Source organism: Aedes aegypti, chromosome 1 (genome assembly GCF_002204515.2).
Source record: "Aedes aegypti strain LVP_AGWG chromosome 1, AaegL5.0 Primary Assembly, whole genome shotgun sequence".
NCBI classification, from domain to species: Eukaryota; Metazoa; Arthropoda; class Insecta; order Diptera; family Culicidae; genus Aedes; species Aedes aegypti.
In genome coordinates, this window is record NC_035107.1 from 140,634,542 (window position 1) to 140,741,397 (window position 106,856).

General features: G+C 37.0%; 2 protein-coding genes and 1 long non-coding RNA gene across 7 annotated transcripts; 1 reads left to right on the plus strand and 2 right to left on the minus strand.

Moving 5' to 3' along the window:
- Positions 1–4,782: 4,782 nt before the first annotated feature.
- Positions 4,783–6,777, minus strand: LOC5572862 (protein AAR2 homolog). Its single transcript, XM_001660571.2, has 2 exons — positions 6,279–6,777; positions 4,783–5,567 (listed from the first exon to the last, which is right to left on the minus strand). The coding sequence occupies exons 1-2, from the start codon at positions 6,656–6,658 to the stop codon at positions 4,805–4,807; spliced, it is 1,143 nt and encodes a 380-aa protein (XP_001660621.2). The 5' UTR covers positions 6,659–6,777; the 3' UTR covers positions 4,783–4,804.
- Positions 6,778–21,269: 14,492 nt separating this feature from the next.
- LOC110677725 lies at positions 21,270–21,985 on the plus strand. The gene is made up of 2 exons (XR_002501155.1): positions 21,270–21,375; positions 21,852–21,985. It is a non-coding gene; the product is annotated as an uncharacterized LOC110677725 (long non-coding RNA).
- Positions 21,986–22,045: 60 nt separating this feature from the next.
- On the minus strand, positions 22,046–76,812 carry LOC110677718. 5 transcript variants are annotated; one of them, XM_021848911.1, is made up of 11 exons: positions 76,717–76,812; positions 76,042–76,271; positions 61,485–61,584; positions 43,767–43,813; positions 33,830–34,249; positions 29,561–29,728; positions 29,309–29,437; positions 28,935–29,238; positions 28,643–28,873; positions 22,246–22,337; positions 22,046–22,181 (listed from the first exon to the last, which is right to left on the minus strand). In XM_021848911.1, exons 3-11 carry the CDS (start codon positions 61,582–61,584, stop codon positions 22,149–22,151), a joined length of 1,524 nt encoding a protein of 507 aa, XP_021704603.1. In that variant the 5' UTR covers positions 76,042–76,271; positions 76,717–76,812; the 3' UTR covers positions 22,046–22,148. The 5 variants fall into 5 exon arrangements, with proteins under 5 accessions (XP_021704603.1, XP_021704592.1, XP_021704599.1 ...); XM_021848900.1 differs by having other exon boundaries at positions 76,682–76,788; XM_021848907.1 differs by having other exon boundaries at positions 76,042–76,341; positions 76,682–76,772.
- Between the last annotated feature and the right edge of the window lie 30,044 nt (positions 76,813–106,856).

Below are 106,856 nucleotides of genomic sequence, written 5' to 3' on the forward strand. Positions count from 1 at the left end.
TTATGAATTCAACACATACTCAATCAATAGAAGTTCTTGCTGGCATATTACCACTGAAAATTCGTTTTCAAGAATTAAATTGCAAATTTGTGATGAATTGTTTTTCAAACAATCATCCTCTTATTGATATTTTGAAATCTTTATTTGATATTAATCCTACGAGCAAATTGTTAGATTCCTTTGTTCATTGTTCTACAGAAAATATTGAACCAATCCTTTCGAATGCTTTTCATAATTCAAAAACTTCCATTCATTCATACAAACCATTAATTGACTTGTCTCTATTCTATGAAATAAAACCAATTCCAAAATTTCAACATTCTCATATTGCTAATATTTTGTTCGAGCGTAAATTCAATGGAATTACTCCCGCACAATTTTATTATACTGATGGTTCATTGATTGAAGGAATCGCAGGTTGTGGTGTCTATAATTTATTTTCTGGTCATTTTTTTAAATTGCAATCTCCTTGTTCTGTTTTCTCAGCAGAATTAATTGCTCTTTATTTTGCGTGCAATTTAATTAAAGATTGTACACCAAATATTTATATTGTTTGTTCTGATAGTTTGAGTTGTCTCCAGGCTTTGAATACAATTAATTTCAATTTCAAAACTCATTATATTATATTATTAATGAAAAAAATATTGCTTGAACTTAGTTTTCAAGGATTTATCATCAAATTAGTTTGGATTCCTGCTCATTGTAAAATTTATGGTAACGAACAGGCAGATACGTGAACTAAATTTGGTGTTCATCGCGGAATAACTTACAGCCGTATCATACTACCTTCTGAATTTTATCCAAAATTGAAAATTAAATCTCTTTTGGATTGGCAAACGTGTTGGAACTCAAGTGACAAAGGACGTTGGTGTCATTCTATTTGTCCTAAAGTTAATCGTTTTCCATGGTTTAAAAATATGCCAGCAAGTAGTAATTTGATTTGCTCTTTTTCGAGGTTGATGTCAAATCATTATAATTGTAACAGTCATTTATATCGCATTAACATAATAGATTCCAATTTATGTGATTGTAGGGAATTTTATGAAGACATCGATCATATTGTATTTCATTGTCACAAATTCATTTCTCCTAGAAATAAATTAATCAACAATATAGAATATTTGGGTCAACCTATTCCTGTATCTGTACGTGATATTCTTGGTACAAAATGGTATCCTGTAATGAAACTTCTATTTCAGTTTTTAAATGAGATCTCATATTTGGTTTGATACTCTTTGTTTTTTCTTTTACTTTTATTTTCAGATATCGCGGATTCGATTTTGACTCTCTTCCTCACTGGCTTCAGATGACCCTCTTATTTTAACGCCGATGGTTATTTTTCAAGATTTTGGCTCTGTTATGGTTTGTAACCGTATGAGCCTTTAGTTTTAAGTTTGATTTGTAACGTTTATTGAAAAGTTAAAGAGGTTTTGTGCCTCTTTGAGAAAGATTTCCAATAGAAATCACTCAAAGGGGTTTTTCCCTCTTTCAAAATTTTAGTAAAATTAAATAATAATAATAATAATAAGTTATGCGCTTTTTCCATGTTAGTCCAATGTTTGAGATCTGGGCTCACAGTGACAGTTCGTGACAGCGGAATCCCGTCTCACTAAGACGTACAGAAATTTTGTATTGGTTTCTCCCTCCCAGCTTACGACAATAACTATGAATTTAATAAGGTTAACAACACTTGAATACAAATTTGCATCCGAAGATGTTGAATATATATGGGAATGAGTTATCGACCCGAAAAAAATCTGAAACCATAATTTTCACGGGTTTTGGTGAAAATTGATTAGTTGAATTTGAAGCAAAAATTTAGGTTTTTGGACATGTGCAGCTATTTATCGTCTGAACAAGTAGAAAAACATGTTTGGTTTTAACTTCTCGTACGATTTCTCAACTATCTGATATAGTAGATGAATGTTTTACTTTGTTTTTCAACTAAAAACTAAATTTGGAAATGAGGTTGTAAAATGTAGCAATTTTTCCGACCCCGAATCAAACCCCGAATCAATTCGCGAACCGGCCTTCGATTAATTCAGCGGACACTACAATTTACAGCTCGGTTCAACTCGCGGCGGAACACTCGAGAACTCGGACGGGGAAAAGTCAAGAAAACGCCCGGAGTGAATGATTTCTTACAAAGAACTGACTTTTATTTCTGTACTTGGTGGTTACAAAGTGGCTGTGCGTGTGTATTAGTATTGAGTTCAATGACCGCACAGTGGATCAAAAAGAATGCAAACATGGTAAAAATTAAAATTACATAATGCAAATTCAATGCCGGTTACACATTGTACAGAGGTTTTTGCCAGCTTTTTGAAAATCTAGACCAATGTGCGACGGGCCACTCTTGGCGCTCGCATCGCTTTTGTTCGAGTTTGACGTTTGCTCACTACCGCCATCTAGTTCGCGGTTGGCCAAATGAAGTATTTTTAGCATTGGGCGTAAATGTTAACGTGTCTATGTTTCAAATTGATAATTGTTATAGCTGTTACATCTGTTTGTCTGTGGCTCTAGCATGCATTTACATGTAGGTAGCGACGACGACAACGGCATTATTCAAAGTAAGTAATGTTTGTAAGGATGCTTAAAATATATCCCCGAGCCCGATTTCATCTTCTAAACTCGTACCAATTAGCTCATACGGCTGAAATAATTAAATTTCTGTTAGATATCAGGGATTTCCTTAGGAAATTGCCTAGGCGTTTTAATTGCAATTCTTGAAATCTCGCAGAACCTGTGATCTCGCCCTAAAAGCCATTGGTAATCGAGTGTGTAGCTTGTTGTTACCGAGCAAACGAATGGATTTAAACGTTATTCAACTATGCTACGATGAAGAGAAGATCATCCTCTGTCTCCCAGTGGTGGTAGTTTTCATCCTGGTCCATCCATTTGCTTAGAAACAAGGAGCTACACACTCGGTTACCAATGGGATCCCCGATTTTCTATTTAAGGGATGATTTCTGGCACTAAAAACACATATGTTAGAAAACTTTGGCACATGAGCCAAAGAGGCTGACCGTCGTACTTGTTTTCCCGCATTCAGTTGTTTGGCATTTTTAAAATTACTGAAAACAGGCAAGAAAATCCGTTAAAAATTATTAATTTCACCCGATATTACGGAACATGTAAACTTCAAAACATCAAAACCTTATAACAGCAAGAAAAATGTGCTTTTCTATGGAAAATAAGACATGCCTCGATATTTACCCATTTATCAATAGTTTAGTCATGAAAATCAATAGTTTTCATTATTGAAGTCGATTTGTAGAAAGATTTCCAATCGGTTGGTGCAAGAATCTCGAATATCTATCCGGGCGTTAGTATGTTATTAACAGTCAAAATCTAACCACTTTTCGTGATGCGAGCGATTTTCGTTTTTCGAAATTGTACCCCAGTATGTTGCCGTAAGACGTTATCCAACGTCAAAATGTATAATGGTACCGTATGATATGTATGCCAATGATACAGGTTTAGGGCGCCATTCACCGCTCATCCGAAGTATGCGGCCCTATACACAGCACTAGTTGGAATCAATTTACTTTAATTAGCTGATTGTTATCTTTGTACTATAGTACGACAACATATTTAACATTAGCAGCTAAGAAGCATTTTTTGATCTGCCATAGTAAAATCATTGTTGAACTCATATTTATTGCCTTAAACAGCCTAAAATTATGTTTTAGAAAAAATGCATGAGATAAAATTATTTAAATTTCATTCTGATACAACCCTTTTTGGTATACCAATACATGCTTATAATTTTTATAGCAAGAATTTGTTCTGATTTTTCCAATTAATTCAATGAGCGGTGAATGGCGTCCTTATGGTACATGAAATGTCACTGATCAAACAATAAAAGCAAACAAATTTAACAAATAAATTAATGCAAGAACAAACAACTATTTGCTAAAATATTCTAAAAATCTACTGCGGAGTACTTCTTTTTTTTTACTATTTCATTTATTTTTTTTATTTTTCTATTCATAATAGAAGTTGAATATCGGCTCTGTGATGCTGAATATCGGCGTGTGAGCCTTCAATCACACGCCGATATTCAGCATCACAGAGCCGATATTCAACTTCTATTATGAATAGAAAAATTTAAACCCTTAACATGTTTATTATTCGGTAAACCCTTTTCAACTTCCGATGAAACAGCGGTCGCAGTGTGATCAGTGTTTGGGGAACACTGATCAGAACAAGCTTTTTTTGTTTCATTCTTCTCGTTGACCCGCCTCGATCGTCGTCGCTTATTTGTAGCGCTATTTACGAGCACGCACGCACGAGGCATGGCACGCGAGTTTGCCATTTCATGTTTCTGAAAGTAGCAAAAACTGGAACCACAAGGTTACCTAGATAAAAGTTTCCCTCACAAAAGTAAGGTTTTCGAACTAGCGCCACTTGAGTTGTACCGTTTTGCATGAGTCTGAAAAAAATTAATCGTTGCTGATATTTTATAAAATACATATATGCATACATATATATAGCATATATACTGAAGATTGATCTAAGCTACCCTAACCGTAGCCACTACCCAAACTAGGCAGGATTAACCTTCCAGTCGTCGCGCGGTTTGCTACCGTCCGAGCCACCACGCTGCTGTTGAGAACAAAGAGCGAGGTTTTTTCAACAGTGTTGTACAGCGCGAAGACTAAACTGTTAAGCTTTTTGTAATCTCAGCACGAAAAAGACCAGCAGTTGTCGTTAGCGATGGGAAGCAAGTGAACTGTACAGAAAGTTATGCATTTCTCATTGATTGATGTTAAAAAATAATTTATGTTATATGTCGATTTATTCAATCTACATCCACGACAGTTGGTAAGTCTTCTGGGTCTTCCTCGAACAAATTCTCAAACCTCCAAAGCAACGTACCTCTCAAGCTTTTCTCCAGGCTTTCAGCTGCCGAAGTGATACCCGCTTGATAGCTGTTCAGAAGCAATCTTCTCACATCCTGATAGACCATGTTGGACTCCGTTTGTTCCATCAGCTCCACTGGCAACTCGGGTAACTGGTACTGAAGCGCGGTCAGATAATTACGGTAGAAGCTGCGATACTTTTCTATCGCCTTTTCTGAATTACTCAAAAGCAGTAGAATTTTCCTCCAATGGTTGAGCGACTCAACGGAATGCCCGCATAAAAATAAGATGAAGGAAAACTGAATTTCTTCGAATATGGCTTCCGTTTGGCCATTTTCAAACAACAGATCGATAGCTGCTATAGAATCCATATGATGCAGTGAAATATCAGCAGGGCTGGCATCTTTCGGACAGCGCGGGGGAAGTGTCGTAAAGTGGGGAGCCGAACCTGGAACCGTCTTGAGATTGGGCAGCAGCTCCTCTTCGTTCATCAGGGAACGGATTTTAGACAATCTCGATGAGTTAGCAATCGACAATGGAGAATCTCCTCTCGGACGATCTTCATCAGGGCACGACATCAGTTCTACAGTATTACGAATCACTCCACAATCGGGAGAATGCCTTTGAACCGTTTCCGCTGTAATATTTCCGGTTAGATTCTTCCATTTTGCAAGTCCGTCATAGTCGTATGGTGCCAAGTATCTGCAATTGAATATTATATATCATATCATTTATATGATTCAGCAGGGTATAAACTTAACCCTTTGTCTGTGATTGGGGTCAATATGACCCCAAAGCACTTTGAAGGGCTCTAACTTTTTTGTTCGTGGACTGATATGTATTTTTTTTTTCACACATTGATGCGTTTCCGCGAGTTTTTTTTTTTTTTTAATTTTTGAATGATTTTTTCAATTAGGGTTGGTGTTCCCTTAATGGACATTCCCCTATAATCGCACTAGTGGCTTAAGTATTAATTAAGGTAAAACACGATTTCGACCATCAGGATTCATTTTCTGTATTTTCAATTATGGAACATGGAACCATAATAGTTATGTTCAAAGATCATTATCATTGTTGAAAAACTATAAATCGTATTAAAATAACAACACATATGAAAATCGGCACAATGGCAACACGCATATAATCTTGTTTAAACTATGTATGCTACTATGCTTTAGTATGAAATAAGGGAAATACTTACCATCAACCTATTTTTTTAACTCAAAGGTTAGATCTCAGTCATTTATGGACCGATTGGAATGAAATTTTTACAAAACATCAGACATAACTTGAGTTTTAACAAATCTCTATTAACAATAAATTGTTTATTCCTTGACCTGAAAAATGGTGAAACTGCCAGGATGTCGATGCTACTAAATAAATTACAATTACTACAAATTTCAGATCTCTTACCTATCAAGATTCTTCAGATTCTCCCGTATTCTACCAATTTCCCCTTCCACGTCGTCGTGAACCCGTGGCTTCAGTTCCTCTTTCTCGTTGTCCCATTCTCGGACTATTATTTCGCCGCGCCGGAAATAGTGCACAAAGCCCACACGAGGTGCAACGTCCCCATACGGACCCTGGGATGCACAGTACACAAAGTGAACCCCTTCCGGGATCATTTTAACACCGCGGAAATTCTCACCGACCAAAAACGACCACTGATCAATTCCGAACTCAGTTCCCGGTGGGACGCCGGCAATGATCAGAACTGCACCATTCTCGAACAGTTTCAATGCCGTGTCAGGAGTCATTGATGCCATCAGAGAAACGCTGGATATACTTTCCATTGTTAGGGTAATCTCGACTTATAACTTATTAAAACTTAAAAATTTGATTCAAAAAGTTTTGCATCTCACGGTAAAACGTACTTTCTTCGATGCAACTTGTGTTTGCAAAACAAAGTGCTCTTAAAACAAGTAAACGTCAAACTTGGAGTGCGTTCACAAATATGCACGCTAATCTAGCGGCTCGTTGAAAGTGATCCCCGAACGCCGACTGGACAAAATTGATCAAAAACGGTTCGATTACTACCATTTCCTTTGGTGATAGGGAAGACCAGGCCCATGACTACCATATATCGATACACAGTGTCCTTCGTAGCCAGGATGTCCCGGGCGATAAGTGAATATCGCCCACTGTCAGTTGTAAGAACTGTGAAAATAAAGACCGTTGTTTTGTTTAATTGTTTGCTATGGTTTGATTATCAATTTTTGATATTGTTAAATCAGCTAATAATGTGCCAACAAGTTGAAGCACATTCAACATTTCGATGGTTTTGGAAGGAGAGCAAAAATTAAAAGGCATCCTGCAAGCCTCCAAGCAAGCAATCAGTGATTTGATTGTGACTCTTGCTCGATTATGGATCATAAACATTAAACAAAACTTCGCATTCTGATTGCACTCTCGATTCAAATTACCCGAAAATGGGTAAACACATGAAGATGTTGACTACGCTAAATGTCGTCCCGTGCCATGGGCCTGGGGAAGACACACTCAAGATTGGCTGACCATACGTCCCGTATTTAACGGGACAGCACCGTTTTCACAACTTCGATTGACTGTCCCGTCGTTTTATTGAAAATGCTCAATTTGTCCCGTATTTTTAAGAATGACCGTATTTGCCAATTTTCGACCGATTTTCAGAAATGTATTTCTTCATAACACTTAATATTAGAAAATGATTAGAATGATGATAATTTTACTAAAATATGTTCAATATTTTGTTAATGAAAAAGTAACATTCATCTTAAAAATTTTCCAAAATTGGCGTCGGTGTTAAAATAAGAACTGACATTTTGGAAGGCTAAAAACTTAAAAAATATTTATTGAAAAGCTTTTTTATATCATCATATAGAATTTTGATCCTTCTTTATTATCAGCAATCACTTAAATAAGTATGATTCACATGCAGTTTATAGCATTTTGAGGTCAATCATGGATTATTTCAACAAGGTTTTACCTCAAAATCTCAGATGGATTCACGTTAAAAATCATCGTAATAAAATAATTTTTGTGTAAATTTCTCTTAGGAGCCTGCTCTGGTTTGATGGCTAAACAAATTCTGGCGACGATAAGTTTCCTATACATTGTGTATGAGGCAGATTAAATTTCAAAATTTGCAAATTTACAATTCTGTGTAAAGAAAATTTTAGCCTTTTCTTGAAAGAATATCTGTGAATTTAAAAATTTTGTCGAGATACCTATCCTAATCGAAAAAGATCAGATGAGCATGTAACTTCGGTAATAATCGAAACTTCAACACCGTGTGGTCGTTTTGCATCGCGAGAAATTTTGCAGATTATGTGGCTTTTGAATTCCCAAGTAACCACAAGCATTATATTATTGCACGTAATCTATCACATAACAACATTTTGAATGTAACATTGCCTCTATTCAACAATCTTCCACAGAGCTGTCTGGCATGAACTCGGCATTACAAATGTATAATCACAATACTGATGCACTTAGGCTATATTATCAATTCTTGATTGCTTTATTGATGTTTTGATAGGTTCACTCGTATAAATGTCTATTTCCAATTTAAAAAGTACTTTAACGGTTGTCTTAACGTACTATAACCTCATTAAATAATCAGGGATACAGAGCGTCATGGTTATTTGAGTTGTTTCATTTTCGTTCTTCATTTGTCCTGTTTTTATACTGTTAGCTTATGGTCAGCTTAACTCAAGATTAAGGCTGGTAATCGTCATTGATTGATGACCTACTGAATAAAACATAACGCCATGTACTATAATAACTTTGGCAGATCGTCGTCTCGTCGAAACCCACCCGGATAAAATATACAATATTAAAACAATATAGATGGCAAAACGTCGGTCCCCAAGAAATATTTCCAGAACCAGAATCCCAATGATCAATACCGACACATATTCTTAAAAAAGAAAAATCGAAGAATAAAAAAGTTATCGCTGTTTAAATATTTCTTTGTGGTTAAAAATTTAATCTGCCGGTAAGAAGAAGGACTACGTAACCAGCATAGGTCCCGCAACTAGCAAAAGGCAACAAATTTCGCCCTGCATAATACATTGATCGTTCCGGTGGCTCTCTACGTGGACATTAAAAGAGACAGTCCGGAAAGCCTTAGGTGTAACTGATGGAAACCCAGGCGCAGCGGTTATCGACTGAACAACAAAACGTCCCGGAATTCGCGTGATATTACGAAGAAAAGTGCAACACGGGTTTTTTCTTCAATCGTCTATTCGGGTCAACAGACTAGTACGGACTAATGTTTTTTTACAAAACAAACATTACATGATCAATTACATACACATTAGCAATTATGCTTCGTCGGCTAATACACACTCACTCTCTATTGATTGTCATCTTTCATACAGGGGATTGTCAACACTACTCTCAAACACATCCTACCAGGGGGCTGACACTACATTACTCCTGGGAGGGAGAAACCGATACGAAATTTATGTACGTCAAGGTGAGCCGAGATTCTGCTGTCACGAACTGTCACTGTGAGCCCAGATCTAAAACAATGGACAAACATGATAAAAGCGCGCAATCAATTAAAACATATTTTTGCATTTTATCAAATATAACAAAAAATCGATTGAAAAGCTACTCATGCTTATTCAAAAGTAATGTCACAATAGCACCTTTTATTCTAATTGAATTTAATACGCATTATTTTACTTTTTCCAATAAAAACGAAAATGAAATGCATAGAAAACTTTGGCCATTTTTTCATGTTTGCCCAGAACAGGCCCATGACTACCATATATCGATACACAGTGTCCTTCGTAGCCAGGATGTCCCGGGCGATAAGTGAATATCGCCCACTGTCAGTTGTAAGAACTGTGAAAATAAAGACCGTTGTTTTGTTTAATTGTTTGCTATGGTTTGATTATCAATTTTTGATATTGTTAAATCAGCTAATAATGTGCCAACAAGTTGAAGCACATTCAACATTTCGATGGTTTTGGAAGGAGAGCAAAAATTAAAAGGCATCCTGCAAGCCTCCAAGCAAGCAATCAGTGATTTGATTGTGACTCTTGCTCGATTATGGATCATAAACATTAAACAAAACTTCGCATTCTGATTGCACTCTCGATTCAAATTACCCGAAAATGGGTAAACACATGAAGATGTTGACTACGCTAAATGTCGTCCCGTGCCATGGGCCTGGCCCAGAACGATCGAAGGAACACAACAAAAGAAAACTAGCGATCAACAAAAGAAAATCAAGTCTGTCTTGATTGTAGTTGGCAAACTGGAGTTTTCTTGCAGTTCGAAATAATTTTGTGTCATATTTTGTGTGTTGTATCGGTGCCTCCCTCCCAGCAACAGTATCAAGTGTATAAAGATGCGAATATTATTAAGCGTGTGAAATACGGCAGACGTTGGTGGGCTGGTCCCTTAGGGCGAAAGTCGGAAGAAAGAATTGCGAAAATAATATTAAGGTGAAAGCACAGACAAACAGACGTCACACTCTCATCATAGTCCATCGACCACCTTTTTTTTTTTTTTTTTTTTTGATCGAGATTTGTTCTAAGTGTTACATCTGTTTGTCTGTGGTGAAAGTTCATTGAGCACGTACACATAATTTTGCCCCCCACTCGAGCCACCAGCTAAAGCACCCTCTCGAGCCACCCAACAACGTGGAGCACAATGTTATGTGCGTCGGCCAAAAATAAATCACCATGTTCCATGCATACCTCCACCCACAGAATCATGTGAGCAGTATTACTTGCACACGTTTCATACAAAGGTATTATTGTCGATATGGATTCATCAACAACTTCATAAAAGCTCAAAATCACAATTTATTTCATTTGGTAGTGAAAACATGTTTTTTGACCAAAATTATAAGCATTTTTCACACCATGCGTGTGTTGTTTTTTGGCAGTTTTTTCCTCGCTTCTCACAGACGGAGAAAGTTGCCATCAGTATGCATTTGAATTCTACATGTAGATGTGACTGCAGTCAATTGTACTGTATAATATCTAATGTTCATTTTTTCTATTGAATTCCCAAGAAACAATTTTTGCTTTGAGAAAAGTTTCTCAGAGCTGTTTTATTAAGCTGTTAGTTGCCTAATTATTGACTTTTAACTAAACTATTATTCAAGCCTTATTCGCCCAGAAATGGAGAATCTATTCAACAACAACCATTTTATTAACGTAATCTAGTACATGTTTATTCAATGACCTTACCTCGGCTGTTCAACAGTAGTAACCAGGGTTGGGAAAAATCTTGAAATTCACTCTACAGTAGCCAAGCAAAGCCAATCACAGTCAGCGAAGCCAGTGAAACTCACGCCCATCGCTGCTGTAGGCAAAAGCCTTGAAAATAGCAAAACACCCGTTGCTAAGGGCAACCCAAAATAACTGTAGAAAAATGTTCTATTTCCCGCTGCATTTCCCGCATTTAGAGCCTTCAATGACACTCATGATTTAGAAAATTCGTGCACCCAACATAGGCTACTTGATGAGATTCACGTTTTTGAACTACTGTACTGGAGAGCCACGTGATTTTCGCGAAAATTCAAGCCTACTACTATTACCATTCCCAGCACTGCTAGTAACAATATAAATAAACTTTATAATGTTTATTCAACATTTTTTCCACCAGGTATACAGCGAACATCCAGAAATTCTTATTAGACGTTTGTTTGACAGGATTTCATGACGTGTTATTTCTAAATTGTCGAAGAAAAGTTGTACATTATTACAAAACAGTAGAATTTGTTCAGCATTCGTTCAACAACAACACATGCTGAACACAGTTTGTTTAAGTGTTTTGTTCAACTGAATTAGACATCATATTTATTTATAGAATTAATTGTATAAACGTACAAAAAGAGGTTTGTTTGATGTTTCTTCAACATTTACTTTATAATGGAAACAGTAAAAACATTGATGGTTGATTGCGCACTTTATTTAATACTCGTATCTGGATGCCTAGGAATTTGATGCTTCATTATTAAATTTCAATTAATCAAACATTGTTGCGATGTCGGGGCTCGAATTCAGGACCTTCCGATTTACAGGCGCATGCATCTCCACTGCTCCAACCAAGCATATATAGATCAGCAGGTTAAGAGCAGTATTTAAAGATAATAAGATAATCGAACAGTTTATCGTACGTATGTTGTTTAAACATTGTCTACGTATTTTGCTTGCCTTCGGTGTATGTAAACATCATTGTTGAACATTATTGCGCAAGCTTTATTACAGTTCAATAGAAGATGAATAATCACCTTATGAAAATATGTTATTGAATTAACACTGTATAAAGGCTATTTTTGGAATGATGGTGATTATAAGTAATAAGGACTTCTTCAACTTTTCTTCCACGATTTAGTTATTACTCGTTATAAATCCCTGTTAGACAAACGCTGAACAAGCATTTCTGAATGTTCGATGGATAACTGGTTGTGTTATTGTTGAATACACATTGTAGAGTCTATTCAAAATGTTATTAATGTTTAACAGCCGATGTAAGATCATTGAATAGACATCTACTTTATTACGTTAATCAAATGGTTTATTATTGAATAGATTCTCCATTTCTGGGCGATTGAAGCTTGAATAACAGTTTTATGTTTACTAAGACAATCATTAAACAACCAATAGCTCTCAGAAACTTTTCTCAAGCGAGAAATTGTTTCTTGGTAAGTTGAACAATATTTGTGATAACGATGAGCCTACAACTGTGTTTTAGAACTTTTATATTACGGGTGGTTGAAAAGTTGAATTCAAAGCTTCTCAAAGTAAATATATCATCACTGCCGTTTCGACCCATTGAAGTATTGTTGAAAAAGTGACGAAACAAGTGCTTCTAAAAATTGTTAAAGCTTGTTATTCAATTGTATGGCGCATATGGAACAACAGAGTCCGGATCTATAGAAACAACTCATCTTCAATTATAACAGAGAGGCTTTTACACAACCAAACTAAATTATCAACCAACGTTGCTTCAACTTTAGTTCTACTTACTATTAAAATGTCATGAAAGTGAGGAACTAAAGCGCTGCTAAGAATATATGCAACATTTGATCATCATTTTATACAACTTACGCTTTTGTTCAACTACCACGGCTGCTATAAAGCTATAGTTAAGCAGGCAAGTTTATTAATCGCCTACAATTGTTTCTTGGGTTGCGTCGTACATTGTTTCTCTCACGCATAAAAATGTTTTGCAACACTTGTGACATTGTACACCTTTTGAGTGTTATGAAATTGTAAATTACGTGGTTGTAGCAAGTGTATGAATATTCAAACAATTTTAATTCCTAACATAAAAACTGGCATCACTTCCAATCAGTGGGAGCTGTGCATCCAATTCATAAACAATCTGGACAAACATTTCAAAAGGGCACATCGACAACTAATTTACGATGACGTCACGCTGCAACTTCCAGCGATAAGAAAACCTTTACTGCGGGCCGTGTTTACAAAAAATGAACGATTTCGCTGTACATTCATCCACTCAATGTTCTTCCGGTGAACATTCCTTCACTAGATGTTGATCCGGATGTCATTTTATGTAAACACGGCCCGCATTTAATGCGGAAAAGAAAAAGAAAATTGACAATAAAAGAAGACCGTGGATAAGTCCATTCAACTCGATCCCGCTCACCAATACCACTATCAGGAAGAACTAACACCAATCTTTCTGATAGTGGTGTTAGTTTGCGTGGGCGGGCTGAAAAGGGCTCAACAGCAACGTTTCTAAAAAAAGGCTCAAGACCTCTTGGGCCCTTTTCAAATGTTTGTCCAGCAATGTTGGCGCAGTGACTTCGCGATCCGGTGTTGTTTTTCGAGCACAAATCGATGAATTTAAGTACTTTATTGCTCCCAGGAGCACGGCGCGAGAAAAATTAAACTGTTTGAAGCATCGCATCAGATTTTTGAGTGGCTACAGTGAGTAGAAATACCATTAAAAGTGAGTTTTAGAACGGGCACCGAAAAGCCAGTAAACAACAACGCGGTGCGTGAAGAAGAAGTGATTCGGTAGTGAGTGGTATTTTACATAGGGTTACCATCCGTCCTGACAGGTCCGTCACACTCGGGCTCAGATTGGGTACGAGTTCTAGTACTGCATTTGGTCCCTCGGTAGTGCAAAAGGTACCCAAGTTTGACAGATCGCAGTACACTTTGAACGGCATTCTAGATTACCTTATGAGCCATAAAATTTTGAGCAACTGCAAGGGACATGGGGGTCTTTAATTTGTCTTTGGTCCTGATTTAGCAGGACATGTCCTGATTTTGAGGTTCTATTGAAGTGTCCTGATTTATTTTTCAGATTTTAAGTTTTGTCCTGCTTTTTCTACTTGCTGAACCATGAAGTGTTAAAGAATTTCAAATTAAAAAAAAGCTTTTATAGCTTATGCTATCAGAATGGAAGAGATCTTCAAAACTTCTAATAATCGAAGTTTACCATTAGTTTTAGCAATCATGAGAACATTACAACACAGACAAACAGACGTAACACTTAGAACAAATCTCGATCCAAATCATAGTCACGAAGACATGTACGCCCAATGCTAGAATTAGTGTAATTGGCCGACGGGCCAACAGATGGCGGTAGTGTGTAAACATCAAACGCGAACAAAAACGATGCGAGCGCTGCGGGTGGCGGATTGGCCACCTACCATATTTTTGAATCGACCGTTAAAAAGGTGGCCGATGGACAATGATGAGAGTGTGACGTCTGTTTGTCTGTGATTACAATTTTTCTTATCATCGTTTAACATTTCTCGCGTTGAGTATCATACAGACGTATTTGCAGTGATCGATTTCTCTTCATCGATTTTCTCTTTGCATTATTACACGAAATTCAATCGATTTTCAAAACATTTTACGGTTCAGTACGGTGGAGGACGGTAAATACTTTCTACTGAGTCAAAAATAGCAGTCGAGAACAGTCGCCCGGCCAAGTAATAAGGTCAAGAGAAAATCGATGAAGAGAAATCGATCACTGCAGTTACGCCCTTATGATACTAAACGCGAGATTTTAATGCATTGCAAGGAATGCCCTCATTTGAATACGATCTTTTTGGAACTCAAGAAGGTACCGAATGGCAGAGCTCGTACTATTGCTATCATCATAGAATATTCAAGAATGCTGAAATAATAGAAACTACGGCCGAAACTACTAAATTTTACCAGGGGATGCACGACTGCCTAACATTTTACACTCCTCATAGCTTACTATGAATTTTAGGAGAGATTTCACACAAATGCTTCTCATAATCATAAGATCTCTGTTAGATTTCTCTCAAAAACTAAACAAATTCCTAACAATTTTCTGACGTTCTCAAGAAATTTCTAGCCAGATCTTGATCAGATACTAAATCACTTCCGTTGAAAATTATCGGCAAATTGCTGACGAGATTGTTGCAGGATCTCTTTGGATATCTGAATGGATATTTTGAGACCCTTGGCAAATTGTTAAAGAATTTCTGTTGGTGTTTTTCTGGCAGGATCGTTGATTAAATTTTAAGTACAGTTTGGCAAGGAGGATTCTTTCTGTGGATTTTGGCATACTACAAACAGTAATCACAGACAAACAGACGTCACACTCTTACCATTGTCCATCGACCACCTTTTCAACGGTCGATTCGAATATATTGTAGGTGGACAATCCACCAACCGCATCGTTTTTGATCGCGTTTGACGTTTACACATTACCGCCATCTGTTGGCCCATCGGCCAAGCACAGTGATTTTAGCATTGGGCGTAGATGTTCTTTCGACTATGATTTTCGTGATCGTGATTTGTTCCAAGTGTTACGTCTGTTTGTCTGTGCAATAATCTTAATAAATTTATTACCAAAGATCGAGTCAAACCATTGTGAATCTTTGGCGAATTATACGATACTTGCGTAGTTGAAACACCCAAGTATTTTCGAAAAAGTTACAGATTGTTGTCTTAACAAAGGCTATGCATATCTGCACATACCCGCTAATTGGATGTACCATGAGATCTTTCAAAAAATACGATAAATAAATTTAAGATTAGGAATTACGATCAATAATACTAGTATATTTTTACTTTAATAAAAAACAAATTTCTCTATCATGGGTTATATAACAGAAAACAGCCTTAAACATGAAAATGAAAACATTTTTTTTTTTCTAAATTCCAAATATTCCAAACACTTATCTTTGAACAGTGATTTTTAAAGAAATTAATTCAATTTTCTCCATAGGATGACCAATTTCTTTACATTACAAATCCTTAACAATAATATGATGAAAAAAAGCTTTTGAAATCTTTGCTGTTCGGAATTTGAGACGAAATGGAACTTACTAAAATAAAATTGAAAATTGTAAAATGTCCTGATTTTGAATCTCCAGGAAATGGTCACCCTACCACAACCACCCTTACAACACAAATCACAGCAATAACTACGAGTTTGCATTCAAAAACTGATAAATTGTGAGTAACAGCCTTCATTTCGTCCAAAAAGATTGGAAATCGGTCGAACGGTTCAAAAGTTATAATTTTTTTTTAAAATAAAAATTTTGCAAAATCGCGATTTTTCTGGTCACCCTATTTCGGAAATGGTCACCCTAATCAAAAAATCCAAAAATACGTGTATCCTTATTTCGGATAAGGAACAAAATAGCAAATTTTCACGGAATTCGGAGACCCACTAGATCGGTTTTTCATGGAATGGCTGTATAATGCTATTATAATGCCAGAAAAGGCGAAATAGCGTGCCATTATCCAGCTTTTTACGCTGGCTATAAAACAACAAGGGGTGATTCTGTTTTGACATTCCTTGGCAACAGTTTTTATAGTTCAGTCTTAGTAGGCAGTGATTCGCATTTATTGATTCAAGTGTCAAGAATTTTCACACATTTCAGATTTTTACGTATTTTCATTTATATTTATAACTTGACTATATTTTATTTAATTACGCTCTATTTATATGATTTTAGGTACCCTCCTTGCGTTCATTCACTGGACATCTAAAATATGACAAATCACCGGTGCTACATTAGAATTCCTGGAGATAGACATCGTTTGTTGATACAGCCACCCAGTGCATACTTTTTGTACCGTAACTTTGGTTTGGTATCGGAATAAAAGATTTTGGGAGGATTGAGCTTCATCGACACAAAACAAATTGTTGGCAAAGTTGAAATAATAGTGGAATAATATTAGTAATTCGATATTGGCTCTAATAGATATAAGCACTATTAAACGCACGGTCTATCTTAAAATATTTAAGGATCGATCACTTTGAATCGGTTTTAAACATAGAAACAAACCGATGTAAAGGAATACTGGTCGTATTAAGTCTACGTATATGGTTAATAAGCACCGTATTATTGCGCGCTACTTGATGGCCAGTAATGTCGTATTTTGCTTATCGGATATTCTACGAGTGAGGGTGAGAAATGTCGGTCTCGTAAAGCGAGCCTCGACTCGCCGCGCGAATCAAATGGAGAGTCACTTCACTTGACACGAGAATTGTCACCTCGATATACGAGACCGACAAATCTTACTTCACGCTACTCGTACAATAAGCCTAAATAAATTGATTCTGCCAGGCGTGCAGCAATATGTTACACTTTCGTTTTGTTTAAAATCATCATATTTTGCTTTTGAGCGGAATACTGGAACTCAAGCAGATACTGATACACTAGCCCATTGAGTCCATTCGTACTTCCTTTTTGGCTCAGTTGATTACTTTAAATTGCTTGATTATTGGCCTAAAAATAGAAGAAAAGCATGAAAGAATTGCAAAATACTATTCCGGAAAACAAGAGTGAAAACGTTTGACAGCAAATTCATCGTCAACATTGAAACTTAACCACAAAGCTTGCTTTGATTAGGCTATAAAAAAATATAGTGTGGGCAATAAATGCCAGAAGGGGGTGATTCAAAATTTATAGCAGCCTAGCGTAAAAAGCTGGATACTGCCAAGATATAACCGTGCTTGTCTGCACCACTAATGCTGATATAAGACCACGTGAGAAACGTCAGTTGTTTTCGCCAGGTTTTTATGGCGAATATATTGTGCTTTCGCGTACGCAGCCAGAGAGCTTTCACGTATGCGGCCAAGCAACTGGTACACGAGGTAAATAAATGAATGAATGAAAACGGAAACCTCTAATAGTATGCAAAAAATGTAATAAAATGATACAGATAGTACTTCTCCGTATCAGACATATTCGTTTTGGTAGTTTTCATCCTTTTGAGGACTTGCAATTGCCACATTTTGATCCTTGTTTTATGATGATGAAATTCCTCATTTTGCGTCTCGAACCTGCGACACCTATATTGTTGAGTTGTTGAAGTCTTGCTCCTTTGCTCCTACGGCCACATAAGGTGAATAGTATTGGAAAGAAAAGTGACCAATTTAAACCATCACTTTTCCCCGTCATAAAACCTGCAATTGTAGTAGTGAGAAGATTTATGTTTGACACCCTCTTACCACTATATGCAAACACAAGGCACGTGGTATATCTGTCAAAACACTGGATGGCATTTAAACATGCCCTGTATTCGAATATAAAGCCAATATAGTGCTTATTGAATGCCTGTATGCATCAGACTTAGAAGTATTAATGGTGCTGTAATTGGGTTTCTATGCAGCGGAAGTGCTGTTACAAGGTGTGTAAGCATTTGTGGTACTATTATAATACATGAACGCATCTATGATGCTGATTAAGGGCTTATTATTAGTGCTTATGGTTACTTGCGTAAGATGTATATTATGTATATTGTATGAACCCTAAAAATACAAACATAAATGCTTTAGTAGGGCTTGTGCATTAAAACTGCTTTACCAAGTATTGCATTAATTTGGTTATTGTGGGGCCCTTTCCCACTTTAATTATGCTTTATAAAGCTCTTGAAGATTATGTCACTTTAAAACAAAATCTGATAGCACACTATAGAGCAAACATAAAGTATTTATATAAAGCTTTGTGGTTACTTGGGAAGGTACAAGGTAAGTACAGTCACATTTTCAAGGCAACGTAAATCAAATAACGACATAAAAAAGAATAAAATACAATTTTGTTGAATAATAATTTGATTTATTTGCTATATTTCAATTTTTAACATTAGTTTACTAGTATATGTAGTATTTGGTGATATAATATTGTATAAATGTAAATACTTCCTGCTAGATTTATCAGCCGCTTAAGGTGTTTTATACTTGGTTTTATTGTTTAGTTAAGAAGTGTTCATGGATCCTAATAACATTCAGAATTCACAGCTGTTTGTAGGACATTTCGGTTAAGCCGGTTGAGTATGTGTGCTTAAAAATGCGAAAAGTATTGCCATTGAATGATGTCTTTCTTGTATACAAAGCACGATTATTGAGATCTCATCATGATTAAAAGCATACCCAGAATGTATTCTTGCTGTGAACAAGTAATAAGCTTCTTCATTGTTTCCCTGTTTTCTTTTATTCTATCGTGCTATCTATAAGTTACACTTTACACTTTGCTCATTTTGATGTACACAATGTTTATTGTTTGTAGATTGCAAATTTATCTTTTCAAAATTATATCTTTTGATTCATTGCAACACGTGAAGCTGTATGTATTTTCAAAGAAACCAATTTTTATTACTTTCTGTCGTGCGTTAACAGCTATTATTTAATGCTTTATGTAGCCTATTACTTATTTTGCATTGTTTGTAGTACAATGCCATGATTATCATGTTCAATTATGCAATTTATGAGGCTCATCAAATGATAGGAGGACGCATATTGAAATTATTCACTTTATGCTCACATCCACAGACCAATCATTCAAAATCGTGAAGAGCTTTTTTTTCTTCATTTCATTCTTTCTGCAAATAAGACTTTAGATGCATCACAAATTGTAAATTAAACGTACTGATTCATCTACAACAGCCATTTATTGAAAAATAAAGTGAAATGAAGAGTTATGCGTTACGGGCAGAAAATTTTGTGAGGAAGTCATATCATGTGCATTGTTCAATATGCACTGCTGTAATCATTCGTTAAGTTGGCTCGCTAAATGAAACGCAATCAAACCTTAAAATAAATAACAATTTGCCCCAGGGCAAATCATCCTTTCTGATATAGCAGGACATGTTCTGAAGGTATGTACTTAATGGATCATTGAAGGTAATTTTTGTCGCATCAAAACAAAGACGCCACCGTATAAGGGATTTAAAATTGTGACAGCATTGCTGTTCAGTCAAACACACAAGGCTACGGTGGCGCAATCTATGCTTTCCATAGCGGCCGTTTTGGCTATTTTAATGATCCATTCGGCTAAAATTATTTAACAAATTTCGTTTGCTAAGCTATTTTTTGCAAAAATACATGAAACGTCCTGATTTTCAGGACAGATAGATTCCCTATATGATACTAAATTTCAACATATTGTACTATTGGTTCCAAAGCGTTACAAGAAATGAAATTTAATTACATTTACAAATGTTGACGTAGCTCCACATGTTCACGATGTACTGCATACAAACATACATAACACTCTGAAGTAATTGCTTCAAACAACATAGTTCGGCTTATTTTCTTGCCCACTAGCAGCCTCTATAACACACATGCCGATGCATTCATTTGTAGGTAGTGAAGCCTTCGGGTTACAAAAATTTTACCAGTGGCATTCCCTCGTGTTGTCATCTATTCGTTACAGATGAATCAACATTCATTTTGAAGGCATTTTATGAACACAAACAGCGGCCACAGATAACAGATGTTCAAGTCCGATTACAAAACTGTGTAAGACAATAAACGGTCATTTTATATGGCAACACAAGTAGCAACACTGTGGTGGCGCTATTATCGCTAAGTTCCCATGACGATGTGAGTGGTGAATATGAAACATTTCAAGATATCTATATTCACCTCTGATTTACGCAATTCTTTGTGTGGCGGCGCTAGTGATTGCAAGGAGTTTCTGTTTGAATATTTACACGGGTTTTCAGCAAATTTTTGTTCTAGCATAAACATCTGTTATCTGTGCAGCGGCGTTGCGTTCATTTCTCTATGAAGAAGAGAAGTAGTACAATCACAGCAGCGCCACCATGACAATTACGAGTACAGTTTCAACTACGCTATATTTTCAATTTGACCGTTAAAGCGTGCGATAAATACAAATGAGAGTGTTATGTCTGTTTGTCTGTACTGAACGACAATGCGACGATTTCTGTATCAAATATGAGGAACATAAAGTTTACTGGTTCATGTAAGCTCTATTCTTTTGAATAATAAGAATAACAATTGTGTTAAGTTTAAATATCTTCGCAAATTTTTCATTTTATGCTCCTCAAAATATTCCTAGGTTTATTCAATTCGCAGACTTGAATAAAATAGCCATAAATAAACAAGAATTATCAAAACGCTTCAATAACGATCCAAACCTATCAAAGAAAATATGAGCAAAATCCTTAAATCGCAATTTAGTGGATTGGCGTTCGCTAATGGATCATAGGAAGTACCAACAAGGGCTATCACCTTTGAAAAATAGATCATTATGTCAAAAAGTTTAATTTGCCTCCGTTAAGTGAATGTCCCACCCTGGGAGGGAGAAACCAAAACGAAATTTATGTACGTCAAGGTGAGCCGAGATTCTGCTGTCACGAACTGTCACTGTGAGCCCAGATCTGAAACAATGGACAAACATGATAAAAGCGCGTAATTGATTAAAACATATTTCTGCACTTTATCAAACGTGTCAAAAAATCGATTGAAAAGCTATTCATGCTTATTCAAAAGTAATGTCAAAATAGCACCTTTTATCCTGATTGCATATAAAATATTCAAATACGCATCATTTTACTTTTTCCAATAAAAACGAAAATTAAATGCATAGAAAACTTTGAACCTTTCCCAAGTTTGTCCAGAACGATCGAAGGAACACAACAAAAGAAAACTAGCGATTTTCATCAAGTCTGCCTTGATTGTCGTTGGCAAACTGGAGTTTTCTTGCAATTCAAAATAAATTTGTGTCATATTTCGTGTGTAATATCAGTGCCTCCCTCCCAGGTCCCACCCATTCACTGGGCCCAATTAATGACAAGCCCACCTGAAGATAGAGCATCGAACAAAATTCCACGGTATACAAATTGATGCGTTTACTAAAACTTTGTACAACTAAAAACATTTGAAGATTCTATTCTGGTAATAAAGGTCCTGTTGCATGGAGGATTCAATAAAATACGATTAGTTTTTATAATAACAAGTTCAAGTATTAAAAAGAGTCAACATAATCCTTGTTTTCTTTTGGGATTAAATCCAAGGCTGGTAACAGATCCACATGTTGTGCAAAGAGCATCTCACAGCTTAGTGATTATCATGGGCGATTCTTTGAGGAATCTGCAAAGCAAGATGTATTATGTACTGAATTCACGAATTTTCATGTATTACCTCGAAACCTTACCTTATCCATATGCTTTCCGAGTGCAGTTCGCGCCGCTTTCAAAAGTTCGGGATTTTCAGCGAGCGTGTCAGCAAGAGCAGCCAATAGGACGTCTAGAATTAAAACAAAATATGTACCTATAAAATTCATACACCAAGCGAGTAAGGCGAGTAAGAATATAACCGTTAGCAGCACCACAGATAACAGATATTAATGCTAGAACAAAAATCTTCTGAAAACCTGTGTTAATATTTAAACTGAAACACGTTTAAATCATTAGCGCCGCAACACAGCGTATCGGTCCGATGCACGAGTTCACTGTTTGACGTTTGAACTCGTGCATGGACCAATGTACGTGTACACTAATTTGACGTTTGAGCGGTGCCGAATTCAGTAGTTTCCATGGCCACCTAAATAACACGGCACCGCTCAAACGTCAATGAATGAACACGTGCATTGGTCCATTGGTCTATGGATCAATGCACGAGTTCACTATTTGACGTTTGAGCGGTGCCGTGTTATTTACGTGACCATGGCAACAAGTGAATTCGGCACCGCTCAAACGTCAAATTCGTGAACTCGTGCATCGGTCCATGGACCAATGCACGAGTTCATTATTTGACGTTTTAACGGTGCCGTATTATTTACGTGGTCATGGAAACCAGTGAATTCAGCACCGCTCAAACGTCAAATTAGTGAACTCGTGCATTGATCCATTGCGCCAAACAGTGGTGAATATTAGTATCTTTAAATATTTTATATTCACCACTGACATCGTCATGGTTACTTAACGATAATAGCGCCACCACAACGTTGCTACTTGTGTTGCCATTTGAAATGACCGTTATTTGTCATACACAGCTGTATAATCGGACATAAACGACTATTACCTGTGGTAGGGCCTACTTTCAGCACAGCAATGGGGCTCTGCACTGTTTTGATTTTGTGTAGGATTTTGACGTTTACTGGCCTTGTTGTTTACAAATTTAATGTAGGAGTAAAAGAGAGAGGAAGATTTTTGTGCAGTGACCCATTCGTATCGCATCGACTGAAGCAGATGGACTTATCCACGGTCTTCTTTTATCATCGACTTTCTTTTTCTTTTCTGCTATAAATGCGGGCAATGTTTACATTAAATGACATCCGGACCAACATCCGGACAATGAATGTTCACCGGACGAACACGAAGTGGATGAATGCACAACGAAATCGTTCATTTTTTGTAAACACGGCCCGCAGTAAAGGTTTTCTTCCCGCTGGAAGTTGCAGCGTGACGTCATCGTAGATTAGTTCATAGGATCACAAATCGAACATGTTATCACAGATAACAGATGTTTATGTTAGAACAAAAAAAATCTGAAAACCTGTGTAAATATTCAAATTGAAAATCCTTGTAATAACTAGCGCCGCCACACAGCGAATAGGCTAACTTGAGAAGATTCCCCGCACAGAGTTGCTTCACATGCTCATAAGCCTACTTTTGGTATGTATATTTAAAAAGCTAATGAACACTTTTCTAATGCCGAAGACGGACATACCAAATAAATACTTAAAATACTTCCCAGACAACCAGAAATCGCAAGAAAGTTCACGTTATAACTCGTTTATTCATACTAATTACATCAAACCCGCAAAACACCGTGGATAAACTTGTCAAATTGATGAGTTTCCTCGCATAAAACACTTTTTTCTGAGTTCATTTGTACATTTTGGTTCGTCCCGTACACTCGTACAAAATAAGTCGAATCAATCCGTAGCAGCTGTCAAATCAACATTTGTTATCATAAGTTAAGTCGCATAAGATCACAGGTTATTTCGGTAGAATATTTATACACTCGCATTGTATGTTATTGATCATCACATAATATATGCACGCATATCGGCTCCACTTTTGTACGTAGAAGGCTTTTTCGCGACATCTTATAAGTTAAATTTTGCACATACAATGCCTCCAGGTGATTTCGTTATGCGTACATTTTGGTTGTCTGGGTTATCAATTGATAATGCCAATTTCACATAAAATCTCTACCAAAACCAAATAACGAACATGTAACCTAATACAATTAACCTAACGTATCAAATACTTAGAACTAAGTAATAACTAATGAATTATTTGTTAATATTTTGTTGCTTCTCAATATTTTTTTTCTCACAGTGAACATACCCAGCTTTTTACGAGCGTCAATGGCTGCCATAAATAGCCTCGCATTCTGGTAGGGATCGAACGATACGACGTTTGGCTTGGGTCCGTTCAATAGAAATGACCCAACCCAAACGTCAAATCGCACGATCCCTACCAGAAAGCAAGCATGCTTGCGGCAGCCATTAGCGGTTTTAAAAAGCTGCATAGCTACTGGAATGTTGTTGAATATCTTGTTTTGTTGCTCAAAATAAATACAAGAACAATTTCATGTCGTTCCTCCCACACTTTAGGAAAAAATGTCATATATATTAGAATGGCTTTTGTACCAATGTTAATTCAATAGGATTTTATTGTCTCAGCGCCCTCACTAAAACTACTAATTAAATCAATATACAATGTTGCATGTGCATTCATATTGAATTGAAGTATGAGTAGCGAAAATTTCATTATTTTGTATGTTCATTCCAGTTAGCTACAAATATGCTGGTATGTAATAAATTCTATGTTTATTTTTTTTCTATTGCCTTTATTGGTAAAAACTAGTAATCCTTTATAAGAGAGATTCGCGGAAGCTGACATTTCTGTCAAAGTGTGAGCCAATCGAGCAGCGACAGCTGTCAAAGTGTGAGCCAAACGAACATGCGTTATGTTTGTTTTGAACTTGAAGAGTAATGTAAACCCCTTGAAATTATTTCGGTAAAAGTAATTTTGCATGGAGCAAAAAAATAAATATTTTTCTTTTTAAATTTTTGTCAATGCAATTTTTAGTTATTGATTTTTTCAGCTGTTTATTAGTTTGGATATGTAGCTCAGATAGCCGTAGCGGTAAACGCGCAGCTATTCAGCAAGACCAAGCTGAGGGTCGTGGGTTCGAGTCCCACCGGTCGAGAATCTTTTCGGGTTGGAAATTCTCTCGACCTCCCAGGGCATAGAGTATAAATCGTACCTGCCGCACAATATACACATGCAAAAATGGTCATTGGCATAGTTAGCTCTCAGTTAATAACTGTGGGAGTGCTCATAAGAACACTAATCTGAGAAGCAGGCTCTGTCCCAGTGAGGACGTAACGCCAGAAAGAAGAAGAAGAAGAAGAAGTAGCTCAAAGATCTATAACGAAACAATATACACTTTTTAGCAATGAGGAATTCATGTCCGTGTTACAATATTATTCTCGACGCCGAGCAAAATCAGCACTGCTGGTCTGTAGCCAAATCATTCCATTTTACTTCCGCTTATCTCTCTATAAAGGATCACTAGAAAAACTAACAAATTTGAAGGCACGCTGCTAACTTATTTGCTAATATTTGCAGCTAGAACATTCACAAGTTCATTTTCCTTCTCAAACACGATCATTTGGTAGCAGAAGTTTGATTAAATGTGATTAAGAACATATTCAAAAACGTACTTCAAATAAAGTGATGTAGTTACGAAGTGAGTATATTCCTATAATCATTACTCACATCATTACTGATTCCTAGATGTCAGACAACACTTTAAAATGTATAGGAAGTGATAGATATACATCTGTACTAATGTTCTGAAATCTAAACTGATTAAAAACTTGATTGGGGCCCAGATAGCCGTAGCGATAAACGCGCAGCTATTCAGAAAGCTGAGGGTCGTGGGTTCGAATCCCACCAGTCGAGGATCTTTTCGGGTTGGAAATTTTCTCGACTTCATAGAGTATCTTCGTACCTGCCACGCGATATACACATGCAAAAATGGTTATTGGCATAGTAAGCTCTCAGTTAATAACTGTGGAAGTGCTCATAAGAAGAACACTAAGCTGAGAAGCAGGCTCTGCCCCAGTGAGGACGTAACGCCAGAAAGAAGAAGAAGAAAAAAATGTTTGATTCTGGTTTGCAAAGACAATAAACAAAGTTCCGAAATCGCCTAATTTTTAACCTTTTTTTTAGCACATGAAAAATTCCTCTTATCATTCATAGCCCTACTATGCATATCATACAGGAACGTTTTTAATGTTTATGTTTTTACATTCTTGAGATCATAATTGATCCATGAAAAGGTAAAGGAATGGCAACCAAGACATTTTGTTTTTCGCTTTATGACCTATGGGCGGTATTACTGTGCGCCACCACAATGTTGCTAATTGTGTTGCCATTCAAAATGTCCATTAATTGTCTTACACAGTTTTACAATCGGACTTTAACGTCTGTTATCTGTGACGTTATGATTCATGGACGGTTGGTAAATGCTGGGCATGGCGTACCATAGCACCTATCTCGTGAATGATTCCTATTTAAATGGCTGGATTAAATATTCCATCTAGCAATTTTTCGCGACCGATAATTACTTCTTAAAAGCACGTCTAGCTGGTGTACTCGCCACTCCGGTCTGAACGGATGACCTTCGGCTTCCTTCACGTATCTTTTCGCCGACCTCGGACTTCTCCTTCAAAAAATAAACGACCGTATAGCGGCTGTGGTCGTCAATCATCGTCATATAATATCGGCACCCGCCCGGCGATGTCATAGGACGACATACATCACTGTGCACGATATCCAGCACCGCCTTCGACTTCTTCTCGGCTGCTTGTGGAAACGGCGGACGTGTCATCTTCCCTTCGACGCAACTCTCACAAGTCATCCGGATACCACATGGCATGATTTTCATTCCAGAAGCCAAACCACGCCGCTCAACTTCATCAATCGCATCTGGATCTCGGTGGCCTAGTTGTCGATGCCACGTGTGCAGACAATCCGTGTTGCCACTCACGAACAACGATTTTTCGACCACATTCAGTCGGTACAGGCCGCTTACGCGATCAGCTGTCGTAATCACTGACCCGCATCAAATTCTGCGCGCACACCTTTCTCTGCCAGCTTTGTCACCGAAATCAAATTGCCTTCAAGTCCCGGGGCAAAAATCACACCGGTCAACGTAACGGACACTTTTTCGTTACGACCGTTTACGCATTCGATTTCACAGTCCCCGATACCTGCCGTACGCAGTACTTTACCATCGGCGGTCAAAATCTCCGGACGCACACTTTCATCGAGACGCACAAACGAATTGCGGTTTTTCGCCAAATGTGACGTCGCGCTCGAATCGATCACCCACGCACAATTGCATCATGCTTACCGGACCGCACCATAAACGTGAACGACTTTGCGTCGTTTTCGCGCACTGTTTTGGCCTTAGCCTTTTCTCTCTTCGGATCCGCATTTCCACCACACTCTGCTAGGTACGCCTTACAATTTCGCTTCCGGTGCCCTGGCTTGCCGCAGTGACGACACTTTTCTGCGACGCACTCGCCCCGCCAGTTCGCAGCACTTGCTCATCGGAACCGGATCGTTTCCGAAGCTTCTCCGTTTCATCCAGCAGCTTTACCTTCACGAGGTCCAAGGTGAGCACATCATCGTTTCGCGCTTCCAGTGCCGTCGTCATTGAAAGACTCCGGAAATCCACACAGTATCAGCCCTTGAGGCACTTTTGCATCTCAAAACCGGAATTTTCGAGACGCGCATACTGCTTTTCAATTACCGCCAGGTAGGCCTCCATATTGTCACCTACTTTGAAATTCTGGTTCGTGATTTGATGGAGTAGGGTCACCCGTTGCCCCAACGTGGTCCTTTCGTGATGAGCTTTCAGAGCTGTCCACGTGTTCTTCATCGTCATCTTGTCGCGAATCAGCGCGTATTGGCTCTCATCCACCATCAAGTGAATCGTGGCCAACGTCCTCTCATCGCTATTGACCATGCTTGGTAGTTCGAATTGTTCAATTTCACAATTTTCGCCCACTCCATCGCTTCGAGAAAAACAGCAAACTCTTCACCCTTCAATCAGGAGCTTCCGGCTAAGCCAATAACCTATTGGAGATTCAAGCCGCAGACTTTTTCGGGAGAAAATGACTTGACACGTGTTGTCTAGTTAATGGTCGAACTACTAATGAAAAATTTATTTCAGACTCGTATGCTACAAGGGTGGTTGCTATGGAAGTTACATAGCAACGCAATGATGTTGAATATTGTCAATTCGAGTGATAATTAGAAGTTCGGCAATCAAAATTTCGGCGAAGTTCGGCGTCGGCATTCTAATTTAGTGCTTCGCCGACGCATAAGGAATGCCTTTGTCGGCGTAGCACTTCGGTAGAATGCCGACGCCGAACTTCGGTGAACTTTTGTTGGTGATATTTCATTTGTCTTATGAAATTCGGTCTAAAGTTAATCTGAATGCACAATATATCAATGAATGCTTCGATTGCTTCAACACAAACGAGCAATACAAATTACGAAAGTTCAAATAATACTCACCAAGAATCTTCTTTTGGAGCACGGGTGAAATACGTCCATGGCTGCCTTCTGATTCGAGAAACTCGGTCAGCTTCTGCAAAGCGTGCTGGGCGGGCTCTGAACCACGTGTCAGTGATTGAGTAAACATAACTTTTGCAAGCTGATATATAACCTCCTCTAGCGAGTATTCGGCGTACAGAAAATCAGCCAAGCGCAGTCTTCCTACCACGTCGTCATAATCCTGTGTAGAATCTAAAATATATGAAGGAAATTATAAGAAAATTGCATTTAGGACGTTAGCTGTGCGTAGCACCTCTTTGCTCGCTAAGCTCATTCAGCTTCAGAAGACTCGGCAACCGTTCGATGACCTTAAGTATTTCTGGTGCTAGTGTTGCTGGTTGTCCCGTTGCACCGCTGATTATCGATGGTTCTGTATGCGTCGCAACGGTAGTAGGTTCTTCAGTTACGGTACTTCCAGTGGTACTGGTTGCGATGCCACTTTCAATGTTCAAATGCCTCTCAGACGATTTTAGGGGATGACTTGAATATGTATTCTGAAGGTAATCTATACCAAGACGAATATCTCGTAAAAACTTGATTGCATTTTCACGAGTCATCTGCAGGGAAAATCGATTGATGACCAAAGTAATACAAACGTGTGTTGGTAGTTTTCTCGAGGTTTCTTACCAGGCCTTTTTGAATCAGCTCTTCGACGGCACGTGCAACACCAGCTTCATCTCCAGTCCAAAATACGTATTGGGACATGTCGAAAGCCGAATACTGACCACCACTATGTCGCAACAATATCTCAGCATTCTGTAAAATGGCATACTCATAACTCAAAATAGGGACACGAATCTAATATTTGGCATTTAAAATTATAATCAAAGGTTTATTCATTTCAAGGTGAACATAACTAGCTACTATGGTAGCACTTACATCTCCTCGTCGATGGCCGTTGTTTGTGTGCGGAGAAACTTCATCCTCGTTGTTGGGAATTTCTTCAGGCTGTGAACGTGGAGTAGTTTTTGGAGTCGGTGACGTGGTTGTCGTACCATCTAAACTATACCGTTGACCAAATGTGAGGCGCGCTGCTCCTGGCAATAACTGTTGAGTATATTAACAAAATTAACAAGTTACCATTGGTCCTCTAATTCTCCTTTTCTGGACTAACAGGGCTATTATACAGCCACTAAAGGGCATGTCTCCCAAGTAACAATTCAACAGCAACTTGGCTTTCGTGTGGATTTATTAATGTTTTATGACAGTTACGTGATTGCTACAATACTTAAGGCGACATTTAACGTTGCCAAAAGATGATATTTTGTAATTCGGCTCTTGGCTGTTTTCAAAACCTTTTAGAGCCAAAACAAGAAGTCAAAATTTTGTGGCTACCAAACCAGCTTTATTGCAGCATACAATACCTTATTTCAACTGATTGCCGTGGCTGAACGACTCTTATTTGTTACGGCTTTGACAAAAGACTCATATAATACACCTTGTTGTCATAAAATCTGCTTTTAAACTACATGACTTCCACTTGGTTTCTGATGACTTACCTTATTTACACCTCCCAAATAAGTTTTTGGGCTAATAAGATGCGAAAACACCATTAGCATTACAAATATAATACTTGTCACTACAATATAACGTCACTTATATTGCGTTATCACTAAGGAACAATTATTCCTGATAAGAAAATGCAAAACTGATATCCGTTTTCATTTATTTTTTCATATTATTCAAAACAGCACGCCCGAAATGTCAAACTTTGTTGAATGCTGCTTAGTTACCATAAAAAGCGGAAAAAACCTGAATCATCTTCAATCAGCATTTGTTAAGGCAATTTTACATCCACAAATGCCGAATTATATCAAGGTGCCCTTATTTATGTATTCATGATGACAAAAGAGCATTTGTCGATGGCAATCTATCAATTATGGTTCCGCCATATTAATTTCACTCCTGTTGCCACAATTTCACTATTTTCAAATCAGATTATTTCCGTGAATTCGCTCATAAGATGCTATGTTATGATGATTAAACTGACCTGATATAATTTGAAGCACAATTACTGCCCAAACAAACCAATAAATGTTGAATATGATTTATTCTTCTCCTGGCGGTTCCTTTTAGCAGATGCTAAATAACTTGAAATATATCGCTTTCAGAAGGGGGACACGCAATTTAACTTCTTTTTCATCACATTTCACAGTAAATCTCACTCGGCACTAGAGATTTAAGCACTATATCAAAATAAATAACTTCGAAAATTTAACTAGCACTACGAAACAATTTATTAAAGTAATGTTTTCAATCTTATTTTGTTTTGTTTACGTTGGAATAAATCCGGCAAGATAGACGTTATGATAAAATCATTTTCAAGATGAAGCGACATTCATCTAGAACAGGTGGCCTCAAAATAGCTACCAGAAATGCTATTTTACTTCATTCGTGCGACATAACTATACACTTCATAGCCTCTTTCAGAGTGGGCCAATAGAGTGATGCAAATTTCGAAATTTTTGCTCCCCTATGCTTAAACCATTTAAACTATGGTAAAAAGCATCCTCCCAAAATTTGAAATGATTTGAAAGAAATTTGACTGTGCACACGCCATTTGAAGTTTATATGGAGATTACTAGGGAAAACGCCAACCTTTTGTGTTCAGCCCAATATCTCTTCACCATAATATTTATATATGGAAACACACTCTTCTCATGTGAAATTCTTCCAGCTACATTTTTGCTGAAGACCACATTTTGATTGGACGTCAGGAAAAATTGTTGTTCATCATCATAAAGTGGGTTTGCCTTCAGTAAGCCTTACCAACTATTCGGCAGGCAACAGTGGTGCTCCTGGCGGGAAGAATAGATCAAAGTAATCCAGGCTACTATGTTCTACAGCAAGAAAGCAGTGTTGCTCTGAAAGTAATTGAATGATCATCTCAGCATGGTTTAGACTTTGGTATCAAGAATAACAAATTAGCCTTACGTTCCAACAAAATATGATCTTCGGCAAAGTTGTAGCTGGGAATATTTTACATGGGAAGAGTGTGTTCGCTTTTTCATATATTATTACGGCGAGCGGATAGAGGAATGAACACAAAACGTTTGACTTTTCCATAGTAATTTCCATATAAACTTCAAATGGCGTGTGCACAACCAAATTTCTTCCAAATCGCTTCAAATTTTGGGAGAATGATTTTCATCATAATTGACACCGTTTAAGCATATTTATAGCACCCTGGAAGTAATTCGTAAAACTAAAATTGTTACTTGGCTTGTTATATAATAGCACTATGGACCTATGCACGAGTTCACTGTTTGACGTTTGAGCGGAGCCGTGTTATTTACGTGACCATGGCAACAAGTGAATTCGGCACCGCTCAAACGTCAAATTAGTGAACTCGTGCATTAGTCCATATTAGCACGCAGGGTGAAATACAGTGGGGCCTTTCTTAGCCGAGTGGTTAGAGTCCGCGGTCGGTCCAGGATATTTTCGTAATGGAAATTCCCTTGACTTCCCTGAGCATACACTGAAACAAGCGTTGCAGTAATGAGAACCATGAACATGTTTTTAAATTTACTATTCCAACCACGATTGAGCTATCATGAACGCTTTTTATTTGCGTTTTGTTCCCTCTCAATCCAACCGCGTCGATAGCCGAGCGGCTAGCGTTCGCGCTTGACAATCGCCAGATCCTCGGTTCGATTCTGGTCTGCTGCAAGTTTTTAACCATGAAATAGTAATTTTTACTATACAAATGGTGCCATGGTAAAATTGAATGCTCAAAATATTCTAAATAAATGCGAATTTAGTCTGCACAAATCAAGTGGCGTTGTGTATTTAATTTAACCCTCTGATATAGTATTTTCAACCGCAACGCTGTTCTCAGTGTAGAGTATCATCGTACCTGCCACACGATACACGAATGCGAAAATGACAATTTGGCAAAGAAAGCTCTCTTTCAATAATTGTGGAAGTGCTCATAAGAACACTAAGCTGAGAAGCAGGCTCTGTCCCAGTGAGGACGTTAATGCCAAGAAAAAGAAGAAGAAGAAGTGCTCATTGAACACTAAGCTGAGAAGCAGATTCTGTCCCAATGAGGACGTAATGCCAAGAAGAAGAAGGAGAAGAAGACGAAGAGAAAGAAGAAGTGAAATACAGTGCTATTCGGTCACTCAGCTAATACAGATATGTCTGAATTTATGCAAATATTTTTCGGTTTTTTAACCCACACCAGGGCTTAATATTTATAAATGTGAATATTCCGTGATTTTCCATAATTGATTATTGATTAATTTTTTGAAGGTCGATAGAGCAGAGGATGCCCGCTATTTTGGTATCAAAATTTTGATAACATTTGTCGTATATTCTTTATGCATAGTTATTTGTTTGACCAGGAAACTGGGTGTTACTAGAATCTAACAGTCTAATCGGCCCTTTTCATGAATAATTGACAATACGCCAATTGAAATATACGGTGGCGATGACGATTTCCATGACTTGTGCACTTCTCCGAACGGAAAACTCCCCGCTGTTCTTAAATGCACAAACCATTACTTTCTACATTTTATCTAAAGGAAGGTTGCAGTGATGACAATTGACTAAAATTCAAAAGTTGCATCAAGTTGCCTCAAAAAATCGCGTCTTATCAATGATGTAGGATTGTCGAAAGATTTGAGTGTAAATTTTACTTTTGGTCAACATTTGTATCTCAACAGTTCACATGATGAGAAAAATCGAAATGTTCACGAAAAAAATATCTAAAATTTTAGATAGTTGCAATTAAAAACTAAATAAAACCAGAAAAAATGTCATTGAAAGGATTTGCAAACTTCATTTTTTTTTTAATTTTGGTCGACTTTGGGCTACTAAGCAACGGCACGTGTTATAAGGAACGTTATAAGGAAACCGAAACAACATTAAAATTCGTAAGATGAGAATCATATGTCCGGCATGTTTCATAAAGGTACGGCCATAAACCAAGTAGAGTCCTAGAGAAAAATATCATACATAAAAAAAATATTTTAAAACTTTTAGTTGAGGAAAGAACAACAGAGAAAGGAAGACAAACTTGAGGTTGTCGAGAAAAGCGTCACATGGCTCATGGAAACCCCCTAACACAGCTCATTATTTTCAATATTCCCAGAAAAAAATGTATCCTAATAAGCTGCTCATCCTTCAGCACACTTACAAAATTACCTTCATTAGTTTCATGTTCTCGTCAGCCGAGTCAAGTTTGTTGGTATCGCCCCCGACCGGCAGAGTATGGTGCTGTTGGTGCTGAGCTGCTTCTAGTTCTTGGCGTTGCTGGTTGTGATATTCGGCTAACGTTTTCAGTAGCATGCTCTCCGAAGCCTTGGCCAACTTTTCAGAGTAGTCGTTACTTTCCTCGTCCTCGTCGTCATCATTATCGTCATCGTTATCATCAGCGTCATCGTCGTCGTTGTCAGCTCCATCAGCGTCTTCATCTGATGTGGTTATCGAAGCTGACGCTTGAGCTTCCTCTTCCAGTTGCTTTTCCAGCTGAGGGAGAATTTCCTCTTTGGTGTTGGCGCCTCCACTTGGCTGCGGTGGAGGATGTTTCAAATGCTCAAGTTCAAGTACTTCTTCGTCTATGCTCTGGAAGTTGTAAAAGAAATTTCAAACCGTTTATTCCCAGAGCTAACTGTGGGTATGTACAATGTAACCAATCAAAAAGTTTTGTCATTTGTTTTATTGGCTTGTCACAATAAATTTGAATGTGTTTAAATGAAATGAAATCACTTTTATGGAAATAAAAATAAAACACAAAATATGATTGCAGAGTTAATTAATTATTGTCAAGTTCTAGGCACTTCCAGTCTAAGCAATTTTGCTGTTATAAGGTTTTGAAGTTTACTTGTACACGACAAAAAACGTTTCAAATGAGCAAATTGCATCTTCTACAGCTTTTAGGGATTGGTACACTCAAAAAAATCCACACGTCGTTGTTACGTGAAAACATACGTGGTTTTTTTCCATCGCACTTTTCACGTAGCACTTACGTATATCATAGGTAACACCGAATGAACGCATGAACAAGTGAACCTCATCAGTTCCATCGAAGTTCTACGTAACAGCTACATGATTTTTCACGTAGCTTTTACAAAGCTTTTCAATAGATTCTAGGATTTTTTTCATTTAAAGTTATCTGAATCAATTCATGAAAATCAATCCTGTTTTGCACATGCTTTTTATAAGTTTATTTTGAAAGAAGGACAAATAACTAAGGGATTAAACTATTATATTCCATTAATGGTTTCAAAACACTGACTGACTACCATCGCGATATCGATCGTCGGAACCGTCGGAACAGTCCATGAAACGCACGTTCCTCGTCCAGGGTCAGTTCCATTCAAAACAATCAACGTTCTGTAAATTGATGTAAAACAAGGTATAAAGTATAAATTAATTTTGGGATTCTAAGGATTTTAACTAACATTTACCTTGGAATTGTTCTTAAAATTTGTTTGAAGTCCAGCAGCAGTAGCTTCTTGAGATAGTATCGGCCACCATTTTGACAACTGAGCTCAACAGAGAATGAACGCGATGACCAAATGAATTCAAATGCCTACGTGATTTTCACGTAAGTGCGATTGGTAGCCCCAGTATGAATCACCGGGTCTCCATTTAGTGTTCATATATGCTCTGGTAATTATTGCCTTAGTCAGGTGAATAGGAGGCAAAATGAATGCGGATTGATCTACGTGATTTTTCACGTAGTAATGACGTTTGGATTATTTTGAGTGTAGGTAGCGTATATAATGGAAATTGTGAGTTCAAGTCCCGCCGGCTACATTATCTTTAAGCACAATGTTACCACAATTACACTTAATTTGGCAAACATATATCTATCTGTCTTACCGTTCTTACCATACAAACAGTGTTCTGTGAAATTTTCAGCTTTCTAGGTTGTGATTTAAAGGTGGCCCAAAGATAATGTAGGTTTATATGGAAATTACTATGGATAAATTTTGAAAAATGTTCCTAACACGTTTGTACTGAAATGTAATTACAAACTAATCATCCCCTAGTGAAAACTGATTCTTCAAACCATGATAAACAAAAGCTGCTGAAGAGAGCATCTGACGGATAGGGGAAGAGAAATTCATGAGTTTGTTTATCATTATATTGCTTCATATGGGAATATAGCCCTGTAAACATCTACAAAAATCCCAAACAAAATTAGCTCAAAGGGGATTTATTTCTTCAGCATCATCCTTCATTAAGATTTGAAGAATGTGTTTTTACAATGGGATGATAAGTTTGTACTTACAATACAGTACTAACGTGTTTGGAACATGGAACAAAAAAAAATCCCCATAGTAATTTCCATATAAACCCACATTGTTTTTGGCCACCTTTAAGTCACCACGTAGAGCGCTGAAAATTTCACAGAACGCTATTTTTATGGTAAGGATGGTAAGGAAGACATGGGAGATTGGATTTTTAAACATTTTTAAATTTTGAACCGCCCTAATATACAGTGCTGTTCTGAATAATAGCAGCGCATGTCGATTTTCATACAAAATGCTCAACTTTGACATGCTGTAGTTTTGTTCCCTTTCAAGCAATCGAGTTGAAATTTTCTCCACAGAACTACAAATATGCTCAATTTTGTAAACACAAAATTTCAAAATTTTCTAAGCCCCTGCCGGAAAGTGAGATACTAGGTGAAATTGTTCGAAAAAATAGCAGTTTTTAAAATTTGAATTTCGGCTTGACATTATAGTTTTAAATTGTATATCACTTACCATTGGAACAATCTTCTCCTACTTATCAAACCTACACCTAAACCGAAAATGTTTAAAATATTTGTAGAAGAAAAATTTTAAAATGAAAAACTGCTATTTTTTCGAAAAATTTCACCTAGTGTCTCACTTTTCGGCAGGGACCCAGAAAAAACTGAAATTTTGTAGTTACAAAATTGATCATATTTGTAGTTCTGTGGAGAAAATTTCAGCTCGATTACTTGAAAGGGAACAAAACTACAGCATGTCAAAGTTGAGCATTTTGTATGAAAATCGACATGCGCTGCTATTATTCAGAACAGCACTGTACATCTCATACATCCGAAGGAAGTTTAGGCTAGCGAAATGATGATATCATGTGCTTTGGGGTAATCGAGTTCAGTTCGCCTCGGAGCGTCCGGGTCTCTCAAGGGGCGTCGCAGTGTGTGGTCGTGGGTTCGATCCCCACCGGAGCACGTGGTTTCTTTTTGCAGTTTCAATTTCAATTTGTACATTTGACACATATTTCATCGTGTACATGTAAACTTCAAAACTTTATGACAACAATTTTGTTTGATATTATGGATTGTTTAATGCTCAGCATTTCAGCAGGATTATCAAAAAATAGATGGTTTAAAATTTAGGTTGAAAAACGTAGAATTCATGAAGCGTCACACTTCACAGTAAATTAAAATTATCATAAGTAGGGAAAAATCATTAATTTTTGTCCTACAAGAATTATATTCCGATTTTCGAGATCGCAGCTAGCCGTACGAGCAAGCGGCTGCGTTTTGAATTTTCTGTCACGTTCTGTTACGTTCGGGTCTGCGGAAAAAAGAATCGGCTTATGGTGCTCTTCTAATTTCAAATGAGCTTGCAAAAGTTTTGTAAAGTGGTAAAAGTTTTTTTTATTTTTGCGAAAATTGAATTCAAAGATGTCTTGTGGCCTTCGGCGTGCTAGATTTTTACGTGATTCCGAACTACGGCGGTCGAATTACGCCACCCGGATAGTTTTTTTTCATCAGTAAAGAGTGTGATTCTAATAAATTACAGCGATAAAGCATAGGGTAACGGTCGTATTTTGGATCCCCTAGGAAGTGATTTTAGTTTTTTGTCCCAATGAATCAATGGCACAGCGTGACCAAGTCAAAGAACACGCCAAAATGTAGAGAAAAACTGCTCCTACGATCATGTAGGATCCAAAAAATGTCGAAAATAATTGAATTGTGAAGCACTGATTTTCATTATTTTGGACACACCAATACATTTTGGACCCTCAAAGTATATATTTTGGACCCCCGGCATTTTTTATCGTTTGGCGACAAAGTCCACGACACTGGTTGTATAATATGATTGCCCATAGTCTAATGAATCGATTGGCAACGGAAAACCGAAGATATTATACGCTTTTAGTGCAGAAATTTGAAAAACGTGTTTGTTTTCATTTGAAAAATTTCTGACGGCTTCAATTTCTGTGTGTAACGTGTTGTAACGGTTGCATGGATGAACCGATTAAATTAAATTAATTTCAGATAAAATAAACACATTTTCTATGTACAAACGGTTGATGCAAGTGCGAAATAGTCCTATCGATACAAGTGGCATGCGAATTGAGTTGGTCTTTCGATTTAAACTGGGAAATTTGAAGGAAAATGGTCCAGGGGGTCCAAAATATATAGGGGTCCAAAATATATTGGTTACCCTATTAGTTAATGTTATGAGATCCGATGATGACGGCCAGTGCTTTCCCATAACAAATGTTGAAAAAAGTGACAAAACCGCATTTTTTATGATTCGTGTGCCACGCAATATTTAAAACCTAAAGGAAATGTATAGTTTTATTCTCTTCATTGTGTGAGCTTTATCGATCACGTACCTATGCTGATAATTAATAAATCTTCCAGAGGATAAGGATCTTGATGTGGATGCGATTTTTCAACAAAATGATTGAAACTTTGAAGAGGCTTTGAAGAGTTCGTTCCGATTGAACTGTTGCTATTTGTGCATCATAGAGTTGGATCAATTTATTGACTTCGCAGCACCAAACCATAATCGCGCCTGCTCATGAGATGCGAAGTTTTCTGGATGCGAAGCTAATGTCAAAGTCGAAGCAATGGGACGGCGGCTGTGATTACTCATGGTGGCTTTAACAGATGTAAATAAACGGCTAAACTGACCTCTTACACACTTAGTCATTATTGACGAACTTCAATGAAATGTTATACAGCTTGTGAAATTGATATTTCTGATGTCGAAATTTCATTGAAAGCAGTTTTATTTTCATCAATTCTAATGTGTATTACTCTAATTTGGCAATGAATATTAATAAGCAATGTGAATTCTCATTTATTTTTTGCTGCCAGTTGAGTAAGAAATCAAGAGAGTTTTTATACTTTGTTCTGTGCAATTTTCTCTCACTGTGTAAATAAGTTCGCAGCTCCAAACTGAGCTGCGATCGCATTCTGGATTTTACCAAAAAATACAATATCTTCTCGTTTCAGAGAGCGAGTAATGGCGCCTCAACCAAAGCTCATTAGATACACACTTAGATTAAATTACTGGGGTCGGTAAAATTTTACTGGGTTTTGGAACTACCGAAAAAGTCAGTAAAATGAAAACTGTCGCCACGCGTAATTGAAAAGCCAATTTCACCATGTTTTATTTTTTATCGATATATGATGTTAAAAGAAAGCTCTCTGCAAAATTTCAGTGAAAAATCTCTGTTTTTCGATTTTTGGCATTTTTTTTTAGTTTACTGACTTTTTCGGTAGTTCCAAAACCCAGTTATTTTTACCGAACAGATTGAGTGTGTAGGACATAAGGTGAAAATATATGTGTCCCATCGCTGAAAAACATGTGCGCCTGGAGTGACATTAAATTTCTAAGCTACGTCACTACAAACGCTGATAAAAACATTTCATTCACACTTGTACCCAATAGGTCAGGAGAAGTGGATGAACTTGTCATTCATTTTCCTGTCAATAGGCCGGGGAAGTGGTTCACCTTGAGTGAATTTATAGCAGAAAAAAAGTAGATTTTGTATGAAAATTGACCGGAAAATGAATGACAAGTTCATCCACTTCTCCTGACCTATTTTCATACAAAATCTACTTTTTCTCTGCTATAAATTCACTCTAGGTTGTGGTATCCTACTAGTATCCAAGTTAGCCATGAATCTCCGGAAACACCAGATATTACATAGGTGAACCACTTCCCCTGGCCTATTACAAAACATAGACGCGCTCGCCTCTCTTTAAGCAGGTGTTATACCATTATTATCTTTCCTTTCCTCATAACAAATAAGAAGGACGTAGTATTTTTCACCGAAATCTAAACCGCTGAGCGTTTGGTAATGCTCTCAGTAAAGTTAAGAGTAACCGAACAATCCGTAATTTGAATCAAAACGCAGCTGTCAAAATGTTACAAATCGTTCGTGAATGGTTATTATGGATGCGACAGAAATAAGGACAAACATTTTTTTTTAAATCAATCTCCAAGCGTCGCGACTAATATTTGAAAAGTGCGCAGTGTTCATAAACATCGTAAGAATGCAGCGCCACACATGTCATTATGACAGTTATGTCGGGAACGAGTCACACGTCGTGTGTCCCACACGCGCGTTCCGTTTAGGTGGGTGCGCGACAATACCGAACGCTTCGTGATATTATTTACCGAACATTGTTCAGGCAGTCAGAATTATATATAGGATCAAAAATAATTATAGCAATTCATTCTGATATTTAATGAAATAATCTTATTCATTTCGAGATCGTTCATTATTCAATTAAAATGTTTATCAATATAATTTCACTGCCATTGATCAGCGCCAGTGATTATCTACGCAGTCCTGCGGGACGTTTGCAGCTATTTGCCCCGTATAGTGGACAAAACTGTTGCCGCTAATTCCGCCTTGGATGGATCAACTTCCGTCTATAAAAATAACGATTTGGATTAATCTGGGGAAGGTAACATTTATTCGACTTGTTTACCTTGAACGATACACGACCTACACGACAGTTTCCTTTCTCGCAGTTCCTGATTGCACAAATAAACATGGTGGTCTGAAAACCTCAAATTACCATTTGTTCGGCAATGCACTGTAGCACTAGGTACCGAAATACGGTTAACTTTTACTGACTTCGGTGAACCTAAACAATTTACAAGTTTTTCGGTAAATAAAATGACTATTCCGGCGAAAACAAACAAATATCCTTTGAGTTTTCCTAATGGATAATTAAAATAACCAAAACGGCCACTATGGAAAGCATAGATATCGCCACCGTAGCCTTGTGTGTTTGACAGAACAGCAATGCTGTCACAATGTTAAATCCCATATACAGTGGCGCCTCTTATAGGGGGCCTTCCTTAGCCGAGTGGTTAGAGTCCGCGGCTACAAAGCAAAGCCATGCTGAAGGTGTCTGGGTTCGAATCCCGGTCGGTCCAGGATCTTTTCGTAAAGGAAATTTCCTTGACTTCCCTGGGCATAGAGTATATAATCGTACCTGCCACACGATATACGAATGCGAAAATGGCAACTTTGGCAATGAAAGCTCTCAGTTAATAACTGTGGAAGTGCTCATAAGAACACTAAGCTGAGAAGCAGGCTCTGTCCCAGTGGGGACGTGACACCAGAAAGAAGAAGCTACAGTCGAATTTCGTTCGTTTGCACTATCTTTAAGTGGGCTACGTTTTAATTGGGCTCCCGTTAGTTGGGCTATACTGCCATTAATTGCAAGTCAGTCCCATCTGTAAAAAGTAGGCACTGCGAAAATGGGCTTTGAAGTTTCCTAACTCGTTTTCTATACGAATATTTAAAAAATCCAGAGGATCCGAACTTGTTCAAATCTTAATGAAACTTTTACCATTTTGCTTTTCACTACGATATCGTTCTGAGGAAAATATAAAGATGACCAAAACACGGTTCATTTTTGTGTAAGACGGTGCGGAAATCTGTCGTGGGACTGATATGCGGTTACTTTTCATTATGGGACAATTTGACTTGATGTTTTTTCCTACTTTTTCCGAACAAATTTTATTATTTCATTAGGGCAGCTGAAATAACATTGGAAGATATGTTGAAAACAGAACTCAACTCAATTTTGACGAAAATGCAGATGGGACCGACTTGCGATTCACGGCAGTATAGCCCACCTAAAACGAAAGCAAACATCATTTTCTGCTATAAGACGCAATTTATCAATGTTGGTAGCTCTGTTTTTCTTTTGTTCTATGTTTTTTGACAACTCGAAACTCAGCCCGATTAGTGAAAGTCTTTCAATAAGTGGGCTACAGGATTAGTGCAACGAACGAAAGTTGACTGTATTTGAATAATTCAATATTTTACATATATTTTGACAATATTTTTCATACAAAATTTATTTAAAATATATTTAAACACTGTTCATGCACATTTTCAAATCGGTCAAATACAAAATCGGTCAAATACAAAATCGGTCAAATACAAAACAAAATTTGTGCTCTCAGCCCCGTTTGATAATATTTAAAATAAAAAAACTTTTATTTTGAAAAGTTACGTAATTTGTAAAACAATAAAAACGCCAAATAACATATTCAGATATTTCATCGATCAAGGCGATAAAACTAGTTTTGGCAAAACTTCATTTTTTTTTCGACCATTGTACCCTGTTCATTTTACCACCACTTCCTTTAATTATAATGTTTTCCAATGAATAAGTTTCGAATTTAGTTTTTACGTGGAATCCAATATGCGCCTCGCACTATGCAAGTGACCCACACTACCTAAGTTACCCCGTATTACGGTATTGGCTGTTTTAAATCACAACAGATGAGAAAGTTACATTCTAAAAATGATGGAATTTTTACAAAACAAACTCAAATTTTGCTTTGAAAATTTTCATGGATGGGATTGCATTAATATTGATACATCATCCCTTAGACCATTCCATACAATGGAAAATATTTTCTTGAAGGATGATCCCCACCCCACAGAATTGTGACATATGAGTTGGTATAGTTTACAAACCTATGAATTATGCACAATAACAATTGATTGCCTAATTAAATTTGATCAAACTTTTACCCCTATTGTTGTCATTTTTCTTATAAGAAATAATTCTGCAAACTGATGATATGTGGGGATGTTGGGCCACCCTCTAAAACAGGTCCATGTTGTGCATTTAGGCTTATAGTAGTAGTTATTTATGCAACATGTTGCAAAATGATGATTTTTTCAGCACGAGTTGTAAATGTATCCAACGAGGGTTTGAGCTTAATTAAATTTAACAACCTCCAGAGCAAACACACGGAGCATGTGAATTTCTGGAGAAGTGATTCTTTGATTTTTGAAAATTACGGAGGGATAAGCCTTAGAATGATATTGAAACATTAAGCTGCCAGTGGAAGCATTCCCATTAGTCGTATAGCTCTCAATGATATTTCAACAATTTCGGACTTTTGTAGGCCTCGATTTTTTATTATTTTTTTTTTTAATAATGGAGAAATATAGACTGCACACAAAAAAGTGAAAAAATAAGAAAATCATGAGTAATCTTGAGAAAATTCCTCAGTTGCGAAAGAGCACTACGTGATTGAATTAAAATCAAATTCAGGATGCCTTCTGCGTTTAGGGGCTCTCTCGTGGCATCGTTGGTAACGCGTCTGTCTATCGAATTGACAATCGTGAGTTCGATTCTCACGAATTCTCTCTTCACTGCAATTCATTTGACCTTTTAATTGCTAGTCGTTGCAGTTGTTCAATATTAAGTTGTTTGTAACATGATTTCCCATGTCTTTAAAATGTATCACCGAACTGAAATCAGATCAGGCATACCACCACTAAACAGTGGCGCTATCTCTTCATTTCATAACGGGTTTCGTTCTTTTTTTCTCCACGATCCATTACACTCTCTTCACTGTGGTGGCACTGATTGGTAATCGAGGATTGTTATCGTGACATTATTATTTATTTAGTTGTGCACATCAGCTCTATGCCGGCAGACCACATGAGAAGAATCCTTACAATGCATACCGCAGACAAATTGGAGATTTGATCCATGCTTCGTGGTGTTTTCCGTTTTTCGCATTTTTTTTTTCGCCGAAGTGTGTGCTGGCTACATTTTAATTGGATTTCGACCCAGCGTTCGTGAAATAAGAGAATCTCAAAACAGTATTGATTCGTTTGAGGGCAGATTTGTAGGTAATATATAAGATACGATAAAGGGGTGCAATGAGGAATATCCTTATGATCGTGTACTATATACTGGTATAAACGAGAATGTTTCAATATTTAATTACGCAACCCGAAACTAATCAAGCAATAAAATAAATGCCAACAAACTATGAAAATGAGAATAACTGTGAATAATACTATACTGTGAATAATACTATTAGTAGGACAAAATACTTACATCGGGTTCTATACTTTTTCCAGTAGCTTGTGTTAAAAGTGTAGGTTCTGAAAAGAAAGTAAGAAAGGTTGGTTCAATTTAGCTATAATTTTAGCTATAAATGATTTTTGATAAATGAGGTTTGTTGAAATTTTATTAGAGCTGTTAGTACGAAGTTAAAATGATTGAAAACCATTGTACTAGATATAAGATTTTTTCTTTACTGCCATTTGTTCGTAATTGGAACAAAACCAGATTATCAGCTTAGTGTTCTATGCGAATAGTTATTACTGCGAGTTTTGCTTAACAATTGACTATATTTTCTCTTCTTGATTGGGTCAATAAATCGTGTTACCAAATGTTTTACGTTGTACTCAGAGGCGCGTCCACGTTCGAAATCCTGGGTAGGACAAACGTTGGCAAATAATTTGTGCATAATGAAGCTAAGAAACAAATTAACCCTGGACTGGAATTTAAAGTTAATTTAAGGGGCTACAACGCAGGTGAAATTTCGGTCAGTTTTGAGTTGAGTTGAGTTAAGGAAACTCTACTGTTTCCAAGCGTTCTAACGATACTTTCAAGTGGTTTTTCCGCTCAACAGAAAAAATAGCATAATTCTGGCTTATTTTACTGACTCCCATACAAATTGTATAGATTGAAAAAAAAAATGCTAAAAAGACTTCAAAACTAGTTTTTTGTCACTAACACTTTTTGCTTTTAACCTCTCATTCCATGCCAATCGTTACCACAATACTAAGAAAGCTTTTCGTCTTTAGTGAGCTGGTAGCGATTGAGTGCTTTAAAAATAGGAAATTGAGGATGTCTTGCCAGAAAAAATGAGACCTAAATGAGGCCGGAAAAAGACCAAACAGGAACCAAGAAAACAAAGCTAAACCTAATAGGAGCCAAGAGATACGAGTTTGGTTCATCATACCATTACAGCAGACATTTATCTAAGATCTAAGAGTTTTTCTCTCGTGATTTTACGACAAGTATTACTGTTGTGTTGTGTCATGATTTTTTCTAGGAATTTCATTAGAAATTGATTCATGTATTTTCCCAAATATTCAGATTTTACTCCGGAAGTTTCAAAATTAGATCATTTATGGTGGTAAGCTCCATCGAAGTTAATACGCGATTGGCGTATTAACTTCGATGGAGCTTACCACCTTTAGCGTTTATTTCCCAAGGAATCAAACCTGGAGTTTGCAAAGGAGAACCATAGAAATGATTTTTTTTTTCAGAAATCAACTCATTTCATTCAAAAACTCATTGAGAAGTTTTTCTGGAAAGTCTTGACTCCACTAAGATTTTATCCAGTGATTGATCCATAGACTTCCCTGGGATGTTCTCCAAGATTCCCGGTCAAAATATCTTCTAATTTAATCAAAAACTTCTCCACATATTACTAAGTCTTTTCTTTAAATATTCGTTCAGCAAATGCTCCAGAGATTCCTTCAAAAATTTCCACATAACTTCCACAAGTAATTCTTAGAATTTTTTTCAAGTAAGTCTTGGAAGTTTTTTTTTCGGGAATGCCAAAGAATTTTTTTTATTGAACCCGTGAGGTTTTTCTAAAAAAATCGTCTGATAAAACTTGTCTAATTTATAAAGTCTCCCTTAATAAACAAGGATCTCTGAAATCACACCTGGACTCTTAAGGAAGTTTTAGAAGATTTGCTAGACAATTTGCTAAGGTAATCGAAAAAAATATCGAACTTAGGGATAGTATTCCGCAGGACTTTTCGAAGAAGTTCGACAGAATCTCTATAGAAATTTCCGTAGGAATGATCGGAGATATTATTGGAAAAAATTGCTGCAGTATGAACTGGTGGGAAAACTTCAATAAACTTTTGAAGATTGCATGGGATTTTTTTTGATAAACTTTTTAAGAAATGTTTGGTGAAACTTCAGAAGTAATAATTGGATGAATTGCTGGAAAAATCCTAGAAAAAATAGAATTGTTCGAAAAACCGCCCAAGGAATTTTGGATTTCCGCAAAGAAACGTAGTTGAATTTGAATTTGAATTCTTGAAGGAAGACACATGAATAAGCGGGAGAATTCTTGTAGGGTTTCTCGAAAAAAAAAAACACTTAGCTATTTTTTCAAACATTCTAGAATAAACCTTTGTATATTTTCTTGGAAGAAATTCTGTAGAAGTTTTTGGAAGATCTCAAAGATTAACTAATGGAGAATTCTGAAGGATTAATGGAAAATTATCTACCGTGATGCATCATTACCCGGACACTTAAGTAACGCCGAAAGTTCAAACGGTGCTTCAAACATGTTTCTATCACATCTAGTATAAGTTTTATTGTTTTCCACACAGGTATACTCCAAAACTTTGTATCATGAACAACAATTGTAGTAAAATATAAATTTACAACATGTAAAACGTTAATTTAATGAAGTATGTCGTGTTCTTAAATCCGGACACATGCATCAAAATGCCGGACGCTTTTGAATCGAAATCCGGACAGATGCTTTTTGCGTTGAAAATATACATGAAAAACAATAATAGGCACTTTAGTCTAACGGTAAATCTCCAATATAATAAAATAACAAGCATTAATGTACTAATCAATATATGAAAGGTCAAAACTTTGAATAAAATTACAATTGTTTCACCTGCACTCCTTGCCAACAACCTGCATTTGATGTTTACAGAAAAAATCTTCAATATTAACATTTTCCTTGCGTAAACCCGTTCTCCGCCGACAAATTACATTCTTAGTTTTATAATTATACAGTTTCACATCAATTCACATCAAAACCTTTTCCAAACGCACTAAATATTAGGTTTTTACGATATGTCCGGGTTAACGATCACTAGCCTACAAATCCGGACAGCGTTTGAGGCATCCTGTTTTCTCACTACAAATTTCTATTTGCACAAATTGTACTCTCTTTGCTGCACACACTTGAAAACTATTACTCCACACACTTCGAAGATACGCAAAGCACTAAAATTATATAATTTTGTAACTTCGTCTTAACTCGAAAGTGGCAGACGTTCTAGCCAAAAATTTCACTATAGGAATTGGTTATCTGGAGGAATGACGCTCAACTTGTGTCACCGATTTGTTTTTATTTTTAATATTTTGTTACAAAGGATTACTAGATGAAATAATGAATTAACATGAACAGATATATTTAAAGCTACGAATATAAATTTTAAGCCTATATTTACTATTCAATTTCATATTGAATTTAATAATTACAATCAGAGTGTCCGGATATTGGTACCGTCCGGATTTTGATTCACCACGGTAGATGAGATTCTAGGACAATTTTGGAAAAAAAATCAAAGTAGGGTAAGTGTTCCCTTAGTTGTGGGTGTTCTTATAGTTGCGGTAGTGCCGTTTTCACTGATTTTATTACATTAGTCACTGAACCGACACTTCCAATCGACGTATTGGCTTGTTGATACACGGAATAATTGGAAAGAGCGTTCAAATTGCTTTAAAACTGATGAAATATCACTAAAATTGCTAAAACTTGTCTTACTTGTACCAATAGTTGCGGTAAAGTGTACCTATAGTGGAGGATCCCATAAGAAATCAACGGATACCGCAACTATAGGAGCTGAAAGTAAAAATATACCGCAACTAAAGAAACAGTGTACCAATAGTGGAGGTATTACTTTTCACTGACATGCCGTGGCTTACTGCGATGAAATCATTTTTCTCATTAAGTCAATTGTCGTTACTTCCAGTTACAATATTAACATGTACATTAATTGCGCTACTTGAATTTAGGCGGTTAAATGAAGTTCAATCGTGCTTAGTACCTCCACTATTGGTACATCTACCCTAATAACTGCGCAAATACCTGGGGGTAGCAGCTTTGGAGTTCACAAGGATTTTTTGCAGCATATTCTGAAGAATTTCTTTTAAGCATCCTTTGAAAAATCGCTGAAAGTATTTCTGAGAAAATTGGTCGAGAAATATTTGGAAGAATTTCTGATGAGATCCCTGTAGGAGACCCTAAGAGTATTCCAAATAAAATCTTTATGAGAATTCTTAAGGCTGACCCAGTTTGTGCGTATATTAAAAAGAGGATAAATAGTTTAATTTATTCTTCAAGCTTTCTGCCGAACTTTTTTTTTGTGAATCGTGGGTAGGACAACCCTTTGACTGTCCTACCCAGGTGTTTTTGTGCGTAGTACATGTCCTACCTGTCCTACCCACTTCCCGCGCCACTGGTTGTACTCGATATACTATTTCAAAAATTATATTTAAAAACGTATTTAGTTCATACAATTCACAATCTTATTTTTTTATATACTCAAATATGTACTTTTATAGTCTAGATTTTGTGTATAATTCAACACTATTATCGTTATTTAAAAATTAGGGTGACGGTCGTATTTTGGACCCCCTAAGGAAGTAATTTTAGTTTTTTGTCCCAAATTATTAATTACACAACTTAATCAAGTCAAAACATATGCCAAAACGTAGAGAAAAACTTCCTCTATTAGATAGAAAAGCCCATACGGTCATGCAGGATCCAAAAAACGTCGAAAATAATTGAATTGTGAAGCACTGTTTTCTATTATTTTGGACACACCAATACATTTTGGACCCTCAAAGTATATATTTTGGACCCCCGGCATTTCTTATCGTTTGGCGACAAAGTCCACTACACTGTTTGTATAATATGCTTGCCCATAGTCTAATCAATCGATTGACAGTGGAAAACCCAAGAAATCGTACGCTTTTAGTTCAGAAATGTGAAAAAAGTTTTTGTTTACATTTGAAAAATTTCTGACGGCTTCAATTTCTATGTGTAACGTGTTGTAACGGTTGCATTAATGAACCGATTAAATTAAATTAATTTCAGATAAAATAAACACTTTTTCTATGTACAAACGGTTGATGCAAGTGCAAAATAGTCCTATCTTTCCAAATGGCATGCGAATTGAGGTGGTCTTTCGATTCAAACTGGAGAATTTGCAGGAAAATGGCCCAGGGGGTCCAAAATATATAGGGGTCCAAAATATATTGGTTACCCTAATTTATTGTTAATTAGTAGGGTATTTATTTTATTATTAACAATTTATTGTTAATTAGTAGGGTAACCAATATATTTTGGACCCCTATATATTTTGGACCCCCTGGGCCATTTTCCTGCAAATTCTCCAGTTTGAATCGAAAGACCACCTCAATTCGCATGCCATTTGGAAAGATAGGACTATTTTGCACTTGCATCAACCGTTTGTACATAGAAAAAGTGTTTATTTTATCTGAAATTAATTTAATTTAATCGGTTCATTAATGCAACCGTTACAACACGTTACACATAGAAATTGAAGCCGTCAGAAATTTTTCAAATGTAAACAAAAACTTTTTTCACATTTCTGAACTAAAAGCGTACGATTTCTTGGGTTTTCCACTGTCAATCGATTGATTTGACTATGGGCAAGCATATTATACAAACAGTGTAGTGGACTTTGTCGCCAAACGATAAGAAATGCCGGGGGTCCAAAATATATACTTTGAGGGTCCAAAATGTATTGGTGTGTCCAAAATAATGGAAAACAGTGCTTCACAATTCAATTATTTTCGACGTTTTTTGGATCCTGCATGACCGTATGGGCATTTTTATCTCATAGATGAAGTTTTTCTCTACATTTTGGCATATGATTTGACTTGATTAAGTTGTGTAATTAATAATTTGGGACAAAAAACTAAAATTACTTTCTTAGGGGGTCCAAAATACGACCGTTACCCTACATTTTGTTTCAATTTTTACATGTGATGAGAAGAATAAACAAAATAAAAAGAAAAGAAAAGCGCTTTCAAATCAAGTTAACCTAAATATATAATAAACTTTTCGTGGTAGGTAAGGAGCTGTCTATTAATTACGTAAGACTATTTTGACGGTATTTTGACTCCCCTCCCCCCATAGTAAGATTTTCTGTATTAAAATTGAAAATAATTTGTATGGCGCGTAAGAAATCTCCAACAGTCTTTACATGACAAGACAATTTACACCGTCTTCAGCCATAGGCTGCACAGACTGAACATAACTATCATTAGACAACGGATACACAGAACGACCAGTGGACCAGTGAAGAATTTTTCGTTTGACGAAAAGTTTTCTCCGACTGGGGCGGGAATCGAACCCACACTCCGTAGCACAATACGCCTAAACGACTGACGCCGCTAACCGCACGGCTAAAAAGCCCACATTACCATTAAAAAAAATCAAATTAAATAGAGACACATAACTCAATTACATTTTTAAGTGAATTTTAAGTCAACTTGAACTGGCTCGGCCATAGTTGCGACTTTTAACACTGCATCAATCATTTGTTGCGATTACTCAGTAAAATCAAAACTAGAGGCAGACATGTTACAAAATGAGACCGGCGAGACAGCTCACTGACAGTTGCCTTGTTTTCTTGCCTTCTTTGACTTCTTTCTTTAATTCTTGGGTTGTGCACAACGGTTAGATCAACTAATTTTGGTCAAAATCATATTCACTTATTGTTGTATAAAAAAATGAATATCAGTTTGCCAACATGACGGGGTTGGTAGTCTAATGGCTATCGCTTCTGCTTTGCAAGCAGAAGGTCGTGGGTTCAATCCCAGGCCCGTCCCTTTCACATATTTGTAACACTCTTCCTAATAGCTGCCTTCTCTATCTCTCTGCGTCATTATGGCGCAAACATCATCAGTTCTATCTATCGCTAGAATTGAATATATCGTCTTAACTACTTACCACAGTGGTATCCATACGGTCGAATACCTCATCCATCACTAACAAAACACTCCTACTTCCAAGGTAGCTGTGGGAAATGCAGGAGATTCTCCGATTTTCTAGTAACAACGGCTAATTAATTAACATTCCTTTCTTTCCCCGATGGACATAAGGACGTGGCCGGCGCCGTTATCAATCGAGAAATATCAAGGGTAGTGTGAATGTACATTGAAGATGGAAAAAAGCTAAAAACCCAAGCTTCATCTGATTGGTTCTCTGTGCAATATAACTATCCCGATTGATCACGGAGTAGCAACTATGAAGTGTATGTTACATCAGTTGTTCTTATTTTTTATCGAAAAAATCAATATCAGTTTGCCAACACACTACTATATTTTGGTATTCAACTTTTAAAAATGTGAAATCATCGATAAATACCTAGGAATTTTAATAACGTTTGCTTGAATTCGACAGTTTGAATGTGCGGTTTCTCCAGTGACAGTTGGTGACAGGTTTCCTTGACTTTTGGGAGCTCGCAATCTAAGCCAGCTGTCTTCTTTCTCTCTCTCAGGTTACCAGAACCATAAGCCGGAGACATATTTGCTCATGATCTATTCATGTTCATGTTCTCAGCCATTGAACACATAAGCATGAGCAAAGTTCACATTGGCTGTAGTTCATCACATGCTTTGCAGAAATCACAAAAATATGGAAACATTTGATCAATTGAATAATGTCATATGCTTATAAACCAATTCACCAGTTCAACAACAGGATTAAACATTTTTAGGTCATTGTTTCATAATTGATCACGTGTAAATAGCCTTCGTTTTCTTAACGAGATTGAATTGTGCCATTACCACTCAGAAGGGGGTCTTATTGGTCAGTATGTCCTTTTGCGTTCCCCCATATGTACACGGGCAATGTGTTACAAGTAAATACACTCAATTTTATGATGTTGTCGTTTCGTGAGTTAGCATTTAATCAGCTGGTCGAGACGGCAATATAAATATCGAAGCTGGCCTTTTATAGCGCTATTTCTTGTACAAATGAGTATAGCTAGTCGAAAGTAGGAGAACATGTGTGCTACTTCACATTGAACATAATCTCCGTAGAGATTCATTTTTTTCCCTGCTAGATATTTGTCTCCCAAATATTGATATAATAATGAGTATACATATATGATCTAATTTTTTGCTAAGTGAGTCAGATTTACAAAAGTGGGGCCCGAGACCAAAGTCTTGTGAGGGATTTTCCCAGATTTTTTTTTTTTTTTGACACCGACTGACGTTTATTTGATTTTTTTGCAAATCGTGGAAAGTTGTTAAGAGCATCACAAAACTAATCGAATCGATACCTTCACGTTTAAAATTTTTGTGTTATGTAAATAATGAATCAAAGGTCTTCATTTTTTGACTTTTGTTTAATTATAAAGATTCGGTTTATATACAAGGCAGTGTCAATAAATGACGTAGCATTTTTTGGCCAATTTTTTGGGTAAGAATTGTAGAGTTTTTATTTCAAAAGGTTATGAGCTCAGGTACGCCTAGAGGAAGCTGAGGCGGCTTCAATGAGGGACCACGAGGAAGCACCTGGACGAGGAGGCAAAATCTCAGTGAGGAGGTAGAGCCTGGGCGGGAGTCTGAACGGGAGGTGGCTTGGACGAGGTGCCCAAGGGTTGGAGGCCAAGATGCTGAGAACGGATGCTGGCGGATCGAAGAGGACGAGCTTGGAAGAGCTGGAGGAACTTGAAAGTCAAGAGGAGCTCGGAAGACGGCGTGGTATGCCAGGAGTAGTTCGCGTCTAGGAGGAGCTCGATGCCAGGAGGAGCTCAGAGGACTAGAGAGCTCGTTTGGCAGTTGTGCGGTTTGTGAAGGTTGTGTGATGAGGAGGAGTGTTGGAAAGCAGGTACATCATACACCCTGCAGTCTATGGGTAAGAGTTGTAGAGGTAGAATTTTAAGTGAATAAATTGTAGATATATTTACCCAGACATTGAATAAAAGAGTGTTGCTGACGCAATATCATTTAGTAGCCTGCGGTGTCAAGCAAAAGCCTTGTTTTGTAGTTTATTTCAACATTTTAGACACCCCCCTCCCCCATCGTATTTTCCCATACCTAATACATGCTACGTAATTTATGGACGGTAAAAAATCATTAAAATCCATCGCCTAGCTTACACCATTATCATCTGGTGTGCATGTTACTCGAAACACAGTTTTGTGCAACAAGACTTGCAGATGGTGGTAGTGTGAAACGTCAAACATGAATAAAATCGATGCACGCGCCTCTTGGTATGAGTTTTGAAACATAGCAAATTTAAAATGTTCGTTGCACTTTGAATAAAAATGCTTTCATAGTTACATGGGCCTTCCTTAGCCAAGTGGTTAGAGTCTGCGGCTACAAAGCAAAGCCATGCTGAAGGTATCTGGGTTCGATTCCCGGTCGGTCCAGGATCTTTTCGTAATGGAAATTTCCTTGAATTCCCTGGGCATAAAGTATCATCGTACCTGCCACACGATATACGAATGCGAAAATGGCAACTTTGGCAAAGAAAGCTCTCAGCTAATAACTGTGGAAGTGCTCATAAGAATACTAAGCTGAGAAGCAGGCTTTGTCCCAGTGGGGACGTTAATGCCAAAAAGAAGAAGATATATACATGATTTCGTGTGATCCTTCTAAATGATTGTACCACGTTTGGGATAAAGTTGTTTGGCATAAGACAGTTTGACTTGAAGTCTTTTGGCATAATGAGTGATTTAGAATAAGCAGATTTCTAAAAAAATATATTATACCTTTGGAAGCAAAAGGCACACAAAATTTATAAGAAACACCAGAAAGATGAAAACTTAGCAAAATATTTGGACATTTGCACTCAATTGAATCTTGCCATCAGTGATGCTTTTGAAGAATATAATTCAAAAACTGAACTTGAAATAAAGTCATGTCCAAAGAACTTCTTCAATTACGTAAAAACAAAACTAAAATCTGACAATTTTCCATCTGTTATGCACCTCGATGAAAATGTGGGCGACAACTCAGAAAAAATTTGCAATCTATATGCAAATTTTTTCCAAGAAATCTATACTACATTTTCGGAAGAAGACCGCGATCGCAATTATTTTGCGTTTTACCCGGAATTTTCTAGAGATATTGGTGTGAATCAAATCAATGTGCGGGAAATTTCAGACGCTCTAATGAATTTGGACGCTTCAAAAGGTCCCGGCCCTGACACGATTCCACCAATATTTATGAAAAATTTAGCAAAAGAACTTACAGCGCCATTGTTTTGGCTTTTTAATAAATCCCTTGAATCCGGAATCTTCCCAAAAATATGGAAAAGCTCCTTTTTAGTGCCTATCTTTAAATCTGGCCGAAAATCTGACATACGTAATTATCGTGGTATAGCCATTATCTCTTGTATTCCAAACCTTTTCGAGTCAATCGTCAACGAAAAACTATTTCTTCAAATCAAAAATAGAATTACTGACACACAACATGGCTTCTTTAAAGGTCGCTCGACCTCAACAAATTTACTTCAATTTGTTGACTATTCATTGAATGCAATGGACAATGGAAACCACGTAGAAGCTCTTTATACGGACTTTAGCAAGGCATTTGATCGCATAGACATACCAATGCTACTTTTCAAACTAAAAAAAATTGGAATCGAGCCAAGACTGCTGAAATGGCTTGAATCGTATTTAACTGACCGCCAACAAATAATAAAATTCAAAGGAAACAAATCAAAACCAATTCAAGTCACTTCGGGTGTCCCTCAAGGCTCTCATTTGGGACCTCTTCTTTTTATTATGTATGTAAACGACATTTCCTTCATTTTTAATAAACTCAAAGTGTTAATATATGCTGATGACATGAAGCTCTACCTGGAAATAAGAAATGAAGAAGACATCAATGTATTCCGCAATGAAATAGAAATATTCTACATATGGTGCAAAAAAAGCCTATTAGAACTGAATGTAAAAAAATGCAACCTAATATCATTTAGCAGAAAAAGAACAACACCGCGAATTTCAATTTCATTAGGAAATCAAAATGTAGAAAAATGTGAAAGAGTAAGGGACTTAGGAGTAATCTTAGACTCTAAGCTTTCTTTCGTAGACCACTACAATACAATAATTCACAAGGCTAATAACATGCTAGGGTTCATAAAACGCTTCTGCTACAACTTTCATGACCCATACACAATTAAAACTCTATATATTGCATATGTAAGATCAATTATGGAATACTGCAGCATTGTATGGTCTCCTTTCTCAATGACACACGAAGAAAGATTAGAATCTGTACAAAAACAATTTCTACTATATGCTCTTCGTAAATTAGGTTGGACATCATTTCCACTTCCACCCTACAAAGCACGCTGCATGCTTATTGACATACAAACTTTGAAAGAGCGGCGTGAAATCGCAAGAGTTTCATTTGTAAATGATATCGTTTCGCAACGTATTGATTCTACAGAAATCTTATCAAAATTAAATTTCTACGCTCCTTCTAGGCAACTACGAAATCGTAACTTATTCTTGACAAATCATCATCGAACAAATTATGCCAAAAACGGGCCTCTAAATCAAATGATGGCCATTTACAATCAACATTGCGAAACTATTGACTTTACCATGTCTCGGCAAAATCTAAAAACATACTTCAAATCCACTAGAAATCGCAACACATAAAATAAAACAAAATGAAATTAACATTACTTACACTACACTTTTTTTTCAATATTTTTTATAAATTTCATAATTTTAGTATTAAGAAATAAAACAAAAATATGTATATGTAAAATGTACTAGTCTACGTCGTTTGACGAAATAAATAAATAAATAAATAAATAAATAAATAAAATACCTGATACATGATGGTGTTCATTCAGTGATTTGCCAAGTCATGGATGTCAAAAACTGTTAGATTAGATAGTATAACTAAATAAAACTTTTAACGGATCAGGTGTTTTATATCCTGCAAATAAAGAATAAAATAATATGTTAATCAGTCCACAGTCCGGGAAGTCCCTCTTCTGCGCCTACGGTAGCCAGTATTTATAGCTCAGAAATACCGTAGGTACGAACAAGTAAAAGGTACCAGAGTCATAAGAAATATCACTTGAGATAGGTAGACATGACAGTCCTTTCCCCTTTAGAAACTTTCTATCAACTCTTTAAAAAGCCGCCTTCACGTTACAACAACGAACAATCGAAAATATACCCAACAAATTCCACAGCTGTAACTTCAAAGTATTTATTTAATGACTACAACAAGGCATTCAAATCATTGGATTCATACTGCTTTGCTCAACATTATATTTGACAACTTCGTCAACACCAAAGAACAATTTCGTTCATCTCAATATAGCAATCGCTTCACAAAAGAACAACTATGTTCACGATATACGACAATTTCGTCAGCTCTGAAGAACAATTTAGTTCAACTCAAATTGGTAATTTCACCATACTCAAATAAATAAAATTGGCAAACTTGCCACCTCAAAGAAAAACGATAACCGCCAACACACGTTTCCATGATCCTCGTCGCCACTTTTATATCCTGCAAATAAAGAATAAAATAATATGTTAATCAGTCCACAGTCCGGGAAGTCCCTCTTCTGCGCCTACGGTAGCCAGTATTTATAGCTCAGAAATCCCGTAGGTACGAACAAGTAAAAGGTACCAGAGTCATAAGAAATATCACTTGAGATAGGTAGACATGACAAGGTGGAAGATCTTTCGAAATAATAGTTTTCTCTACATCTCAGAATGAGTATCCTTTAGATTTGTTGTGATATACATACATGAAAATAGTAAATTGGCAAAGAAATTTCGCATGTAATAATTAAGGGAACGCTCATAGAACATTTCGCTGGAGATCAAGCTCTGTCCTATTTGGGACGTAACACTTGACGAAAATTTCTTGATCAATGAAGGGAAAAATATTTGCAAAATATTGAAAGTTTTAATCCAAAAATCTATTACTGCAGCATAAAGCAAAGCCTATATACGAGAGCAGAATATTTTTCGTTTAAAATGTTTGGGGCCTTAACGCAAAAAAATAAAAAATCTTCTCACAGCATAACTTGAATGAACAACACATTTTTAAAAGAAAACATTTGTGGCAAAATTTTTGAACGATTAAATATCAATTTTAATTTTGGAATTGTAAATCAAGAGAACCGTCTATTATCGAAAGAAGGGAAATTTGTGATTGGAATAGTATTTTTTCAGCATATCTCAAAACGAGATCACGTATTTGTAAAAAAAAATAATTTACCTTGAAATATTAGCAGGTTCTAACGGAATGATCATTCTAGCAGCACGACTTGCAAGAGTTGATAAAACAGCAAAATATAAAAATGTATAACGTTCAGCTTTACTAAATATTTGCTTAACAACAAGAAATGACAGCGATTTTGAACATTTTAAAAGGCTACGAAATTACGCTACTTCATCAATTCTGAATGCTAAACAGCGTTACTGGAATTCTAAAATTGCTGGCTCTGGCAGTGTTAAAAATATGTGGAAGAACCTAAAATCTTTGAACATTACAAGGAAAAACGACGGTTTTCTAATGAACTGCAGCCCTGATGATATTAACAAACATTTTTCCCAGAGTTTTAGTTCACCTACACGATCGTTTTATACCCAAAATATTAACTCGAGTGAGACATTTTTCCGATTCAACGAAATTCAAGACTATCATATTATAAACGCAATTTATGAAGTGAAGTCGAATGCTGTAGGTCTTGATGATATACCCATAAAATTTATAAAAATGATACTTCCGCTAATTATGAAGCCATTAAAGCATATTTTCAATAGTATTATCAAAAGTGGTTTATATCCTAAAATTTGGAAGTATTCTAAAATAGTACCAATTAAGAAAAAATCCACGGAAAACTCACTGGAGAACCTTAGACCTATCAGCATTTTAAGTGCAATTTCAAAGGCTTTTGAACGGTTGTTAAAAAATCAAATTACTTGTTATCTATCTGGTAACAATCTTTTATCGCAATACCAATCAGGTTACCGCAAAGGACATAGCATCAAAACGGCAATGTTAAAAGTATGCGATGATATCGGTCTTGTTTTAGATAAAGGAGGATCAGTAGTTCTCTTGTTGCTTGACTTCTCCAAAGCCTTCGACACCATTTCTCATGTTAAACTTTGCAATAAGCTTGAACAGAATTTTGGATTTTCATATGATGCCGTTAGACTTATTCATACATATCTTACAGATAGGAATCAGACAGTTTTTGTTAATGATTGTTTTTCTAATTACCTCCCAATTTTATCAGGAGTTCCTCAAGGATCCGTATTAGGTCCTTTATTATTTTCCATTTATATTAATGATCTACCGTTGAGGCTTAACGGATGCCAAATTCACTTATTTGCAGACGACGTCCAAATATATGTTAATGTGTCTGGAATGACTAGTGATGCTGCTGCATATATGATCAATGATAATTTATCAAGAATATCATCATGGGCTTCAGAAAATTCGTTGATGTTAAATGCTCGAAAAACACAAGCGTGTTACATAAGACGCCAGAGCCGTAGTCATGACAAACCAACCTTAAGTTTAAACGGTATACCAATCAGTTAGGCTGACAAAGTTGGAATTCTTTGCCGGCTGAATTTCAGTCAATTGTTTCCTCATCGCATTTCAAGAAATCAGTTTTACAGCAAGTCAATTAAAAATTGCATTTGATCTGTTTCTAATAGTTTGATTTTTGTTTATGGCGCACTTCATGTTACCTTAGACAAACTGAAACACAAAAGACATGGTCTTAAGTTTATGGATGAGTAAAATAAATAAATAAATAAATAAATAAATAACAGTTTTAATATAGAGAACAGCCTATTTTTTAAAGAAGATAGATTGAGCGTCAAAAATATTACAACATAATAAAACCAAAAAAACTTCTACAATTGCGTTCAGAATCATCGGAGTAACTGCAGTAATCGATTTATCTTTTCGCTGAAAACTTGAGCAGATCAATGTTATCGATTCTCGCCCTTTTATCAGTTGGAAACAAAAAAATATCCAGAAAATATAGCTCCGAAGAAAAGCCTATGTAAAAAAAGGCAAAATTTATTTAAATTTTAAAACGTCAGTTTTTACACCTATAATTATGGTTTTATCATATCAAGGAAGAACAAATTTTGTGCTATACATATCAAAATCTACAGTGCAAAAATTTATTCCAATAGGGCAAATTAAAAAGAATACCGTAAAATGGGGTGTTAAGGGATGAAAAAAAATTTCAACTCGAATTTCAAGCAACTTCTAGTATGTCAATAATTTAACAAAGCACAGCCCTACCATTCTCTCGTCGTGTATATCAAAAGCCAAATACAATTATAAGGATCCCATGACAGATTTCTGAGATAATAATGAAAATGTGTGATTTTTGACGGAAATGTAAAATGGGGTGTTAAGGAATTTGAGTTTTGTAAATAAAAGCATATTTTTCAAACAGCAAAACATAATCTTTTTGGTCAATAACTTTGGTGCTTTCATTCATTTTCATAAGTTATGTTCAACCTTAATCAGATAATACATCAATATTATTAAACTTGAAACTCCTGCAAACGCAAACCGTTTCATTTTACCTGCCAAATTTTTCATAGTTAATAATCCTATTTGGGAACTAACAAAACATCATAAAATTGTCTTGAAATGATTTTTATACTTATATGCATCAGGATCATAACCTTAATATTTGCAGTTTACGAATCCTGTAAGCTATGCAGAGCAACTTCTTAAATAATCTATAGTATAGGGATAATTTCAACAAGCTTTTAGTTTTTATAGGGAATGGTCAATTTGTCCTGAAAATATAACACTACACTAAACAAAGAGTGCTTCGTGAAGCCTAAGCAGGACAGTTCGGTTTTGCGTCGTCTGATAGATTTTGCTCACGGTTTCGCGCGTGTTTTCGTCGCCGGATTTTTTTTTTTCCTGTTTTGGAGCGTCTTGCTGGGTAGGTATTTGGGAAGGCCCAAGCAAGACGGTTTGTTTTCGGGACGCCAAGAAGTTTTGCTGTCAGTGTCAGTTTTGTGTTCAGTCGAGAGTGGATTACCAACTGGTGAGTTTGTTTCATGCTAATGATAACACATTTTTTCTTGAAAGCGTAACTTTTATGTAACATTAAAACAAACTTTGTATGGTTCGTCACTATAAGTGTCGGCATTATGCTTTTTTTCTTATACAATTTCAATATACATATATTTGTCTCTTTTTGACATTATTAAAAATTATCTTTTGAATTATTCGACATTGTGAATGTTGACGTATTTTCTAAAACTTCTACCATATCGAGACAAAATGCACAGTAATACTCATATGTAATTTTCAAACAAACTATGTATGGTTCGTCACTACAAGTGTCGGCATTATTCCTGTTTCATATAATTTAAAATATATACATGTAATTTTCAGTTTTCGTCATTAATAAAAACGTCTTTTTAATTGTTCAACATTATAGATGTTGACGTATTTTTTAAAGCTTCTACCAAAAACTTCTCGAGACAAAAATACAAAACTAGCTTTAAATATAAGTCGTATATTTCCCCCTTGTCCATGGATCGCATCATCGACCAGAGGTGACTCCCAGATCTTTTCCTCCCACACACCCTTCCCGTGGTGATTGTGGAGATGCAGAGGTATTCTCGGTCTCTAGAAGCAACAATCATTACGCCCTAACATTCCTTCCCCATCCCAACTGACTGTAAGGACTTGGCCGGCGCCGTTATTGATCAATAATATTAGATCTGCTAAAATTGCACTTCGAGAGTAAGCGGAAACTCCCATCCCTTATTCATTTGTATCGTAGTGCAATTCTTACCAGTTCCGATCAATCACGGAGTAGCAACCATTGACATGTACAGTCAGTCTATGCTATGCTATGCTATGCTAAAATATAACAGTACACTAAACAAAGTATTTGCATGCAACACCCAGTGGCATGGTCGAAAAATACCGAAGAAGAAAAGTGTTCCAGTATGGAGCTGATATCTAACGCTCACTATATAACACGTTAAGTGCCCGACGAGGCCGCGAAGTTTCTCAAAAAGAGCTCCGAAATGACAGAGTCTATGTACAGTGAGTTACGCGAAGAGGCTTCTTTGAATGATTCTCCTTCGTCTTTGAAAAAAGCTCCTATTTGTTTTGCTGATCTGTTTGATAGCTGGACGGTTTGAAAGCTCGATAGATTTGTTTTAACTCTTCGCGCATTTTTTTCATTTATAGACTCTGAGAAATTACAAAATATTATTTTTGTTTACCACTTCATAGGATTACCACTGAAAGAAACAACGGCTGCAAAACCATTCTGCAGTTCCAAGTAAAAGAATCATTCTAACTTATCAAAAATTTTACCAGTAAGTTCGAAAAAATTTTGGAAATAATATCTAGAAAAATCCTATATTTTCTTTAATACGTAGTTAACAAGATTTTCCAGCCCGTTTAACCAATTTTTGAGATTAGACATTTTTGGAGATATTCAGTAACAAACAAAACAGGGTCCCTAACTTTTACAATGCAGTTCTACCTCACGGAGTAAGGCAAAAGTATATTGAAATATATTACAGCATAAATCGAATGAGTTTAGTAACTTAGAAAAAGTAGAAAAGATATTCCCTTAACACCCCACGTATTTTCAAAAACAGACTTTTTCCATAAAAAATATTAAAAGTCGAAATCTAGATAAAATTTTCAAAATTTGTTGCCTACATTGTGATCTCAATTAAATATACTTATCTTCTAAGTTACTCACATATTTTTCTTAATATTGTTTCATAGTTTTGTAGTTTAATGTATTTAGCCTATAAAATTTGAACAAAAATTTGAACAAACCGAAACGACATTTAACGGCCGTTAACGGTTATTATATATACAAATTTAAAAATGAATTTGTTCTCACTTTATCAAGAGACCCAGAAAAGGCAATTATTCTTCCCCTGTTTGCGTCTTCAAACTACAATATCAAATTTTAATCCCTGAGCGATCACTTACCTGTTGCTGGCGATGCAGGGGCTGCACTATTGCTTTCAAGTGATATGGATAGGATTACTGTCAGAAGCAATGCCACAATCGTGCTTTTGGTGTGAATCATCTGAAAAGCAAAACAAAGGAAATGTTAACAATTATAAGGAAACTTAGGACAAGGTACAGCGTATTTTGTGGCAAGCAATAAAATCCCTCAAAATAAATATATCATGTAGTTTAAGCGAAGCATACACTCCGTCAAAGCATGCCTGTTCGATCCACTGGGACCAGTGCTGGGAATGGTAATAGGCTTTAATTTCGCGAAAATCACTTCCCAGTGCAGTAGATCAAAAACGTGAATCTCAGTAGCCTATGTTGGGCGAATGAATTTACTAAATCGTTAGTGTCATTGAAGGCTCTAAATGCGGGAAATAGAATATTTTTCTACAGTAATTTTGGGTTGCCCTTAACAACGGGTGTTTTGCTATTTTCAAGGCTTTTTGCCTACAGCAGCGATGGGCATGAGTTTCACTGGCTTCACTGACTGTGATTGGCTTTGTTTGGCTACTGTAGAGTGAATTTCAGATTTTTTCCCAACCCTGACTGGGACTTGTTGGTCCGGTCATCGTACAGGCAAAGCGATAGCGTATAAACTAAACGGTTTTTTAGAATTTTTTTATTTTGCAATAATTTTTTTTTATTTTTGTCTACTATAATTTACCAACTATAGGGTGTCCCAGAGAGTATGGGCACGACTTTGATAACGAGAATCACAATATTTTTCCAAATAAATACATATTTTTATATTTTCATTGGGGCATTTTAAATGCTGACTGCAAAAATTGTGTTTAATAAAGTAAACTTTTACATTGAAATTTTTGATTTTAGAAAATCAATTCTTATCAAGCCAGCACAGACCCTACTTTTGTGTTTTTTTTTTGACTATAACTAGTAATGAATGTTTTTATCAATATCTTTCGATGTGGTGAGTTCAAGCACATTGTATCTAAGATCTTCCACAAACATTTCTGTAAAAAAATATATTTGTCTTTGCTAGAAAACATTTGACAAAACGGTAGAATTCTATAAAATCGCTAGGTTTTCTCTCCACATAAGATAACTTCGCAAAATCATAGGTTTCAGGTATTTTCAATATTTATATAAATAATTTATTTCAAATTTACTTATGTCAAATATCTATACTTTTGGATAGGGAACAAAAGTTTAAGATTTTCACATGTTTTAACGGACATACAAGGACTTAGCTTTGACGTTTTTAAAAATCGACCACATCTGAAACCAGATTTTTAGTTTCTCTTCAAATTCAATATACTTAACATTATAATTCCCAATAAAATAAGTGATAGTCTGATCATTTATCATATCAGCAATGATAAACATATTTTTTAAGATTTTTATTGTACGTGTCATAGCACTAATTTCGTATAACAAAGTCACTCAAATATAACGCGATTTGTGCAAAACTGATAAGAGAAACTTCCAGAAATATAATACCATCAACAAACAGGTAGCGAAAAAATAGTCCAAGATTCACAACCCGCTTTTGATAAGTGCAAGAATGAAATGTGAGAAAATCTGATTTTTATCTGCTCTAGTCTCCGAATCGCAGTATGGTAAAGTCATGCCCATACGTTCTGGGACACCCTATAGGCACGTTATCAATTTCGATTTTTTGCTAAAATCGACACAGCCTAATGCCTAGGGAAGTCAAGGAAATTTCCATTACGAAAAGATCCTGGACCGACCGGGAATCGAACTCAGACACCTTCAGCATGACTTTGCTTTATAGCCGCGAACTCTAACCACTCGGCTAAGGAATATCGGTTCAGATCATGGCTGACAAGCACAAATTTAAAAGATTGTTCGAGTGTGAGGGCAAGCTCACCTCTTGTTCTAAATTATGAAAAAATATATGTAGGTTTGATATTTTTGAAAATGACTCTTCTTATGAGGTTTTGCAACGAAGCACGGGGCAAGGGTGCCACTCATATGGGACACATGGGTAAAATGCATTTCATCTTCTATATTATTAAGTATTAACTTTGGATTTGGACTAATCCAAGAAGCCTGCTCTCTCTTGATAGGGATGTTATGCCAAGAAGAAGAACACAACGAAAAAGAAGGCCCGATATAATGGAGATTTGTGTCTACCGGGAAAAGGTCCCACCTTTTATCTGAAAGCCGGCAGTGGAATGAATGGCACGCTCGCGTGACATAAACCATTGATACCCGAGTTAAGTCTTTGAAAGCAGAGGTTCATTATTTCTGTTCCCACTACTCCTACTGGCTCCCCGCCTAGGCCCAGGGGCAAGTGTTGAATTGGAATACGTCAGACATGGAATGGTATCGATTTTCCTTAGCCCTGATGAATGCCAACTTTTCTTTTCATTGTATTTATTGTATAGGGAAAAAATCCGTTACGTTGCTTTTATGTTTCTTTATCGTTTTCTCGTCTGCTCGAGCGCTATCAAAAAATAACATTGGTCATCTGAGGATTACTTGGCATGTGCTTTCGTATGTGAAAGACTATTACAAAAAAATAAATTCCTGAAAAGGAATTTATTTATTGCATTGAAATCTATGAAAGCAATGGCATTTTAAATTTAAACCACTCAAGAAAGTTTTGATTTCAGGCAAGTAAAAGCATATGCTGTTGCAAGAGGGAATAAGAATCTAAGTTGGTCTGGATCTGGGAGGGAGAAACCAATACAAAATTTCTGTACGTCATAGTGAGCCGGGATTCTGCTGTCACGAACTGTCACTGTGAGCCCACCCAGGTAACATTTGTAGCTGAATGACAGTTTATTCAGCTGAAAAGGAGCTGTATAAACAGCATTTTAGCTGAATAAGCTGTTATTCAACTACGAATGTTACTTGGGCAGATCTCAAACATTGGACTAACATGGAAAAAGCGCGTAACTGATTGGAACACAATTTCGCTTTTCATCGAAAGTGACAAAAATTGAATGAAAATCAATTCATGCACATATTGCAAGTAATGCCACGTGAGCACCTTTCAACTGATTGAATATGAAGCATTGAAAAACGCATCGTTTTACATTTTCCAATGAAAATTAATATTTAGTGCATAGAAAACTGTGGCCCTTTTTCCATGTTTGTCAGGAAAGATCGAAAGTACACAACAAAAGAAAACTAGCAGTTTTCTCCAAGCCTGCCTTGATTGTTGTTGGCAAGCTGGAGTTATCTTGCAGTTCAAACAAACGTTGTTCTATATTTCGTGTGTAGTATCGGTGCCTCCCTCCCAGGTCTGGATCAACCATGATATGTTGGTCTGACATAAAATGGTGGATATTGATATTTTAGAAAACCGAAAAAGAAATCAACGCATGATTAATTTTTCCAAAACTACACTCAAGACATGTTTGATCAGAACAGTCCCAATTTGTGTGAATTTTACTTAATTTTGTGTAACTTTGTTTAATCCTTTCAGACCGACTTTTGGATTCTTTACGCATGGATTTAAGTTTTTTGTTCAGATGTGTTAAAAAAGATTTTTTGAAATGCAGATGGTTAATCAAAATGTTTTAAAATATCGATGTTCGAATAAATATCAATAGAGTATGGGTAAACAGTACCGTAAAGTGACCAGACGTCCCGGATTTGATCAACCTATCCCACATTACTAAGCATCCCGGAAACGACCCGAATTGAAGAGATAATCAAAACAATGGAATTTTGTACTTGAAACATGAACAATGAAATTGTATTCATTATTATATGTAAATTCAAAATTAATATACTGGACGGTTTTCTTCATGGACCAACAAGATTCTAATCACGATCAGGACCAACCCCGGGTTTTAGTCAGTATCTTAACAGAACTTTGTTACTTGTTTTTAATTATGAATCGTGGTTTACGGCTAACCAGCCGAGTGGAAGTTTAACAACTATCGAAAAGATAAACATTACATATACTTTGCAATTTGATTAAATGGACAAATTGATGTGAAGTTTTGCGAAAAAGTTACACGTCTTCTCAGTGAGAATCGAACTCACGACTCCCTGATCTATAATTAGGGCGCGTTACCCCTACGCCATGAGAGGACTCATGAGCGTAGAAGTTAACCTGAATTCGATTTGAGCTCAATAGTCACGTGGTCCTTTTGGGCAAAGTGCACCTCTTTCGGAAGAATTAGATGCCCATTGCCCATCCAAACACAACGTTTCCTATTTATATCCAATGCCTAGCCTGAGAGCGCATATTTTTATATGTATTAAAATTGCACACCACACTAGCCTGCCACTGTGCTGGCTGAGGTTTCTATTGCGTGGGCTTCCAATGGTTCCGCGACGTTCTCAAACCCACACAATAGAAACCTCAGCCAGCACAGTTGCTGGCTAGTGTGGTGTGCTATTTCAACACTTACTCTTACACTTCTTTTCAAAAGTTTACAAATTGTGTCCCACATTAAAGCTAAATATGTCTGGTCACTCTGCAGTAGGGCGATTCAAAATTCAAAAAAGGTTGAATACAGTGGGGATTCACTCGTTGGGGGACATTATCGACGTCAGAATCTATCACGCCGCGAACATCGATTAGGACCACTACCTTGTGACGGTTAAAGTGCACCAAAGACTTTCCGTTGTGAACAACATTCGGTACCGACACCCGCCACGGTACAATCTGAAACGACTCAAGCTACCCGAAGTCGCAACTGATTACTAGAGATGGTCGGGTTTGACATTTTTCAAACACGAACCCGACCCGTACCCGACTAATTTTATTTCTTCAAACCCGGACCCGACCCGAACCCGAGACAATAATTGTAAATCAAACCCGGACCCGACCCGAACCCGAAAAAATCTTGCTGTTCAAACCACCCGACCCGAAACCCGAAAAAGTTTTCAAAGAAAAACCCAAATAAAACCCGAGTTGGAAACGATGATAAATTCACCGTTTCTGATGCATACGAAAGCTTTTAGATTGTTACTCTGTTCACAATTCTCATCAAACCCAATCCAAACCCGACTCAACTCGACTTTGTTCAAGCCCGAACCCGACCCGTACCCGAATATTTTGTAGCCTTCAAACCCGACCCGAACCCGAAATATTTTAAATTTTCAAACCCGAACCCGACCCGAACCCGTCGGGTTCGGGTTCGGGTCGGGTTTCGGGTTTGAAAACCCGAGACCCGACCATCTCTACTGATTACGCGCAAAGCCTTGAAGCAGCGTTGCCGGAAGAGGGAGAGCTCATCGAAGCCCCTCTTGAGGACTGCAGGAGTAATCTCAAAGCAGCCATTAACGCAGCGGAGGTACCATTGGGTTCGTGGAAGGAATTCGACGGAATGGTTGGTTCGACAAGGAGTGTCAGACGGTTTTGGACGAGAAGAATGCAGCGCAGGCGACTATGCTGCAGCAAGGCACCCGTCAAAACGTGGAACGATACAAACAGAAGCGAAGACAGCAAACCCATCTATTCCGGGATAAAAAGCGCCGCCTGGGAGAGTTGGAGTGTGAAGAGATGGAGCAGCTGTATCGTTCTTAAGAAACACGTAAGTTCTACAAGAAATTCAATGCATCCCGCAAAAGCTTTGTGCTGCGAGCCGAAATGTGCCAGGATAAGAATGGAGGTATCTTGACGGACGAACGTGATGTGATTGAAAGGTGGAAGCAGCACTACGATGAACACCAAATGGCGCAGAGGAGGAAGACCAAGACAGCAGGAGGAATGGCTTCATCAGTACGGCGGATGAGGGAAACGTGCCAACTCCCACAATAGGTGAAGTTAAGGATGCTATCAAACAGCTCCAGAACAACAACGCAACTGGAAAGGATGGTATTGGAACAGAACTTATTAAAATGGGCCCTGACTGGTTGGCCACTTGTCTGCCACTTGATTGATAGCCAGGACCTGGGATACAGAACAGCTACCGGAGGAGTGAAAGGAGGGAGTGATATACCCAATATACAAAAAGGCTGACAAGTTGGAGTGTGAGTACTATCGAGCGATCACCATTCTCAACGCAGCCTATAAAGTGGCAAGCAGATTTATGGGAAGTTATCAAGCCTGTTTTGTGACGGGCGATCGACGACAGACCAAATCTTTATGTTGCGGCAGATCCTCCAAAAGTGTCGCGAATATCAAATCCCTACGCACCTCCTATTCATCGATTTCAAGGCGGCCTATGATACCATCGACCGCGAAGAGCTATGGAAGATTATGGACGAGAATGGTTTTCCTGGGAAACTGACTAGACTGATCAAGGCAACGATGGATAGTGCACAGTGCTGTGTGAAGATATCGGGTGTTTTATCGGACCCGTTTGTAGCACGCAAAGGACTTCGACAAGGCGATGGTCTTTCCTGCCTCCTGTTCAATATTGCGCTAGGTGTTATGAAACGGGCGGGCTTCAACACGCGGGGTACGATCTTCAATCCAACCAGTTCATCTGTTTTGCTGACGACGTGGACATTGTCGGAAACACGTTTCAGGTGGTTTCTGAACAGTATACCAGGCTGAAACGTGAAGCAGATTGGGTTGGATTGAAGGTAAATACGTCAAAGACGAAATATCTGCTGGCTGGAGGAACCGAGCACGCATTGGCAGACGCGTGATGATCGACGGGGATGAGTTCGAGGTGATGAACGAATTTGTCTACCTCGGATCATTGATAACGTCGGATAACAACTGCAGCAGAGAAGTTCGAAGACTCCACAAGACCTTGCGGTCTGGTAAACTTCACTACCGTACTAAGTGTACCATGTACAAGACGCTGATGAGACCGGTAGTCTTCTACGGGCATGAGACGTAGACAATGCTCGAAGAGGACATGCAAGCGCTAGGAGTTTTTGAACGACGTGTGCTTAGGACGATCTTCGGTGAAGTATGTGAGAACGGCGTATGGAGAAAAAGAATGAACCACGAGCTTGCGCAACTCTACAGTGAACCCAGTATCCAGAAAGTCGCCAAAGCTGGTAGGGTACGATGGGCGCGACACGTTGTAAGAATTCCGGACAACAATCCCGCAAAAATGGTGTTCACCTCAAATCCGGCCGGTACAAGACGAAGGGGAGCGCAACGAGCTAGGTGGTTTGACCAAGTGTAGCAGGATCTTGGGGGAAGGAATGTTAGTGTGTAACCTTTGCTATTTGGAGACCGTGTTTGCCTCTGCATTTCCACAAAGGTTACTGGGAGGGATGTTTGTTAATGGGGAGGATCGTTGGGTCACAGGATTCACTTTGATAAGCGATAAGACCAGGTCCGTCACACTCGTGCTCAGATTGGGTACCACTTCTAGTACTGCATTTGGTCCCTCGGTAGTGCAATAGGTACCCAAGATTGACAGATCGCAGTACACTTTTCACGGCATTCTAGATTACCTTATGAGCCATAAAATTTTGGGCAACTGCAAGGGACATGGAGGTCTTTAATTTGTCTTTGATTAGACCATGATAAATAATTATTTGTGAGATATAAACATGCTTATATGTAAATATAATATTTTCATTTGATATGAACAATATCTATTTAGAGAAAAATTATGCCGACACTTGAGGTGACGAACCTTTCAAAGTTTTTTGAATAAAGTGAACCTTTCGCAAATCTTCACTTGTACTGTCGAACCATTCAAAGTTTTTTTTAATTACAAAAATAAAGGTAAAAGTAGGAGTTTTGAAAAAAAATTTAGACATAAATAATTTATGAATCAGAGTTTATGTCGACACTCACAGTGACGAACCTTTTAAAGTTTGTTGAAAAATCATATTTTCGTCTCATCGTTGTAACGATTAAATGTGCAGTCATACATATTTTATAGATTATAAATAGCAGCATGAAACGAGCTCACCAATTGATCCGTCAACCTTGAGCAGCAACATTCCACTTTCAGCTTCACTCGTTTGCTCGGCTATATAAAAGTACTCAGAGAAAATAGGCGCGCGACGCGAGAGGGAAACAACTGACGACTGCTCGGGCTTTCTTGATGCACTGCCCAGGAGTGTCAACGTCGAAAGATCAAAAAGAACTAATCGAACGCGGCACTTTTTCACTTTCACTCGACCGACGCGCGATCCTGCCCTCATCGCCGGCTCCCGCAGGAGCAAGTGTCAAGGTCGAAAGATCAAACACAACTCATTACCATGTTGCCGTTTCGAGACAAGTTCAGATAAAAAGCTGATATTCATACATTTTAATATTGCACTTATCAAGAGCAGATTTTGAATTTTATACGATTTTTTTCGCTACCTGTTTGTTGATGGTGTTACATTTCTAGAAGCTCCTCTTATCAGTTTTGCAAAATTGTGTTATATCTGAGCGATTTTGTTGTTTGAAATTAGTGCTAGATCATAAAGTAAAAACAATAAGGATCCTAAAAATATGTTTATCATTGCCGAAACGATAAATGATCAGATAATCACTTATTTCAATGTAAATTGTAAACTTAGGCATACGAAAGTTGAATAGAAGCTAAAAACCCGATTTTAGCTGTGGTTGTTGTCTATCCAAATGATATTTGACATAAGTAAATCTGAAATGAATTAGTTTTATTTATATTAAAAATACCTGAAAAGCTATGATTTCGTAAATTATATTATGTGGAGAGAAAAACTATTCGAAAATTGGTAAAAAACATTCATTACTAGTTAAGTTCCTAGATAAGAATTATTTTTCTAAAATCAAAAATTAAAATGTAAAAGGAGATCGTAGTAAGCCTTGCGGTCGCAAATTTGCTTCTGTCACGCATTTTCTCGAAAGTAGGTTTTCTACATTTTTTTGAAATTTCTCATCGTAATAAGCTGTTTTTCATCACGCCAATCTGTCATGGAACGGCCTACTTTCCTGCACTGAAGTATGCATGTTTTGAGTTGCGTAGTGAATCATAACACAACAATTTCTCAGAAATTGTAAAATAATAGTGTATGCATTCCTATATAATTTCTGATACCCTCGAGTGGTCTTTTACGAGATTTCAAAATATGTTGTACGTAACTCGTTGCAGAACTCGATTTTTACAGCACTCGTCGTAATTATCCTACTCGGCAAGCCTCGTAAGATAAATTTACGACTCGTGCTGTAAAAATCATCATTCTGCAACTTGTTCCGTAACTACTATTTCCTTTGGGCTGATATTCAAAAGTGTAGTGAACTTAATAGTTTTATTCAAAAACACTTGTGGAAATGAATACTTTCGTGAAATCAAGAAAAGCAATAATACAATTCGCCTACGCTGAGCTGAACGAAGTTGTAACTGGTTACAAAACAAAACCGGCAAAAACTTTCATCAAATAAGAATATTTATTTATTTTTTGATTAACAATAATTTTTGAATAATTCGTCACCACAGGTTTTTCAGCCAGACCCGGAACCCTGTGGAAGTGCTTATTGAACTGACCTGAGAAGCAGGCTGTCCCAGTGGGGACATAATGCTAAGAAGAATAAGATCCACGATTTTCAACAGAGATGTCTTAGCCAATGCTTTTCTCAGTTAGTTCATAACTGTGGAAGATTGTTCCCTTCAGCTTCATCTGTATTTATCCTTTCGAATGAGCGTCAGCTGATTATCGAGAAATTTAGACTAGAAGAGTTCTCTGAATTTACCAATAACTTTTGGTTTAACAACAGCAATTTCTCCATTGTATCACGCATAACTCAATTCAATTCACATTGAATGAAATTACGCGACATTATTCCGTGCCGGACATACCAATGCAGATAGACCGGGCTTATTTGGGAAACATTTTTTCTCTCATGTATACAGAGATGGAACGTCTTGGTCGCCGGTATGTCTGATTGGAAATTTTATGCAGCATGCATGCATGTGAATTGTGGATGCTGTGCTGGTTGCTTCGACCGTTTGTTAAACTATGTATATTCGCATTCACATACACGCTCGAGGGGAAAAAGGACATTGCTGCATGCGGAAGAAGAGTGCAGATTTCTCTAAGGATGCATTTTTACGCATGCTTTGCCGGTATCGTATGAAAAACTAGCCGGTTGGATGTCTATACTGAATGCCAAAGCAGGCTGATATTAGTCCTTATTGCAATGATTTACAGCTTGCATCTACATGACTAAGTAAAATGCATTGACACCGTTCATGGAACACTTCTTCAAATCAGCTTGAAAGCTTGATAAAATGATGTGTTGAGGTGAAACAGTTTGGAATCATACTTCTAAGATTGCACTAAAACTTTAAAAGGCACTAACCATCCAACAACAGCGTACTTTTTATGTCGTCTTTATGCACAACCAGAAAGCTTAAAATAAGAAGCTCAGAAACGCGCATTGTACCTTCGTGCTGTGCGCGATCCATTAATTACATTAGGGTTTGAGGGTGGAGGGAGGTTCTGAGATTTTTTACGCGCCATACAATTTATTTTTAATTTTCATACAAAAAATATTACCATGGGGGGAGAGGGCCCAAAAATGTCTTACGTAATAAATGGACAGCCCCTGTGCGTACACGAATTCTCTCTGCTCTTGGAAGTTTTATTTTGCAATTTCTCATCGTAATAGGCTGTTTTCCATCACGCCAATCTGTCATGAAACGGCCTACTTTCCTGCACTAAAGTATGCAGTGCGGGAATTGTCATTACGCAACTGAAACCAGTGATGTAATGATTCATTACGCAACGCTTCCTCACTACGCAACTGTTTTGAGTTGCGTAATGAATCATAACACAATAGTTTTTCAGAAATTGTAAAATAATGGTGAATGCATTCCGATTTAATTTCTGATTCCTTCAAGTGATCTTCTAAGAAATTGCAAAAAATGTTGTACGTAACTCGTTGCAGAACTCGATTTTTAAAGCACTCATCGTAATTATCCTACTCGGCAAGCCAAGTAGGATAAATTTACGACTCGTGCTGTAAAAGTCATCATTCTGCAACTTGTTCCGTAAACTACTATTTCAGTGCTAAAATTAAAAACGGTACTTTTCAGTGCTACTAAAACAGTACTTTTCAGTAATATTTGTTCTACTAGTAATCCCTTTACGATCCTTGTTTAAACTCGTGGCTTCGATTTTTCGTTGGACCCGTTGGCTAAAGCTAGCGGTGGTAATCCTTTTTGACACCGTCTTGGGAAAAAAAAACCTCTTAGGAGCTCTTGTCTTCTTTCGTCTATCCACTAAACATGGTTGCAACTACAAACAAAACGAAGGGTAAATCTCTGAATTTACAACTTCCTTCCAAAAAAGTGGGATTTAAAACTGTCACTAAACTGTCGTGGCAAGAATAGAAGAAAGGACGTTTCTCCGGAATGCGAACTTTCTTCCAAGAGTGAAATGAATAATGTTGATAATTGCATCGAAATGAGCAATCAGTTCGATGCTCTAGACAAATTTTCCTAACACCAAATCGAAGCAGTTTCTAGCCCAGGCTCAGTGCCACTTATCGTGGTCAGTTGTTCCGAATTTGGAGGATTTAGACAGGAGATCTTGAACTCCATTAGGGGAATCAATGTTTCCTTCCAAATCGCAAAGAAAGGAGACTGTCGCGTTTGGCCGGAAACTCTTAAAGATCGCGAATTTCTTCTCAAACATCTTGAAGAGAAGAAGCACAATTATTTTACTTATGACGACAAAACTGAACGTTTGTCCAAAGTCGTCTTGAAAGGTCTCTCAAGTGACTATAAGTCACCTGAAGAGATCAAAAATGTAATAAATGATTTACTTGGATTTTCCTCAGTCCAAGTAATCATTATGAAAAAGAGAACCCAATCTGGCATTGTTCGGAAAGGGCTTTCTCAAGAATAGTTTTAGTTCACTTTAACAAAAAAGATCTAAATAATATTAACGCTTTAGAAAATGCTAGACTTATGTTCGATGTCCGTGTGATATGGGAACATTTCCAGAAACCTGGAGGAAATTACCAGAACCCCACTCAGTGCCGTCGGTGCCAAAAGTGGGGTCATGGTACAAAAAATTGTCGCATGGATGCTAAATGCATGATTTGCGGAGGTTCTTCTCACGCTAAGGACGTCGGTCCAGTGAAGGAAGATACCACCAAGTTTATATGTTCGAATTGCGGGGGCAATCATAAGTCAAATTTTTGGGCTTGCCCTTCGCGTAGGCGAGTCGTCGAGGCTCGTGCCTATCAAATGCACAGTAATATCCGTTACGATAACGGTCATTTCCGGAATTTCCCTGGTATAGTATCGAACAATGCTCATTTTTTAGTTAACGATCGCTTGATTAGGAATCATACCCATCAGGTAGATCATAAACATGCTCATTAACAAACTAATTTTAATCCGTCGGGTAGCCGTTCGAATCTTTCAATTTCGAATGTATCTACCCAAGATAAATCCTTTGCCGATATCGTAGCAGGTAATTTGAACTCCTCCCCTATTCATACTATGAGTACCCATTCTAATTGTTTTAATTCAAATGGAAAAAACGCTGCCGCCACCACAGAAAACTTCTACTCCGCCTCTTCGTCTACCGAAAATTCTAACAGGAAATCATCAGATAATGTACCCACTTCAAGTGATATGTTTGCCTCTGATTTTAATTTTCTAACTGAACAATTGAATCTAATGATTGATGCAATGTTCAAAGCCATTACTATGACTGAAGCAGTCCAAGTTGGTGTAAAATTTACAAATCAAATTGTTATTGGATTACGTTTTTCTAATGGATCCAAATAATAATTGAAATATTTTAAATTGGACTGCTCGTTCTTTGAATGGTAAAGAAGATGAGCTACTTAACATTCTTACATCTAATAACGTGCATATAGCAGTTATTACTGAAACGTATTTGAAACCTGGATCCAAACTCAAAAGAGATCCTAACTTTTTTGTTTATCGTAATGATCGATTTGATGGGGCATGTGGTGGAGTTGCAATCATCATTCATAGGAGTATAAAACATCAACTGTTTTCGTCATTTAAAACTAAAGTTTTTGAAACCTTGTGTGTTTCTGTAGAAACACAGCTTGGTAAATATACTTTCATAGCTGTCTATTTGCCTTTTCAATTGTCTGGACAGCAAGTTAATTTGCTCTAAACTGAATTGCGAAAATTGACTCGCAATAAGTCAAAATGTTTTGTCATTGGTGACTTTAATGCCAAACATCGGTCATGGAATAATTCTCAAAATAATTCCAACGGCAGAATTTTATTTGATGAGAGCTTTTCAGGATATTTCTCAATTCAATACCCTGATAGCCCTACATGTTTTTCCTCTTCTAGAAATCCTTCTACGATTGATTTGGTCTTAACCGACTCTAGTCATATTTGTAGCCAACTGATTACTCATGCTGATTTTGATTCTGATCATGTGCGTGTTACATTTCAAATTAACCATGAAGCGATTCTCAATCCTATCAGCTCCACTTTCAATTATTTTCGAGCCGACTGGAATATATATAAAACATATATTGACTCTAATCTTGATGTTAACATTTCTTTACAAACAAAACTTGATATTGACAATGCTCTTGAAACTTTAACAAATTCCATTGTGTAATCCAGGAACATTGCAATTCCAAAATGTGAAGTAAAATTTGAATCCGTGATTATAGACAATGATCTTAAACTCTTGATCCGTCTTAAAAACTTGAGGAGAAGGCAATTTCAACGCACTCGCGATTCTGCTATGAAAATTTATGGCAAAATTTGCAGAAAGAAATCAAGAAACGTTTTGCACAATTAAGAAACAACAATTTTGAAAATAAGATTTCTCAATTGGACCCTGGCTTTAAGCCCTTTTGGAAATTATCTAAAATTTTGAAAAAAAAAAAACCTCAGAAGCCAATACCGGCATTGAAAGATGAAAACAAATTATTACTAACTAATTGCGAAAAAGCTCAAAAACTTGCTATGCAGTTTGAAAGCGAGCATAATTTCAATTGAGGACTTACTAGTCTAATTGCAAATCAAGTTACTCATGACTTTGAAAATATTCTCAATCAAGAAAACGTTTTCAAAAATTCCTGGGAGACTGATTTGGAAGAAGTAAGAACTATTATAAAAAAAAATCAAAAATATAAAAGCTCCTGGCGATGATGGAATTTTCTACATCCTCATCAAGAAACTTCCAGAAAGTAGCTTGTCATTCTTTGCTGATATATTTAACAAATGATTTCAATTAGCATATTTTCCTGACAAATGGAACTATCGAGAAGGAAACCATCGAATCTATATCGAAGGCAAAAAACTAAAAAAAACATACCTCTTTCTCCTACTAACAATTATGCCCCCACTGGAATAGAGCTTGCTTCTCAGCTTATTTTGTTTATGAGCACTTCGATAGTTACTAACTGAGAGCGTTCTTTGCCAAAATTACCATTTCCGTACTATTGCTCTAATAAATGAACTTGAACTGGTGAGCTTGTTCGCCCCCCACATGGGAAACCTGACCTACTCCTAAGACCGGGACTATGAATTAGCTACGCACTTTATTACATATTTAGCTAAGGAATGTCGTAAAGTACTTAAACTGGATTATTTTGCTGCTGAACAATGTTGTATGTAAGTCGCTTACGTATCACAAAGTTTCAATTCACTTGCTATGGTGAAATTGGATTTTGATCCTTGAATGTAGGCACCTTTACTCTTTCATAATATACTAAATAGCTACATACACTACTTACTTTTGTTGAACCGGTGTTGGCAGAGCGGTCAGTTATATCCAGTTAGGGTTGGAAAAATATGGCCACTTAATGTGTACTTTGCGGCTTTTCACTTCCACGTCCCACTCGATAACGTGCGGCTTCCTTTTGTCTGTGTGTATTTCCTGGTTTGCTTTTTCTTCACAGCGACGTCACATTCATGCAACGAGCTAAGGTGACGGCAAACGTGCACCACTTTTCCCACTAATCCACTTAATACGGAAAATAAAAATCAATTAAGCTGCCGCACTCAAGACGCAAGAGCACTGCTGGGAAAATTTCCTATTCTCCCCAAACATTAAACCCGTGCTTACAGTGAAACCTCCGTGATACAAACATAAGAGTCGTAATCCTCTGCATATATGTGATTATTATGATCCTTAATACAGCGAAATAATCACTTCAGCTCACGGAGGATTCACTGTACATCTATTTTCCGAGCTATGCAAGCCTTCATTCCTTCAAAGCTACCCCACGATGATTCACTCTATTCAGTCCAAGGGGGTCAAAGGTGAACAATTTTCACACTTTTCGTCAGCCTTCTACGGTGCGATAGCGATTTTCCCTATGGGCACTCAAATTCCGACGCTTTACTACCGTGTACAATCTAGAAAGCACTAACCAACATCAACTGTATTCCTCACTAAGGAGTTATACCTCCGGAAAAGCACGTCCTTTACCGATGGGAACAACACTCGAAATGCACTGCCCTCCGTCTCGGGTCGGGTTGGAAAACACAAAACATTAGAGCCGTCGCCATGCCGAAAGGTACATAAGGATAATATCCTTATATTATATGGCAGGTTTATGTATGAAAGTACAACTTACAACAGAACGGGGAAACATTGGGATGGAAAGCCAAAGGAAAAACTTTTATCTAAATACATGGGTAGATATCAGCAAAAGCTTATAGGCATAAAAGCTTCCTATGGTAGTTTTGCTATGCATAAGGCATTAGGGTTCACCCACCGTATTTAGTAGCCTGGCTTAATTGGCCTTTTATTAGTTACTTTATTAGTATCGTTTTAAACATTACATTGATTTCTAATATCTAGGTGTTCTATGTTAGACAGTACTATCATCCTAATTTGGTAAAGCTAAATTAAGTTTTTATTTTGCCCCCTTAATCTGTCATTGATTTCAAAATATTTAAAAGCTTTTTTTTATTCAAAACCAAGAAAATTTACACAAAACTGTGTTCACTGTATTCTATTCTCCAAAAAAATCATAGTGAACACATTTTCATCGATTTTTTTCAGTTTTGAACAGAAAAACTGCTATTGGTGTTTCGATGATCCTGTGATTACGATAGGAACATTAACATCATCTTCTTCTTCTTCTTGGCATTACGTTCTCACTGGGACAGAGCCTCTCAGCTTAGTATTCTCAGCACTTCCACAGTTATTAACTGAGAGCTTTCTTTGCCAAACTTGCTATTTTCGCATTCGTATATCGTGTGCCAGGTACGATGATACTCTATGCCCAGGGAAGTCAAGGAAACTTCAATTTCGAAAAGATCCTGGACCGATCGGGAATCGAACCAAGACACCTTCAGCATGACTTTGCTTTGTAGCCGCGGACTCTAACCATTCGGCTAAGGAAGGCCCTTGAACATTAACATATTGTTAACAATATATTACATTTCATTTGCCGTAGCAGTTCAGAATTTTTACAGGTGAATTGATTTCCCCTGATTATAAGAGAAAAAAAACGCTTTCAATCAACTTAACCTAAGCATAAACCGCCCATAACTGCATATATGTAACATTCGACAAAAGTAGGTATTGAGTAAATTGAATACCAAGTGTACATTTTATGGCAGTATGGGAGGAAACTGAAATTTCTAAAAATTACCGGGAACTCAAAAGTGGTTATTTCAGGCTGATATTTTGTACAACTCATATCACATACTAGGTGAATAGTCAGAAAATAATTCTGATAGAAATTTCATTGCTATTACATTACGAAGCTCATTTATAATCTCAATGTGACTGTTATGCGGTTATAATTACCAATGTGACAAAACAACTTGGTATTTTTTCGAATTTTCTAGAACAATCTCACAGATTTCAGTATGTTGATCGAAAGTATTTATCATTTGATGATCCTCCCCAGTATTAACTCCAATTTGTCAAAAATGTCGAATGTGACTTTTATGCAGTTATGGGCAGTATAGAGCGGTTCCACAGAAAATGACTTTTTTTTCCCAAATTTCATTTATATATTTTTTGATTTGGATGAAATTTTGCACATGCTTTCTTTATGCCCAAAAATGCATTTTGCATCATCGGTTCGCCATTTTGACTCTAGCCTTACTTTTGAAAAGGGCCTAAAAAAATCCTTAATAATTTTCAAAACATTATAACTTAGAAACGGTTTGTCTGAAAGAGCAGATAGTTTTTGACTAAAATGTTTTAAAAAATCTTGATTTGGTAATTTTTCATGGTATGAGGCGAAATAAAAAATGTGCCCTGTAAATATGATTTATTTATTTTTTTTAACGAAACACAACTTCAACATTGTGATATTTTGATATGTAATTATCAAGAAAATATGGAAAAAAAATGTTAATAGTTAAAAAAATAACGAATATAAAGCAATCAATACGTGAAATGCATTTATATCGATTTAAGATAATGAAATATTTCCATTCGAAAACAAAAGCTTTATGAGTAGAGGAGTAACGTGCCCAGTTGTCTCACACAAATATACCTGATGTTTTCTTAAAGTACAGCACGGTGGTATATTGTTGTAGTCGGACAGAAACGTACCTATGGAGTGTATCGAAAAGTAGTCGCAAACATTCAAAACGGTATATCTCAGAGCATAGTTCATCTTTTTAAAAGCTTTTTTCACGCAAATCTCTATCATGTCATCAAATATTGAAGCAGCTAAAAAAATATTGAATAATATGCAGTTTTAGTATAAATACAACAAGGTTTATAAAGCATGGAAAATAAAATCTTGCACAAAATTACATTTTTGAAGTGTCTTCTGAAGATTCGATGATTTGTATTGAACAATATGTATATCAAACAAAATAGGATGAAAAGCTTATTCTATCGGAAAATATGTTTACTTCACACAGCACGCAAAAAGAAATTCAAAAAAAATAAATTATTGCTCTAAAAATGCTTAATTATTGGAACAAGGTCGGTTTTAGAAAGTCACTTTTGTTTAATCAACTTTTGAAGCTTTGTCATATACAGCGGTAATTATATAGAGTAACATTTTTTGTTTACGTTACTTCATAAATATGCATAGGAACTTTTCCAATCAAAAAACATATTTTTATTCATTACAATCGTTCGCTATTACCATTAACGTGTAGAAAGAAAAAATCAAAAAACGAGGTCCTTAAAAATCGACTTTTTTCGATTTTTGTATTTGCTCTCAAATGCTTGTTAATGAATTTTTCAAAATATTGTTTACACTATGTCATGAGAGTTGTGGCACAGAATATATTAGCATGAACAAAAACCATTTTTTCTTAAAATTTAACACATTTATTAACATATCAATTTTTTCAGAGGTGTGCAAGATTTTCATCGACAGCTGTTAGTGATTTGCAAAATTATCATGCAAAATGCCACTTTATTGAAACAATATCACCGCAGGGGCCCAGATAGCCGTAGCGGTAGACGCGCAGCTATTCAGCAAGACCAAGCTGAGGGTCGTGGGTTCGAATCCCACCGATCGAGGATCTTTTCGGGTTGGAAATTTTCTCGGCTTCCCAGGGCATAGAGTATCTTCGTACCTGCCACACGATATACACATGCAAAAATGGTCAATTGGCAAAGAAAGCTCTCAGTTAATAACTGTGGAAGTGCTCATAAGAACACTAAGCTGAGAAGCAGGCTTTATCCCAGTTGGGACGTAACGCCAAAAAGAAGAAGAAGATCACCGCATCATCATTTTTAATTACATTGTAAAGCATTTCTGATCAAAAAATTGTTTGTAGGTTCAATCCATTATTTTTGAGAATGTTTTGAAAGTTTGCGACTACTTTTCGATACACTCCTTAATAGTTGATTCAAGTACCCATGTTGGTATAAAAAAGAGCTGATGCAGCAAAGACACAAACAAGTGATAAACAAGCAAGTGATCAAGTGAAAAGTAAAAGATAGCTTAGAAGTATAAAATGAACACCATCAACAAAGGTTGTGTAAATGTGTTTTCAAAAAAGTGTTCAAAAAGTTACCGAAATCTCACGGAAAGTAATATTGCCAAATTAGTTGAACTAGGATTTGCAGATGAAAATCAGCTTAATAAACAATTCAAAATTTGCGATTCGTGTCGTTTACAATTGGCCAAAAGAACAGCATTATCAAGCAGAGATGACTTATCAAGTAGTGCAGAGGAAGATGTTTGCATGGAAGAGGAAACAATAGAAACATCAGAAACTTTCCAATATGAATATTCCTAGTCAGGAGTCATTGGAAGCAACGTCAGCAACTTCAATTGAATCCACGAACTCCAACTTGAATGTTTCTAGTAAGGAGACATTAGAAGCAACGTCAGCAACATCGATTGAGACAACGGATTCCAAAATCCCATTGATGATGGGATTGAACATCCCATCAAAAATGCCAAGGAATTATTTGATTGGGCTCAAAAGCGAAAGGAGGAGCAACTAACACAAATTTTCTTTTCTTATGCAACTACAACAGAGTATGAACATATCAAGGAGCAGCTTAATGAACAATATTCGAAAGCAATAACTATTCAGGGAACACAAAAATACCATACATTTATTCCAGTTTCCGTAGATAAAATAAAAGTAAGGCAATTTACAGTTTGAGTAATGATAAAAAATCTTCTTTATTCTATCAACTCGAAAAACATCCGAAAACAACCAAAAGTTGTGAATTTTCAGTAAATTTAATATTAAAATCGCTGTATCTCGGAAACGGTAGTAATTAGCAAAATTTTCTCATATACCTTTTTTGTTGCAAATTTTGCGTACTTTCATAAAATCGGGTTGAAAAGCATTCAAAAAGTTTATTTAGACCATATTGAAAAATCAACCTTTTTTTTAATCATAACTTTTTTGTCCATGATTTCTCCATCTTTACCTACTGTGCAAAAGACTCAATTTTTTGCCTACTTTAAAATATAAAAAAATCAAAGAAACGATTTTTGAGAAAATGGATTTTCGAATTTATTTTCGAAATAAAAAAAATATTACAACATTTTTTTACAGTGTTTATTTTTTTCAGATAGTTCCAACAATAACCAAAACCTTTGCGCAAGACACCAAACCGAATAGTTTCTGAGTTTTATTTTTTTGAAAATTGTTAAGGCTTTTTTTCTTAGGCCCTTCTCAAAAGTAACGCTAGGGTAAAAATGGCGAACCGATGATGCAAATAGGCATTTTTGGGTACAAAGAAATCATATGCCAAATTCAGCCAAATCAAAAAATACAAAAGTAAACCGACATTCGAATTCAAATGGAACCGCTCTATAACGCATTAAACGTGGCAAAAGAATATTGAAACGATTTTTGTCGAAAATTTATAATAATTTTATTTGACATTTGTTCCAATGTTTCAACATTGAATATTTTATGCAACTTATTAGTATTATATCTGGGAAGGAGCTTCAGAATCATTTTCAACATTTTGTTGTGAATACTCTGCAGAGCTTTGCGTTACAAGGTAATTCACAACCTTCGTTTACCGATATTCTCCGTGCCTCTATTCGAAGCGGCTAAGTCTAAACTTTAGAATATGGTTATATTATGATTGATACGACGCGCAGTCTTGGGTTGTTGTATTTGTTGTATGTAGGTAACCAAACCTTTCTACCAATGAGACATGACAGACTACCCTTATTCCTTCAACAGCTAGCCCATATTGGTATACAGCATGCAACATGGATAGCTTGCAAATTTATTTTTATAAAGACAATTTACACCGTCTTCAGCCATAGGCTGCACAGACTGAACGATCACTAACATTAGGCAACGGACAACACGACATTTTATTTGATTTGTTTACACCAACAGACCATTCGTCACAATGATGGGTGGTAACTTAAATTTACAACGATATAGGTCCGGATATATAAAAAAAACAAAACAGCTACCTTTGTAGCCAACTGATTACTCACGCTGATTTTGATTCTGATCATGTCCCTGTTACATTTCAAATATTCCCATGAAGCGATTATCAATTCTATCAGCTCCACTTTCAGTTATTTACGAGCTACTGGAATATATATGGAATATACATCGATAGTAATCTTGATGTTAGCATTTCTTTGCAAACAAAACTTGATATTGACAATATTCACGAAACTTTAACTATTTCTATTGATAAAGCTAGAGGCATTGCAATACCAAAAAGATCTTAAACTCTTGATCCGCATTAAATACTTTCAACGCACTCGCGATCATGCTATGAAAATTATATGGCAGGATTTGCAAGAAAGAAATTAATAAACGACTGTCTCAATTAAGAAACAAACATTTTGAAAATAAAATTTCTCGATTGAACCTTGGCTCTAAGCTCTTTTGGAAATTATCAAAAGAAATGAAAAAAACCTCAGAAGTCAATTCTGACATTGAAAGAGGAAAACAAATTATTACTAGCCAATGGATTACCTGCTTTGCTCCACAGTTGATCAGCAGAAGTTTTCTCGTATCATTTTGTATGGGGAAAGACATCTAACTTCAAATTTCTTTAAAATGAAAGCATTAATCGAAAAAAAATATGTGGTAGGCATGATAGTCATTTTCATTACGTACAATCGGTACCAAATATTTTTTCGAAAATAGTTCTCAACTTTGAGAAATCATTCGTTAGATGAATGTCGCCATACAAATATATTCCGCGTTACCTTTTAGCGATTTTTCGTGCATAGACAATAGCGCATGAGCGATACAATGTGATAAGTAGCAAATCAGGCCATGTATGTAACCATTGCGAAAAAACTCGAAAGCATGCTACACTGAAATGAATTTTATTGTAGAAACTACTTAATCCATGGTAAAATTAAGAACTGCACCAACGATTTTCAACCGACTACATTAATCTGTTAACTCTACCATAACATAGTGAACATCGCTATACGAGAAAAAAATATTTGGTTTATTTAACCAGAGTTGCCGTATTTATTACAAGAAACATTCTTGATTTGACAAGTTTGACATTATACTTTTAACCACCAATGCTCTGTAGTGGATGCTACCATGGACATGGTCACTTTTACTGCACTGTTCAGTGATTTTTAACAGATTATAGTAAACTTAACAGATTTTTGTAGTTGGTTGAAAATCGTTGGTGCAGTTCTTAATTCTACCATGTATTCGGTAGATTATACAACAAAATTTGTTTGCGTGTATGCAGTTTGAAAGCGCTCATAATTTTAATTTAAGACTTACTGTTCCAAGTTGCTCAGAATTTCGAAAGCATTCTCAATCAAGAGAACGTTTTAGAAAATTCCTGGGGAACTGGTTTGGAAGAAGTGAGAACTCTTATTTGGTTGGTAAATGGCTGAGCATGGTGTACCATTGGTACCGTAATCCGGAATAACAGTTTTTTAGGATATTTCTTGAATATTTCATCCAAAAATGAAAATGTTTGTGAGTTTTAAATTTTTAAAACAAGTACTGCCACGCATAGCTCGAGACTATATACTGTATTTTGTTTCCTGAAAGATTTAAGCATGTTTACAAAAATGTTTTATGTGAATTTTTCATTTAGCTGATATGAGGTAACATTGATCATCCATGTAAACAACGTTCGGTACTATTGAAAATGTCGTTACTTACATAAATCATGGCCCCTGAAGCCGAATATCATGTCCAAACGCTTACATCTCATTTACTGTTTGAGTTATTTTAAAATTAAAAACACCTTGAACAGCGGAATACGCCTAAAGGTAGGCAATTTCCTAAAGGAAATCTACATTCTTAACAGTAATTCGTGAATGTTACCTAATTGAACATACTTGTAAAAGTTTTGACAGCGGTATCGTTTTCGGCGATGCCATTTTTAGAGAGAACCGCATTTTCCTTGCTCATATCGCTTGCAGAACTTATGTGAGACATGAATCTTCGGTAGTGTTATCCTTAACCATTCAAATCATTGTTTCGAAAACTTGATAAATTTACGCATAAAGTTAACGCAATTTTTGCAGAAATCTTAATTTTAATAGCTTATAAATATAAGAAAGACAAGCAACATTCATGCTTTGGAAATGTGTCATCAATAAATGATGCTACCAACTTATTACGAGATGAGTCATTCCGATCAATGTTACCCCGCTGATGAATGATACCCCGAATTACGGTACCTCGCTTACCTGAAAGAATAAAATAGACCCCTCTGTGCGGTCCTTAGCCTCTTGCCCAGCAACTCTTATCCCTACTGTGAGGAAACAAAATAAAAACTCATCTGTCTATAACGACTGATGAAATGATGTAGATATCGTTGGAAATTGGAATAAGGTCAAATTTATATATATTTATAGCTTAGAAAAAAAGGCCTTTTGTAATTTTAAAATTGTAAAATTGTACTTCCTAGAAATCTTAATTGTAAAATAGTGTAGTCTAAGGTTACGGAAGTACGTTCTGGGGAGCATATTTTGACTACTATGCTTTAAAATTCGTGTTTTTTAACCGAACTCTTAGAAATAAGGCATGAGAGATCCTCCAAATCGATGCCGATGTAATCAATTTCACTTTGAATCTTATATTCAGGCTATCAGTACCTTCATTATGGTGTCGTTTCGACCTCGATTAGTTCACCACCGAATATTTGAGTTGTGGGTTTATCTTTCAGCCGTTCAAAGTCATAATGGTACATTAGAAGACCCAATTTTGTTGTTGAATGAGTTGAATGAACTTTAAAATTGAAGGCTTAAACCTTGAATTGAACTGACTTCGTATAATATTTGGCATTGTAATAGAACATAGAATCAATTATAACTGAAATAAGCCTATTTTGTATATTTCCAATGACAAAGTGAGATAATCACTGAATTAGATCTAAAAAGGAATAGAAAGAGAGGGTAATGTGAGGAAGTAATGAATTGTAATTGAATTGAAAAGTAGATAAGTTTAAAAAAGAAGCAGGCATAGAAAAACAAGAAAAAAACAGACTGTCAGTTATTGGTCTAATCTTGGCTTTAACAGACGTTGTTAAAATTACTACAGCTACCTCCTCGCGGTACTTGCCGGGGTACAAGTAACCTTAAGGAAGGTCAGGTAACCAACCCCCGGTGGAAACTTTGGTCGTATGCTGACAGGGAAGGGGGGGGGGTGTGCTTTTGCTGTTGCTTCTGCAAACATTGAGCGTCTGTACTCCATGTTAGGAGCGGCTCACAACAGCGTCTGTTCCCCATGTCAGGAGCGGCTGATCATCGTCCGAGTGCCAGAGAAGGACTCTAAGCTAAACTGTGCACTCCGAACATTTAGGGGGAATGATCCTCCGGAAATCTAGGGGGTTGGTGTCAGGCCCTGCAAGCCAGCCGTAAAAAAAATCGAGCAACGAATAATCAACGAGAGAATACGAACCGGGACAATCGGCAAAGACCACAGCGACGTAAAGGGACTAGCGAATAGAAGCTCGGTACGTGGAATTGTTGAGAGATTTTACTTCATCGGGAACACACGCATGCTCGCCGACGTGCTGAAGGACCGCGGATTCGGCATCGTAGCGTTGCAGGAAGTGTGTTGGAAAGGATCAATCCCAGTGAACCACGTATCGTATAAGAATGTGCATTCAAAATCACATATTCATGCGTCCAAAATCAGAATCGCACAAGATGCCAAATTAAGCGTTATCAATGTCAAAGTAAGTTGTATATAAATCCCCAATACGATCCATTAACGGCAATCTATGTTGACAACAAAACATGTCGTAAATAGTGCAACATAGAATTGCGTTATGCTATATAAACTGACAGATCATATATCAATCCAGTAAGCATCGTATGAAATCGCAATAACTTAGCAAAAATTGCCACCCAAACTTTGTATCTGCTGACGATGGGTCTCAAAGAACAACAAAGTATGCGTCGCTGTACATGAAACATGTATTTATATTGGCAAATAATCACTCATCGGATATGTAACCCTTGGTGGTACAGTGGTAAGGTGTCCGTTTCCTGATCTAGAGGTCCCGCGTTCGAGTCTCGCTGGAAACCTTTTTTTTATTTCCATCCAAATTTTATGGCATCGTGATCGCAGAAAGTCTGAAAAAATCGTGCCAAGTACGTATATAGCCTCCACTTTGGTAGGTATATAGCCTTTACATGCATTCTATACGATTGAATTGGTTCATTTAGAATGATGTATAACAAAAGTTATACCAACCAAAATGTTGACTGGGATGGTGCGAACATTTAGAGGTAACCATACCATCTACCGGAGCTGCGGCCACACACACGATCTGGGAACAGCTTTTATAGTGATATGCAGAGGCGCGTGATTGGGTGGTGGCCGTTCAATGAGAGAATGAACAAGTTCAGGCTCAAAGGCCGGTTCATCAATCATAATAAACGTGCATACTTGGGACGGAGTCGACGGAACGATTGGTTCGACGAGGAATGTAGGCAGATTCCGGAGGAGAACAATGCAGCAAGGGACCTGGCAGAACGTGGAACGTTATAGACGGCAACAGCAGACCCGCCTCTTTCGGAAGAAAAAACGCCGCCTGGAGGAGACGGAGTGCGAGGAGCTGGAACAGCTGTGCCGGTCTCAAGAAACTGTTTGTTTGGAATTCTTAAAGTTTGGAACCACTATTGTTCCCACCTAGGCTTTGTTCTGAGACTCAGGGTCGTTTATGCAACACTGAAGGAATTGGAGGCGGAAGGACTTCTCTTGAAACACAAAGCAAGGTGAACTGACCAAAAAAAGAGAGAAAAGCAGGGCTTGCGCTTCAAAATAAAAGGCGACAAGTAAAATAATTATAAGTTACATAATTATATTCATAATTTCAAAGGATTCAGTAAGCGGAAAATAAAGGAAAGGAACAATGGAAGTTCGTCCATCCACTACGACGTTGGGTGGCTGTAGAATGGTCCGAAAAGGTAGTGGCAGGGTAGGGTACACGGGGTGATTCATCCGACGCTTTCGTCTGCCCGGCCAATAAAGGGGCGACGGAGTGGCACAACGGCGATGACTGCTTCGAAGGCTGTTCACTAGACTGATACAAATTTTGAAGTTTTTGCTTCCCTATGCTTAAACGGTGTCAATTATGATGAAAATCATTCTCCCAAAATTTGAAGTGATTTGGAAGAAATTTGGTTGTACAAACGCCATTTGTAGTTTATATGGAAATTACTATGGAAAAGCCAAACCTTTTGTGTTCAGTCCTCTATCCGCTCGCCATAATAATATATGAAAAAGCGAACACACTCTTCCGATGTAAAATCTTCCCAGCTACAACTTTGTCGAAGACCATATTTTGTTGGTACGTAAGGATAATTTGTTATTCTTGATTCCAAAGTCTAAGCCTTGCTGAGATGATCATTCAATTACCTTCAGAGCAACACTGCTTTTTTGCTGTAGAACATAGTAGCCTGGATTACTTTGATCTATTCTTCCCGCCAGGAGCACCACTGTTGCCTGCCGAATAGTTGGTGAAGCTTACTGAAGGCAAACCCACTTTATTATGATGAATAACAATTTTTCCTGACGTACAATCAAAATGCGGTCATCGGCAAAGTTGTAGCTGGAAGAATTTCACATAAGAAGAGTGTGTTCACTTTTCCATAAGACCCAGCAACGAAGAGATAGAGGGCTGAACATAGAAAGTTGGCGTTTTCCATAGTAATCTCCATATAAACTTCAAATGGCGTGTGCACAGTCAAATTTCTTTCAAATCATTTCAAATTTTGGGAGGATGCTTTTTACCATAATTTAAATCGTTTAAGCATAGGGCTTATTCACAAATTTCATAACGCTGAAGGGGGTGGGTGGGTGTCCTCACGATGTTACGCCTCATACAAAATTTTTAAAATAATCATATAAAAAGCGTTACGAAGGGGTGGGTGGGTGTCATAAATGGTCATTTTCAGCGTTATGAAATAAATTAATGAGCCCATGGGGGAGCAAAAATTTCGAAATTTGTTGTCTACTGTTCACTCGTTGATAGTCGTTGCTGTCGTCGGCCTATGGGCTCCAAGAGGCAAACGGGATCACAGGACACTTCACTATCCCCTACGGGACGGCACTCGAACCAAACTATGTTACCTAAGGAATATAATTAAAGTGTTTAAGCCGCGCACAACTAATGGTGATTACCTGGGAAACCGATACAAAATTTATGTACGTCATAGTGAGCCGAGATTCTGCTGTCACGAACTGTCACTGTGAACCCAGATCTTAAAAAATGGACAAACATGAAAAAAGCGTGTTATTGATCAAAAAATATTTTTGCATTTCAACAAAGCTGACAACAATCGATTAAAAATCAATTCCTGCACACCCAAAAGCAATGCCATGATAGCACCTTTTAATTTGATCGAATATAAAGTATTGAAACACGCATCTTTTTACTCTTTTCCAATCAAAATTAAAATTAAATGCACATAAAACTATGGCCCTTTTTCCAAGTTTATCCAGAAAGATCGAAGGTACACAACAAAAAAAACCTAGCGATTTTTCCGAAGCCTGCCTTGATTGTCGTTGGGAGTTATTTGGAAAAGTGTTGTTCAATATTTCGTGTGTAGTATCTGTGCCTCCCGCCCAGGTGATTACTAGCATGGTGATGTCCCGAAAGCTCCCACGAACGCAGCCAACACAGTTCCATCCTATAGAAGGACGCTAGTACCGCTAGTCACCACCAGGGCTGCGCTAAGCCACACGAATGGGCGGCCATGGGGGTGGCGAAATGGGTGGCCATGATGAGGCGGATCATCGATGACGTATATGGGCATGGGTCAACGGCCAGAGGTTCGGGGTCAACGATCACCAAAACGAAACATCATAAGCCTGGTGATCTCTGAAGACAGCAGTTGTGCTTGCTAAAATCATAAGTGACCGAGAAAGTTTAGAAAAGTTCAATAGACACTACACGTTAATGCTTCCAGTGGGCTATTTGCCCTTTGAAGGAAGCACCACACTAGACAATGGACTAGCATGCAACGCCCAGTGGCACAGTTGGAAAACATTCCTTACGAAAAGCTCTCGGCCTGAGGCGGGAATCGAACCCACACTCCTTAGATGCGCCTAAATGCCTCGGTGACACTAACCGCACGGCTATGAAGCCCACAAGTTATAGAGTATTTACAAAGTGAAAGGATATTGGGAAGAGAGGAGTAAGGAAGTGAAAGTTGAACTGGACATCCAGGACCTCGCGGTTTTTATTTAAAAACGCCATTGCGGTTTGAGCCATTCCACCGTAACCTACCTGCGTTGACCCTAGGCGGCTAATTCAGGAGTTAGTCCGTGAAGCCCTGTACCCCAGAACGACAACCAAGTGCGCTTGGCAACCCAGGCTTTCCAGTGAATCCACGGATCACTGAAACCTCGAGTCCGTCACCACGCTCGGGGGGCGCACGGGACAGGCAGGAGGTCCACGAGAGGCTTCAGACGAAGGAGGAGAAAGGAGAAGGAAGGAGTCAACCACCCCCTGGCCCGGATAGCGGAAGTAGTTCTAGTGGTCAGTGAAGGAGCAGCGGAGAAGGTGCTGCAGTGCGCGGGGCCCCGAAGAAGTGAAGGAATTGTAAGGTAGGATAGGATAAGAAAGTGGGAGGCGTCGTTCGGTGTTGAGGACGGACGCAAGCAAAGAGAAGGAAAGATTAGAAGAGAGTCAGGAGTAGAAGAAGTAGGACGTCAAGGAAGTGAAAATAAAAGTGTACACGAGACCACGAAATAGAGGGAGCCAATCTGTAAGTGTTTTCTTTCGTGGAGTGTCACGAGCGTAGCGCCGACCCTGAGGCTTGGAGACGGGGGTCTCATCTAGGCTGGGAGTAACACGGCCTGCAAGTTACAAATTAACGATCAACGCTCCGTCATCGTAATCATCGTCATCATCAAAACTTGAAAAGCAGTTTTTCTGTTCAAAACTAAAAATTATTCGATGAAAATGTGTTCACTGTGTTTCGGTAGGGGAACAGAATACAGTGTACACATTTTCCTGTTAATTTTCTTGATTTTTAACGAAAAAACTGCCTTTGAAAATTCCGAGATCAATGACGGATCCTGCCCCCTTAAGCCTGATTCGATCAAGGAAGCGATTTTTTCTGATCGCAGTACGCAGTTGAAAAGAGATGTCAGTTCAAACGGGAGTCGCTGTGGAAAATTTCTGCAAGGAAACGGCGAGAAATTTCTTTAGCGATTCCTGTTCAGCAGCAAATCAGGCTTTAAAGGCCGGTTTGCTACTGACAAGAAAAGGAATCGCCTATCTCGATTCGTGGAAAATTTCTCCCAAGAAATGGTCAAGAAAATCACATTTTTCTGATCGCAGTACGCAGTTTAGAAGAAATGTCACTTTAAAGGGGGCTCTCTGTAGGAAATTTCTTGACCCTTTCAATCAAGAAATTTCTTTACTTTTCTTGAGCGAAACAGCATACTTAGCTTAAGGAGGAAAATGTGTTCACTGCATTCTATTCTCCAATCGAAACACAGTGAACACATTTTTATCGAATAATTTTTAGCGTTGAACAGAAAAACTGCGTTTGAAGTTTCGATGATTACGATGACGGAGCGTTGATCATTAAACGTTCTAAAGGTGAAAAATCGAGTTGGTTCAGAGCGAAACGTGTAGAATTTCGTCTGCAAATTACGTAGGATCGATAAAGTGATTTTGTATACTTTTTTGACTTGAGTTTGTATGAATAAGTTTTCGAGAAATGTGTGCTTCTTCCATTGTTATGCACTGATAAAGCGGCGTTCAATTTCGCGAAGTCAAAAAATTTCGCCACACACTGGATTTGTTTCCCAAAGAGGACTCTGGGAAAGGGCTTTTCTTCGCCTCGAAGGGCTGAGAGTAGATGTTACTCCCCCCTAAGACTTCTTGGTGACACTATTCAAGCACTATAGGGGTCACAGAGTGTACACGGCCACGTAAACGCGTGACAAAAATTCACTAACTTTTTCCCTCTCCCGGGTGAAAAAACACGGGCCGGCAAGAGGGAACTCGCCCGTTGAGGGCTCGATGAACGCTATTCCGCGGCGACGACAATTCTAATGGATCATTGAAGGTAGTTTTTGCCAGTGCTCACCGCATCAAAACAAAGGCGCCACTGTATATGGGATTTAACATTGTGACAGCATTGCTGTTCTGTCAAACACACAAGGCTACGGTGGCGCTATCTATGCTTTCCATAGCGGCCGTTTTGGTTATTTTAATGATCCATTCGAGACTATTTTCACACGCGTACCCCGTGAATAAATAGTTACGATTAAAAAACAACTAAAGACGATTACGCAACGAACAATTACAAAAACGTAAAAGACCGCAGTAAAAAAGCGTGTGCTATCAAGGCATCGAATTTATATTATCACCAGCAACGAAAAGTTGGCTTCCTTCTTTTCTATTCTTGTTTCGTCGTTTTGAGTGTCCTTCGCTTCCGCATGTAGCTTTTATATACCAAATTTGTTCAGCTGGCGTGGTCGAGTGGTTATGGTGCGCACCCGTTCTAAAAACGTTTTTGTTCATGGATATGGGTTCGAATCCCGTCAGTGACAAACATTTTTGTTATATATCTTGTGATAATTATCGCGGTAAGTTTAGAGCCCATAAAGTTGGATCAGAGCATATGATCGGATCGATCTTGGCTTTTCGTCAGTAAATACAATGATCAACAATTATAGCAGTTCACGAAATCTGTTTCTCGCAGATAAAGGCGGAAACTGATTGTTCGGTTGCTTGAAAAGCGCCTATTTTCATCTCATTTCATTCACTGATTTTATGTTGTACAACTGATATAGAAAACTTCGCTTGTCTCACACATCATTACCGCGTCTCAACTCGCCGCATTTTGGAATCAAGGCCCAAACGCAATTATATCGGAACGGCAACGGAAAGCGGAGTCGCCAAGCATGTTATAATTCATGATGGCGAACCGGTCCCGCTTTCCGTTGCCGTTTCGCTACACTCAAGATAATATCCTCATTTGATGCATGTGCCAACCCATATGGATTTTTGCAATGGGGGTTTGCATATGAAGGGTATGTGCGAAATCAATGGATTGTCGTCAATCTTTATTTCCATCGAAAGTATGATTACTTCATATCCAATCCATAACCCAGACACATACTTTACATGGGCGGCTTCAATGGAATATATTGATTGGATAGATCATATTAATGAACGTTTTTGGTTTTCCTTCTTATATCAAATAATGATCAAAAGTAACGAATAAAAGTTTATTGTATAGATTGATAGACATATTACAACAGCCTCAATATGTGGTATGATAAAAAAATAATTATAATAAGCGGGTGAAGCAGACAAACCAAAAATTGCTTGTTGAGGCAACTCGTTTTGGTCTTTTTCTCAGCACATCTCTGTGGGCAGCGAGGTGGGTAATATTCTCTTCATAAAAGTAGATTAAGTTAAAACAATATCATAGAGTTGATTTTCAGCCATAATTACCTTCCAATTCAAACAAAATAACGCTGAACAAATGAAGCTTATTAAGATCACCACCGCGAAAACTTTTTACGGACGCCATATTTTTACACAATGTGCTTCAGAAGAATGTATACATTGCACATACTTTGAATATGTTTCAAATGGCGTATATGTGCTGCAAATAGAAGGTTTAATACTATCATAGTGTATATATGGCTCAAATAAAACAAATGATTTTGGAAATTTGACCAACGTATGTGCAAATCCACATTAATTGAAGGGAGCCATTTTCTTGAGTGTATCATTGCGTTTGGGCCTTCAGTTTTTTTGACGTTAACTACGTCTTACGGCAATATACTGGGTGTCAATTGAAAATCTGAAATGTTGCGACCGTCACGAAATTATATAAGATTTTAAATACTTTATACAACATTTTACTCAAATGGAGAAAACTTTTGACTTTTGACGATAGACTGTCGAAAATTGGGAAAATGTCGACCCCTTTCTTACGCAACCAAACTCGTTCATATTGTCTTCCACGATTCTTTTGGGTTGGGAAGCGCACTATAAAGGAAACCATTTTCAGCTTCTTCGCTCATTCTTCTTTTGATGTTAACTACATGTTACGGCAATACACTGGGTGTCAATTAAAAATCTAAAATGTTGGGACCGTCACGATATTATGTTAGAGTTTGAACTAAAGGAAGGCTGCAACTATGAAAATCGACTAAAATTCAAATGCGTGTTTGGTTGCGTAAGAAAGGGGTCGACATTTTAACAATTTTCGACAGTCTATCGTCAAAAATCAAAAGTTTTCTTAATTTGAGTAAAATGTTGTATAAATTTCCGACCGATTGGTGGGAAAATATTGAAAATCTACCGCACGCTAACTTTAGAGTACCCATTAAATGAGTTCCATGTACCCATTTTTATGAACAGTACTGAGTTGTCAGAAAAAGAGTATTTTTCGAATGTCATAAAAAGGGTATTTAAACCCCATAACGAAGCTTCCAATGGATCAACAATAATGGGTAGATAATACACATAATAGTCTAAAGAGCAGCACCGCCATTTTTCAGTTGCTGTTGCGGTTCTGTTTATTTTTAGTTGAATAAAAATCTGATGCAGAAGTTTTTGTGCTTGCTGTCTGGAGCATATCTTATAATCAAAATTCTTCTGGCAGTCATAATCAAAATATCTTTTAAGGTAAGTAGGAATCAGTTTTTGGTTGGATTCCAGAATCATTATTTTCACCGTTTTAATTCAACAGAATCCGGAAATTGACGTGCCGGTGTTGGCACAATAATTTTAAGAGCCTATTTTCAATACGCTGCAATGGAGAACAGAGGTAGTGTCCGGGAAGGAGAAATGTTTTGCTTGAAGGATCCATTGGAGAATCTACGATCGGCATTTTAATAGTTAAAAAATATATGTAAATAAAAAGTTAAAAAATATATGTAAATATATGTAAAATGTATGACCAAGAATTAATATAATAAATATGTGTTGTTTCATTCATATTATTCTATTTTTGCAATTAGTTTTCTGAATGTCCTAAACTGAATCCCAGAGCAATATCGACAAAAGATGAGGTTTTTTTACCCATTTTTCCAAAACTAACCAAGAGTAAAAAATACCCATGTTTTGAAGTTCATGTCGAATACTCTTTAATGAGTAAATCGGCTTTACCCATTTAATGAGTTAAACCACTTTAGTTGGAAATGGGTACTTCAGAGTTAGCGTGCGGTAAATGGCTGAATTATTAGTATTCAAAATCTTTCATAATTTCGTGACGGTCGCAACATTTTAGATTTTCAATTGACACCCAGTATATTGCCGTAAGACGTAGTTAACGTCAAAAACGTAATAAAGGGGGGGAGGGGGTCTCAAAAGTTGAAATTTAGCGTGACATAATTGTCGTAACACGTTAAAAATTTCCGGAAATAACTGCCAACGCGTGAATTAAATCTCCCGCGAAACAACACCGACTAAGAATATCGTTCTACCGATGTAACATTATCCAACAGAATGTCTACACACTTAATTTAGAATGCCGAGTCTCGGCTAATTTAAACCGAGATCCGCACAGCCGAGTACACGGAGAACAAAATATAGTGTTCGTAATCATTTTACCGGTCAAGTTAACTATATTTTAAGGTTATTTTGGAGATAACTATAAATATAGGTAATTTGACAGTATATTGTTAAAGATAACTATACCATATAGTTGATGACAACTATATTTTTTATTGAATTTACATACGTCAAACGTCAAAATTCAACTATAATTTAGTTGACTCAAAGTAAATTTAATTGAGTTTGCAATATTTTGCAATGTTTACCCAGCATGTTGTTCTGCTTTATCAACATATCTGAAAAGATTCGCTGCTGCTTTATCGATCTTAACCTTTCGGTCGTCGCGCGAATTTTTGTAACGCGAGTAGTCGCGCGTTGTACTTTGTACAACACCCTTGGTCTAGCGAATATCCCAGGAGTCTGACCACTTAGAGAGATGACGCCTTCGGCAAAATTGTTCAGTAGCTTAAGGGCTATTTTTATTATAGCCAAGAAATTCGGGATTTGCCACTAGGCGGCGCTAGTGAGCATGAAACTTTTGTTTCTCAGATCTCATGATCCTGACCACTTAGAAAGATGACGTCTTCGGCAAAGTTGTTCAGTAACTCAAGGACTAACATTGTATGAGCTAGTTGATTCAAAATTGTGCCACTAGGCGGCGCTAGTGAGCATAAAACATTTGTTTCGCAAATATCTCAGCAGCCTGATCACTTAGAAAGATGGTGTCTTCGGCAGAGTTGTTCAGTAGCTTAAATTCTTTCTTTGTTTAATCCTTAAAGTTCGAGATTTTGCAAAATAATGATAATCCCGGAGCTTCTGAACAACTTTGCCGAAGGCGCCTGTCTAAAAAGTCGAGATCCTGCAGTATCCGCAAAACAAAATTTCATGCTCACTAGCGCCGCCTGGTAGCAAAATACCCTATTTCTTGGCTCAAATAATGATAGCCCTTGAGCTACTGAACTACTTTGCCGAAGACACTATCTTTCTAAGTGGTCAGGCTCCTGAGATATCTGCAAACAAAAGTTTCATGCTCACTAGCGCCGCCTGGTGGCAAAATTTTGAATCAACTAGCTGTTGGGGCCCAGATAGCCGTAGCGGTAAACGCGCAGCTATTCAGCAAGACCAAGCTGAGGGTCGTGGGTTCGAATCCCACCAGTCGAGGATCTTTTCGGGTTGGAAATTTTCTCGACTTCCAGGGCATAGAGTATCTTCGTACCTGCCACACGATATACGCATGCAAAAATGGTCATCGGCATAGTAAGCTCTCAGTTCAATAACTGTGGAAATGCTCATAAGAACACTAAGCTGAGAAGCAGGCTCTGTCCCAGTAGGGACGTAACGCCAGAAAGAAGAAGAAGAAGAAGCTCGAAAAATGATAGTACTTAACTTACCAAACAACTTTGCCGAAGACGACATCCATCTAAATAGTCAGGATCCTGAAATATCTGCAAAACAAAAGTAAAACTTCCATGCCCACTAGTGCCACCTAGCGGTCAAATTCCGAATTAAATGAGGTACCATCAGATAGCGCTTCACCTCCAGAATGACTTTTATAAAGACCCCAAGTTTCTATATTATCTGGATTTTAAGATATGACGATTTCAAACTGTGGTTTCCTCGAACCGTACATAGTGCGTTCATTATTATGCGACTTCCATGTACATTTGTTGATTTTACCGCATTATAAAGGGCCACACTGTAAATAAAAACTGTCGAGTATTGTTCTTAAGAAGATTTTTGAGGAATACATTTTGGTTTGGTGTCGATAGACATCTTTGTTGCAAAATGATAGCATTACAACTGTTGTACAAAGTACAACAACGCGACAGCCCGAAGGTTAAAAAACATTGTAAAAATCAAAACAAAGTGCGCGTCCGCAAACATGATAATTGGTCTCCTGTGTGAAAGGTGGCCATCTTAGCACCTACACTGTTCCTTGCAAGTTAAAAGTAAGTAGATTTGTGAGCATGACTTGAAGTCTAGGGATGTGAATGTTTTCGGATAGTGGTAATTATCCAAATTATAATTGATGTTAGTACAAGTGGATAGCTGCTTCAATGAAGTATGTGTATTTGATTTGACAATTCGTTAGCTGAGTCTCGGTTAAAATCGGGAAACCTAAGTGTGTAGCTCTGCTTCTAGCAGTTACCTCGACCCTGTATTCTACAGATCGGTCGCGAGTAACTTCGTGTTTTCTCATTTGATTCCTATGGTTCCTCGAATGCTATAGGGGACTGCACGCCGCGGTTGCTAAGGTAAAAATTTCTAAGTGTTTGACGTTTCGTGGCCTTGTTGTTTACGGTTCGGACTTAGAAAATTTCTGTCCGCGTTGGTGAAGCAACTTAGCTATGCAACGCTTCCTGAGATAAGATTTTCAAGCGCGTGGGCACATCCACGTGTTCAATGGTGTTGATCGGTCTCTATCAGGACATAATGAACATGATATTAATACGGGTAAAGTGGCGGAGAATCATTCGAACCACTGGTTGGAATTGCCAAAATCATGGAAGTATCTCCCGCTAGTTCCGTGTAAGTTAGTTATTATTATTGGGAACGGATTCGACCATTAAGATGGGTACTGTCTTCGGGAGAGTTGTACAAGACAGTGAACGTTTCCTTTCAGAATATATCGTGGTAAAATAAATTCTTAACTCGTGCACTATTGTACAATATCGCTTCCGGTGTGTTATCATTGAGGGATATTTCGTAATCTAGGCGAAATAGAAAATCTTTGAAAAGTTGTGCAGAGTGAGCAATGCTTTCTCGAGGGGCCCTGCAAAGTTTCAAATTTATCCACACCGTAACGTTAGTGAACGATAACACTTCCAATATGATGTCGTTAATAAATATCTAGAAATCTAAACGAGATATGAAATTTCTCACTTAGATAAATTTGTTCAAAGAAAGAAGAGCTTAATCAAGGGAATATGCAAATTTCCAAATTCATCCAATACATGGCACTAGTGTATGCTAGTATTTCTGGTATGAATCAACTGAAAAATATCTCAGAATCTCATTTAAATAGAAAATTTCTATCTTAGAGAAAGTTGTTCAGAGTAAGAAAAGCTTTTTTGATTGTATTTGCGAAGTTTCAAATTTATCAAATCTTTTTTTTTTTCTCTGTAGATGAGTCCCAGGACAAAGTCGTAAAGTAATCCTTGGAAGTATTTGCAAAGAAATCCATGAAGAAATTCTCTAAGACTTCCAATTTCTAAAGCTATTCCATGAACAAATTCCTGGAAGATTGCATTTAAGAATTGCTATATATCGCTGGAAGAATTCCTGAAGGTATTTCTTGTTAATTTTCTTAGTGAAAACCAGTGAGAAAATCTGCAAAAATCTTTTAAGAAACTCTCTACAAAATTCTGTGATGAATTTCTGAAGGGATCAATTTAAAATTCGTTAGGGAAAACTTGGGGCGATTCCTGAAAAAATCCCCGTGGGGGTTTTGCATAAAATGTTTAGGGGAATTCTGTATGAATCCTTCGGAGATGGAATTCAGGATTTCCCGAAGAAGTTTTAGATGGAATTTGTCCAGGAAACCCTGGGGAAAATTCCTCAAGTAATCCCTGCGTAAATTGATGAACGAATCACTGGAGAAATTGGTGAATTATTCCCTTTGGGATATTCCTAACTGAATCCCCAAGGGAATCCGTGAAGGAATCCTTAAGCCAATAATGCTCATCTTGCGCCCCTGGAGCCAAATGTAGCCCTCGAAGCCCATCAATGCGGTCAGCGGAATAAATAAAACATCTAAAGCAGAATAAATTGAAAGTGAACAGAAGTATAAGGAGAAAATGTTACGAGTAAGATAATATAAGTCGATCACTTCTCACCACAATTTTCTGAGAAGTATTAGAATTCCATTTGCATCTTGAAAAAATCATAATCAATCAAGACTTTTAAAATAGATTTCCCACTTCAGAAAGAAAGTTTATTTTAAAAGTGTATTTTAACAATTATCGCCTTATGCATCAAATCAAGCTGTGAATTTGTGTTCATCATCACGATCACACGCATATTAGCGTGCGGCTTATTTCTCGAAAGTTCTCAAAACAAAAAAATCATGTGCTCTTCTGAATTCAAATCATATAAAAAAAACTTGAGCCAAAAGTATTTCGGTTTAGAAGTGGAGCAAGTGGCTTGAAGGTAAACTTTCAAGTAATGAAATTTTTCCTAATTTAACTAGAAAATATTTTTGTTTGACCATAACATCATTAATACTCAACCGATTTTACATCTTTTTATATGCCTTAGAAACTACCCAACTAACATTCACTCATTTAATAAACAACATTATGGCAGTTTTATCCAGCATCATGTTTTATAACATTTTAATAATCTCCATGGCCAACCTTTGTTAAAGCATTGTTCACACAAATCTGGAGAAACTTTAAAGCATGTCGTTGAATACCAACTTTATTTTTCAGCTTTAAAAACGTTTTACAAGCATTCAGTTCAGCTTTTATACGGTTGGTCTAAAAATAATTAAAGACTAATAAAAACAAAAAAATATTTTTCTAGGCACTTTATAAATGTAGTGTGCACTATTATTATAATAGTATAACAATCTTATTTAAAAATCGCCTGAATACTGGATTCGAACTCGAGACCTTCCAATCGTCAGCGGTATGCCCTGCCATCTGCGCCATCCTAGATATTGATGATTATACCGTCCAGTGCAAAATATAAACTTCTCATAGCTGAATATTGACCATGTTCGAGCTTCTATTCGACAACGTCTAATCAACAAATGGTACGCTAATCTACAACTGAACAAGCATATTATTCAGCTGCTGTTTAGTGCTGATCCAAGCTGAGTTCAGTCGGCTATTTTTAGCGCACAGTGAGAAAATTTATGTTGATGTTGGTCAAAATAATGTTTATTTACACAAAGTAAAAACTGAAATGATTAATCTAATTTCATAATAAGTTTTAGTTTGTTCAAAACTGATTAATTAACTTGAATAATTTTATAAATTATAGTTTGATTATTTTTTTATTTGTATTTTTCATAAACCTATTACATATGCATTGAAGTAAAAGTTCTCTGTATGAATATATTTGAATCATTTCAAGGGTTAGTCCTCAGAACCCACCTGAATAGAAAAATATACGAATATTTTGATGCAATTTTTATTTTCGGAAATGGCCAAGTAAATCATTTTTCTTAGAGCGCAGTATTTATTCAGTTGTGAAGAAATGTCATTTCAAATGTAGCTGGCTATAGAAATTTATTTAATCAATTCTGTCAAAGAAATTTCCATTTTTCTTGTACGGAAAAACATCCCGAGCAGGCGAAAAAAGCTTGGCAATAGAAAAAATGATATGGATAGCTAAAAGTACTTTGCTCCTACTCGGAATACTTAGCTTAAATGTTTATTTTTGTTTTTCACAATAATTCTGCATTTCTGGAGACTGACCATGTTTATTTTCTGAACAGCTATTTCAAAAGTTTTAAGAAAGCATAATTTATGAGCTTTGAAATGCATTCGGAACTCAACACGAATTTCGGATATTTTGTCCATTTTATGAAATTTAGCTATAGTGTGATCGCTTTTACAAGGCTTATTTATTGCTGAACAATGTGTTTGTTAATCGTCATTTTGGCCTCTATTGGATCAACTGTTCTTATAATATACTGAAGCTGAATTAGGATTTTATAAGATACTTATTCAGCTCTTATTCATGCTTATGTTAAACATGTGGGAATAGCTGAAGTACGACGCAAGTAAAACGTTTGTTCGTCTTCTGAATATCCTTTTATACATATACATTTGTTTAGTGGAATATTGGCTTTTTAATTGGGGGAAGACATGTGATTCAACTTTTGTTCATTCTAATGCATAACGTTGAACATTGATCGAAGTTTGTGTTAAGAAAGCACCTTCTCAGCTCTTTATAAAGCAAATTTTTTATTCAGCTGCCATTACCATTATTGAACAATAATTAAACATGCATGCTTGTTTGTGGCTCTGAATTGTTAGTTGGGTAATTAAGTTGTTGTCAAACTGTGCGTTAAAACATTAATAAAAATATTAGTTTGACTTAGTTATTCAACAAAAACTGACAATAAAATAAATTAAAAACATATTTGTTTAGAATTGGTCAAGTTTTTTTTACGGAGATCCAATTTCAACTATTCAACTGTAGTTTATAATGCATTTTGTTATAACAACGAATTGAATAGTGGATATTGTTGGCGATAAAAGATTCTGTGAAACCGGCAACACGGACTGACAATGAAAAAGCTTATTAGTATAGATTATCACTGTTGGTAGGAGGTCAGTTTGAAGACAGCGCGAGTAAAAATACCAAAATGTATGTATATATTAAGTTAGATTTGAAATATATTTTAAGGAGAAATAAATTGAATTTCAGCATTGAAGCTGCTATCGAGAATGCTGCTCTCAGTCTTTGGTTATCGCGGCAAATGTGACTCCCTCCCCAACAGATATATTTTTTTAAAGGGCACTTATATTTATGCCATAAAATTAATAAAACATTGTTGGTCAGTTCATTTGAGATGTTTGATAAATGGGAAAACCAAGTTTCAGCTTAAATTTTAACGTTTAACTGACAATAAATTGAAAAATATGATTTTTTTTTATAAAAATCCATGTATGTTTTTGACAATCAAAGTATCTTTAAAAAAATGGAAAAATATTTCTAATCGGTAGGGTATTCATGAAGACCATAGCGCTTCAAACAAAGTTGAATTTTTCAGTAAAACAAGAAAAAAATGGAGAAAACTACTGATAACTTAGTTTTGATTTAAGACAAATTTGATGTTCTAAAAACCTTCTGTAAGTTTAATAATGAAGAGAATGATGGTAAAGATTTCGAAATTCGGAAAAAAATGTTATAAAGATTTCATTAGAGGTCATATTATATGACTTGAAAATTCACCTTCAATCAATTGCGCCATCTCTAAATCTTAATTTTTTTGGCTTAAATTTTGAGATTTCTCTTTTGATGTGATTTCAATTCAGAAGAGCAAACAAACTTTTGGTTCTGAGAACCTTCGAAAAATAAGCCGCACCCTAGCGCATATGCATTTTGCAGAATCATTAAAATTTATTATGCGAGCTTTGACGACGAATCGCAATTTGGCCCGCCATTTGCAGCAATTTGAGAATCACTTACTATAAAATCCCTAGGAGTATTCCTGAAAGAATACCTGGACAAATATTTGAAGGCATCTCAGCAAAATTCATGAAGGGATCCACAGGAGCATTCTTGAAAGAAACTCTGGAATTATTCTTGATATATCAAAAAATTTACCCCTGAAGTTATACGTAAAAGCATTCCTATAAAACCCTGACATCCGATAGATCCTGAAATAATTTCTAAACAAATTTATGGAGGTATCCCTGGAGCAATTTCCAAAGGCAACTCTAGACAACTAGGATTTCTTCAATGAATACGAGTAACTGACACTGAAGAAGACTGCAGAGTGATTCCAAGCAACAGCACCAAAATTTGGTAAATTTTTTAATTCATTTTTTTTCTATTGAGCTGAAACTTTGCAGAGTTTTCCAGTTCCATCTAAATCGTCATTTTCCGATATCAAATCTTCAAGTTGAGTCACGACTAACTTTTCAAAAGGGTGTATGTGAAAATGGTTCAAAAATATTCAAAAAGCTGCACAGCAAAAACGGTTCGTTCGATTGTTAGACAACTAAAGAAACAAAGTTAGACAACTAAATAAAGATTCAAAAAAAAAATACACACAGTGAAAAAAAAATTTTGTTTTGCATTAAAAAACATAATTTTTGACACAAAAACTCAAATATCTCAAAACCCTATCGGAATACCAACGTAATTTTTTGAGGGAAAACGGTCCATTATATTAGCTATCTACCATAAAAATTTGGTGATGGTAAACCAATAAACAAAAAAGTTATGACATTTCAAACATGTCACAATTTTCACATTTAGTAGAAAAAAAATTTTTTTTTCGGTGTAAATTATTACGGGAACCGTAGTTTGTTGCTGATTTTATTGTTAAGGGCCTTGAGTGAATTAAACAAGTCATTTTCATGTATTCATTAGTATTATGTATATTATATGTATAAATATTATGTATATGTATAAATATTATATGTATATGTATATATGTATAAATTAAAATGAATTAACAGATTACACGAAAATATTTTTTTGACGTAGAACTACGTCTTTCTTCTCTATACAGGAGTGAAATTGGAATTTCAAAACCAAGAGCGTTACGTTGGCATGAAATATTTTAAACGTTTATAACTTTTCGCTGGCTTAACGAAATTTCTTGATTAGCACCTCAATCGAAAGACAAGACATCAAAGCTTCATGTCGTTTACTTACTGAATCCCAAATACCTGTTCAAATAGTTTAATAACTGTTTTAAAAGAGAACATTGATTTCAAGCAAATCTATAAATAGGGGTGGCTAGAGAAAATTTGACGTCATTTGCTTTTCACTCTCCGATTGGCTCGCATCTCAGCAAGCGACAGATCGGCTGACCGGGCGTGCTTCTCAGGCACAGACATCGATAGCGAAGGACGCCCCCGTTTGTCTTGCTTCGCTCAAATCAAACTGTCGAGCGAGCGAGAGAAGATGCCGTCCGAAGCTAAAGCCATCACCGCTGCCGCCGCCTAGAAGAAGAAGAGGAAGCAGTCCGCAGGAGAATTTGCGGTCGAACTGTGAACACGGTCGGGCGAGCCATTCTCGCTTTGTGGTTCACCGCTTGTTTGCGTTCACCCAGCCATCGTCGTCGCCGCCGCAAATTTCATCGGCCAAGGAGCTGTTGACCCGCGCTTCAAGATTTCGACTCGTGATAAAATCAGCATTGGTGGTCAAGAAGCAATCCCGTTAGGAACAAATACCAGAAGCCCCCTGAGTTGCTGGTCCGAGGAGCTGCTAATCGAGCGTCGGACTAATGTGATCGCTCTAGATTTCAAGAGTGAGCAACGTTTCCAGCAATGAAAAATTCAGCTGATTCGTCGTATAAGCAAATTACTTGCTCAAATTTAGCTAACAAAGCCATCGGCCCTTTTCAGGGCCATCAAATTTGTGGAAAAGAGTTAAAAGAAAAATATTTACGACTTCTTATATTCCTAAATAAATTTCACAGCTACATACAAAATTTCATTTGTCATGAATAATTTATGACTCAACAATTTGAGATTGTACTCGCGGACGCTGCTGCAGTGCCGTCGGGGTGAGTGCTCAACATTTTACAACGATTGTAAAATAGAGTGGCATTTCCAACAGCGCCTTTTATGTTCCATATTTTATGGGAACACTTTGATTAGGAAAATTATCACATGGAACAAAATTGCGACATATTAAGAATGCTTTTGAAAATACATTCTCATTGAACAATTGTAATAATTTTGGCACCCATGGATCAGAAATTTACCTTCATAATAAAGAAAACTATTGATTATCAATAGCTCGTATTGAATATTTAGGGAATGTCAATCATTCCAACAATTCATGTTCGACCAAATTCTCACGTATTAGCATTCTCCGCAATTTTTAAGTAATTCCAAGCCCAACACATTATTGACACATACCCATTTCCCAGATTGGTCGATCAGAAAGCCAAGAGCACAAAAGGGAGGAGCATCATCTGCTATTCCAAGGTTATAAAACATGCTGCCTTCGTCGAATTCAGTTTCATTCCATTTCCGCTTTCGAGCTGGTAAGAGCTCCTCCGAACTTGCTTAGCGAGAAGTACCTCGCTTTTAGAATCCTGCTGAGCTGTTAATCCAGAATCTGGTTTGTGAAATCGCTCAAAATTTCAAGATTGAGCTACGTTTCCAGATTTCAACTAAATCCCTGTGATCCGCTACCCTGTTGCTGTTGTGCACTCATGAAATATTCAGCTGGTTTGTCGAATAAACAGAGAACTTATTCACATCTTCTTATTCTTCTTCTTCTTCTTCTTAGCATTAACGTGCTCACTGGGACAGAGCCTGCTTCTCAGCTTAGTGTTCTTATGACACTTCCACAGTTATTAACTGAGAGCTTTCTTTGCCAAAGTTTCCATTTTTGCATTCGTATATCGTATGGCAAGTACGATTATACTCTATGCCCAGGTAAGTCAAGAAAATTTCCATTACGAAAAGATCCTGGACCGACCAGGAATCAAACCCAGACACCTTCAGCATGGCTTTGCTTTGTAGCCGCGGACTCTAACCATTCGGCTAAGGAAGGCCCCAACTTATTCACATGCATTTGCAACTTTTTCGATTTTCCATACAAAATGACCAACATTGGTAAGTTAGATCTCAGTTATTTATGGACCGATTCGAATGAAACTTTCACAGAGCATCAGATATATCTTGAATTTTAACATATATTTTTGAATAATTTTTCCAATCACGAGTTTATAAGTAATAACGGTTTGACTAAAGTGTAATTTTCGACGAAAAATTCAAAACTTTTTATCTCAAAATCTGATAGCCCTACACAAAAACTGTCTTCAGCAAACTTATACATCTCGTCAAAATCTACAACTTTGCTGAAGATACCATGAAGCTATTCCTTCAATATGTTTAGTTATGTCAATTATAAAAAAAATCGTCAAAAAAATCATTTTAGTCAAACCGTTACTGCTTTTCAACGTGTGATTGGAAAAATCACTCAAAAATATATGTTAAAAATAAAGTTATGTCTGATATTCTGTGATAACTTCATTCAAAGCGGTCCATAAATAACTGAGATATAATTTATCAAAGTTAGTCAGTTTGCATGAAAAAAAAAACCAAGAGCGTTACGTTGGCATGAAGTATTTTGAACGTTTATAACTTTTTGCTGGATCAACGAAATACCTTGATTAGCACCTCAATCGAAAGACAAAACATCAAAGGTTCATTTCGTTTACGTTCTGAATCCCACATACATGTTCAAATAGTTTAATGAGTGTTTTAAAAGAGAACGTTGATTTCAACCAAATCTATAAATATGGGGTGCTAGAGAAAAGATGCTTTTCACTCTTCGCTTGGATCGCATCTCAGTAGGCAGCAGGTCGGCTTGCTCTGACCGGGCGTGCTTCTCAGGCACAGACATCGATAGCGAAGGACCTCCCCGTTTGTCTTGCTTCGCTCAAATCAAACTGTCGAGCGAGCGAGAGAAGATGCCGTCCAAAGCCAAAGTCATCACCGCTGCCGCCGCCAAGAAGAAGAAGAAGAAGAGGAAGCAGTCCACAGGAGAATTTGCGGTCGAACTGTGAACACGGTCGGGCAAATCATTCTCGCTTTGTGGTTCACCGCTTGTTTGCGTTCACCCAGCCATCATCACCGCCGCCATCTTCAGATTTCGACTTAAGCCCGGTGTTACTGTTGTGCGCCATCCACGCCACGAAACTTTCGGTTCGTCGTATAAGCAAATAACTTGCTCAAATTTATACATTTGAGTTGAGGATTCCCCGTTTGACCATGGCAATCAACTGATAACATACCGCAGTGTTATTTATCTGTAAAAGCATCGAAGCTAACAAAGCCATCGGCCCTTTTCAGGGCCATCAAACTAGTGCAAAAGAGTTGAAAGAGAAACATTTCCGACTTTATTTATGACTTCTTATATTCCTACATCAATTTCACAGCTTCACTTTGTCATGAATAATTTATGACTCAACAATTTGAGACTGTAATCGCGGGCGCTGCTGCAGTGCCGTCGGGGTGAGTGCTCAACATTTCACAACGATTGTAAAATAGAGTGGCATTTCCAACAGCGTCTTTGATGTTCCATATTTTATGGGAACACTTCGATTAGCAAAATTATCACATGTAGGGGAACTTACGTATTCTCGGCAACTTAAGCAGATGCCGTGCTTCTTTTGGAATTTTCTCGGACATCAGCAGACAAATTCCGTGTTTGTCTATTTACATTTATGCGTTGCTCAATCCTCTATCGATTCACACCGACAGACTTGTCAAAATGCTTTTGGAAACGTTTTTACAACTCTGCGACTATTGTCGGCAGCCCCACTCTCTTCGGCAACTTTCCCATAACAACTGCTGGTGAATCTATTCGGCAGCTCCAAATCAGTCGCATTTTGAGGCGTGCTCATTTGAATTTTTGACATCTCCGGCGATATCGTTTGTTTAGTCTCGGAAATCTCGCCAGCGGGAAGCGGGCAGACTGAATGTTTCCACTGATGTGTTTTGATAGAAGAATACTGTGTATTCGGCGTTTGAAATT

Coding starts and splice junctions, on each gene's coding strand:
- LOC5572862 (XM_001660571.2), bottom strand. CDS start 6,658: ATGGAAAGTATATCCAGCGTTTCTCTGATGGCATCAATGACTCCTGAC. Junction 5,568..6,278: donor AATCTGAAGAATCTTGATAG/GTAAGAGATCTG, acceptor ATTCAATTGCAG/ATACTTGGCACCATACGACT.
- LOC110677718 (XM_021848911.1), bottom strand. CDS start 61,584: ATGATTCACACCAAAAGCACGATTGTGGCATTGCTTCTGACAGTAATC. Junction 43,814..61,484: donor CCCTGCATCGCCAGCAACAG/GTAAGTGATCGC, acceptor CTTTCTTTTCAG/AACCTACACTTTTAACACAA. Junction 22,338..28,642: donor GCTCCAAAAGAAGATTCTTG/GTGAGTATTATT, acceptor TTTTAATTCTAG/ACGTCCTATTGGCTGCTCTT.